The 143,392-nt window shown below is 37.9% G+C and overlaps 10 protein-coding genes and 2 long non-coding RNA genes across 19 annotated transcripts in view; 5 read left to right on the forward strand and 7 right to left on the reverse strand.

The window, feature by feature from the left end:
* The window catches only part of LOC131969998 (NACHT, LRR and PYD domains-containing protein 12-like), an 18,462-nt gene extending 16,892 nt beyond the window's left edge, over window positions 1-1,570 (reverse strand). The window contains exon 1 of the mRNA XM_059331245.1: window positions 1,373-1,570. The gene's annotated coding sequence lies outside the window, so the exon portion shown is untranslated. The remainder of the gene's footprint in view (window positions 1-1,372) is intronic.
* A 3,240-nt stretch (window positions 1,571-4,810) lies between these two features.
* kif16ba (kinesin family member 16Ba) lies at window positions 4,811-37,572 on the reverse strand. 5 transcript variants are annotated; one of them, XM_059331195.1, is made up of 28 exons: window positions 37,024-37,565; window positions 34,436-34,505; window positions 34,235-34,348; window positions 32,558-32,674; window positions 30,948-31,045; window positions 29,739-29,848; window positions 29,472-29,614; window positions 28,601-28,769; window positions 27,111-27,242; window positions 26,846-27,021; window positions 25,919-25,984; window positions 25,743-25,802; window positions 24,749-24,868; window positions 24,308-24,359; window positions 23,361-23,498; window positions 23,197-23,279; window positions 22,221-22,309; window positions 21,250-21,282; window positions 20,880-20,933; window positions 19,214-20,548; window positions 18,037-18,186; window positions 17,012-17,120; window positions 15,627-15,674; window positions 15,261-15,308; window positions 10,284-10,406; window positions 8,658-8,747; window positions 8,086-8,169; window positions 4,811-7,998 (listed from the first exon to the last, which is right to left on the reverse strand). In XM_059331195.1, exons 1-28 carry the CDS (start codon window positions 37,068-37,070, stop codon window positions 7,840-7,842), a joined length of 4,017 nt encoding a protein of 1,338 aa, XP_059187178.1. In that variant the 5' UTR covers window positions 37,071-37,565; the 3' UTR covers window positions 4,811-7,839. The 5 variants fall into 5 exon arrangements, with proteins under 5 accessions (XP_059187178.1, XP_059187186.1, XP_059187156.1 ...); XM_059331203.1 differs by lacking the exons at window positions 15,627-15,674; window positions 21,250-21,282 and having other exon boundaries at window positions 37,024-37,564; XM_059331173.1 differs by lacking the exons at window positions 4,811-7,998; window positions 8,086-8,169; window positions 8,658-8,747; window positions 10,284-10,406 and adding an exon at window positions 10,435-14,427 and having other exon boundaries at window positions 37,024-37,572.
* Window positions 4,811-56,195, reverse strand: LOC131970006 (uncharacterized). Its single transcript, XR_009394152.1, has 2 exons — window positions 56,041-56,195; window positions 4,811-6,740 (listed from the first exon to the last, which is right to left on the reverse strand). It is a non-coding gene; the product is annotated as an uncharacterized LOC131970006 (long non-coding RNA).
* On the forward strand, window positions 38,723-47,014 carry snrpb2 (small nuclear ribonucleoprotein polypeptide B2). Of its 2 annotated transcripts, none has more exons than XM_059331224.1 (7): window positions 38,723-38,766; window positions 40,462-40,533; window positions 41,803-41,975; window positions 43,579-43,713; window positions 45,073-45,108; window positions 46,466-46,554; window positions 46,629-47,014. In XM_059331224.1, exons 2-7 carry the CDS (start codon window positions 40,470-40,472, stop codon window positions 46,786-46,788), a joined length of 657 nt encoding a protein of 218 aa, XP_059187207.1. In that variant the 5' UTR covers window positions 38,723-38,766; window positions 40,462-40,469; the 3' UTR covers window positions 46,789-47,014. The 2 variants fall into 2 exon arrangements, with proteins under 2 accessions (XP_059187207.1, XP_059187216.1); XM_059331233.1 differs by lacking the exon at window positions 38,723-38,766 and adding an exon at window positions 38,789-38,839.
* Window positions 49,866-68,154, forward strand: prokr1a (prokineticin receptor 1a). The gene is made up of 3 exons (XM_059331213.1): window positions 49,866-49,893; window positions 56,750-57,210; window positions 66,816-68,154. The coding sequence occupies exons 2-3, from the start codon at window positions 56,783-56,785 to the stop codon at window positions 67,519-67,521; spliced, it is 1,134 nt and encodes a 377-aa protein (XP_059187196.1). The 5' UTR covers window positions 49,866-49,893; window positions 56,750-56,782; the 3' UTR covers window positions 67,522-68,154.
* Window positions 68,155-71,655: 3,501 nt separating this feature from the next.
* On the reverse strand, window positions 71,656-93,332 carry aplf (aprataxin and PNKP like factor). The gene is made up of 11 exons (XM_059331263.1): window positions 93,129-93,332; window positions 92,820-92,955; window positions 89,405-89,476; window positions 86,941-87,104; window positions 85,456-85,558; window positions 84,238-84,403; window positions 82,800-82,990; window positions 81,719-81,993; window positions 79,694-79,807; window positions 76,969-77,015; window positions 71,656-72,816 (listed from the first exon to the last, which is right to left on the reverse strand). The coding sequence occupies exons 2-11, from the start codon at window positions 92,910-92,912 to the stop codon at window positions 72,611-72,613; spliced, it is 1,431 nt and encodes a 476-aa protein (XP_059187246.1). The 5' UTR covers window positions 92,913-92,955; window positions 93,129-93,332; the 3' UTR covers window positions 71,656-72,610.
* LOC131970027 (F-box only protein 48) lies at window positions 92,982-98,785 on the forward strand. Of its 3 annotated transcripts, none has more exons than XM_059331298.1 (3): window positions 92,982-93,139; window positions 96,134-96,467; window positions 98,392-98,785. In XM_059331298.1, the coding sequence occupies exons 2-3, from the start codon at window positions 96,162-96,164 to the stop codon at window positions 98,551-98,553; spliced, it is 468 nt and encodes a 155-aa protein (XP_059187281.1). In that variant the 5' UTR covers window positions 92,982-93,139; window positions 96,134-96,161; the 3' UTR covers window positions 98,554-98,785. The 3 variants fall into 3 exon arrangements, with proteins under 3 accessions (XP_059187281.1, XP_059187274.1, XP_059187266.1); XM_059331291.1 differs by lacking the exon at window positions 92,982-93,139 and adding an exon at window positions 93,751-93,841; XM_059331283.1 differs by lacking the exon at window positions 92,982-93,139 and adding an exon at window positions 94,623-94,703.
* Window positions 98,786-98,793: 8 nt separating this feature from the next.
* On the reverse strand, window positions 98,794-106,360 carry LOC131970048 (uncharacterized). The gene is made up of 2 exons (XR_009394157.1): window positions 104,969-106,360; window positions 98,794-100,243 (listed from the first exon to the last, which is right to left on the reverse strand). It is a non-coding gene; the product is annotated as an uncharacterized LOC131970048 (long non-coding RNA).
* Window positions 100,050-103,972, forward strand: cnrip1a (cannabinoid receptor interacting protein 1a). Its single transcript, XM_059331270.1, has 3 exons — window positions 100,050-100,262; window positions 102,631-102,775; window positions 103,703-103,972. Exons 1-3 carry the CDS (start codon window positions 100,084-100,086, stop codon window positions 103,865-103,867), a joined length of 489 nt encoding a protein of 162 aa, XP_059187253.1. The 5' UTR covers window positions 100,050-100,083; the 3' UTR covers window positions 103,868-103,972.
* A 3,291-nt stretch (window positions 106,361-109,651) lies between the features above and the next one.
* Window positions 109,652-143,392, forward strand: part of ppp3r1b (protein phosphatase 3 (formerly 2B), regulatory s1ubunit B, alpha isoform, b) — a 40,498-nt gene continuing 6,757 nt past the window's right edge. Inside the window, exons 1-4 of the mRNA XM_059331340.1 lie at window positions 109,652-109,817; window positions 117,507-117,546; window positions 141,481-141,657; window positions 142,385-142,444. Of these exons, the coding sequence (XP_059187323.1) occupies window positions 109,815-109,817; window positions 117,507-117,546; window positions 141,481-141,657; window positions 142,385-142,444 (280 nt within the window). The 5' untranslated portion in view covers window positions 109,652-109,814. The remainder of the gene's footprint in view (window positions 109,818-117,506; window positions 117,547-141,480; window positions 141,658-142,384; window positions 142,445-143,392) is intronic.
* On the reverse strand, window positions 121,393-124,443 carry LOC131970054 (E3 ubiquitin-protein ligase TRIM21-like). Its single transcript, XM_059331317.1, has 2 exons — window positions 124,307-124,443; window positions 121,393-123,396 (listed from the first exon to the last, which is right to left on the reverse strand). The coding sequence occupies exon 2, from the start codon at window positions 123,392-123,394 to the stop codon at window positions 121,754-121,756; it is 1,641 nt and encodes a 546-aa protein (XP_059187300.1). The 5' UTR covers window positions 123,395-123,396; window positions 124,307-124,443; the 3' UTR covers window positions 121,393-121,753.
* LOC131970063 (nuclear factor 7, brain-like) lies at window positions 130,802-132,357 on the reverse strand. Its single transcript, XM_059331329.1, has 2 exons — window positions 131,852-132,357; window positions 130,802-131,782 (listed from the first exon to the last, which is right to left on the reverse strand). Exons 1-2 carry the CDS (start codon window positions 132,355-132,357, stop codon window positions 131,062-131,064), a joined length of 1,227 nt encoding a protein of 408 aa, XP_059187312.1. The 3' UTR covers window positions 130,802-131,061.

Genomic DNA, 143,392 nt, shown 5'->3' on the forward strand with positions numbered 1-143,392 from the left:
TGCTGACGTAGTAGACTGGACGCTAAGGGGTTAACATCCCCTCCAGCTCTGTGACTGCAGCTGGGAGAGACTGCTGCAGGAGGAAAGTGAAACTTCGACTTGTTCTTACTCTTAAGGAGCCGCAGGGCCGGCGGCTCCTTAAGAGTAAGAAAGAGTCTCCAAAAGTCTCCAATAATGCCAGAAAATGTCGCTAGATTTGTTGGTAGTCGCTTTTTTGAAAAATAGTAGCTAGGGGGCTCTGAAAAGTCACTAAATATAGCGACAACACTGTTTTGCCGGCTTTTACAAATGGCGTGTGTTGTTGTGGCGTCGAGTACTACGTCACATCCTGCTTAGCGTTCTATCCAATCAGCAACCAGGCTTTTTTCAGGGGAGAAAAACGGCCCTGCTCTTCGACAGGGACAAAAAAAGTCCAGACAAAAGACCACTCAGGACGGCTCATATTCAAATTAGAGGCGTTTCAGCGAGTGAGACCTGCCTCATTCTGGGTATTGGACTGTAATGAAAACACCCCTAATGACAGATGAAAATTAAGAATCAAAAAACAATCACAGCGTTTGCTCAAAAAACAAGCAATGTCAGTCGGCTATCCACGCCTGTTGCCTGTTGACTTTACCAGATGTGGCAGATAATCGTTTTGTAATGTTGAGTAGTCGCTTCTGACAACAATAAACAACATTTACTCTTACCTGAAGTAGGCTAAATGTAAAATAAAGCCTATTTAGGCTGTAGGTGAATAGTTTCTTTGTTGTTTTTTATTTTTATGTTTAATGTTATTTTAATTTTAACAAACTTCTTTTTTTATCTAAATATGTTGTTGTTTACACTACAGTTCATATAAAAATGTTTGAAAAAAACATTTTGATTAAGGCATGTAGTGGAAAAATAAATCATTGAGTTGAAATCATTTGCTGGCAGCTTGGTCCCCCCAGTACAAAAATCTCATCTGCGCCCCTGTTCATAGTGAGTACTTGAAATTTGCCGCCATGCTACACCCACATACTTTTATAACAAATTAAACTGTAAATAACTTTTAAACTCAAAAGTCTTAAGATGGTACTGACCAAGGTTGAAGTGGAAATGGCCCCAAACGCCCTAACATTGCTCATTCAGTTTGAGATGGCTGACTTCCTGTTTGTTTTAGGACATGGCTCCGAGGCTTTGGGTGCGTCTCTGCGTGTTAACCATTATCCATTCCCAAGACCCCTAACCTAAATCTCTACATTTTCAACAGACCTGACGCGTGTGCAAAGTGTCACAACTTTTAAGGTATGATAAAGTTTCCAAAGAGCCAATTCATTTGGTGCTAAATAATAATAATTCCTGCAGCTCTTTAGGGTCTGGGACACCTCAGTCGCTGCTCTCATCTTACCTCTCTTTGATGCTGTTTCCCGGTTAAATCCGACTAAAAACTGACTTGAGAGAGAAGAACAAGGCACCTGCTTCAGACCATCGTTAGTCCCGTTATAGGCTCATCTGAGGCTGTTTCCTGCTCTTTGTCTCGAAGAGTGCAATGAGGAAGTGAAAGTATTGCAACACTTCACATCCTGTAATCAGTCAGCATTCATTTGGTTTTAAACCTGAAAGCATTTCTCTCTAGTCTCTCTCTATTTCTCTCTATTTGTGGTTCTTGATACAAATTGTGAATACTGTAAAAATGAAGATGAAACAACTAAGACACACTAGACACACAAAGAACTGAGGACTATTTGTCTCACAAACCAATCATTCAGGCAAACTGTGAGCTGAGGATGTAATATTATAGTATGAAAACAAAAAACAGAAAACTCAACAGAGTTCTCAAAATCTCTCCCATCGTTTAAACCAGGGGGAGGCAACCTGCAGCTCTGGAGCCACATGTGGCTCTTCAGGCAGTCTGCAGTGGCTCCCTGTGGTTGCGGCCAAAAATAAAAAAATAAAAACTGTATATGGATATATGTATATATATATATATATATATATATATATATGTATATATATATATTTATTTATACTATTCTCTTTACATTTTAATTGTCATTGATTGTTGGTGTAGGCCCAAAGCAATTTGTATTCCTAAATTATAAAAATGTGTTGCTTATATACGGCATTACATTTGATGTTATTTTTCATTTTAGTCAACTAAAATGTGCACCATAGATTAATAAAGTCTACGGCTCAGCATCTTAACCTCTGAATTTTGCCCACATCAAGTCTAGTTTTGAGTTTTTCCTTCAATTCCAAATCTCTATATATCTATATTTTTGGTGTCCAGCCTCTCATTTGTATTTGGGTCCTGGCTGCATTCTGACAAAATCATACTAATAAATGCTCATTGTTGTTCATTTTTAATTGTTCAAAGGATCCGCATTAGCTGTCACCAAATTGGGACGAGCTAGTCTTCCTGGGGTCCAAAAAAAAAATCACTTAATGATAATGTAAAAACAATGAAACATTGTAGACATCATTAAAAATCATCAGAAATTATTCAAATAAGTTATTAAATTCATAAGCATTACATTAATACATTCATACAGCCCATTCCCTACTCTCAAACTTAAATAGTGCATTCTCAAATGGTACTTGAAAGATATTTTGCTATTCAGCTTACGTATGTTCAGTACATTATGACCTGTTAGTATTATGGGTAGGTTCATTTAGACTTAGTAGGCTGTTTCATCTTCATAGTAAGCCTCAAAATAAGGTATGCGGCTCCATTATGATATTTTTCTCTTTTTTTGGCCAACAATGGCTCTTTGGCTAGTAAAGGTTGCCGACCCCTGGTTTAAACTAACTGTGATTGAAATTAGAAAGTATTTCATGCTGATATGGTTAATGCGCTACATTTTCCAAATATATTTTATTTGAGTGCCTGTCTACATGCGTGAAGCTACTGTATAAGAATGCCATTTTCCTTTTATTTCCTATATATTCTTTAAAATATTATTTATGGTGCTCGCCTAAATACAAGTCCTGCCTGTATCGTCATCTTTACACATGTATGATGTCTTAAAGTCTTATATTTGTGTTCTTCTCTCTAATGTCTACATAGTAATGATGATTGTTTCAGCCCAGGGAAAATGATCTGAGAGCAAGCCAACCAATTTGGAAATGAACCGTACCTGTTACACATATAATCTCCAGAAACAAAAAAAAAGTTTGGACAACGGAGGAAAAGGGAACAACACAGTGAAAATATAGGAGAACTACATTTCCCATCTCTAAACAACTGAGGAGACACGACTAACGGTGGTTTAGAACTCTTCTTCTTGGATTTAAACTCACCTCAGTATCTCCAGTGTACACTGGGGTTTCTTCAGCCAATCAGAAAGCAGCTCCGTCCCTGGTTCTTTTTTATGGAAGTGTAGATAAAACATTTAAAAAACACCTTTAGTTGCTCTTTATTGACTTTTTGTGTCTCTTTTATTACTTATTTTGGTCATTTTGAGTCTTTTCATCACGTTTTGTCTATTTTTGTTCATTTTATGTCTTTATTTGCTCTTTTATGACTTTTGTGTGTTTTGTGTCTTTCCTTTGCTTTTTTATGACTTTTTGGTCATTTTTTTATTTCTTGTCTTCTTTGTCTTTTTGCCTTTTTTGTCACTGTCTTTTTTCTAGTATTTTTTTGGTAATTTACGGCCTTTTTTCTCTTTTATTACTTTTTTGGTCATTTTGTGTCTTTAGTTGCACTTTTATGACTTTTTGTGTCTTTTATGTCTTTTTTTGCTTTTTTATGACTCTTTGGTCATTTTGTATCTTTTTTTGGTCATATTGTTTTTTGGTTATTTTGTGTCTATTTGTTACTTTTTGTCTTTTTTGTAGTTTTGTGTCTTTTTGGTTATTTTGTGTCTATTTGTTACTTTTTGTCTTTTTTGTAGTTTTGTGTCTTTTTTCTTCTTCTATGACTTTTTCTTTTAGTGAAGTTGTGTCTTTGTCTTTATTCTAGTATGTTTTGTGGTAATCTACGGTCTTTTTTTGCTTTTTTATTACTTTTTTGTAATTTTGTGTCTTTCTTTAAGGTTTTTATTTTTTTGGTAATTTTTTGTCCGAGAGAAAGTGAGCAGCGACTCCTTGGAGTTTTTCAGTCTGACTGAACGCTGAACAACATTTTTAAATGAACCAAATATTGAAATAAACTATGATGAAGTGAAAACACGGTGAAAGGCTCAAAGTTGTGTTTAGATGTCCATGTTGCCGTGGATACGCATTGTTCTGCTTCTATCCTGATGACAGCCACCTGTCAATCAAATCACACCATGCTTCATCATCTGTTTCCTTCTGAATGGGACCATTATTTACACAGTCATTTCAGATTGTCTTGAAGAAGACTTGAAACTAGAGATTGAGACCAGAATGTTGCCCCCAGAAGTTTTTCTGAACTAATAAATGAGGTGAGAAGTCGTCTCAGTTTGTGCTGAGATAGATAGGACCGGACGATGGCGCCCCCTGCTGGAGGTTTGACAGACTGCAGGCTGAAGACACTTCCTGTCTCACTGCTGCCTGCTTTAGGCGTTTTAAAAAGCACTCTGCCTGACAGAGGTTGCTGATCGGAGAGAAAATGGAGAAAAGACAGCAGCAGTATTCATGTTTCCATCATTCACTTCTCGGCACATTTTGAAGATTCTCATGAGAAAAGCTTGATGGGAACACCATAGTTAATGCTCTAAACAGGAGATGGAAACTTTTAGTGAATAAGTTCTGAACATTTAATCACGATTGATCAGCTGTTTAAGCTTGTCTTCTTCTGTTAACTGATGAATTAGCCTTCAGTGACGAATCACACTGCCACAGAGCAGTTCACCTGGAAAAAAAAAGCACAGTCGACACAGCGTGAGTGTTTGTGGTACATTCCCTTTACTGACATTCAATGTCAATAGTTTACATTGCATACAAGTAAATCATATAGAAAAACTATGAACATCAACATTTACACTCTATGTACATACAGTATGGCTTATGAAAGAAGCGGTCAGCTGATCATGTTCGCACACAGCGGAAGACTTCAGGATCCAGTCGCTCAATGGAAAACGGAAATAAAAAATCAGCTCGGAAATAATTATCGTTGAGGACAAAATATTCCCTCTGAAATTGTTACTTTTCTCTGCGTACTTGAGGAAAACGTGCTAGACTCTGATCGTTCACAGAGGTTTTTGAATTTTGTGAGAATACAGAAAAAGCAAACGACACTCTTCTCCTCCTAAAAAATGTAAACAAACTTCCACAGAATTTAATTTGAATTCTGATGCAGTTGTTTAAAAAGCAACAATCCCTGCAATAAATTAATAAAATGAAACATTGAAGCACAGAAGAGCCTGAAAACTCCTTCCAAACTTTGCGGATGAAGCCTCCAAAATCCCCCAAAATGCTCTCAGGTCAAAATGTGGCGAGAAAAAACTAAATTAGAAGAAATAAGACAAATTTGGGAATTTGTTGGCACGGTAACAATCTTTGGGATTATTCCATGAACGCTGCGTCCACTCCTGCTTTCATCTGATATAATGTGTTCAGATTTCTATTCTCAACATACTTAAGACAATGCCTCATTTGAATATTGAAATAGATTTTTTTTTGGAGCTGAAGCAACTTATAATACAAAAGAGAATTGTCTTAATCAAAGTGGGGAAGTTTCATGTTTTCACCTGTAGTGTGTATTTAACCCTCCAACTTTTCCACTGAACCACATTCAGAAGTTCTTAGCGGTCGATAAGATCAGGACGAATAATAACAATGTTCACATGTGCACCTGCCTCTAAAAACAGCATCATGCGGCCGGTTTCAGCAGTTTTAGTGTCTGTTTCTACAAACAACAACAGTCTGACAACAAGACTATATTTGGACTCTAGCTTTAGAAAGTTCGTCACTCGCAAGAGTTTAACATGATTCAAACTGTTAATGCCTCGAACAGATCCATGTCCATGTAATTAAACAGCAATTAATGATTACTACCATTATTGTTTCCTTGTTTCTGTCTCTATAAAATGGATTGTTTAGTCTATAAAATGTTAGCAATGAGTGAAAAAATGCCCGACATCATTTCCCAGAGGTAATGTCTTCACATGTTTTATCTAACAGTCTGAAGGTTTTCTGTTCATGATGAAAAACGGCACATTTACAAAGCAGAAACTGATGAATGTGCATTTATCTTGCCCTGTTTCATTAAAGAGGACCTGTTGTGCTTTTTATCAGGTTCATACTCTCCACTAAACTTTATTTGAAACTTTTTGCCACCTTTAATTTGAAAATCCGACATTGTAACGATATATTTATGAAAGAAAAGAAGAACAGATCCCCTTTAATCAGCTAAATGTTTCAGCAGTGGATGAAACCTGCAGAATAAACTGAACTCAAGTTGTGGCTGGATCACACGACACGACTTCAGCTCTCGCTTTCTCCTCGCTGAAGGTTTTTGGAGCTCGGCAACAAGAGTCACGGCTCAAATCTGCTGTTGGCTCGGAGGGAGAGCACCGTGTGTGAGCCGTTCAAAGACGCCACCTGCTGATGCATCGCCGACATGTTACAGACAGCCAGTATGCTGAAATATCTGGAGCTGCAGCATGGAGACACAGTGCGGGGTATTTTAACTGAATTACACGTAGACATTTATCAATACGTCTTTTCTAAACTTTCTGCTCCACAACAACATACAGCGTTTAAACTGTATGTTGTTGTGTGTACGGCTAATAGCCCCGCTACTGTAACGCCGGTGATCTCGCTACGAGCCGGGGGACAGCAGAGCCGCCGAGAGACCTTTTGCCTTTCAACTTTCGCTCTAAACTATTTAAAACACCATCTACAGCTAAAGAGAGTTTCGCGTCTGCTGCAGCCATGTTGGATCCGAGAGAAAACTACAAGCTTCCGTCTGCCGGGTAGTACGCGTAATCGTCTCTCCGTCCCTCCCCGCTCTGTGATTGGATCCCTAAAACAGGGCTAAGAAAGCTCTCTGGTTTCCAGACCCTTTCGCAGTTCGAAATGAAATCAAGCACGCAAGGCAGTCTGGGTACACCCAGGCTAGCTGTTTTAGAATCCGAATCGGAAATACTTTTTTGAGTGAAATTCTGTTTTGTTCCAGTTCCTCCAACCAAGAATAGAAAGAAATACGCCATGGAAAAAATTATTAGACCACCCTTGTTTTGTTCATTTTCTTGTTCATTTTAATGCCTGGTACAACTAAAGGTACATTTGTTTTGACAAATATAATGATAAACTCTTATCAGCTATTTTTGTTGTTAATTTTAGAGCTGATATCTAGACATTTTGCATGGGTTTCTTGATAATGATTTTGGTTATTATCAAGAAAACCATTAAAAATGTGGGCGGTCTAATAATTTTTTCCATGACCATATTTTCTTTGTGGTAAGCTCGAGCCGTCCCTGTGGTCGACCCGCTCCTCATCACAAACACTCATGTTGCAGCGTGTGAACAGTGGCGAGCTTTACAGTCAGGTAGTGTGAACTCAGCATTACTCAGGTTCGTTTAGTTCAGCCGCAGAGCTTCACGGGGAATCGAACCCCCGACCCCGGCAGCGTTAATGTTTTGTTCTACTTTTAGAGTTGCACAGCACATGTCACATGATGGGGTTATATTAATAAATATCCTGTAAATATACTTAATATCGCTGTTTATTGCTGTAACGTAGAAACTCTTTAAAACAGAGCGCTGAATTTTTCCTACGTTACCAGAAAGTTTCCACGTGGCCTCGGAGCTGATCGTGGCCTGGCGGGTTTCAGACCTTCAGGAGGCTGGAGAGGAAAAACTGACCTTCTTCTCTGACCTCCTGCAGCCGAGCAGAGGGCCCCGGGAGCAAAGGCACCAAGCAGTTTTTTTTATTTTCCCTTTTGGTTTGGGGAGTTTGCAGCGCGGTCAGCCGGTGCCGTGGCTGCTGTACTCGAAGATGCCCTTCTTGAAGAACGGGGAGAACTCACAGATGGCGTGTTTGGTGAGGTGGAAGGCGTCTGCGTCGGCTCGCAGAGGAGAGCCCGAGGACGACAGCATCACCCGGAACAAGTTCCTCAGGTAACGCTGCAGAGAAACAGCCGCAGAGTCACCTCACACGCCCACAACTCATTTATCTTTCTCAGAGCACACGGTGAGTAAAACATGTCTGACCTCCAAGTGATTCCGGCGCTCGGCGACCATCCGCTCATCGCGGTTTCCAAACAGTTTCTTGGGAGGAAACTCGAGAGCCGCCAGCTGGAACAGACACACAAACTTCAGCGACACGGGCAACAAAAAAAGCATAATTTCTGAAGAAAAGTAAATAATAATAATTTAGAAAATAGGACTAAGAGAGGCTGTTTACACAGAGCAGGGAGGAGAGGCCGAAAACATGACAATACTTCAATATGTACGATATGTGGAAAAAACTTTTAGAATATATAAAAAAAAAAGAAAAAATATTAGTTACTTTAATAATTTTTTTACAAAAATGAATGCGCCAAAGAAATTCAAATTGCATTTGTATTCTTTTTTTTAATGATTAATGGTATTATATTGATGTTATACTGTGCAAAATATTTGAGTTCTCCCTAATTTAATAAACTTTTCATTGCATTATATAAAATATAATGAAAAATGGGGACACAGTGAGTAAATTGAAGCAGAAAACGTCCTGAAAGGGCTCGTTGGGGTTCAAAGGGTTAAAGTTTAAACAGTAGTCAGAGAGGATGAACCCGTCTCACCTCCGGATACTTTAATTTGAGGCTCTTGTGCATTTCCCGGAAGCGACTGTAACGTCTGAACACGGTCCATGTCTCTTCCATCACAGTGATCTGATCAGAGACAGAAACATGTTGGAGGTCAGAACACTCAACCTGCAACGACTCCTGAAGCGTTCACACTGAAAGCAACTGAAGCGACACGATCACATGACCTCAGAATATATGTCAGCCCAGATGTGCATCACTCACTTTTATTTAATAATCCCAGTTATGTTTCCTTTGTACAGTGGTATTAAACATAACATTATGATGTGTTAAAGTGTGGTTTACTGATGTTCTAATGTGATTTAAAGTTCTTTATTGATTTCTCTGTTTAAGTTATAATTAATTAAATTAGTTTGGATACTATTTCAGTTGTAGAAATGAAACCACTTTATAGAGAAAAAGATAATAAATTATTTCTAAAGGAACCTGTTGACTGCTTCACCTAAAAATACAAAAGAAAATGTAATGTAAAATGTAAAAGTGTACCTAATAAAATGGCCACTCAGCAGTGGTGGAAAGTTACTAAGTACATTTACTCAAATAAAGTACTTCAATATATTTTTTTGTACTTTTCTTTCTTTATTTCTACCCCACTCCATCCCAGAGGGATTTATATATATATATATATATATATATATATATATATATATATATATACACTTTTAAAAAACTCCTGAAGACCCAGCTCTTCAGAGAGCATCTTCTCTCCTAGACCACATGATAAGTCTACTCCTCAAAGAATTGTCACTAGCACTAATAGCTCTTATTGCACTATACCTTGATTGTTTGCTTTTTACTCTTCCTGTAAGTCGCTTTGGATAAAAGCGTCTGCTAAATGACTAAATGTATATATATATATATATATATATTCATTTTTTATTTCTTTTTTTAATAGACTTTTTACTGTTTTGTTTGTTGATACTGATTTTTGAAGAAAAAAAATTCCGGATTTTCTTTAAGCTGTTTTTTTTCTTTTTTAATCTTTGTTTTTGTTGTTGTTTTTTTAAAACATTCTTTTTAGACTTTACTGTTTGTTTTTTCACATTTCTGATTTTTTTCCTTCTATTTTTTTATTGTTTTATAATTATTTTTTCTTTTCCTTTTTCTTTTCCTAAAGTATTTTTTTTAAATTACTGTTTATCAATTCTTTTTTCTTTTTAATTTTTTTTTAATCATGTTTTAAAATTTCTTTTTTTCTTTACAGATATTGACTGTATACTATCTGTACTTTTAAAGAAATTATCTGTAAAACTAATTATGGTTGGTTACTGCTCTGTTTTTTTATACAGGTATTTACAGTACTTTGGTGCAAATACTTTTGTACTTTTACTCTAGAAAGACTTTGAATGTAGTACTTTTACTTCACAGCATGACTTTTAAATAATAAGCGGCACTTATAAGTTCAGTTTATCAACGGTCTCTGTGAATTTGCAGGCGGAAGAGAAAACGAACAGAAGACGAGTCTGAATAGAATGACAGCTGATGATGTTTAACATATTCTATAGCCCAAAAATGGCCTTAAAAAATAGGAGATAAGAAAAAAAACACAGCATGTTTGGACGGAAAGAAAAAGACTGACGATGATGATGATGATGAACTCACCTTCACCTCGAACTCAAAGTGCTCGTCCTTCCCCTGCCCGCGGAGAACGTAACGAGGAATGCTAATTTTAACGGGATCCTGAAGGCCGTCGGAGCTCGAACCGAGAGGACGAGAGACCAGGTGCTGCAGAGGAAGTCACCAGGAGACAGGAAACAGAGGAGGAGGAGAAGAAGAAAGGAGGTGGAGAGTAAAGGGTCGACTCAGGAAAAATTACAGTACTTGTCCTGAAACAATTTCATGAACTTGATTTGAGAATAATTTAGTGTGATGGACAAATATAATCAGACAAAAACAATCATAGAATCTTTATTACAGTTCTCACAAAATTAACATGTTCTCATTGTACATTTTTTAAAGGCACATATTACACTAATCTTATTTAATCTGAAATCACTTCACGTCATAATAAATCCTCATATTTTCAATCATTTTTTTCTTAAAGTGCAGCTGCAAAATTTTGTGTGACATTAACATTTTCCCTTTGAACCAAGATTTTTAAAAAATCAAACAAGAATCATAAAGAGCCATCAACATGACTAAACAAAGCCAAAACAAATGTAACTCTCTCTTCTTTCCTTCATTGTGACAACATATAAACTACAGAAATGACAGTTAACACACATCAACAGTGCTTTCTCATTTCAGTGGACAATCTTTGGGATTTTGTGGCAAAGTGGCCAAATCACACAATTTACATGTGAACAGACTGAGAAGTTCATAAAATGTTTTTAAAAATATTCTAAAAGTACCTTTAGATGTGTCTGATTTTCAACTTTTTTCAAATCACTGAATTATTTTATTGTCTCGATAAATGTTCCTGAATGAAGGTGACCAATAATGTATTTATGTTTTAATTCTCTCTTTATTTTGGACTCAGGGGTTGGGCCGATGACTGAGCACAACGTTGTCATTTTTTAAATCCTCACCCCTCATCAACACCAGCAGCAGGTTCAGTGGAGGACTCTGGTTGTCTGAGGGGTGAATAAAAATAAAAAGGGCGGCACCGGCTTGCAGAAAGCTTTTCAGCATGTGGGGCAACCTAGAGTACTATCATGTTTTTCAGTTTTAAGGCCACCCCAGAGAATACTTCTTCTTGTTTCCTGGGAGGGCACTGCATCCCATTTTATCCACCAAAGGAGCATCTAACAGGGTTGGGTTGGACAATAATATTGTCATCCAAACTGATCAAATCGTCCGGGCACAAACCCCACTACAGGGGCTTTAATATCCACCATTGAAACTCATCAACATCAATCATATTAATTATTTCACCAGAAAGTAGTTCACTGGTAGATAGATTGTAAAAATAAGTGCGTTCTTTAACATTTTAATTAACTATCTTCTACTTTAGATCCGTTGATGTGACAACAGAGTGTGCACCTTCAGCTGCACTTATGAAATCAGTCTGTGCACCATTAAATTAATCAGAATTGTTACTTTTTAAGCACTTAATAAATGCCAACACAGACACACGCTCAGGTGTAGGTGTAGATGCAGGACTTTTTAAACACAAAGCTGGTCGGCGATGGATGATGGCATTGTCCATCAGCCCAACCCGAGCATCTATGGGCACTTAAGCCCTTTACATACTCTACAAGAACAGAGAAATTTGATTTTGTTCTCAAGGTGGCAAGAACAAGAACAGAGTTATTTCTGGCCAGGACATTTCATACTTCACAAGAAACTCCACTGCAGAACTCCTCATAGGGCCCTCCCACTGCAGCACACATCGAATTCAAATCCTCTGTTCTTGCAGAGTATGTATTAGCCTTTACGCAGGTTTGTGGCTGCATCATGGCATGCTAAAAAAGAACCAATTCTGATTAATTAATTGGTTTTGCAAGTGCAACTGAAGGTGCACACTTGGGCTGTTCAAGTTCGAACAAATCCAAAGACAATTCCTTCAAAATAATTTTAACTTTACGATCTCTCTTTTTTTTTTTTTTTTTTTTTAACAGTTCATGGAACAAACTACTTTCTGGAAACAAGAAGGTCACAATTAATAAGATGATAGAGTCTCGTATTCGTCCTGGTGGACATAGGTACCTCCTGCTGTTGGCTTTATGATCAGATGTGCAGTTGTGGATGACGATTGTACAGACGATATCATCGGCATCATGATATGCCAACCCTAAAGTATGTTGCATTGCTAAATGACTCCAGGTGAAACTGCCTTTAGCTGTGGAACTCAGATACACAAATGATTAATCACGATTACTGCTTCTGAGGTGCAACCAAAAGACAACTTCCAGGAATCGCACTGATTTCTGGAACCAGAGATGGACGCCACATCAGCCGAGCCTCGCCTACACTCCACCCTCTTCTCTCGAGTTTGTGATTTGTGAGTTGTAAATGTGATATCGACCACCAGGCAGTTGTCGTTCTGCTTCACAAGTAGGCATCTGATGTCTGAACGCTTGCGGAGTTCAAGTCCCTGAAACTGGGGTTTGGCAGGGACCAGGCTGGAACCCCGCGGTGCCGGGTGAAAGACGCCGTCCTCCCGGAGAAGAGCCACATGAGTGTCTGTTAGGAGGAACTGACAAATGCCATTCTGGTGATTGCGGGTAGAGTTCTTGACCTCAACGCTGGTGTAGAGCAGAGAACAAATGTGTGCCAGAGAAGGTTTGCCAGGACCATCCATGTTGCCATGGATGACGTAGAGCAAGTCTGCCAGGACCCGCTTGAACCTGGAGGTGACGTGAAGGCCGTTGTCCAGCATGATATCAGGAACTCTGGACGTCCAATCCAGAGACAGGGCCATGAGGTCATCGGAGAGTAAGGGGTGATCTTCAGCCCCTTTAGAGAACTTTTCAGAAGAAAGGACCTTCAGTAAGGCCTTGCAGAACTCCTGAGTGAGCTCTTTGCTGTGGGTAAAGACTACCAAGAGGGTGTCTTCGGTGCAGCCGATTAGGCGAACGTGTTGCCCTGCCAAGCTAACCTGGATCTCCTTGATTTCCATGAGCTTAAAGTGGTGACAAACAGCTAAGGTGCCATCTGACTTTGCTTCACTTGACAGCACCGTAATGTCCTTCCCTGACAAAAGCAAGCACCCAGGCTTTGGTATCGGCTGCTTCCTGTTGGCAGTTTTGAGCCAGAAGACACTCAAAGGCTTGTTGACTTTCACTCGAGGAGACAGAGATTCCAACGTGTCTTGCATCTCCTGAGAAGAAAGTGATTGTAACTGAGACAAAGCTGGTGGCAGCTGGACCAGATTCTGATAAAACACTTCAGGACATGTGTTTTTGAGAGACGACACGGAGCCTTCGGGCCATCCCGAGACGCCTGGGATTGTAGAGATGCCACAACTCTGAGGAAGACTTGGGGTGCAATCTCTCGACAGATCAACCACGCGGACTTTGTTTTCCGTAGGGTTGCAAGGTTGTGGCTCTGGTTTAGGCTGCATTTGATTGATCAGTGGCAGCTCTTTGGACACCATGGTCACATACTGAGTGAGCACATCCTTCATTTCACCCATTCCTACATTTTGAATGATGTCCCGTGTGCCTTGTAGCCTTCTACCGGCGTCTTTGTACGCTTCGGAGAGCTTTCCAGTAAAATACCCAAAAAACTTGCTCCTGTTGGTCCACGTTTTCTCAGTTTCTGTGTTTGTCTCTTGTTTTATTTGAGCATGAACTGATTCCTTTGCCCCTTGCTTGCAATTAATGCCGCCATTGACAGAGTTCTGCAACTTTGACAACTGATCATTGGAAAGTTCTTCACATTGTACCTTCCTAGGGTCACACTTTTCAACATCTTTATCCTCATCAGGAACATAACCGGGGAAATCTTTTCTTTTTTTATAAGTGATATTCTCATTTTCATCAAATCTGTTTGTCCCAGAGGCCACACAGACCTTGTGTTGTCCAATATCTCCATGATCAAGTTCACAAACAGTTCGGCCCACTCCTCTGAGAGGGATATTCACTGCTCCCTGCCACCATTTGTTTTTGTCACAATCTTCACAAGTTTTTGACACTTGCTCTTTGTCAATGAATACTTCAGCTGAGGATTCTAGTTTTTCTTCTCTGTGAGGCTTTGAGAGGTCTTTCTCTGGTTCCCCCGACTTGTTTTCCTGGATGTGAGGAGGGGAGTTAGCCTCGAGCTTCAGGGCAGGTAGGAAGCTAGACCACAACCCGCTGTCTCTCTGTGTGCACAAGGGGGGAGTCCATGACTACATCGCCAAGAAGGACGTGAAGGCTCTTTGAATTAAGCTGAAGTCCATAATTCACCCCCAATGAGAATTACAGTTCCTCCATCACCAGGTGCACAGGTGAGTCGTAAGTGATTCAAATTGGTGGAAAAGAAGTTTGGCATGCAAATTAGGATGACAAGTGTACAAAAAAAATGCTCAGCTTCTTTATTGTTTAATTCAAACACAGGTAAAGCAGCATTTGCAAATAGTTCTTATGAGTGTAACCTTTGAAATTTTAATGTTTTTGAAGTTTGTAGTTTATACTATTTGACTGAAAAGGACATCTGCAAATACTGTTTTACCGATGTTTGATTCCAGGTTGTTTGAAAAGTTTGACTGTCAGCTGAAAATTGGCATTTTTTTGTTGTATGTTAGTCTAATGTCCATGCATCAGTTTGTTACCATAAAAAAAGGAGAATGGGCTTCCTTTTCTTGGTTCCTCAGAACCCAAGTGAAACATTCAGAGTTGAACATTTTTCAGGATTGACATGAGCCACAAAATGTGCCTTTTCAAAGTGGTTTTGTTTTCTTTAATTCCAATCACTTGCATTCCTGTTTGACAACCCTGTATATTTAAATGGAAACCCATTCAAAACTCCCTTTAAAATGTTTAATTTAATTTTTAAAATTATATGAGGAATCATGTTTAGATTTTACCATGCATAACAGTAAAAACACATTTATTAAAATGAAAAAAATGAGAGCCTCACCACTTTAAAAATGTATAGCTGGATGTAATTGTTGATTATAAAATTGCTGAAAACAAAATAACATCCTGGTCTTACCTCATATTTAAGCCTCCTTGGATTAATGTTTTGCAGCTTTTCATCATCCTGAAAAGAATGAAACTATACATCAACTCTTCAGTATTATTAAATATTGAATATACACAGAATGCTTTAATTTGCAAAATAACAAGCAGGATGTTTTTATTATTAACCCAATACTGTAGATGATGAAAGGAGAAAGGGAATAATTAAACAAAACCAGAATAAATTAAAAACCAGGTGGGAAGGAAACCAATTAAAAGAGCAGCTAGCCAAACTGATTGATAGATCTGTGACTTAGTCAATCCATAACCGTTTTTGGGGAATCATGCAGATTAGAGAGCAGGGAAGGTCTCACACAGAGCAGGTGGATCCTGGTCTTACCTCATCTGTTAATCTAACAGAGCTACAGTCACTAGCTTCCTCCTCCTCCTGCAGGGTTAAAGAGCTAAATATCAGTTCTACACACAGAAAGACGCTTCGACTCACTGAACTACTGGATTTCTCTGTTCACTCTTGAGTTTAAGAGCAAAACATGAACATTCAGAGTGGAAATAAAGCCACAGATAAGACATATAAAGACTGGAGGCAACAGTGAGCACTGAGCAAAGAGAAATCAGCTGCTCTAAAAATTTCCAATAGCAGCAGATCCTTTATTTACCTCACCTGGTGAGAGGACCAGCCATTTACCACACTTCTATAAGAGAATTTTATGTTTTTAACAGGATCTGGTTTGTGCAAACACACATTTTTGGACACGTTTTAAATTACACATGTAGAATAAAGTGACTCTGAGAGAAATACCAACATTTTAAGCTTCCTTTTGGACACTTTTTATAATGGAAACTTTCATCACCAATGATCCGTTCAAGACCGTCGAAAAGTTGTCACGAGTCGTGTTTCCATCAACAAATTTCTATTGTGCATTTTGAAAATTCTCATGAAAAAAAACTTGTTGGAAACATCAAAATATGACAAAACCTTTTGAAAATGCTCATAAAAGTTTATACTCTCTCGAGGTGTTTTTGTCTTTTTCTAATAACGGTTAATGCTCTAAACAGGAGATGGAGACTTTTTGTGAATAAGTTCTTAACATTTAATCACATGACTGATCAGCTGGCATCCTCTGGCATGAAAGAACAATGAGCAGTTGAATCTAATTCCTGAAGACTTCTCTCCATTTTCTCTCTTTTTGTTGTTGTTTTCTGTTCTTTTCCTCCTGTTTACTGACAGATTAGCCTACAGCCACACATCACACTGCCACCTGCTGGTTAAAGTTTGTCACTGCAGGTTTGTTTTTTGATGGCAATTCACATTTTCTTTAATTAATCATTTCAAAATGTCGCTTCAAAATTCAATTTGACTTTAATGAAAACACGGCTACTGATTATGTGTGGAATAATGAATGTTTTCCATCCAACATTTGGTGTCTTGTGTTGTTTCTAATGTTGCTTTTTCCTCATTAAAGGTCTGGATGTACTTAAAGTGTGAACCTCTGTGTCAGAATCAATTTTTTTTTGCCTCGTCCTTATAATTAAACTAATAGCTAAAAACAACAAAGATTGAAGATTAGACAGGACTTCTATTTACAGCATGTGGAAAACAGGCGTTTATATAAAAATAAGCATATATTAAATGCACCAATGACCAACAACATAAATAAAATGTCTTTAGAAGGGTTTCTGTAAGTTGTGAACAATAGAAACAAAGAAATAAACACTGAGTGGTTTTGGTTGGTTTTTAAAGCCTGAACTAAATAAAGTTCTTACCCTGAGAGATTCACAGGACAGAGACAGATCCATGTTGCTGCTGCTGCCGTTGAGAAGATTCATCTTCCGTAACCGTCGCTGGACTTCCTCTTCAATGTACGCGTTTATTCTGGTGATGAAGAATCAACGTTAGAAACAGTGTAAGCACATGAAAGTAAAATAGTATAAAAAGTTAACCCTCTGAACCTTCCGAACCCTCCTGTGGGATTGAAACGTAGGTTTTCTTTAAAAGAATGCCAAAAATTCAGCGTTTATCATAAAAAGACACTAAAAAACTAGAATTTTCCAATTGTCCTTGAACAGATCACCAGTTATGAGTGCTTACGTTATAAAAATTGCCCAAAACTTGTGTTATAATGTTGATATTTCTGTCAGAATCTCGTTGTTATTTTTCTATGTGTCATTTAAAATAAAGCCACTAACCAGATCCTGTTAAAAACATTAAATTCTAAACAGAGCAGAGAGGAGAGGACAGGAGAGGCTGTTTACACAGAGCAGAGAGGAGAGGACAGGAGAGGCTGTTTACACAGAGCAGAGAGGAGAGGACTGGAGAGGCTGGGAACATGACAATACTTCAATATGTACAATATGTGGAGAAAACTGGTTTTTGGTTTTTATACCTTTTAAAAATATATATTTTTATATATATATTTGGTTATTTTTCAGACTTTTTGGTAATGTTGTCCTTTTTTTTTACAACATTTGTGACACTTGGAAAAGTGTTTTTATATAAATTTGATTTTATATTAAAAAAAAAATCTGATAAATTCAACTTTTTTCTGATTTCTGTCATCCTGTGTTATTCTGCATAAAGATATGTTTGAGTTCTTCCCACTTCTAGCCATGATTGTGCTGATTAGAGCTGCAGGACTTATACATTTAGAGATATTCTATTTATTGCAGTGAAACACAAGGACACAGAGAGGAAAATGTAAAAAGAGCAAAAAACACCCTGAAACAGCTCGTTGGGGTTCAGAGGGTTAAATATTTGTGGGATAAAAACAGTAAAGTGAGTGTCGTGGTACCGGTCATCGGACAGCGGCAGCAGCGTGTTCAGACTCTGGATGTGGCTGACCGGAGAGCTCGTCTTGTCGTCGTTACTGATGGAGTGAGTCCTGTTGCTGTCTTCTCCTTCACTGATCCGCTGCCTCAACTTCTGGATCTCTCGCTCCACTCTGCAGAGAAACAACAACACTGTGAGCTCTGTTTCCATCTACAGTCTCTTTTTCGTTACTAACGCAATGTTGAAAAAATGAATTAAGTTGACTGTTGGTCTCAGTTACTCATTTGATTAACCCTCCTGTTATGTTGTGGGTCAAATTGACCCATTTCAAAGTTTAAAAATCTAAAAAAAATATATAGTTAAAGGTGTTTTTTTCGGGGTGAAACTTCTTCTGCTTGGTTTTATTAGTGTAATCAACATATAAAATTAATATTGTTCATATAATATATTTGCATGTTTATATTACATAGATACTGAGGTGATTCATGTTAATTTACCAACATCACTCCATAAAAGAAAAAAATTAAAAAAGCAAAATAAATGTTTAAAAAATTCAGTGTCATGCAAAACCATTGTATTTTATATGTACGTCTTTCCAATGTACATAAAAAAGTTTTAACATGCATTTTTTATGAAAAACTAGTGAATTATCCTCATTAAACCATTATCTGTGAGGGGGAAAGAACACCATCGCACTAAATATCGATTGACATGGTTAGTAATGGAGTTATTAATGAAATATAAACAATGTTTATTGAGATTTTTTGGTTTCTGACACCTTGATAATTAAACATTATGTTGTTCTTGAGAAACGAACATAACAGGAGGGTTAAGTAGAAATACATAAAAGGTGAGAATTTAAACTTGTTCCTGAGATCAATTTTAATTTAAGTTTGTATTTCAATATTTAATAATTTCATCATTTTGAGGATTCTTGTTTTTTTTGTGTTATATTTATTTTATTAAAAAAAAAAAAAATTTAACTTAATAAAACAAATGTTATTTAAAATTTTATTTCTATCAAATACATTAAAATGGCAAAAAAGTATTGAAAATGCACTACAAAAAAAATAAATAATAATAATAATAATTTGCAGAGTTTATTATGGCCTCTAATAGCTTGTCAAGATCTGTTAATACATGGATATCAATCATGCAGATTCATTAAATTATCCTGAATGATGTGTGCAGGCTCTGACCTCTGCTGGTCCAGGTCCACCCCGCTCCTCGGGTTCCTCAGCATCGAGCTCTTGTGTCTCTGCTCGTCGGCGTCGGGCTCCAGGGAGACGCTGCGCCTCAGGGCTGAGTGCCTCCTCTCCAGCCGGGCCACCGCCTGCTCCATGGCCTCCCTCTGCTGCTTCTCCTTCGACTCCAGGATCTCTTTCTCCTTCCTCCTCACCTTCTCCTCCTGCCGCGCCACGTTGGCCGTGAACTCGTAGGTCTCCTGGAGCTGCTGCAGCTGCTGGGCGCTGTGCCAGTGCAGGTTCAGCTTCTCCTCCTTGTCCTCCAGCTCCTTCTCCACCTGGAACAGCGTGTTGTCGAGGCCTGGCGGGCTGTCGCAGTTCCCGTTGCTGCCTCCTCCGCTGCGCTCCAGCAGCTCCGCGGCCCGCTGCTTCTCTTCGGCCAGCGCGGGGAGGAGGCCGTCGGCCACGCTCGCCAGCTGACGCTCCTTGAACTGCAGCCTCTGCTCCGCCTGTCTGACCAGCTGCTCCTCCTGGCAGACGGCCGTGGCGTCCTGCGCCCCCTTCTCCTGCGTCTCCTTCAGCTGCTGGTGTCGTTCTTTGAGGCCGTGTGCGAGGTGCAGCAGCGTGCTGCGCTCGGCGGCGACCTCCTTCTCCAGGCGCTCCCGCTGCTGTCGGAGCTCCTCCTCCAGCTGGCCCAGCTCCTTCACCTGCGCCTCCTTGAAGGCCGTGTACCGCGCCTGGGCGGATCTCGCCTCCTCGCTGGCGTCCTCCACATCTGGCCGCTCTGCAGTCTCTTTGGCACGGAGGAGCGCCTCTCTGATCTCTGCCAGGCCTCTGCGCTCCTCCTCCAGGCGCCGGGTGTCCTCGCGGGTCAGCAGGGCGGCCGCCGCCTCGTGCTTCTCCCTCAGCTGCTCCTCCAGCCTCCCCACCAGGCTCAGCTGCTCCCGCTCCTGCTCCTCCAGCCGCCGCCGCTCGGTCTCCAGGCGGACCTTCTGCTCCTCGCGCTCCCTCTTCAGCCTCTCCAGCTCACGGTAGATCTCAGTCTGCTCTGCGGCCTCCTGCTGCCGCTGCTGCTCCTCGTCCTGCTCCTCCTCGCCCTCCCGCTGCTCTTTCTGATCCTCCTCATGGATCTCGGAGCGTCTCTCCTTCTCAAAGCGCTCCTTCTCGGCCAGGAAGTCTCGCAGGCGGCTCTCGATGTCCTGGCTGCGGCGGCGCAGGTTCTCCTCCTGGTGGAGGATCCGCTGCTGCACCTCCTCAGACTCCTTACGCTGACTCTCCACCTCCTGCTGCAGGCGCTCCAGCTCTGCCTTCTCACTCTGGTGCTTTGCCTCCATCTCCTTGATCAGCCTCCTACAGCAGCAAGAAAACATAAATAGGGGCCAATTTTTACAGAGAAATTAATGCTTCTTTTACCTTTCGCAACCTCAACGTCTGTCAGCCATTATTGATAATAAAATGCAGTTTAAGGCAAAAACCACACAGTTTTTCTCATGCATTATTTTGTACTGGGGTCCCCAGTCTGTGAGCTGCATAAATCGGGTTTGACTGGAAAGCTGAGACTCTTGTGGATTCAATGAGCCCAGTGTTTTTCATGTGTGATGATGTTAGTCCCCAAAGGGGTCCCTTGAGCTCAAGATATCTGAAAGAAAATGGGTTCTAGTCCGATCTCTCTCTCTTTTACCTTTTCAGCTCCAGTTTCTCCAGCTCCTCTCGCTGCTGTCTCTCAAACTCCAGCCTGTAAACACAAAAACTTCCCTCAGCTCTCTATGGCTTCATCCAAAAAACACATGTAAACACTCAACACAACAACAACAACTACTAAAAGTGCAATAAGTGGACACACACGATGACTGAAAATAAAATGCCAGGCGATGTGAGAAAAGCAACGACACATTCTCTAGACAGAAGCAGCAAGGTGGAGTGCAAAACAATAATAATGATAATAAAACAACAAGAGACAATGAGGGTTCAGGTTGAGAGACTGGACGAGTCAGCACGTCTATGTGCCACAAAACGGGACAGTTAGACAGGAAGTGGGCGGCTGAGTCTACCTGAGGAAGACGGGGCCCTTCTCAGTGAAGAGACTGTCAACAGGACACGGTTCATACAGTTAATTCACCGACACACAGAGAGTGTGTTCACATGACAGGAAACGGCTTATACAAAGCGGACAACCAACCAAAGTGAAAAACTTCAAGAAACATTTCATCAAATGAGAGGAAACATTTTGGGCTGAAGGGGGCAGCAAAGATCAGAGGAGACCTTCAATATTTACAAGAAATTTCACAACAGTTTCTTTTTACATTCTAACTCTCTGTGTCCTTGTGTTTCACTGCAAACTAAAAAGAATCTCTATAAATCTACAAGTCCTGCAGCTCTGTGGAATCAGCACAATCAGAAACACTCAAACATGTCTTTGTGCAGAATAACACAGCTAGATTGACATAAATCAGAAAAAAAAATTGAATTTCTCAGATAAACTATTTTTGAAAAGTTGTAATAAATAGAATTTATATATTAACACTTCTCCAAGTGCCCACAAGTGTCCTGAATGATGTAAAACCACTTTTCTTCACAAAATTACCAAAAAGTCACAAAATTACCCCAAAAATTATGTGAAAATATAAAAATAACCCACAAAATAAAAAATTCTGCACAAAGACATGTTTGAGTTGTTCTGATTGTGCTGATTCCACAGAGCTGCAGGACTTATAGATGTATAGAGATTTTATATGTTGCTGTGAAACAAGGACACAGAGAGATTTAAAAGGACAAAAAGTCAAACTATATTTTATAAGAACTCATTCTTTTTAAAAGAAACTAAAAGTGGGACATGTTTGTAATTCTAATTCTAAATCTTAGCTAAAGTACTGAGTCTTTAGTCAGTGCTGTATGAATGCAGATTAAGTGGACCAGAGCTCTGACAGTAGAGGATCTGAGGGTTTGGATGCAGAGGGGAGATGTGCTGCAGGATCTGAGCCGATAGTCACATGCAGCTGACGGTTGTGTGTTAAACACTCACCCGGGGTTGTAGAGCATCACGGTGGACAGGTTTTCACAGGACTTGGACAGATCCGTCATGGAGAGGCTGAACGTAGAGAGCAGGCCACTCTGGGGGGGGAAAGGTCAAAGGTCAGAGGGTTGACACATCACAGTCTCAGGGGCCGGCAGCACAAAGCACCCTAAAGCCAGGAACGCACCGGCCCGACTGTCAGGCGCCGGGGACAGTCGGACGACATCGGGTACGCGTCTGTTTGGTGTGATCATCTGCGTCTTATTTTAACATTTTGTTAATTTAAAAACGTCTTGTTTAGCGTTCGGTCGGACTAAAATACTCCAAGGAGTCGCTGCTCACTTTCTACGCTAAAAGACAAAGAAATACTGGAAAACTGACACAAATAGACACAAAATTACCAAAAAAAGTAATATAAGAGCAAAGAAGACTGTAAATTACAAAAAAGATGACAAAAAGTCATAAAAGAGCAACTAAAGACACAAAATTACAAAAAATACTACAAAAAAGACACAAAATTTAAAAAAAGACACAAATTGACCAAAAAAGTAATAAGAGCAAAAAAGACTGTAAATTACAAAAAAAAGACAAAGTGACAAAAAGTAATAAAAGGGCAACTAAAGACACAAAATTACAAAAAAATACTACAAAAAAGACACAAAATTTAAAAAAAAGACACAAAATGACCAAAAAATCATAAAAGAGCAACAAAAGACAAAAATGACAAAGTAACGTACGTTTAGTCTCAGCGTTATGTTTAGACACACCTGTCCTCGCTGCTCCACAGTCCAGATATGCTCTCTGCTGGTTTCAACTAACAAAGATGCGTCAAACGTCCACAAACTAACAGGAGACGTCACCGCGACTACGTCCATTATTCATATACCGTCTAAAGGAGAAACTCATATTTAACTAGAAACTGAAGAATCTTTGTGCAGCCAGCCTCTGACGCTCTAAAAGACCCCGTTAGACGAAGAAGTCTCACCTTCCGTTTCTCCCTCAGCTTGGCCGCCTCCTTCGGGTGGTTGAAGCGAAACATGTTGGTCCTGCCGAGCAGAATCACAGCACCTGATGAAACAAAGAGCAGAGAGTGAAACCCCGTACAGAGCAGAGTCTTGTTTCACCTGGAGGATCCGGGAGGATTCTCACCTTGGTTGAGCTGCGACGGCTCCACCACCTGGACTCCGTTGACGGAGCACTGAGCTCGGTTGAGCGGCACCAGAGTCACTTTCCCGTTCTGGTTCTCGAACATGCAGTGTTCACTCTCCAGGTCCAGACCGTGCAGGACTGCAGGAGCAAGAAACACACAGCAGAGACAGCTCATTAAATAATCAGCTACAGAGCTGCAGAGTTAAGGAAGTTCAGAAGTTTGTTTTATAACACGAGTTTCTCCGTCAGAGATCAAACATCTTTTGGGGAAAGGAAAAGGATCTTTTTAATGTATATGTTGACTACTGATACACAAGTATTATATATATACAGTGTTTAACAAAGTTATTAGACTGGTAGTTTGCGCCACAGCTGTCCTAAATTAACAGCATTAGTAATTACCAAAATCATGTTTTATGTTTCTGTCATGGTTATGTAGAAGCTCTTTAACCCAAATGATATTTTTAATGTGTGATGCATATCCAGAAAAAAATGTATTATGATAAAAGCTTAAAATTAAAATTAAATTAAATCTTAAAATTAAATCAAAATAACATCTTAAAATTTAATTTAAGGCTTAAATTTGGATTATAATAAAAGCTTAAAATTAAATTAAGACAAAAGTTTAAAATTAAATTAAAGTAGAAGCTTAAAATTTAATTTAAATAAAAGCTTAAAACTGAATTAAAATAAAAGCTTAAAGTTAAATAAAAATAAAAGCTTAAAGTTAAATTAAAATAAAAGTTGAAAATTAAAATAAAACAAGTACTTAAAATTAAATAAAAATAAAAGCTTAAAATTAAATAAAAATAAAAGCTTAAAATAAAATTAAAACAAAAGTTTGAAATAAAATTTAATTACAATAAAGCTTTCCCTTGCTGTGATCTGTGTCTCTTCTCCTGTAGCTTGTTAAAATTAATTAATACAGGCTCAAAAGACAAACTCACTGATGTCCTGCTCTGTGGACGCGTCCTCTCTGCCCACGTACGTCCGTCCCTCCTGCAGGGAAGAAAAAAATAAATAATAATAATAAGTCACACACAAACAGAAAGTCACTCCTCTCTACAGGACGCTTAACTTCAGAGATTATTTCTGATGTGAAATTTATGATTACGAGACATTTCCAGCTTTCAATCTTTATCTCCGCTCCACATTAAATGGAAATATTTCCTTTCAATTGCTTTTAAAATGTCCTGATGAAGGCTGAAAACTTTAAACATTTTCCATCCTGATATAAGCGGAGATAGAATTCAGCAGGCGAACAGCACTTAAAGTCAAACATTGTGTGTGTGTGTGTGTGTGTGTGTATATATATATATATATATATATATATATATATATATATATATAAAGATGATTGAGGCTCAGTGTTTGAGATGACCTCTGACCTTTAAGTGGTACAGGATGATGCCGGTGCTGAGCAGGTCGTCGTCGATGCCGATGAGGTGCGGCAGCTCCGAGTCCAGCACCACGCCGATCCCCTCCTTCCTCAGAGCCAGAGTCTCCTCCTGCACAAACAAGCAGCTCCTCACAATAAACACCAGGAATAAACAAACACGTCGGCAAAAGTCAACAGTCAGAAAAATGTAAAATATGGGTTATAGATGAAAAGAGCTTCTGTATTTAAAACAGCGGATGGAAAAAAAAGACGTAAAATAACCAAAAAAAGATATAAAAGTATCAAAAAAGACACAGAAAGACGGGGAAACAAAGACGTAAAACTATCAGAGAGGCATAAAATTACCTCATTAAAAGATGTAAAATGACCAAAAAGGAACTTTGTTTTGAGACTTTGTGGACGCAAATACGACCACATTTACAGTTACCAAAAAAAAATCAAACTTGTACACCAAGAAGAAAACACTTTTTAAAGTGACAAATAAAAAACACAATTAAAAAGCCAAATGGAGCAACTAACACAGGTTGTCGGGAACTCTGATGGAGCTGCTTCTGTTTTGCTTTTAAATCAGAAAATTTTCCGAGCAAGCGAAAGTTTTGGATTTGCACACAAAAAATAATTCTTAAATCACATCTTTATTTTTACTTCCAAACGTTTTTTTTTAAATTATTATTCAAGTGTTTTGTTTCCAAATCTATTTTTGGTAAATGTTGCCATCAACATAACTAGAAACTTTCTTAGAATAATTAATGACCAAATATCTCAAAATAATGAGAACATTTTACTAAAATAATGTTTCATGAACATGTGGCGAGTTTACTTTTATGGACTTGTGGAGCGTTGATGATTGTAAAACTTCAGACAGAGATAATAATGAGAAACCTATTGTTTGAGCATAATAAAGACATAAAAGTAAGCTATATAAATTCAGGCAGTCCACACAGTGAGAATAAAAAACATGGATGATGAAAAAAAGCTCTGACCTTAAGGATGTTCTGCGTCTCGTTCCATTTGTTGGTCCACTCTTTAGTCAGCTCCAGAACCTGCAAACACAAAGAATCCAGTTAAACTGCATATTTCCAGTTCACAGACAGAGTAACAGCTGTTTAGTTGGTGCAGCAGTCAGAAGGTTGAAACCAAGTTAAGAAGTAAGACTCACTCTGGCTTCATTCTGGTGCAGTTTCTCCTCCATACTGAGAGCAGTGGGCGAGTCCAGGAGAGCGATCTGACACAAGGACACAAAACAACACAGTTATACTGGCAGAAATCATAAGGAAAGAAAAAACAAACAAAAAAACTTGAATTCCTCTGATAAATTACTTTTTAAAAATGGGAGTAAAATGGAATTTATCTATTAACACTTTTCCAAGTGCCCACAAGTGTCACGAAATAAATAAATAAAAGACAAAATGACCAAAAAAAAGTCTCAAAATGATCAAAAAAAATAGATGTAAAAATATGTTTTAAAGACACAAAATATATTTTTTTAAAAAGATGTTAAAATATCAAGACACAAAATTACCCCCCAAAAAAGATGTATAATGAACAAAAAAAGTTCTCAAAATATCCAAACAGACACAAAAGGACCAAAAAAACACAAAAAAATATATATATATAAAAAAAGATGTAAAAATATAAACTACAACACAAAATTACCAAAAAGTCACAAAAAAAACAAACAAAAAGATGTAAAAATATCCAAAAGGACACAAAATTACCCCATAAGACATAAAATGACCAAAAATAACAAACAAAATTCTAAAAATATTTTTTTTAAAAACAAAGAGACACAAAATGAAAGGGAAAAATGTAATATGACCAAGAACAGTTTTCTCCACATATTGTACATATTGAAGTATTGTCATGTTTCCAGCCTCTCCTGTCCTCTCCTCTCTGCTCTGTGTAAACAGCCTCCCCTGTCCTGTCCTCTCCTCTCTGCTCTGTGTAAACAGCCTCCCCTGTCCTGTCCTCTCCTCTCTGCTCTGTGTAAACAGCCTCAGGATCTCGTTAGTGCAAACGCATTATTTTAAATGACATGTTTCTTTGACAGCAGCAGAGTGAGACCTCCTGTGGTGTTTGTTTTTACCTGGTTGCCCTGAACCAGCAGAGCTTTGAGTCGGGCGATCTCGGCCCTCAGTTCTCTGATCAGCCGGACGTTGCAGTCCTCGTTGATGGTGGGTTTGTTGATGATGTTCTTGGCTCTGTTGGCGTATCGCAGCGTGCTGAGCGTCTCTCCGTAGTTCACATCAGCCGGAGAAACGGCTGTGAGGAGAAACGAGTGCATCAAATACTCCTGTTCTGTGGAATAAAATGTACAAAAGTCTGAATATAACTTAATTTTTGCGTCTCACTGGCGATCATGATGGTCTTGGAGTTTCCGCCCAGACTGTCCTTCAGCAGCCACGTCAGCACCGAGTCTCTGTAGGGGACAAACACCGACTTCTTCTTCAGGTTGGTGTTCACACCGTCCTGCGTCATGTCGGCTGCAACAGCAACAGGAAACACGCTTCAGTCAGCAGCAGAGATTCAAATATAAAAACTTAAAGGGATGGTTTTGGATTTTGGACATCGAGTTTTCTGAAATACTTGTCAGGAGTGTCATGGATTTCGCAATCCCGTAGTTTTTCGCGGGACCATGAACACACTGCGGAAATGTAACCCTATAAAGCCTGAACCATGACATATGTTTTTTGAATCTGCTGACAAAAAAGCAGTATAAAAAAAGTATACTTTTTTCTTATGATGTTGACTTTTTTTCTGGTAATTTTGTACCCTGGCTAACGGCAGACTAATCACAAATGATGATAGTCTGGACACCAGCAATTAATTTTTCCGTAGAGGAGGCGTGGTTTACGATCCTTCAGAGCCGTTTATTGGGCGCTAAGAATGTCTATCAAAAGCGTCTGTACTTAGCTCTTAGCTAATCGTATCAGTTATACCAGATGACGTATGTAGAGCGACAGAAATTGATGTTTACATAGCCAGACTAGCCCATCTCTACTTTGAGACTAAAATGCTCAATTCCTTTTTTTCTGGTAATTCTGACTTATTTCTGTTAATTCTACTTTTTTTCTGAAGGCAGATTTACTGTTTTTCTTACAGTAAAACTTTGATGTAATGTAAAAAATACTTTAAAATTCTTTAGCCTAACTTTGCAGCGAAATTTCGACAACTTCTCGACATAAAATCCTGCCTATAGATTCCTTAAATATTCTAGTTTCATATGATACCGGTATCTCCAGTATATTCCTAAGATCGGTACTCACCAGCCATGAATCGATATAATATTGCCACGCAAAATCACAATAATGCTGTATCGATTTTTTCCCCCACCTCTACAAACTACAAGGTTTTACTCCACAAAACTCTTTGTTCACTAAAAGGTCAAACATTTATCCAAGAAACCAACTTCACTGCTGTTACTGCACTAAATGCTGAAAAAATAAACACCTGAAACACTTGAAATGTATAACGGACCTCTGTGAAATACACTGGTTGACTGTGCAACATTTATTTATTTTTTATAACTTTTATAGCTCTTTACTTGGTTTGTTTCATGCATAAATTGCATTGAATGTGAGAGTTTTAATCCCAATTATCTTTGCACTTGCAGTGATATTTTGCAAAGAGATTCTGATTGGCACTATTTTGTTTCTTAAAAAAGCCAGAAAATACAATGACAATATAGTACTAGATTAATATTACTAATATTGTATTTATCGGGTAGTCTTGTGGAGTCAAACCTTGCAGGACCTTTCTGTTCTACGATCTGTATCAAGTGTTTCATACAACTTATCGTCCAACATCCAGAACTATCCCATTAACATCTTGTGTTTCTGACCCAGAGCAGAGATGACGTTTCCGAGGGTGACCAGCGACTTGTTGATGTTTCCTCCTTCCTTCAGCCGGACGCCGGTCGCCCCCGTGGCATCGGCTCGCTCGCTGCCAGCCAAATCCACTAGGTGGATCTTACTGACTGTCTCACTGGGCATCTCTGCGTCGAACTTCGCCTGACGGAGACAGAGTGCGAGTGTTAAAGGTGTGGAGCAATTAAATAATATTGATTATTAGCTTCAGTCAAAAAAATCCAGCAAATTCATGATTTATGCTCATTTCTTAAGATAAAATTTGTTTAAATAAAGTATCAGGTAGATTTTTTTTTAAAAAGATGTTAAAAAATAAAGACACAAAATGACCAAAAAAAGTCACAAAATAACCAAAAACAAAAATGTAAAAACATCAAAAAGACACAAAATTACCCCCAAAAAGACATAAACTAACAAAAAAAGATCAAGAAAAAACAAAAAAAGACACAAAATGACCAGAAAAGAAAGTAAAATGACCAAAAACAGTTTTCTCCACATATTGTACATATTGAAGTATTGTCATGTTTCCAGGCTCTCCTGTCCTCTCCTCTCTGCTCTGTGTAAAAAGCCTCTCCTGTCCTCTCCTCTCTGCTCTGTGTAAAAAGCCTCTCCTGTCCTCTCCTCTCTGCTCTGTGTAAATAGCCTCTCCTGTCCTCTCCTCTCTGCTCTGTGTAAACAGCCTCTCCTGTCCTCTCCTCTCTGCTTTGTGTAAACAGCCTCTCCTGTCCTCTCCTCTCTGCTCTGTGTAAACAGCCTTTCATGTCCTGTCCTCTCCTCTCTGCTCTGTGTAAACCGATTCTCTATGGAGACATTGTTTCCTTCGTGAGTCAGTGAAAGGTTTCTGACCTGCGTGAAGTTGATGGTAAAGATGGCGTGCGAGCGGCTGCTGACGTCGTTCATGCCAGTGCTGGCGGTGGTGCGGTTGATGTTTCCCGCCTCCATCAGCTCCTCCACGTCGCTGTAGTTCTGCACCAGGTGTTTGGACAGATCTGAGACCGGGAGGGAGGGACAGGGTGGGGTTAGAGAACATGTTTATGAGCCTAATACTGGTCTACAGTTAGAGTTAGTGATCTAAAACCAGCCAAGAGAAAGTTCTGGACTCTGCAGCGTCACCTTCCACGTACGGCCCGTCCTTCGGGTGCTCCCTGACTCGCAGGTTGTAGGTCTGAGTGGATTTCCTCCTCAGCAGGTCTCTCACTCTCTCATTGTAGATCTCCAGGTAGCTGAAGGAGGAATAAACCAGTAGAGGTGCGAATCAGCAGATACTATATGCTGTGATTTAACTGTTAAACTGCATTTTGTGTCCACAAAATTAAATTCATCAAGAATTGTTTTGTCCAATAAGAGAAAATTCTCAGTGTATTCATCTCACTTCAGTCTTTTTATTTCTCCACAATGAGAGTCAAACCCACAGACTGACCAACAAAGTATTCAGTCAAACTGAACTGAACTGATATCAAACATGCATGGACGACAACAATTGCAGCATTTTATCAAACTTTCCCAAACAACAAGCTTCCCTGCAACTTCCCCATGTGATAACCTGACACACAATTTATACTTTTTTTTTTTTGGTAATTTCCACTTCTTTTCTGGTAATTTATCCTATTTTCTTGTGATATTTACTTTTTTTCTGGTAGTTTAGACTTTTTTTGTAAATTCTATATTTCTGAAGGCAGATAAACTGTTTTCCTTCCAGTACAACTTAACATTTAATGTAAAAATGTAAAAATAAATAAATAAATAAAACTTTATCTAACTTTGCAGCGTTATTTCAACAACTTCTCCACTTGATATCCTGACGCAATTTTTCGTCTTTTTTTGGTAATTTTTCGTAATTTTTTGTTCTTTTGTGTATTTCTTGGTAATTTTTTGTCATTTAAGTATTTAAGTATTTTTTTTTTCTTTTTTAGTAATTTATGGTCATTTTGTGTATTTTTTTTAATTTTGTGTCTATTTTTGGTATTTTTGTCATTTTGTGTATTTTTTGGTAATCAACTGTTTTGAATGCATTAAAAAACTTATTTTACTCAGATTTTATGCATATGGTTGTGTGTTCTTTATACTGACAGCTTTGCTAAAAGTATAATAAATAAAAAATCAAAACATATTCCTTTGCTTACTTACCACAAAATATTGAATCATAAGCGCTGTATTCTGATACAAATTTAACTTCCATATACTACAACACCTGTCTTCAATTCCACACGAACTGGTCTTGGGTGGCCTTTTATAGCAGAGAGGCTCGTGGACTTTATAGACCTTTTTTTAAAACCAGCAGGACTCTCGGGAGAGAGCACAGCTTTGAATCTGAAGTCTCACCTGACTTCTGTACGAAATGAAGCTTCGTCCCATCGAGTCGCATCGGAGATCCGACTGAACAAACCTTCACAGAACCTCGGGATCAGACCAGCGTCGCCCTGAAACAACAACACACAAAATCAGTCAGACTTCAGTGAGATCTCGCTATTTTTAAACATCAGCCAAGTTAACTGTGACATCTCTAAAATCTTTTAAGCCATGTTTTTCACAAAAGCTTCAGCTCGGTTTGTTTCCATAATAACTTTAGACGTAACGATGATGTTTTTTTTAATTTAAAGCTGAATATAGAAAGTTTCTTTAGTCTTAAACGTACAAAGCCTACCTTCATTTATATTGAATTAAATTAAATTCCTCCCGTTTATTGAGCTCATGGTAATAAGAAAAAGCTGCATAAATCAACCTTGAAAACGTTTAAATAGAATTTTTATGTTTTTGGAAGTTATGTTTTTTCTGTACTTCTGTGCCTTTTTTAAAAAATGTTGTTTTTTCATCTTTTTGTCATTTTGCATATTTTTTGGTAATGTTGTGTCATTTAAGTCATTTTTCTCTTTATTTGGAATTTTTTTGTCTTTTGTCATTTTTCATCTTTTTGTACTTTTGTGTAATTTCTCATATTTTTTTGTGTTTTTGGTGATGTTAGGTCTTTTCATTCGTGACATTCGTGACACTTGGAAAAGGTGTTTCCAATTCCATTTTATTACAATTTAAAAAATATATATTTATCAGAGAAATTCAAGTTGTTGTTTTCTTAATGATTTGTCACAATAACTATTTTTAACTTCATAAAATATACTTTATCCCCATATATAAGATAAGTAGATCCTTTTATTAAACCTTTACAGTAAATATAATATATATTAATTATATTTGTGAGGACTTGGAAAATGTTGTATACATACAGTAGATTCAATTTTTTTTCACAGTCAACTTTATGTCATTAGAACTGTCTTATAATTCTCTGTGTTCTCCTGATTTCCAGCCATGAATTTGCTGTTTACATAGAGGTGCATGTTTTATATACAGTCATGGAAAAAATAATTAGAACATGGTTTTCTTCAATTTCTTGTCCTTTTAATGCCTGGTACAACTAAATGTAATTTTTTTTTGGACAAATAAAATAAAAACAACAAAAACAGCTGATATGAGTTTAATTTAAGAGCTGATATTTAGCCATTTTTCAAGGTTCTCTTGATAATAACAAAATCATTATCAAGAAAACCATGGAAAATGTCTAGATATCAGCTCGAAAATTAGACTCTCATCAGCTATTTTTGTTGTTTTAATTTTATTCCTCCAAACAAATGTACTTTTAATTTCATTAAAATGAACAAGAAAAAAAGGATGGCCTGAAAAATGTTTCCATGACTGTATATTACAAAATAAAACTTAAGACACAATCTGCTTCCACCTCATCAAATGTGATGATTTGCTGCTTTTCTTAAGTATAATGTCTTAATATCTTTTGGACCTGAGACTTGAAGCTGGATGGATTAATCAGTGAGGTCAGTGTAAGTCAGTTGGTGATGAGCAGACAGATCTACAGACTCTTCTCACTGGTAAACGTGTGTCTGGATAAGAGACTCTGGATGTGAATGTTAAATGTGTCTCACTGGATTTCCCATCATGGTGTAGGACTTCCCGGAGCCGGTCTGCCCGTAGGCAAACACGCAGGCGTTGTAGCCCTCAAACGCCGCCTTCAGCACGTCCAAGCCCAGATCTTTAAAAACCTGCAAATAAAACAAGCAAAAAATATAGTTTTTATTTCTGCTCAGAGCTCTTTAAGACCTGCGTCGACGTGTCGGCTGGTGCAACACTTTTTTTTTTTTTTTTTTTTTTTTTTTTTAAAGATTATTTTTTTGGCATTTTACTGCTTTATTAGAAAGTGACAGATAGAAAGGGGGAGACAGAGGGGAAGACATGCAGCAAAGGGACCTCAGGCCGGACTCGAACCCGGGTCCACCGCAGCAAGCACACGGCCTTCATGGTAAGCGCTCTACCAGTGTGAGCCACCTTATTGCCCCTGATTGCAACAAATTTTAACACTCACATGACTCAGTATCGATGTTGCAGAGCTGTAACGTGATACATCAAGACAAGCTCGAGCCATTAGAGTCATTGGAGTAAACACACACAGTCTGTCAGCTACTCCAGAACAGGAGTGTGATAAATCCTTCACCCTCTGACCTCACAGACAAACCTTTGTTTCTCATAATCATCCAATAACAACAAGAGGAGATTGGAATAGACTGGAAATTTCGTCAGATTATTCTTCAGAAACTCTTTTTACTTTCAGCTTTATTACAGTAATTACATGTTTTTATCTAGTAACAAGATTTGTTATTAGTTATCAATAATAGCAGACTGTCAGTTTTTCAGGAATATAATTTATAAAGATCATGTTTCAGTGTGACGAAATGTAAAGTCACCATGCTGTTTTAGTTTTTAAATGTTTTTTTCATTTTTGAGTGGCAGATACTATATATATATATATATATATATATATGCTCATATATGCTCATTCCACAGAAGCTCGATCCTTAGAAGTTGTACCTCGTTGTAAAGGAGACTAATCAGGCTATCCAACTTTAAAGAATACAACACCAATTAGTATTATTAAAGGGGAGAAATAATTGACCGAAATTAAAAAAAAATTGAGGAGTTTATATATATTGTAGTGCCAACATCAGAATCAGGTGACTGGATCATCGTGGCTAAAACCTTATCTACTCTCTCAACCTGCTGAAAAAATGAATCAATATTCACTGAAAATCTGTTTACACAGATCAGAGAGGAGAGGACAGGAGAGGAGAGGAGAGGAGAGGAGAGGAGAGGCTGTTTACACAGAGCAGAGAGGAGAGGACAGGAGAGGCTGTTACTGAGAATATGTTCAACTGTTTTTGGTCATTATGTCTTTTTTTGGTAATTTTATGTTTTCTTTGCTACTTTTTTTGTCATTTTAGTAATTTCTCGTGTTTCTTTTGGGAAATTTTGTGGGGTTTTTTGTTGATTTTAATGAGCACAAACAAGAGAATACCATAATCCTTCCACAGCACCATTCTCCATGTTTCAGATTTATCAAAATGTAAGTATTATCAGATGAAATTGGAACGGCACTCGCAGACCTCCACCAAGACCATGATGTGTTCACATGCAATATCTCAGGTTTGAAAGTCAAACTTGTCTTTGAGTCGTTTCAGAATCAGGTGAGATTCAAGTCTGGATCTTTGTGGTTGAAACCTCGACTCTCTCAACCTGCCGAGGAAACTACCAGCTGTCCAGCGGCTCACCTTCTCCTGGGAGACGAAGGCGGAGCTCTTACAGTCCGCCGAGTCGTACGAGAAGTCGTAGGTGAAAGTTTTGGTTCGATCCCTCGTCGATTCACCTGCGATGCCATCAGGGATCTTTTGAGAAGACAAGATATAAAGACATGTCATGTTTTTGTATCAGATTCAGCCTGGATGTTTGCTTCTTCTGGGAAATAAAAGTACCCTCAGGTTGGTGATGGAGGTTTTGGTTCCTTCCATCTTGATGATGCATTTTGCAGACAAATCCTTCTCCCTGTAAAACATCAATAATATATTTAGTCGTCTTTGGCAATTTTGTGTCATGTTAATCATTTTTCTTCTTTTTTTGTGGGTAATTTTGTGTCTTTTTTTGGTTATTTTGTGTATAACGGTGTTATAATTCTCTGTGTTCTCCCTATTCCCAGCCATGAATCTGCTGTTTACATAGAGGTGCATGATTTATATATAATGCAAAATAAAACTTAATCAATTAGAATTCAGTTCAGTGTTTTGGTCCGGTCCTCTCCCACCTTCACAGTGTCTCCCTGCTCTATATTATATATATTGTTTCATAAAGAGTTAATACTTGTTTATATTTCTTGTTTTAACTGTAAATACCTTTATATGTATTTTTATTAATGCTTGCTTCTATTTATTATCTTATTGATGCTTCTTTCTATGTTTTGCTGCTGTAACAATGGAAATTTACCCGTTTTTGGACTGATAAAGAAATATCTTTTCTTATCCAGACTATGATGTCTGTCGCTGTATCTCCAAACTACACCTTCAGATATTCTCCTCACAGTCTGTTTGATTTTGATTGTCTTTATGTTTCCAGACAAACATCAATAAAACCCACATGACAGAACAGGAGTTCAGTGTCAGCAGGGCGACATGTTTGCTCTCCGTCTCCGCCCCGCTCTGCTCCTTTATGTTTCAGTCAAAGCAGAAACAGGAGCTCTCGGTTTCTCTGCTTTCAGTTTAAAAGTCTTTGAGCTTAAGTCTAAAGGTGTCTGTTATCTCAGCCAGTAACTGAACAACACGTTATGTAACACTGTGCGCTCATTATGAGTCCGTCATATAAAGGAGGTTAACTATGACACACCAGTGAGTTAGAAGGTCACTGGAGCTTAGTTCAAAAATGATTTACAAATATCAGTTAACAGTCGGAATATTTTATAATTAACTAATGGTGTTGTTCCTTAAAATCTCTTTTTTTTGTAATTGTTCGTGTCTTTTTCGTAATTTTGGGGGGTCATTTTGTGTTTTCTTTGGTAATTTTGTGTCATTTTAGTCTTTGTTTTGGTAATTTTGTGTCTTTTTTTGGTAATTTTAGGTCTTTTTATTTTGTGTGTGTAGGGGGATTTACATTACTTAAAAAACTTACACTTAAAAAAAGTGTTTATAAATAAATTCCATTATATTCCTATTTTAAAAAATATATATTTATCAGAGAAATTCAACTTGAGTTTTCTCTATTTTCATGATTTGTCAGAAGAACTGTTTTTAACTTTATAAATTATACTTTCCCCCCCTATATTAGAAAGATAGATCCTTTATTAAACCTTTACAGGAAATATAATATATAAATTATATTTGTGAGCACTTGAAAAATGTTGTATACTTACAGTAGAAAATTGCTTAGATAAATGCATCAATAATAATATGAATCCAATAATATATTTACAATAAATAAAATAATGTGAGTGGGTCCATTCTGCATAACGAGTACTTTTACTTTTGATACTTTAAGTACATTTTGATCTTGATACTTTTGTACTTTTACTTCAGTAAGTTTTGATTGCAGGACTTTTACTTTTGGTGGAGTAATTTCACAGTGTTGTATTAGTACTTTTACTGAAGTAGAGTAACCCTTCTCCTCTCAGGGACAAACAGGTGCTTAGATGCCATCAGCTTCTGTTTAAATCATCTCTTTTTTATCATTTTGTGTATTTTTGCTAATGATACATTGTTTTTGTCATTTTACATCTTTTGAGGATCATTTTGTGTCTTTTTGGGGTCAGTTTACATATATTTTTTGGTGATTTTTAGTTATTGTAAAAATGTTTTTGTCATTTCAGCGGGTTTTTTTTTGGTATTTTTCACATAATTTTTTGTCTTTGTTTTGGTCATTTTTTGTCATTCTTTTGGTCATTTCACTTCTTTGTATTATTTATTTAATTTTTTGGTCATTTTGTTCTCAATCATTGCACTCTGTTTTTATTTACACTTAACAGCGTGATAACATAGCGGGTTGGTCCATTCTGTATGTCCAGTACTTTTACTTTGGATACTTTATTTAATATGATGCTGATCATTTTGTACTTTTACTTCAGCAAGTTTTGAATGCAGGACCATTACTTGTATTGGAGTAATTTCACGGTGACGTTGTATTAGTACTTTTACTGCAGTAGAGTATCTGGATAAACAGGAGACTAGATGCTGTCAGCTTCAGTTTAAATCACTGAATAAAAACACCTGCTGTTACTGCAGATAAATAAATAAATAAATATATAACCACCTTTCACTCACAGCTGACTGAACTGACACTCACTAACACCCACTTTACATAACATAATTTCATTATGATAATAACCATATTTCACTATGATAATAACCATATTTCACTATTATAATAAACTTAAAAACGTTGTGAAAGATGAGTCCATTCATGGTGTTAAAACATCAGACAACCTGCGGCTTCATCTGTGTTAGCTCAGTTAGCATCACTAAACAACGACACTGTACTATAAAAAAGACATTTAACAGCCGTGCTATTGTCTTTAACTCACCGCCTGTTCATGGGTCGGACCCGGACAGCCACCCGAACCGACGCCATAGCACATATCGGTCCGGTCCGGTTAGTTAGTCAAGTTGGTTAGTTAGCCTCGATCCGCTCGCCGCTTTATAACGAGCTAATTAGCCAACAGGCTAACCAGCTAGCAGGAGCCACGGCGGGATAAAGAGGGCAAAAGTCGCGGAGATAACCGACCGACCGAGCACGGGATGTAGCAGCGGGACAGACAGAGAGGCGGACAGGGGGGTCGCCACCGTGGACTGGGGTTATCGGGCTCTGGTGACACTGCGGCGCCGTCCCGGTGTGAACCGGCTCACAGCCATGGTGGTCAGGGAGCCTGTTAGCCTGTTAGCTTTCATATGACAAAAAGCAACGAAGCATCAGCTGATGAAAACATTACAGCCGTACGGAAGGCAGGAGAGGACAAAAAGTACGCTGCCGATCACATGTCTTTACTTTTTCTGTCCCTACTTTATTAATATTTATTTTTATTATTCAGATGCTTTACTTAAGTAAAATTACTAACACCACAAACAAAATTACCTAAAAAAAGACAAAGAATTATGTGAAAAATACAACAAAGAAAGTGAAATAACCAAAAAAAAAGACAAAATTACTCAAAAATATGTAAACTGACCAAAAAAAGACACAGAATGACTAACACCACACACAAAATGACCAAAACAAAGACAAAAAATATGTGAAAAATACAACAACAAAAAGTGAAATGACCAAAAAAAGTTTTGGTTTTTTTTATTACTAAAATACAAAAAGGGAAATGCCCAAAAAATGTACAATGACTAAAAAGACAAAAATACCCAAACAATATGTAAACTGACCAAAATAGACTTAAAATCAGCAAAACAAAAGAAGAGGTGATTGGTCCCTGAGAGGAGCAGGGTTAAAATAAATATTTAGACTTTACTTCAGTAAAAGTACTAATACAACACTGTGAAATGACTCCACTAGCAGTAAAGTCCTGCATTCAAAACTTACTGAAGTAAAAGTACAAAAGCATCAAAATGTACTGAAAGTATCAAAAGTAAAAGTACTGGTTATGCAAAATGGACCCACTCAGATTGTTTTATATATTCTACATATATTATTCGATTATTTGTATTGATGCACAATTTTAATATTGTAAAGACAGGGCTCATTTTAACTACTTAATATACTGTTATGAGGTTTAATTAAAAATGTCTAATCACTTTGAATTTATTGTTTGTATGTTAAATCTCACACTGTAAAGTAACTAAAGCTAAATGTATTGGAGGAAAAAGTACAATATTCACCTCAAAATGTAGTGGAGTAGAAGTAGAAAGTTACATAAATGGAAATACTCAAGTAAAGTACAAGTACCACAAAATTGTACTTTAGATAGACAGACAGTCAGACAGACAGACAGACAGACAGACAGACAAATAGATAGATAGATAGATAGATAGATAGATAGATAGATAGATAGATAGATAGATAGATAGATAGATAGATAGATAGATAGATAGATAGATAGATAGATAGATAGATAGATGGATAGGTAGATTATTTTCATTCAATTATTTCACACTGATTAATGACAAAAGCTTGCTGCCCCCTTGTCTACTTAAACACGAGTTGCAGTTCTCCTCCTGGCCTGCAGCGGCGCTACAGGCAGACGCTGGTTAAGGCGGCAGCCGGTTGACGGCGGCAGCAGTCGGCGTTTCCTGTTAAAGTGAGCGGTGTGGACTCTGGAGAGGAGGTGAGTTTATCACCTCTAAACACCTTTATCTTTACCTTTACCTGTCTGTAGTGGTGGCGGATCGCTGTCACAGGTGATACACAACTATGGATTGTTTTGATATCAAAGGCCGCTGAGTAAAAGCACCTGAAAACACAAAGAGCTGTTAGCCAGTTAGCTAACGAGCTAGTTATGAATGGATGTAGCCGACGTTGAGCTAACGTATGCTAAGGTTGTTCTGTAGATAACAAATGATTACTTTTACCAGCTGCGACATTAAAGTGATGAAAACATTAGTATTTATGATATAATCTGTTATTCTGAAATAGAAAATCATGCAAAATAAGTTTTACTTTTGGTACTTTAACCCTCCTGTTATGTTGCGGGTCAAATTGACCCATTTCAAAGTTGAAAAACCTAAAAAATAATAGTTAAAAGTATTTTCTCATTTAAAGAAAAAAATTTAAATGTAAAATAGATTTTTTTTAAATCAATATAATGTAAACCCATTTCTATTTTATATGTAGGTATTTCCAATGTACATTAAAAAAAAGTTTTACCATGCATTTTTTTGTGAAAAACGAGTGAATTATCCTCTTTGAACCTGATCTGTGAGCGGTAAAGAACATCATCGCACTAAATATTGATTGAGATGGTTAGTAATGGAGTTATTAATGAAATATAAACAATGTTTATTTAGATTATTTATTTTCTGACCCTTTTGGATAATTAAACATTATGCTGTTCCTGAGAAACGAACATAACAGGAGGGGTAAAGTACGTTGTTTATGCAAAAATCTTTGTACTTTACCTCAAAAAAGGATTAAATGTAGGACTTTTACTTGTAACAGTCCATTTGAACACAGTGGTATTGCTACTTTCACTCACTTCAAGGACATTAATGGCTAGGTATCAGCTCTTAAATTAAACTCTTATCAGCTATTTTTGTTGTTATGGTTATATTTGTCCAAACAAATGTACCTTCAGTTGTATCAGGCATTAGAATGAACAAGAAATTGAAGAAAACAATGGTGGTCTAATAATTTTAACTTATTAACTGTATGTGCGATAAAATTGTACATTGGTTTTTTTTTTTTAACAATCTTTATTCAAGCTTGACATTAACTTGATATTACGTTGTCAGAAAATACACAATAAATCAAATTTCAGCAAACAAACAAACTGTAGATTATAGTAACACACAGAAGGGGAAAAATATGTGAAATGATTTATAATTTACCCAACAAGACACCTTATTGCTCTTTTAATTTAAAATACATGAAAATCGGACCCATAAATTCAAGAATGTATGTAACTTCCGATGGAGCTTTGCAGTTATTTTTTCCATCATGCACACCTCTGTTAACATCTCTTGCCATTGGGACAGTGTGGGAGGCAAGATTGAGCAATAATTTTTGGCCACCAATAATAAAATATGTAACAATTTAATTTCTTGAAACTTTTATCTGTCGCCCCATCTGGGACGGCTCCTAAAATAAAATCCAGTGGGTCTTGTGGTAAGCTGATGGTTAAAATGGCCAGAATCTCCGTATGGATCTCCTTCCACTACCATTTTAGTTTTAGACAGTCCCAATAAATGTCTGTGGTCTCCAATTTGTTGATAAAATTGGGCTTAGTGAGATCTTCTGGACATTTATTTCGTATCTCTTTAGTGTTTATGTTGAAGATGCTAACATGCTCTCTGTGTTTGCTCAGGCACAACCATGGATATCCGACCAAATCACACCATTTATATCAACAATGTAAACGACAAAGTCAAAAAAGAAGGTAAGTGTGCAGTTATTCACTGTCTACGACCATTTGAACCTGTAACAACACCTTTTCAGTACTTTATAATGGTCGGTACCCTAAAAAAGTACAGAGTTCGTAGCCTGACTACGAGGACAGAAAGCACACTGCCGATCGTCTCACTTTTTTGTTCCTCCTTTATCACAGCGGGGAAATTTCCAGAATAACAGCAGCAAAGTGGATAGCACAATAACAATAAATATTAAACAATCAGTATAAACTATATATATATATATATATGAACAAATAAACAAGTAAGGAATAAATAACAAAAGTATAGACAATTTACAATTCAAACAAGTAGAAATATAAAAAGTATTATTTTAAACAAAAGCAAGATAAAATGTAGGTACATTATATACAATGTAGACAGAGTTATCAGTTGAAGATGGACCATTTCATGGAGAGAATATTGCACATTAAAAATTAATTTGAAAAAAGTAACCTGACTGTGCACAGGTGTATCTCCATACATTAGAATATGATGGAAAAGTCAATTTCCAGTGGTTCAAGTCAAATAGCCAACCAAGTATTGTGAGCATATTGATGGACATACTTTTCAGAGAACAACATTTACATATTAAACATACTTTTTAAAAATGGTCTTTTGTGATATTCAGATTTTTTTGAGACACTGAATTTCAGGTCTTCATTAAATGTAAGCCATAATCATTACAATTAGAACAACTTAAATAAATTATAAAATGAAATGTTTCTTTCTATGTGTAATGGATCTATATAATGTGTTATTTCCACTTTTTGAATTTAATTACTGACATAAATAAACTTTTCTATGATATTCTAATTTATTAAGATGCACCTGTATCAGTGCAATGATTGTCAATGTTTGGTTTTGAAGGAATAAATAGGCTAAATAAAACAACAGATCTGTTAAATGTTGATGTAGTGCCATTATTATACTTAATGTTAACGTTAATGTTAATATGGCACACTGAGTAATGAGAAAAGTTTGCTGCCCCCTGGTCTACATAAACATGACCTGGCTTGAAGTCTTAATTTAGACTCAAAACCAGGTTTGCTTCCAAGAAAATTTTCCACATACAAGGAATTTTCTTTGGAGTTTTTGGTGCAAAACAAAGTATCGCAAAAGTCAAGAAACATTAAATGGAAGAGAAACATTTACATATGTAAATAAGGTACGAGAGCCTTACTGCCTGTCTAAAAGTCTACTTGTGTGTTTATCAGCGTTGTGTTGAACTCTGTCTGCTTCTCGTCTGTTTCCTGCAGAGTTGAAGCGCTCCCTCTACGCGCTCTTCTCTCAGTTCGGTCAGGTCATCGAAATCGTGGCCATGAAGACCATGAAGATGAGGGGACAGGCCTTCGTCGTCTTCAAGGAGCTCGCCGCCGCCACCAACGCTCTGAGGCAACTTCAGGGCTTCCCCTTCTACAACAAGCCCATGGTAGGAGCTCTGTCCTCGCCCTCTTCTTTTACATGCACACTCTTTGGATGCACATTTTCTAATTTTACACCACAGCTCTGTTGTTGCATGTTGCTTCTTGCAGCTGCAGAAAATGTACAACCCCAATAATTAAAAAGTTGGCAACACGCTGTGTTAGATGTAAATAAAAACAGATTACAATGATTTGCAAATCTCATAAATCCGTCAACGAAGGTGCAGGACGGTTGAGCAGCTAGAATCCTGCATCAGACATAGTTCAGTAAAAATGTGATGCAGGAAGTTAAGTTATGTTTGAATCATGTAGTTTTTTGTTTTCACATTGGACGCCAACGCCATTATCTCTTCCCCTTTTTTTGGTCAATATGTGTCTTTTTTTATTTATTTATTTTTTGGTCATTTCACTTTTTTTTGTTATTTTCACATAATTATTTGTATTCTTTTTTTTAGTAATTTCACTTCTTATTCAGGTAATTTCACATACATTTTTGGTAATTTCTACATAATTTTTTATTTTTTTGTAATTTTACTTTTTTGGTAATTTCACCTTTTACTGATTTTATTTCATTTTGTGTCATTTTCTAGCCTGGGTATACCCAGACTGCCTTGCGCGCTCAAATTTCATTTCGAACCTCCAGGCAGTCTGGAAACCAGGGAGCTTTCTTAGCCCTGTTTTAGGGATCCAATCACAGAACGGGGAGGGGGCAAGACGACTCGGCAGACGGAAGCTTGTAGTTTTCTTACGGATCCAACATGGCTGCAGCAGACGCGAAACTCTCTTTAGCTGTAGATGGTGTTTTAAATAGTTTAGAGCGAAAGTTGAAAGGCGAAAGGTCTCTTGGTGGCTCCGCTGTCCCCCGGTTTGTAGCGAGATCACCGGCATTACGGTAGTGGGGCTAATAGCCCCGCTACCATAACACCGGTGATCTCGCTACAAGCCAGGGGACAGCGGAACCGCAGAGAGACCCACAGCAGCTTGTTTATTGCCCATAAAATCAGTGGATGTGTGTGGCTGAATGACATGAGGGGGAATAAAGCGTGAAAATAAATAATCTTGCAGAAAGCGAGAACTGGAGAAGTAAAGCAGCAAGCAACACTCTCTCAGACACACACACAACAAACATCCATTTCTGTTGCTCTACTACGTCATCTGGTATAACTGATACGATTGGCTAAGAGCTACCTACAGACGCTTTTGATAGACATTCTTAGCGCCCAATAAACGGCTCCGGAGGATCGTAAACCACACCTCCTCTACGGAGAAATGAACGGCTGGTTTCCAGACTAATCTCATTTGAGATTAGTCAGGTGTTAGCCAGGCTAGTCATTTTCATAATTTTAGTCATTTTACGTCTTTTTTTTTGTAATTTTGTCTTAGTAATTTTACCTTTTTTTGGTCATTTCACTTTTTTGTATTTTTTTGGGACTTTTCACTTTTGTATTTTATTTTCTTGGGTCATTTTGTGTCTCAATCATTGCACTCTGTTTTTATTTACACTTAACGTAGTGTGCCAACTTTTTTTAAGTTGGTCTTCAGATGTCAGTGGGTGTTTCTCCTCTGTGTGTGCGGCCGGCTTCAGCTGACCCGTGTTTCGTTGTTTTCCAGAGGATACAGTACGCAAAGACCGATTCGGAGGTCATTGCCAAGGTGAAAGGCACGTATGGCGACAAGGAGAAGAAGAAGGACAAGAAGAAGAAAGCTCAGGAGCCGGCCACCAGCCTCATAAAGAAACCAGCAGCGGTGAGTTTCAGTCAGTCATCTAATTCTGTCTCTTTGTGGTTTTATGTTTAAAATACAAGAGCACATATTTTACATGATCACAACAGTAGTTTTGTGCGTCTTAATTCATTAGTAAAGTTCTCGGATCAATACTGTGGATAATTTTTCAAAGTAAAATCCATTTCCGTCCCCTTCAGGCAGACATCAGTTTCTCTTCCTGTCAGTTCTTAATTAAACTTTCACAGTTTCATTACAGCGAAACAGATGAAAAAAAGCTGATTTCTGTCAGTTTTAACATATAATCTAAAAAGTAGACTTTGATGTATTACCAGGGTGACCACACGTCCTGGAAAGCAGTTGACCAATTTTCCAGTCGTTAAAAACCCATATAGTCCTAATGTCCTTTAGCTGAATGAACTGTGTGGTTATTTACTGTATCAGAGCTCCCAAAATGCACTGAAATGGCTCAGAAATGTTCATTTTAATGTTCAAATGGCATCATATGATATGACATTGCAACTTTAATGACTGAGACTCTGAAAAACACTGAAAGGTTACATTCTCTTTTTTAATGTTAGTATAAGTCACTGCTGACTGTAAACTTTTTCTACATTAAAGCATCTACCAGAAGTATACAAAGTGTTTAAGATGAGCTCCATCTTTACCAGCTGCAGCTTTAAAGTGATGAATGCATTAATAATGATACTACAATATTATAATGTTATTCTTAATATGAGTTGTACTTCTGGTACTTTATGTACATTTTCTATGTTTTACTTTAACTCTAAAAAAATAAGTAAATGCAGGACTTTGACTAGTAACAAAGTATTTGTACACCGTGGTATTTCTGCTTTTAGTCAAGTAAAAAAAAAATGTAAATACTTTTCTCTTGTCTGAAAGTATGAAATTAGATACGTCTCAAAATGATAAATACAAGTTTAGGACAAATAAAACGTTATTTATGATGTGAAATCATACTCGGATCAGTTTCAGAGGCACGTTGTACATTCCCATGCAGTAAAAACCTTTTAAAATTATGAATAAATGTGTTTTTTGCAGCGGAACAATTACAAAATGTAAAACAAGTTGTTTCTTCTGCTGGGATCACAATAATTTGATACTGAAGTAGCCAAATCAAAATTTTTAAACAACACATGCTGAAGGTTTGATCCAGATCCCAACCAAAAACTGGTTTATCTTATCTAATCTGATTTCAGAATCCTTTTTTTTTTTCTTCAAACAACCTGTTTTTGTTAAGATTTGATCCAATCTAGTATGAAAGCACCCAGTGCACACATGCTGTAACATTCAGTGTGTTTTTTCGGTCACATTTATGTTGTACTGTAAAAACGTTTGAACTGTTGTTGTTTGTGTTTGCAGGGATCAGCAGCACCGGTTCACTCGGCTGCAGTACAGGTAAATATCAGCTCGTTTCTGTTTGTGGAATACATCTGGCTCATGTGGAGCTTTTTTTGAGTTGATATAAAAGCAGCAAATGTAAAGCAGCTTTTTGCAACATTAATTCTTCTCCTATCACATAATCTTGACATCAAAGCAAATGCCATTTTTTATATAGGGAAGACATCCAGAGGCTTTATCTATCCTAGCGTTGTTATGCATTGACATTTGACATTGACTTGGCGTGCACAGAGAGCGATCTGCTGCATGGGAAGATTCAAACAAACACAGCAGGTGGTCTCTCTCTATTCAGCAGCAGAGAAGAACACACAAGTGATTGGCATCAATCAGCAACTCTTGTGTGTGGATGTATATGTTGGACTGATCGTCATTTTTGTTCATTGTTATATTTCATGTTTACTATAATTGACTCTCTGCAAAGCCAGTTTACTCCACAAGGACATAAAAGCTTTACTGTGAACCTACAGAGTCTGACAAACCACACGGAAAGACTGTTTCCACCAACTGGCTCTGATTTGTTTTTTAGTCTATTAGCTTTGTTTTCCTTTAGTTCAGTTTCTAAGACACGACAACAGTTATTTTTGCCTTTTGCTTTGCTAAAGTTGTGGATGGTGCCAATAGAACCACTCAAATACATAAAAAAAGTTCCTTACAGCTCAGAGTAACCTCATGATACAATACTTTTGGACATTTCTTTAAGACGACGTTTGTTTCCAGGGACATCGCAAAGTTTCCTTTAGGCGATGTGGTGTGGATTACTTTATGCGACGTGGCAAAGTTTCCTTTAGGCGATGTGGTAAGTTTCTATAGGTGACATGGTAAGTTTCCTTAGGCGACGTGGTAAGTTTCGATAGGTGACGTGGTAAGTTTCCTTAGGCGACGTGGTAAGTTTCCTTAGGCGACGTGGTAAGTTTCCTTAGGCGACGTGGTAAGTTTCCTTATGCGACGTGTTAAGTTTCCTTAGGCGACGTGGTAAGTTTCCTTAGGCGACGTGGTAAGTTTCCTTAGGCGACGTGGTAAGTTTCCTTAGGCGACGTGGTAAGTTTCCTTATGCGACGTGTTAAGTTTCCTTAGGCGACGTGGTAAGTTTCCTTAGGCGACGTGGTAAGTTTCCTTAGGCGACGTGGTAAGTTTCCTTAGGCGACGTGGTAAGTTTCCTTAGGTGACGTGGCGTGGATTACTTTTGGTGGTGCCTAGGAAGTTTTCTTTCTTTTTTTTACAAATATGCTCCCCTTGGGCCTTGGTCAGAAATATCAAACATAAATCTGCAGACATCAGCTGATCCAGACTGACACAGACCAGGCTGAACTTGCCTTCAACTGATTATTGATCAGGGTCTGTTCTGTGTCCTCAGGTGCCGGACAACCCGCCAAACTACATCCTGTTCCTTAACAACCTCCCTGAAGAGACCAACGAGATGATGCTCTCCATGTTGTTCAACCAGTGAGTTCACCACCAGCACTGTTTTATTTCTCTACAGAAAGTGTGTGTTGACAGGGTTCTTGTGTCCTGTGCAGGTTTCCTGGTTTCAAAGAGGTGCGGCTCGTCCCGGGGAAACACGACATCTCCTTCGTGGAGTTTGAAAGCGACACACAGGCGGGCGTGGCCAAAGACGCCCTGCAGGGCTTCAGAATCACGGCGACCTGCGCCATGAAGATCACGTACGCCAAGAAGTAGACGGCAGGTCTGACAGCCTGACACAAAGAGACTCTGAGGCGGAGCAGAGGGGAAACATCCCTGGATTTCCGTTGATCCTTTTGATTTGTGTAAATCCTACAGAGCGTTTTTTGTTTTTTGTTTTTTTAACTTCTTGTTTGGTAAATTCTGTGTCGTCGTTTTGTGGTCAAGCAAATGATCTCTGGCCAATGTCTTATTTTGTAAAATAAAAAGGATTTTAGATAAATTGTTGCTGTCAGTGTGAGTTTTTCTCCTGGATCTTCAGGAACAAACACTGGGAACATGTGCCGCTTCTCTTTAATTTAAGTCAGTGCTATAGGGCTCAATACTGAAAATACAGGTGCATCTTAAGATAGATAAGTTTATTTATGTCAGTAATTCAATTCAAAAATTGGAAATAACACATTATATAGATCCATTACACACAGAATGAAACATTTCATGATTTATTTAATTTCTTCTAATTATAATGATTATGGCTTACATTTAATGAAGACCTAAAATAAAATGTAATATTACAAAAGACCAATTTTAAAAAGTATGTTTAATCTGGAAGTGTTGGCCTCTGAAAAGTATGTCCATCTATATGACTCAATACTTTGTTGGGTCTGTTTGACTTGAACTGCTGGAAATAGACTTTTCATCATATTCTAATGTATTTAGATGCACCTGTACTGAAATTGTTCCAAATGTCTTCCTTGAAACATTTTTCATAACTGTTGTTTTTTGTTGGTTTCATGTAAAGAACATTGAGTCGCCCTGTGTATGAAATCAATCAAAGTTGCCTTGCCTAGCTTCCTTTTATATAACTTACTTTTTTATATATATAACTATTTTTTACGTAACTTACGTTTTTTCACCCAGACACAGTCAGTGGTTAGATATAGTACAGGAATAATTTATAATGGAAAAAATGAACTATTCTCTAAGATTGAAGGAAGATGAGTTTAACAGAAAATGGGAACAATGGATTAGGTTTCAGCATGAAGACATCAGTGATGTATAATGTAGAATTAAATTGAAGTGTTAAGTAAACAGTGCAATAAAATGTATTGCTGGGTGTAAACTGTAAATACTCCGGAGTTCTAATTAGTAGTTTTATTATGTGTTTCATTTATATATGCAAAAATCAATAAAAAGCAAAGTGGGGAAAAAACATATATATTATTTTTAAATATAACTTACGTTCATTAATATACATTATAATTTAATACTTACGTTTTATATTACATAATTTTACATTTAGCAATATGGTGTCCATTTTTTGTATTGTTACATAAAATTCACTGTAATTCAACACTGAAGACCATTAAGCAACTGAATAATACTGTAAAAAACATTTACAGATTTCATCTTCCATTTTATGGTTAAAATTTGTAATAAAAGTATTTTACTTTTTTATGGCAATTGCCCAAAAAACAAGACAACCCTGTTAATAATACAGGACATTTATATAAACCAACTTTTTACAGTGTAGAAAATAGTTCCCTAATAAAACTGCCCACAACAAGGTGTGGGGATTGTTTTGGGTCACCGGGTCGTGATTTCAAACAAACAAACTTGCTTTGTATTTTTCTGCTCATGAAAATAAACATGTGTCCGTCACGCTGACATTTGTTTTGAGATTCTGACCTTGTCTTGTTTCCACTCCTTTGTACACATTTCCCTTCAGAATGACTTTCCTCTGTTACTGCAGCGGTCACCCAGAGAGGAAGCAGAGTCCCCACAGACACTGAATCCTCTTCCTCCTCCTTTCTACTGGATCTGCAGCAGAGAAACCACTCAGAATCCAGCCCAAAGACTCTCTGTAGGTTTTCCTTTAATAGTCGCCAAAAAATGCACCGTTTATCTTAGAAAGAAACTGTAAAACAGGCATTATCGTCAGAGTTTGAACTTTCCGCGATGCTTGAATGGATTATATGTTTTTGGAAGTTTTTGTTATATAAGCAACCAAATCGAAGCTTAAAATGTTGATATTTGCGTCAGAATCTCTTTATTCTCCATGTGTCATTTAAAATAAAGCGTTTGCACTAACCAGATCCTGTAAAAAACATTAAATTCTGCTCCTCAGAGACACTGTGAAGACATGATTGATTCTGCTGAGACCAACGGTTATGTGGCAAATATTCACTGAAAATCTGTTTACACAGAGCAGAGAGGAGAGGACAGGAGAGGCTGCAAATGTGACAATACTTCAATATGTACAGTGTGAGGAGAAAACAGGGTTTTTTTTACATTTATGACAATTTTGTAGGTCTTAATTATATAATACATTAAAATGGATAATGAATATTCCTTTGAATATTCCAAAAATATGAAAAAATAAACACAGGCACTAATTTATAAATAACTTGTGGCATAAACTGATATTTTGGTTTGGATTTGCTACTTTATTTATTTTCCTTTGTATCAACTCCTCTGCTTACTTAAATACTTTCCTATTTTCCTCATTTATTTTTTTTTTTTTACAAATTTACAGTATTATTTTAGAGGCTTTTTCTTGATTTTTTCATCATAAAATTAATTATACAGATATATAAATAATATATATATATATATATATATATATATATATATATATATATATATATATATATATATATATATATATATTATAATAATTAAATAAAACCTAAAATTGTATGTAAAAAAAAAATGGTAAAAAGTTGCCAAACACACTGTTATATTAAAGTTTAAAAAATCTGTTATCTACAGATATATATATTTTTAGATACAGATATTTACTGTATATTAGCCATATTTTTTTAAAGACATTGTAGAATCACTTACAGTTGCCTACTGTTATTTTTTAATGTATTTAAATGGTTGTTTTCAGTTACTTTTGAGTATTTTAGTTTAAATATTAAACATTATTTGTTGTTATATATGAGATCAAATAATATTATAATTACATATATTATTTATATTATATATACTATATATTATATATTACAACCATTAATTGATTCAGACCAAGGGACATTTCCCTCACTCGTGTCAGTCAGCTGTCATCTGTGTGCGCGAGCACGTGTTGGGACATCGTGAACGCGCCTCGCGGTCTCTCGGTCATTCAGTGGATCAGCGCGCGTGGAGAAGCAGCTTCAGGTCTGTGTTATTAAACATTATTATTATTAAATTATAATTGTTATCTGCTTTACTCAGATTTATCCTCCGTGTCTCTGATGTTTGGACAGTTTGATCACGTGATTTAATAAAATGATTAATAAATCGTGTTTTTAACGTTAGCGGGAGAATCTTTAGTGTCGGATTTTAAACATTAAATATAGTTTTTGTTTCTCCTGAAAACTTTCTGCTTATTTTAAATGCCATTTGTTGTTTGCAAACACAGAACTGTTCGTGAAATATCCGTCATGCTTCAACACGTGCCTCCTGCAGAAGTATTTGGTCTTTATATGTAATATTTTTATTTTGTTAGTTTTTCGGTTTGCTGCAGATATCATCATTGCTCTCATGTGTTTCTTATCTTATCTTTTTTTAAATATATATTTTATTGTTATCATCAAAATAGTACCTCTGATGTAGCCCATAATAATAATAATAATAATACTAATAATACAATTTAAAATAAAACGGGTCCAAGAGCGAATTCAGGGGGACCGAAATCTAGAAGAATCATTCAGATTTTATTATTATTATTATTATTATAAGGGGGTCTTTATTGTTATAACATTATTATTAATATTATTAATTTTAATAATAATAATACTACTACTACTACTAATAATAATATTCTGATGTCTAGATTAGACAGAAATAATTCCAATTCTGATCAAAATTTAAATAAAATGTTTATTTATCACTTATATTTATATTTAAACATGACATAAACTGGATTTCGTACCATCATGACTCACTTATGGATAAATGACTAAACTGTCCTTCCTTAAAATATAAATATGACCCCATGTGTCGTTTGCAGCTTTTTATGACGCTTTTATATTCATGTTTGTAGTTGGTGGCGCCCTCTAGTGGCCGTAGTAATTATGATGATTCATGAGTATAAAGAAGACAAAGTCCCCGTAAGGGGGACTTTTTTTATTATTGTAACTTTAATTTATAACAAATGTTTTTTTAGTATTATTAGAAAATGAAAAAAAAAAATTTTAATTCTAAGATTTTATAGCACTATGATTATTTTTTTCCACTTAATGACCCTAAGATCACACAAAACAACACATTTCATATCAGTTTTGCATCAAATTGTTTTTTGATTGTCTGCATAGTGAAACACTTTTAAGGTAAGCATTTATTTTACTTTATTAGCCATCTTTTGTAACGCCTAACCATGTAGTTTTACATGGAAAATAGTCATGGAAAAATGCCTTTAGATAAATTAAATATTTTATAATATAATATGTTGATTATTTTTCTGTGGTTTAATTAGTCAACTAATTGTTGCAGCTCTAATGTAAAGGGCAAGAAAATACATGATTTTACATCATTAATAAATGTATGATGTTTCAAAAGTCTCAATATTGACTAAAATAACTAGGATTTTTGCCATAATTAATAGATTACTATTAGCCTACTATTATCTACTTAATGTTGAAGTCTGGTTGAGTGGCATTAAAATAAACTGCTGTGCATCATTTAAAAATAAAGAAAAAACATTGGAAAGACGGTGGAAACATCTTTGAAAACAACATTTTTAAATTCAGATTCTGCATGTTTGCATGGACGTCACTGCAGGCCAACAAAATAAATAAATATGCACAAAAAGTTAAGCTAGATAAATGCTCAAAAAGGCAGTTTATCTTAATGGAATCATTAAAATGTATCTGCAAAAAAAACACTTCTGTATGTAACTATTTTTTTCCCCAAGAAATGCGACTGCATTAAATAAATAAATAAATCCCCGGTAAATGCACTAGTACAAAATGACCCAAAAATATGTAAAATCACCAGAAAGACACAAAATGACCCAAAAAAGGACAAAATTCCCAAAAAGACAAAAAAGTCATAAAATGACCAAAAACAGACACAAAGTTACCCCAAAAAGACACAAAATGACCCCAAAAAAAGACAAAATTCCCCAAAAAGTCATAACATGGCCTAAAACAGACACAAAATTACCAAAAAAAGACCTGAAATGTCCAAAAAAAGACCCAAAAAGACCCAATTACCTAAAAAGACAAAAAAAGGTCATAAAATGACCAAAAATAGACACAAAATGACCCCAAAAAGACAAAATTCCAAAAAAAGACAAAAAAGTCATAAAATGACTACAAACACACACAAAATGATCCCAAAAAAGACAAAATTAAAAAAAAAGACAAAAAGTCAAAAAGTGACCGAAAACAGACACAAAAAACCCCAAAAAGACCTGAAATGTCCACAAAAAAGACACAAAATGACAAGGACGTGTTATTACGAAAAAAGACACAAACTTTTTTTTAAAAAGAAGAAAAAAAAGAACAGCATTGGTGTTAACAAAATTTCATCTTTTGAGATGGAACACTTGTGTACGTAACTACTGGACGCTGTCATGCAGATGAGCTGACGGTTATTTATAAATGACTTAAAAATACAAGCTGACTCTTCAAACAGGACACAAAGATCGTCCTGCGGATTTATTGGTATTAAGATATTATCTTGAGTAACCGGGTTGTGATTTCTGGAAAGAGATATTGCTGTTGATGAGCATATTTTGTTATTGTTATTTGAGAGAAGTCAGACTGATAAATAGAGCTACAGAAAAGAGAAAAAATGTATTTTTGTCCAAATGTCTCAGTGAAATGTGACGTCACTGCGATCTGTTTGTCTGAACAGTTCTGAAATTAAACCTGGATTTAAGTTAATTTATATTAGAATTAAACCAAAATCTTTTTTTTATTCTTCTTCTCTAAATCTCCAGCTTTTTTCAAACCAAGAACAATAATTATGAACTCATTATATAATGGACAGATGCATTAAAAAAAGATGTAAAAAAAGACCAAAAAACTACATAAAATGACCAAAAACAGACAAAACAAACTACAAAAAGACACAAAATGACCAAAAAGTTTTTAAGGATTTAAGTTAATTTATATTAAAATTAAATCAAAATCCTTTTATATTCTTCAGCTCTAGATCTCCAAACTTTCTTCAACCCAAGAACATTAATTATAAACTCATTATGTAATGAACAGATGCATTTGAGCTGCAAATAACAATAAGTTATATAATTGATTATTGATTGATTATTGTCAATTATTTCCTTAACCTATTGATTCAAGGTTTAGTCGTTAACTTGTGTAAAAAAAAAAAAAATGGGAAAAAAAGGGCATTTCCGATCTCTCAGAGCCCAGAGTGACGTCTCCAGTCTGCTTTATTTAATTTAGCTTAAAATGTTTTGAATTTTCGGTCGTATGTGACAAAGAGCAACAAACCTGCCATGTGAGCAGCCCAAAGCAGAGCAAAACATACAATATCTATATATGTATATGTATACATGTATGAATATATGTATCTGTATATGTATATATACGGGTCACATGAGAGCAGATTGAGGTGAAAGCGGAAACTAGCTGCAATAAATATTCAGTCAGTATGAAGTCAAACAGGTGGAACTCCTCATATACCGTCTATGGAAGTCCAGTCATGCAGAGGAAATAAATGCATGAAACACTGAAGATAAAACAAGAAAACAGAACGAATAAAAATAAAGCAGCAAAGTATGAGTTTGTAAAGTCACAATAATGAGATATTTCTCTGTAAACAATTAATGTCAGACGTCAAAATGAAAGTTTAGGGATTTATTTTTTATTGTTTATGGTTCCTAATGCATATTAATTGATTTTTATGACAGGGTTAGATTATATATATATTAGTATTATGTGTGTGTGTATATATATATATATATATATATATATATATATATATATATACACACACTCCATTCAGTTTTGATTGTTTTTTTTCATGAAAAACAAGATAAATAACATTATTTACACAAATTATTTTATATGTTTTAAATTATTTTTTTATGTTATTTTTTGTGTGTGTAAAAGCTTCAATACAATAAATGTTATATATATATATATATATATATATATATATACACACACAATAAATGTATATTATTTTTAAATATAATCTATTCAAATATATATATACAATACATTAGATATAATTATACAATTTATTTTATTTATTTTTTTTACAAAAGGTTTGTTTGTTTTTATGTTGAATTGTATTTAAAGTGCAACTAATGACTATTTAGTCGACTAATATTTCAGAATATTGTTGGTTCCAAGTATATAGATTATATATTGATTAATATATTGAATTTTTTTCTCTTGTAAAAGGATTTGTTTTTTGTTTTGTTTTTTCATTAATATTTCCCCCCGTTAGATTGTTTTTTGTTTGTGGAAAATCAGACAAAAAAACCCCATAAAATCAGATTTCTTTGTTGGTTCCATATCTAACACCTAGAGGTAAAATGCGGAGAACATCTCATTCTATATTTTACACTAAATATATTTGAGTGGTTTACTCGGCCTATAGCATCAGTTTGAACTTTAGAGGGAAGCTGGTGGCAGGAAACGCTGCGTGACCTCCAGGTAGAAGATGAAACTGTTCTGAAGTCAGCTGACATGTCACAGTTCTGGGTCAGAGCAGTAAAAAGAGTTTTTCAGACGTCAGAGCGAACACGCAACATTCCTCAGCCTGCAGACGAATCTGACATGTCGGCTTCACAAACACTGTCGCCGAGCAACGGCAGCAGCAAAACCCTGAAAATGATGCATGAAAACAATCCGATCCAACGTTAGTGAGGTGACAAGGAGCGGCCAAACGGCTGCCTGTGTGCTCAACACTAAATCTGCTGCCGGGCTGTGTTTGTGCGAGAGGCCCGAGATATACTGCTGACCTCTCACTCCCAGTGCATGCTGGGAGATCCTCCACCGCCCTGCCACCTTCTGCAAACGTTAAAGCGCCAGAGATATCTATGTAACTACTTACTATTAACTGTAAACACCACAAACAAACTGATTAACGTGTCTTCTGTGAAGTAGAGCTCCACTGTCACTAACACACACACACACACACACACACACTCACTTAATTAATCCACTGTTGAAAATAGTCCCCAAGAAATGCTCTATGTACTACTACACAATGACCCAAAAATATGTAAAATTACAAATACAGACACAAAATTACACAAAAAGACATGAAATTACCAAATAAAGACACAAAAAGACCAAAAAGTACGGTGGCCCTGAAGTGCAAATCACAACGACAAATCAGAAAACACAACAACAAATCAAAAAACACAACGACAAATCAAAAAACACAACGACAAGTCAGAAAACACAACGACAAATCAAAAATCACAACGACAAATCAGAAAACACAACGACAAATCAAAAAACACAACAACAAATCAAAAAACACAACGACAAATCAAAAAACACAACGACAAGTCAGAAAACACAACGACAAATCAAAAAACACAACGACAAATCAGAAACGACAACGACATTAACCAAACCGCAAAAGGTAGGTACCCTCGGACGACATGAGTCGTCACTGATTGGACTGGTGACTACGGACCACCAGTCCAATCAGTGACGATGATTTGTTGTTGTGTTTTTTGATTTGTCGTTTTGTTTTCTAATTTGCCGTTGTGTTTTCTGATTTGCTGTTGTGTTTTCTGATTTGCCATTGTGATTTGCACTTCAGGGCCACCATAGTCAAGTCATAAAATGACCAAATAAAGACACAAAATTACTAAAAAAGACTAGCCTGGCTAACACCAGACTATTCTCAAATGAGGGCTAGTCTGGCAACGAGCAATGTATTTCTCCGTAGAGGAGGTGTGGTTTACGATCCTCCAGAGCCGTTTATTGGACGCTTAGAATGTCTATCAAAAGCGTCTGTAGGTAGCTCTTAGCCAATCAGATCAGTTATACCAGATGACGTAGTAGAGCAACAGAAATGGATGTTTGTTGTGTGTGTGTCTGTGAGAGTGTTGTTTGCTGCTTTGCTCCTCCAGTTCTCGCTTTCTGCAAGATTATTTATTTTCACGCTTTATTCCCCCTCATGTCATTCAGCCACACACATCCACTGATTTTATGGGCAATAAACAAGCTGCTGCGGGCCTCTCGGCGGCTCCGATGTCCGCGGCAGCGGGGTTATTAGCCGCTAGTGGCTATTAGCTATTAGCCGCTAGCGGCGCTAATAGCCGCTAGCGACGCTAATAGCCCCGCTACCATAACGCCGGTGATCTCAGCGGAGCCACCGAGAGACCTTTCGCCTTTCAACTTTCGCTCTAAACTATTTAAAACACCATCTACAGCTAAAGAGAGTTTCGCGTCTGCAGCAGCCATGTTGGATCCGGAAAACTACAAGCTTCCAAGTGCCGAGTAGTACGCGTCATCGTCTTGCCGTCCCTCCCCGCTCTGTGATTGGATCCCTGGTTTCCAGACTCCGCCGCAGTTCGAAATTAAATTTGAGCGCGCAAGGCAGTCTGGGTATACCCAGGCTAAAAAAAGACATGAAATTGCTAAACAAAAAAAGAGATACAGACACAAAATGACCAAAAAAAAGAACAACAAAAGTAAACCATGTTATTCAAACATCTCTTAACTTCCTGCATCACAATTTTACTGAACTATGTCACTTCCAGTAGTCACGTCCTAACCTTAGAGAAGAGCTGATGGAGCACAAACTCAACCAAACCAAAGCTTTTAATTTTAAGTTTCCGTTATAAAGACTAACCAAAACGAAGCTTAAAATAGTGATAATTTTGTCAGAATCACTTTGTTCTATATGTGTCATTTAAAACGTGTCCAAAGATAATAAAGTTTTGCAAAGAAACATTTTGCAATGATACAATTTTTTCTCTAAATGTATTTGCAGTGTGGAAAGTTTTCCTGTTTGACTCTATAGTAAAGACAGAAAAAGAGATAATAAAAGGACGCTGTGGTCAGACTGTAACTGGTTTGGCTCCTTGCAGACTTCCTCCCTGAGCATGTGGACCTGATCCAGGATGGACGACCCGACCAACAGCAGCTCCCCTCTGACGGACTACTTCCTGGCCGGGGACAGTCTGGACTACGATGTTCCTCCGGACGAGGTCCCGGACACCACGCAGGGCCGGGCGTTCTTCGTGGCCACCATCGTCATCGCCGTGGTCCTGGTGGTCATCATGCTGGTGTGCGGCGTGGGGAACTGCTTGTTCATCGCCAGCCTCGCACGCTACAAGCAGCTCCGCAACCTGACCAACCTGCTGATTGCCAACCTGGCCGTGTCCGACGTGCTGGTGGCGGCCGTGTGCTGCCCTTTCCTCTTGGACTACTACGTGGTGAAGCAGCTGTCATGGGACCACGGCCTGCTGCTCTGCGCCTCCACCAACTACCTGCGCACCGTCTCGCTCTACGTGTCCACCAACGCTCTGCTCGCCATCGCCGTGGACAGGTGAGTCCACCCACACCTTCAGACACAGCCCGAGATTAATGTTCAGGGGTTTAATACTTCCATCAGGGTAACTTTGCGGGAATTTTAACATTTTTGGCTTGCAGCCGGAGGTCAGCCCTACACATGGGTCTGTATGTCCCTGCTGAGTGATCGACATGCTGTTCCCGGGAGGTGTGAATCCCCAGAGGCCCCACGATACAATTTTATCCCGATACAATTTTATACCGATACTTGAGTCACGATGCGATTTTATCCCGATACTCGAATTTTGTAATATGATGAGTATTGAGATACAATACATTTGGATTTAACTGTTGAACTGCATTTTGTGTCCACAAACTTAAATACAATCAAGAATTGTTTTGTCCAATAAGAGAAAATTCTCCACAATGAGAGTCAAACCCACAGACTGACCAACAAAGTATTCAGTCAAACTGAACTGAACTGATATCAAACATGTATGGACAACGACAACTGCAGCATTTTATCAAACTTTCACAAACAACAAGCTTCACTGCTCTCAAGGTTTCTGAATTAAACAATAAAAAAGGCTGATTTTGCAGCTTTATTTCAACAACTTGTCGACACGATATCCTGACACACATAGGCATGCCTATAGGTTCCTTAGATCTTCTAGTTTCATATGATACCAGTATATTCCTAAAAGTAAGCCTGCTATTGCCTCCGGTGAAAATACCGCCAGCCGTCGGAACGTTAAATATCGATACTTGGCGACCATGAATCAATACAATATTGCCACGCAAAATAGCTCAAAACTATGCTGAATCGATTTTTTCCAACCACCTCTACTGTTCCCCAAAGTCAAGTATGCGTCCTTGATAGGACAAGTCTTTGTGAGTCAGGTCCTACAGAGACAGAAGACTCCTTCTACTCAAAAGTCATGTTTCCATTAACGAATGTCTCTGCGCATTTTAAAGATTCTCATGAGAAAAGCTTGATGGAAACACCAAAATTCTATAAAACTTTTGAAAATGCACATTAAAGTTTTTACACTCCCTTGAGATGGTTAAAGCTCTAAACAGGAGATGGAAACTTTTTTCTGACATAGTGAGCATTTAATAACATGACTGATCAGCTGTTTCCTCTGACATGAAATAACAATCAGAAGTTGAATCTAATTCATGAAGACTTCTCTCCATTTTCTCTCTTTTTGTTGTTTTCTCTCTTCTTCTCCTGTTTACTACCACATTAACCTACAGCAACACACCACACTGCCATCTGCTGGTTAAAGTACGTTACTGCAGCTTTGTTATTCGCTCTGAACCAGCTGATGGAAAATATTTTTTGTAAATTTAACTAGAAAACGAAAATCAAATAATTTTTGAAATATAGTCTCCCCCCCTCTGACCCTGATGAAGAAAAAACGCCTTGTATTTCAATTTGAATGTTTGTATTTTAAAACAGAAATCAAATAACCACTCGTTATTTTGTTTTTTAATATCCATTTGTAAACAGAAAATCCAATGACTATAAGAACGTCCCCGACAACCACTGTAGTCTCATTTAGCTACTTTTTAAGGACACATAAAAACTTCAAAACTCACCAGTGGCAGCATCTACTAATTATCTCGTACAACTGAACTCGAACATCTCTTCAGCTTGTGTTTACCACAGACCTTCTTTCAGCTTCTACCCACCAACACATTCAGATAGTTGTTCCTATGGTGCCCTATTGTGCACAAAGGCTAATCTACCGATCCACACTCCAGTCCAGTAGGACCGCCAAAAAAAAAAAAAAGAATACAGACGATTGTGCATTATGGGTGCAAAATAGGTGAAATAGAAAATTTGGTAATGCTTTAATCAATTATTTAACAAGTAATAAGGCCCTTGTAAGTCCTTACAAGATGCTTATTAACATTATTGTGTGTTTATAAGCTTATATAAGTGTTAATAATTGCATTATAATACAGCTAATAGCAGGCTATAAGAGATTTATAAGCACTAATAAGAAACTTGTTAACAGTTTGCAAATGCTTTACATTAATAAAAGCCTCATGAGTGTCTTATAATTGTTCATAATAGCATTACAAACACCCATGACCCACCCATTATGTCTTTGCCATGCCTTTATTAATCTTATATTGTTTGCTTATTGATATTAAAATATACTTTATTGCTCATCTATTATAAGTTGACTATAAGTTAACTATGCTTTTTGCAACTACCGGATCTAAAGCGAGAACAATGCCTTATTACTTGTTAATTAATGGTTATTAAGGACCTTATTATAAAGCGTTACCGAAAATTCTATGTTCAAATATACATTCTGAGTTCTGAATTTAAAGTTTTTATCTATGTTTTAGACAGGAGGGAACAGGTGGGAATATAGACAAAGCAGGCAAAGCTGCTAAAAATTTACAGAGTCACAGGTTCTGCAGGTGATGGTGACTTTAAAGCTCTGAGCCAGTTAAAAGTAATGAGCGGCCGATGAGCGGGAGGGTCAGGTTACTGCAGGGCTGACGGCCGGAGTGGGAACAGGTGTGTAGACGGACTGGAATTCACAACTTTAAACTCATGTTTTAAAGCTGCAATCTAACACCTTTTTACCACCAAAGAAGGGTCCACTTGTTACCTTTTTATTTATTGGTGTTAACTTTGTCTCACAGATGTTATTCTGGATATTCTGTTATCCGTTTAATCTGATGAATGAGAAATTCTGTTTACAGCCTGGGAATTACATAAAGTCATCTTCTGTCTCTGAAATGTTGCTGGTCACTATAACGTCTTTGTGCACCTATAAAGGGATTTATATTAGGCCTGGGCCGATAATCAATAAATCAATTTATCGCACGATAAATTAAATGAACTCAATAATTTTGCCGGCCTCGATATATCGCCATGCGCATGCGTGTTTGTTTTCCTCGTCTGCTGCCTCCGAGCAGGCTGGATGACAAGAGGGTTCACTCTGTGCTCGATCTCAGCACTTGGGCGATTTTGTTCCATAGCAGAATGAGCGGAGTGAACCCTCCTGTCAGTCATCCAGTCTCTTTGTCTCTGTGGGGAAGGCTGGGCCGCTAGCATTGGCTACACACAGAGTGCAGCAGGTGAGCCTCGTGCGGAGCAACGCGAGGAAAAAAGATGATTGCAAAGCCAAATGCCACAGCCCCGGTGTGGGAATATGTCGGTTTCAAACCGAATGAAAAAGGTGAGCCCATCAACACACGGACGAGCCTGTATGCCGAATTTGTTCAAAAGTGGTGGCAACAAAAAAAGCCACCACAACAAACTTGCATGCCCATCTAAAGCAGAACCACCCGACCCAGTTTTCCCAGCTGGGGAAAAAAACTGCACCTGGAGATGCAGAGCCTTCGTCCCGACAGTCAACACTGGTCGACAAAGTAAATATAAACGGTGTGCGCTCACAGAAAGTGGAGTTTGCTACATCGCAAAATAAATGCTGCCCTTTTAAAAAAAAAAAAAATGTTTGTTTTATTTATTTAGGATATTTAAACGTTCTTAAAATTACAATTACAATGGTAAAAAACACTGAGAAATAAAAGTGTATTGTATTTGGAAGGGTGTGCATTATTATGATATATTATCATGTTGACAATAATATCGTTTATCGGCAATAATTTGTGGGACAATATATCGTCCAGCAAGATTTTATTTTTTTATTTATCTTATTTTAACTTTCATGAATTTTAGTTTTAGTTTCAAGTTGTGGAAGAAGAAGTTTATTAAAAGCTCATGCTTACACCATGCATGTAAAGAGTTATAATAAAACAGTTCAAAATGCATGTGCAACTCGGTTAAATAAAAGTCTGTTGATCCAGTCATATATTTTGTCATTGTAGTTTTCTTAAAATCTCGTCTCGTTCTCGTGATAATATCCAATATCGTGTCTCGTCTCTTCTCGTGTGCTGAGAGTATCGTCACACCCCTAATTAATCGGTATAAAGACAAAATAAAGTGATTTAATGTGAAAAACGGATCTAAAGGACACTGAAATAACTCCAACATGATGCTTATGTGGAAAAATTCTGAATTTATGCTTTGCCGGTCTGTCTGCAAGAACACAAGAACACTGCTGTTAAAATGATGGTTTTCTGAATGGAGTTTGGTTCATCTGAGTTATAAATCAAGGGGTGTCATTTATTAGGGAGGTTTTTATGGATTGTTGATCAGTTTAAGACATTTTTAAATGGTTGAAGCACAAACAAATACAGCTAACAGAAAATGTAGTAAATTTAATGTTTAAATTAAGGGATGCTTCAAGTTATTTGGCCAATTTTATTGGTTTTACACATTAACCAGTATGAACCAGAAATTAAGTGATTCAGCTGTGATTTAATGTCAATAAACGGATTAAAAGTGTAAAATGTCCAGTCTGTCTGCAGGATTCTCTTCTGCTGCAGATCTGCACTCCACTTGACTTTTTTAGATCCTTCATCTCTTTCTCCACTTTCCTTTCATCTTCTTTCATGATGCAGATTAATGGCCCTCCTCCATTATTATTATTATTTAATGTAAAAAGTAATTGCAAAAACAGTAAAACATCTGACATTTATTATCACATTAAAGTCAAATAACCGTATATTACGTAGATATTTACAGTACATTATCTTTATTTTTAAAGAAATTATCTGTTAAATTATTTTTTTTTACAGTGTAGAGCAGCAGACTGTACACCAAGTACAATGACAATAATCAGCTTCATTAGCTGAGCTGATGTGCCACTCAGCTGCGGATAAAGGAGCTAATGAAGGTGATTCATGGGGCGTCAGTAACAGAAAATGAACCTGCTGAACTCATAAATCACAACAATGACTCTTGTTCTTCCTGTTGTGCGTGCAGCACAAACATTCCTGCTCTTTTTACATTCTCCTCTCTGTCTCCTCGTATTTCACTGCAATATATAAAATCTCTACAAATCTATAAGTCCTGCTGCTCTGTGGAATCAGCACAATCAGAACAACTCAAACATGTCTTTGTGCACAATAACACAGTTAGAATGACAGAAATCAGAAAAAAGAAAATTGAAGTGGAGAAAAAAAATGGAATTCGTATGTAAACACTTTTCCAAGTGCCAACAAGTGTCACAAATGGTATTTTAAAAAAAGGCAAAGTGACCAAATAAGACACTAAATAACTAAAAAGTCACAAAAATACAAAAAAATGTGAAATATAAAAAATTACACAAAATTACAAAAAGTACATAAAATGACGGGAAAAGACTCTCTGCTCTGTGTAAACAGCCTCTCCTGTCCTCTCCTCTCTGCTCTGTGTAAACAGCCTCTCCTGTCCTCTCCTCTCTGCTCTGTGTAAACAGATTTTCAGTGAATATTTGTCACGTGACCGTTGGTCTCAGCAGAATCAATGATGTCTTCACAGTGTCTCTGAAGAGCAGAATTTAATGTTTTTAACAGGATCTGGGGCTTCATGTATCAACGCTGCGTACGCACAAAAACATTGCATACGCTTTTTTTCGCACATATGCCCCATGTATGAAAAGTAAACTTACCGCAAACTTTTGTTTGGCAGTAACTACTGTCTTTTATGTTCTATTTGAAAGGTGTTTCATGTCTAAACTCAAACTACACCAACTGGCTTTGTGTTTACAGTTTATTGCTCTCTGACAATGGAGGAAAATGTTGTTTTCTACCCTCAATAACCTGTTCTAAATATGATAAAAAATCATCTATTATTATATTTTATATTTCACCTGCGTACTGCTGCTTACTTGTGCAATGATAGTATGTTAACGATGTTTTAAGATTGTGTAGTTCTAGTCTAAGTCTATATTGCAATTTACACTATTTTTATATACCGAATTTCCATTTACCGGGATCAATAAAGTATTTCTGATTCTGATTATGGAGCGCACAAGTTTTTCACAGATAACCTGCCTTAATCACTGTGTCAAAGTCCCGATCACCGACTGTTTTCCCTTTGGTTTAACATGTTAACGCTGCAGGTGCACAGCGATCCATGACCACAGATCCCTCTCCCCTGGAGAAAAAAACGTGTGTGGGAAATCTATTCAGAATAAGTCAGGTGTATATTTTGATCCCACATGTGATGTTTACAGTTTTTCTCCGTCACTTTGGTGCATTTCTCACATCGCTCTTTACATTTTCACAACAGTTAATGCATTTCTCAAAACAATTAGTACAAACTGCAAAACCTAGTTGATAACCTGCAAAAGCGTGTCACTTGCTCAAAATGGACAGTTCATTCCTCAAAAGCAAGAATTCATGTCAATGAAAGTGTCAGTGACATCAAGATGAAAAGTCCTGACACCATGTTTATGAACGAGATAGTCAAATGGCTCTGTCATGTTTTCATTATGACACTTTACTCTGTAGATGTTTTCAATGCTAAAAAGTCAGATCTTGGTGACGCTACCTGAAAATGCTCCAGACAGCACTATATACTATTTACACAGCCATTTGAAAACTTCAATAGAGTTACACATTACTGTATTTATAGAGGTAACTGAGTACAACACACTGAATATGTATGTTTCATATATTTACTGCATATGCTCCTTGCATTTCTAATTTGTTTACAGCATTGTGCAAAAGAAAACAACACCCTTATTTACAACAAACATAAACTTGCTTTGGGTAGAGCTGTGCACAACTGTAAACAATATTACAGCACATAACAGAACTGAACATACAACATACATAGTACTGTAAATCATTGATACATCCAGTTTCCTCTCTGTCTGGCCACATAGTTTCATCTACATCTCAGCCAATATCATCTCTTGCAATGCAGCGAGGAAAGTATCTCCCCGAGTGGCGAATCCACCCTCTGCAGGACTCTGCTGTGATGTCATCACATGTCACCCCCTGACTCCCCCTGCACCCTCACCCCTCTCCCACGAGGCTGACCTTCCATTTCTGTGTCACAGTATTATAGAAATGGTCCACACTTTGTCCTGCTTGGTTCATAGATGTTGTTCAGTGTTCATGGTTTTATGGATTCAGCTCTGAGTGATTGTAGAGAAGTGGCTTATCATTGGTTCAACTAATGCTTCACACAGCCTTCTCATCAGTGAAAGCTGAGGTTCACCTGAGAGAAATTGTTCAATTTAGGAGACATTTTCAGGAGAAAAAAAAAGATTTAAAAAAATATATAAAATTTGCTTGACAGATTTTGACAACTAGTTCAGCATTTTTGTATGTAATGACTCAAGCAATGAAATGAGGACTATTAGTTTTATATGGAATGACTATTCAACATTAACAACGTATAGTTAATTTTGACTGACATGACATCAGCAAATTATAATGTTATTAAACAGCAGAGAGTTGTATGAAAGCACTTGATGACTGTCCAAAAGCATTTGCAATTTGTTGGAAGGAATGACAAACTGCTACTATGATGAGCACACATGACTAAATGTTGTGGAGGCTGAACTAACTGTTGTGCAAATGTAAAGATCGATGTGAGAAATGCACCAAAGCGATTGAGAAAAACTGTAATCCGGACAACAAGTTAAGGGTGACCGATAAACTGATGCATAAAAATGATTTTGGCAGCATTACGCACAGGCTGAGTTTAGACGGAGCGTGTCTTGAGGGACACTTCTACCATGATGCGGGTTTCTGATCCGGCTCATTAATAGCCATGTTACTAATCCCAGAGCTTAGGCACTGAAAAGCTATTTTTCCTGCCTCCACCCCGGAGATCACCACGTCCACCTCGCGCGCAGTGGCAGTAAGTTGATTTGCCATTGTTTTGTCAATAATCAGCGGGCATGCCGGCGATTTATATTAATTTGCATGTCATCTGCGTATTCATTTTCGGGAGGAGCCGGGGCGTGGCTGGTGGCTTGTGCATGTGCACTCAGTTCCAGCTGGTTGGGATGAATCAAGGAAAGGTGCTGAACCTGGCGTAGGAACAGTTTGATACATGTGGAGGTGAGTTTGCGTACGTACTTTTCTAGTTTTGGGAGTACGTCATCTTTCGGTATGAAAGCTAAGCACTCTTTGATACATGAGGCCCCTGGTTAGTGCAAACGCTTTATTTAAAATGACACATGTAGAATAAAGACATTCTGGCACAAATATCAACATTTTAAGCTTCGTTTGGTCACTTTTTATAACGGACGTTTCATAACAGATGATCAGTTCAAAGACCGTCAGAATGTTCAAATTCCAACGATAATGCCTATTTTCACAGTTTCTTTCAAAGAATTTGATTTTTGGCGATCTTTTAAACCAAACCGGCAGATTGGTTCAGAGGTTCAGATGATATAAAATAGAAAAAAACAGGAAACGTTTCGTTGCAAATCTAAACTAGCATGTTAACTTACTAACTACAAAGACATATATCTATAACTAGAGGAACAGGGATGTATGATCAGATCTCAGGACTCTCAGGATTCTCAGGACGCTCTGACCAGAGATGATTAATGGTCTGCTCCATTAAAAGCTGCTCCTGGGCTTCCCTCTCAGCTTCTGAACCAGATCCATCACCAGCGGCGCCACATGTTCCATTAATCACGGCTGACATGGTGTATAAATAGCATCTGCATGCAGGAGAGATGAATCGTCTCTGTAAATCTGCAGCTCCTCTGTAAGTGTTCACAGACACCTGGCAGCGTGTCTGAGTGAGTGCGTCCCTCTCAGCTTCTCTGCTTCAATTAAAACACAAACGAGGCTCATTACAGGCTCTGGCTGTTTGCAGCCACTTCTGATCTGGATTATTATGCTTCATCTTAAAGTTACTACTACTTGCAACTGTACAATACACACCACAACTCTTTTACCTGCTCATTATTGTCTAATATCACTGTCAGACGATACTCGCATTACATTCTGTCAGCAGTGTATTTTTCTCTCCTTATATTTCACTGCAAAATATAATATATATATATAATCTATTAGAATGACAGAAATCAGAAAAAACAAGTTGAATTCCTCTGATAATTAAATTTTTGTAATAAATAGAATTTATGTACAAACACTTTTCCAAGTGCCCACAAGTGTCACGAATGTTGTAAAAAAAGAAAAGACAAAATTACCAAAAAGTCACAAAATAACCCCAAAAAGATGTAAAATATCAACAAAATTACCAAAAAAGATGTAATATCACCACATATTGTACATATTATAGTCATGTTTGCAGCCTCTCCTGTCCTCTCCTCTCTGCTCTGTGTAAACAGCCTCTCCTGTCCTCTCCTCTCTGCTTGGTGTAAACAGATTCTCAGTGAATATTTGTCACGTGACCGCTGGTCTTTCCTAACTGATGATCTGTTCATGGACCGTCGGAAAGTTCAAGTTAGGACAATAGTGCCTGTTTTTACAGTTTCTTTCTACGGTATACAGTGTTTCTGTGGCGATTTGCTTCATCAATTTTTTATTTTTTTTAAACTTTTCTATGAATGTACTAACTTGTCCACCTTGGCCAAAGATTAAAAAAGCTTAAAAAAAACTTTTGTGAAATTACGTCGTTTTCATTCAGGTTTGTTTATTGGAAAAACTGTATCAAAACAGGTGGAATGGAAACACAACTAAAGTTGAACGTACCTGAAAGTTGAAACCCAACTTTTGTTCTTTACAAACATCTGGTTTAGCTCTTCCAGGTGTTTGATGAAACACATGATCTCACTCTGCCCTCTGCAGGTACATGGCCATCCTCCACCCTCTGAAGCCTCGTATGAAGCACCAGACAGCGTACTGCGTCATCCTGACCGTTTGGATCATCCCCGTCTTCATCTCCATCCCGTCTGCCTACATGGCCTCTGAGACCACGTACCCACATGTGGAGGGCCGCACCCAGAAGACCTTCTGCGCTCAGATCTGGCCCGTGGACCAGCAGGTTTACTACCGCTCCTACTTCCTCCTCATCTTCGCTCTGGAATTCATGGGCCCGGTGATCGTCATGGCCGTCTGCTACATCCAGATCTCCAGGGAGCTGTGGTTCAAAGACGTCCCGGGCTTCCAGACGGAGCAGATCCGGAAGAGGCTCCAGAGGCGCCGCAGGACGGTGGTGGTGCTGATCCTGGTTCTGGCCGCCTACGTCCTGTGCTGGGCGCCGTACTACGGCTTCGCCCTGCTGCGGGACTTCTACCCCACCCTCATCTCCAGGGACAGGAACTCCCTGGTGGTCTTCTACATTATCGAGTGCATCGCCATGAGCAACGGGGTCATCAACACCCTCTGCTTCATGAGCGTCCGGAACAACACCAAGCGGCTGAAGAAGGCGGGAAAGTTTCCGCTGAGGCTGGTGACGTTTGTGGCTGCCAAGTCGATGGACGAAGGCGAGGCACGGACGTCCTCCCTCCGAGTGACGGAGGACGCCGACGGAGCTCGGCTGAAGCAGTTCTGAGAATTCAAACAGCTCGTCAGAACCAGAACAAGAACCAGAACCAGATCAGAGAGCCCAAGATGGGACTTTTAAACCCGTATCACTCCACCAGAGATGGTAGCACTTCCTGTTTCTGAACAGCTGGATGCATTTTGTGGAGATTCTGGATATAAATGTTGGGTTTGCAGACTGTAAACACCTGTGTGATCATGACAGCACCTGGATGAATCAACCCGCTACTGGACAACAGGTAAAACAAACAAAACAACCCGCTCTCACCAATCTGCGTACAAATAACTTGTACAATGCAATCCAAAATCCAGTTCTGCTGCATATGATATGGCTGCAGGAGTTCTCTAAGGTCAGGGCCAAACAGTTCCTGGTTAGGCTAGTTAGAAGGACGACGTGACTACTGGAAGTAAATGTAGACATTTTTACATCTATTTTGGTCACTTTGTGTCTTTTTTTTGTCATTTTATGTATTTTTTGGTCATTTTATGTCTTTTGTTGTCATTTTATGTATTTTCTTTTGGTCATTTTACATCTAAGTAAAGTATCTAAGTATTTTTTTGTCCCCTTTTTTAGTCATTGTACATCTTTTTAGGGTCATTTTATGTCTTTTGGGGTCATTTTATGTATTTTTTTGGTTAACGTCTTTTTAATGTATTTTTTGTCCCTTTTTTGGTCATTTTACATCTATTTTGAGTAATTTCACATCTTTTTGGGGTCTTTTTTTGTCATTTCATGTAATATTTGGTCATTTTACACCTTTTTTGTCATTTTATGTATTTTTTTGTCATTTTGCGTCTTTTTTATGTATTTTGTGCCCTTTTTTTGGTAATTTCACATCTATTTGGGGCCATTTTGTGTCTTTTTTTGGTCATTTTACATTTTTTACGTCTTTTTTACATTAAAAAAATCCTGGTTTGTTTGACCCGTCCACCTCCCCTCTCTCCCACCTACTGACACTTTGTACCACCTCGCCATCATTCACAATAACTATGGCCGCTAGAGGGCGCCACTAAGTCCACACAGAGACATGGGGAAGGATTAGAGTATCATATGCACGCAGAACTCGACTTTGGGCGTATGCATTGCACACAATTTGAGGGAAAAACGTCAAGTTATTTGTGCGCAGATTGGTGAGATGGGCTGCAAAACTGACACCTGAGGTTGCTTGCACAATCAGATTATTATTGAACACATTTCTGGTCAGGGGCAACCTCTAGTGGCCGTAATAATTATAACCATAACAAACGAGGCTTTGTTTAAGGAGTGACAAAGTCTGTTTTTTGCACCATGCTGTAAACGGTTTTATTTCTGCTGTGAAGTTGGACATTTGAACATCGAGGTGTCTGAGGATTGACTTTTTTTGGAGCCAGTATCAAGTGGCCAGTCGAGGAACTGCAGTTTTTGGCATAATTTTCAGCCCTGGAAGTTACAAACAAAAAGCCTTTGTGCTTGTGTGGTTTGGAGGACTTGTTGAAGGATTTGTTGGTTTTGGTTCGGTGTCACATTTTAGGGGATAAAAGAACAGCTGCTGCTTCATGGATGTGCCACAGAAGCTGGAATATAAATCAGAGGATGTGGTGATTAATAAACACATTCTCAGCCAATCACATGACCAGCTGAGCCAATCACAGGGAAGCTTCAGGACACAGACTCGGTAGCTGTGTCCCAATGTCAAGGAAGGATCCTCAAACGGCTGAATTGAGGGATACTACTTCATCGACATTCGTCGAAGGACTGTCCCAGTGTTCAGGATCCTCCAGAGGACAGAGTCCTTCTTTTGCCCAAATTCCAAGGATGCATGTGTGTATCCTCCGTGTGCCCCGTGTACCCATAAAGCCTTTCACACACCGGCCTACCGGGAGATTTAAAAATGCCGAGCAATGAAACAGCAACTCTGGCAGCGCAATATGAATTTAAATATATATATATATATAAGTATTTTCAGTTTACACTGAATATTTGTTATCACATAACTTACAAAACTTGTGTTCAAAGTCAAGTAAACCATATCAATAAATAAATGCAAGAATATTTAGCTAAAAGATAATAAATATCATCATGATACATTGCCCGTTAAGTTAATTGATGCCAAATGTATTAATTGTTAATTTATATGCATCAGATGATGTACTATGTGCAAAGTTAATACGTAGCTATGCCATTCAGAAGGTTATACATTTGTTTATTGTGTTTACAGGGACCAACAGTCCGCTATTATCGGTTATTGTTATTTGTAAAGATCTGTTATTGTGCTGTACTGTAAAATAGTAAATAAAAAATCACAGAACACATTTCCATGGTGAATTATGCGCCGCTGCTTTTATGAAACTAAGTAGCGGCCATATTCAGCCAGGATCAATGAAATATTCAGGTTTAATCCACTTTGTGGCTTTTACTTGCTAAACCATGGAGATTCAACCTGAAAGCATCTTCTTCCATTTCCACAAATATGTGTCAGAGTGCAGAGTGCTGATGCCAAAGCCACATCCATGTCGTGAACTGATTTTGAAATTGCGGCGCTGAATTTAAGCAGGACGTCCAATTACACAAAGACGCACATCTGCACACTCTGAAGGCTGCTCCATTTGTGCGTTATTACAGTGACAGGAAGGATTCTGACTTGTCTCTGGAGGACCCGACTGTGAAGGAAGGAGCCTACCAAGGAAGGATTACAGCCAATAAAAGAAGAAACACTTTCTTCAGGAAATCACATTGGGGGTTTTTTCCATTTTGTTGCAGCCGGAAAAAGATGTTAATTTGTATAATGATGATGAATACCTAATAAAAACATTTGGATTAAGTAATTTACACAATTATATGATTGTATTAATGCAACAACTCTACTGTGTCTCATGTCATGAATTGTGCCATTTTTCTATCTGTTTTTAAAGGCTACATCAGCTTCTCCTGCTGTACATATCTTATTTTGTAATCCTTGATTTGATTAGAACGAGACATGCCGTTCAGAACAAAGGCTGAAGATAAAGATCTGTGCACACACAAACACCATATGTTTACACAGACCTGTAAGCAGACAGCTGTCTGAGAGGGAAAATTAGATTTTTCTAACCCTGTTTTTGTGACTAATAGGGAAAACTTTTTTTTTTTTTTAAATGGTCCAGTATTGAGACTGTACTGTATAACTTTTTTCTCAAAATTTGTGATTTCTTTCGCACAAATTTACAAGAAAAATGCTACAAATTTTCAGAAAAAGGAAAGTTACAAATTTAGGAGAAAAAAAAACTAATTTATGGGGAAAAAAATCTAGAAAAAGTTCACATTTACAAGCACAAAAACTCGCAAATTTACGAGAAAAAGTTACAAATTTCTAACTTTTTTCTCAAAGTTCAGATTTCTTTTTCTCTTTAATTTGTAACTTTTTCGTAAATTTGTGAATTTTTGTTCTTGTAAATTCGTAGATTTGATGAGATCGATACATTTGAGGTCATTAGGGGAAAAACTTATGCAAAATGTAATTAAACAGTTGATCAATTAATTGATCAAATGTTAAATCTTTGTGTTTTTCTTCTAAAATACTAAGAAAAGTGCTCAGAGTTTGGTGTGCAGCTGGTTCAACGTTTGATGAGTGAAATCAGAAACAGAAGACTTTGTTTCCATCAGATGTATTTAAACAACATAAGAAAAAAAACAGTCAAACAAATAAAGAGCAACAGTTATTATCAGATACCTAAAGTGAGCAAATTTACAGGACAGACACTAATATCTGCAGCTCTGAGTGCTCTCCTGCCGCAGGAACATTTCCTTCAGTTTTGTGTGTGAAGCTGCTGGAGTCGTGCTTTTCATAAAGAAAAACATATTTTCTCCAATCAGCCGGAATTACTGCTCGTCACTGTTGTTTGAGATTTCCATGGCGACGCCTGCAGAAACAACATGCACGCACGCACGCACATGCACTGTCACACACACACACACACACACACACACACACACACACACACACACACACACTTCACGTGATGTCAGTAAACAGATGAGATCCCACATCGCTGCTGGGACGGTCAGGGCTCAGGTCAGTGTGTGTGTGTGTGTGTGTGTGTGTGTGTGTGTTTATGAGTGTGTGCGTGGAGTGTGTGTGAAAGAGAGAGATTGAGCGTGTGTGTGTGTGTGTGTGTGTGTGTGTGGGCGGGGGGGGGTACCAGTGGTGGAAGAAGTATTCAGATTACTTTACTGCAGTAAAAGTACTAATACCACACTGTGAAATTACTCCACTACAGGAAAAGTCCTGCATAAAAAACTTACTATCATTTGTCATTTCTCCCTCACTAAAAAAAAATCAAGAAAAAGCACACAATCTTACAAATTTACGGAAAAAAGTTACAAATTTATAATTTGCTTTCTTGTAAATATGAGATTTTTTTCTCGTAAATTTATAACTTTTTAAAAAATTTGTAAACTTTTTTTCTCGTAGACTTTTTCTCGATAAATTTGAGGTCATAATGTGGGGAGAAACTTATGCAAAATGTAATTCAACAGCTGATAAATTGAAACATAAATGTGAAATCTTTCCTTTTCTTCTAAAAATACTAAGAAAAGTGCTCAGAGTTTGGTGTGCAGCTGGTTCAACGTTTGATGAGTGAAATCAGAAACAGAAGACTTTGTTCCCATCAGATGTATTTAAACAACGTAAGAAAAAAAACAGTCAAACAAATAAAGAGCAAAAGTTATTATCAGAGACCTAAAGTGAGCAAATTTACAGGAACTGAGCCTCACTTTGCTTATTTGAAGAGATCTTCTTAATTGTATGATTCATGTGCCTGTTTGGGGATTTGGTTTTAAATGTAGTTTTGTTTTATGGAAGTAAACATGACTTACTGTCAGCTCAGATCACACGATGTCCAAGCTGATTCATATGGATTCTTAGTAAGCTGTGAGCAGAGAATTAAAGCAGTTGAAATTTGAGGTTTTGAGGAAGAAATATTGACTTCACTGACAGTTTCCTGTGCTCAGTTTAGAGCCGTGAAGACGCTTCACTGCAGCCCTGGAACACTGAACATCCTGAGTGTGTTTTGCTGCTGCAGCTGATTGAAGCTTGTTAATCTGCTGCGTCTGAAACAAACAGCAGCACAGAGAATCGTCTCTACTTCCTCCTCCTCATGAAGGCCTTGGCTTCCCTCTGCAGCCCGGACACGTCCTCCTTCCCGCTGTCGTCTGAGGCGGGCGGGGTGTAGTCCGAGTCATCGCCCGCGTCCTCGCTGTCGTCGTTAATGAAGCTGTCCTCGTCCCCGGAGTCCTCGTCCTCGCCGTCATCGTCGGTCTTTTTGGGGACGGTGCGTGTGGAGCGAGCTGTAAAAGCATTGACAGCACGTTAATAATCCAGAGTGAGTCACAGACGGACGAGATGAACCTCATAAGCCAGGAGGAAGAGTTATACAGTCATGGAAACAATTATTAGACCACCCTTTCTTGTTCATTTTAATGCCTGGTACAACTAAAGGTACATTTGTTTTGCCAGATTCTCTGGAATCAGTCGGACTTACAGATTTGGCTCAGCGCGCCTCAATGTGACAGCAACTCCAACCAACTGTTCCATAGAGTCTAATGTTAACTGAGACCAGAAATTTCTATAAGAACCAGAAAAAGCCAGTTTTCTAATCTACGATGTAGCTCACATTTTTTTAACTAGACATGAAACTTATATCCACACATTCAGGAGATCCTTATCTTTCTGGTGGGCATATTTTGTTATTAGGAGTCATGTTTTTTTAGTAAAAAAAAAAAAAAAAGGAGTTTTAGAGGTGCGCTGCAGTCGTCAACATTTTTCCAAATTTAAGAGAAAAAAAAAGTTTTTAAAAAAGTAAACATTTTTTACGAATACAAACTTTTTTCCTGTAAATTTGAACCTTTTATAATGATTTTGGTTATTATCAAGAAAATCATGGAAAATGTCTAGATATCAGCACTTAAATTAAACTCTTATCAGCTATTTTTGTTGTTATCATTATATTTGTCCAAACTAATGTACCTTTAGTTGTACCAGGCATTAAAATGAACAAGAAATTGAAGAAAAAGGGTGGTTAATATTTTTTTTCCATGACTGTAGAAAAACTGGCACATGTATCCAAGGATTGTTTGTCTTTATGTGTATAGTTGCAGATTTCAACCTGGCGGCAGGTTTGAAAAGAAAGTTTTCTTTAAAAAGGAAATTGCCAAAAACACACAATTTATCTTAGAAAGAAAGTGTAAAAACTGTCAGTCTGAACTTTCCGACGGTCCTTGAATGAATCATTGGTTACTAAAGTTTTCGTTAAGAAAAAGTGACCAAAATGAAACAAAATTACTTGAATGGAAACTCGTTTTTATGCTTGGCAAAGGTGAAAAAGTTGGTATATCCATAAAAAGAAAGGCCTATTAAAAAAAGACATATTTGGCAAAACCTATAACTTTCTGAGGCTCCTTGAACGGATCATCATTCACAAAGCATTCCATTATTAAAAGTGACCAAATCTTTAAAATAAAGCGTTTACTAACTAGATCCTGTTAAAAACATTAGATTCTGCTCCTCAGAGACACTGTGAAGACATGATTGATTCTGCTGAGACCAACGGTCACGTGACAAATATTCATTCTGAAAATCTGTTTACACAGAGCAGAGAGGAGAGGACAGGAGAGGCTGGAAACATGACAATACTGTACAATATGTACAAAAATGTATGAAAACTAGTTTTTGGTCATATTACATATATTTCTGGTCATTTTGTGTCTTTTAAAAAATATTTTTAGTCATTTTTATATATATATTTTTTACAACATTCAGGACACTTGTGGGCACTTGAAAAATTGTTAATATATAAATTGTTGATAGAGAATCGAAATTCTCTTATTTTCTGATTTATGTCATTCTAACTGTGTTATTCTGCACTAAGACATGTTTCAGTTTCAGTTCTGATTGTGCTGATTCCATAGAGCTGCAGGACTTATAGATTTATAGAGATTTTATATGTTGCAGTGAAATAAGAGCAAAAAATGCCCTGAAACCGCTCGTTGGGGTTCAAAGGGTTAAAATATTCTATTTGTTAAATTTAAGAGTGAAAGAGATTTGTGTTCTCTGACTGCTTTCTAGATTTTAATTTTAAAAAATCACTTTTAAAACCAGATAATAATAATAATAATAATAATAATAATAATAATTAACAAACACTGATGGAATAACGGCTTTATACTGTAATATGGTTTGGTATTTCTATAATTTTCGCTCCTCTAAGGGTTAAAAGGAAAGCTGCTTTCAGAGGCGGCAGAGTGGAAGAAATGAACCGTCTGTCCTCTGACTGTCAGTGAAACACGTCACGGCGTCTTAAATCAGCCAGCCGTGAACGAAGTGCCGGAGCTAAATGTCAACCGACAGATCAAAATGTAAATGATGAGGAAGGAAACACATTTCTAATCATAGTGAAGAGGTTTGTGATTAAACAGAGGAGGGCCGAGGGTCAGAGGTCATTCTCACTCTGATGTCCTGAAGGGCAGAGACCACATCAGACCACCTGCTAACTACAGAATCAATAAGACCCCAGAGGTTTATAGATCCTGTGTGTGTGTGTGTGTGTGTGTGTGTGTGTGTGTGTGTGTGTGTGTGTGTGTGATGCTTCCACAGAAGAAAAATTACAATTAAATTACAATAGAACATTCATGCCTCAGACCTCCAGCTGCTGAAAGATACATGTTTGAACATTAAAAATCATTTTTACAGCTGATGTCACGTTTTTTACAGTATTATTCACTTACCGTCATATTAAAGTAAAAGAAAACCCCAAAACTTTAGTTATTCTACAGAAATAAATATTCTTAAATACATATTATTAACTGTTTATTATCCGTATTGTTAAAGAAACTATATGTAAATTAACTTACAGTTGCTTATTGTTATTTGACCGCAACTTTTGCTGCCAGACTTTTTATTTTAAAAAATGTTACAATTTTTTAAATTACAAATATTAAGCATAAAAGTAAAAGTTTATATCTGTAAATTAATGTAGTGGGATATTATAGATTTTTTACAGTAGTATTTAAAACTGATTGGTCTTGAATGTAAAATTACAGTGAATTCTATGTACAAAAAATACTCATCCTTCTGGATGTAAAATAAAGGAAACTCTGTTTTCTGACAATAAAAAACAATTCAAAATATATATGTATATTTAAATAGATATACATTGTATACTATCTGTACTTTTAAAGAAATTATCTGTAGAATAACTTACAGCTGTAAATTGTTATTTGACATAACTTTTGCTGCCAGACCTTATCATTTGTTAGCTTTTTTTTTTACAATTATTTTTGTATAATCGACAGTTGCTTATTGTTATTTGACCGCAACTTTTGCTGCCAGACTTTTTATTTTAAAAAATGTTACAATTTTTTAAATTACAAATATTAAGCATAAAAGTAAAAGTTTATATCTGTAAATTAATGTAGTGGGATATTATAGATTTTTTACAGTAGTATTTAAAACTGATTGGTCTTGAATGTAAAATTACAGTGAATTCTATGTACAAAAAATACTCATCCTTCTGGATGTAAAATAAAGGAAACTCTGTTTTCTGACAATAAAAAACAATTCAAAATATATATGTATATTTAAATAGATATACATTGTATACTATCTGTACTTTTAAAGAAATTATCTGTAGAATAACTTACAGCTGTAAATTGTTATTTGACATAACTTTTGCTGCCAGACCTTATCATTTGTTAGCTTTTTTTTTTACAATTATTTTTGTCTCAAATATTTGATTAAGTCTTTCATTCATCAAGCAATTATTTTATTTTTTTTACAATTATTTTTTTACAAGTATTGCTAAAATATTAACCATAAAATTAAAAGTTTAAATCTGTTAATTAATATAATGGGATATTATAGATTTTTTAAATTTTATGTAAAAAATAATGTAAAAACCCTAAAGTCTGACAAACCGTAATATTAAAGTAAAAAACACTTTTATTTTACACACACACTATTTTATTCTACACACACACACACACACACACACACACACATATATTTGTATATATGTTTATATATATGTTTTATCTTTTTAAATACATATATTAATGGTTTATTATCTGTATTTTTAAGTTGTTTACCGTTATTGGACAGTAGTGTCTGTAAAACTTTTTACCATTTTTTTACCTTTTTTTTTTTTTTACAATGAATTTAAAGTTTTCAGGCTTTTACATTGCAGCCTGGCTTCATTTATTAGAATAACCGCAAATGTTAAAAGAATTACCAGCCTCGAATTGAATCCTGAAAATTTTAAAAGGCTTTATTAAATGTGTATATTAAACCAGAGTTAATGACTTTTTCCTGCATGTTAAAGAAACTGACATCAAGATACATATCTGATATTAAAATGTTTTGTATTTGTTGAGAGCAGAGACATTTCTTTGATTATTAACTGCTGATAATGTTTACTGAACTAAATGAAGAAGGGAACATGGTACCTGGCCTCTTGGTGTGTCTGAACTCTTTCCTGTGAAGTGGATTCTTCCTGTCAGGGAACAAAGAGTCAAAGTCAGAGACAAGGTTGTTGTTTCCAGTCATAAATCAGATTAATAAATCAGATTAATGTGACTTTCAGGTGACACACGTTAGACTGAAGGATGCAGTTTTTATTTTTAATATAAAAGACAACCAGAAGGGAACAAGAGACTGAATCCAATAAAAAGTGCATTTTAGCAAAAATTATTTCTGTCAAAATAGATTGTAAAAGAGAGAAAAGAAAAGAGAGAAAGATGTTTTTGGGGGGCATTTAAAGGCCGACAGCAGAGAGAGAGATAGAAAATAAAAGTCTTCATAACAATCTGAACTCCAATGAGCCGTTTCCTGCAGCTCTATGGAATCAGCAAAATCATGGCTAGAAGTGGGAACAACTCAAACTAATTTTGTGCAGAATAACACAGTTAGAATGACAGAAATCAGAAAAAAAGAAGTGGAATTTTTCTGATATATATTTTTTTAAATTGTAATGAAATTAAATTTATACAGTAGTGTTCAATATAATAGCAGTCCAATGTGACTAACCAGATTATTCCAGGTTTTTAGTATATTTTTTATTGCTACATGGCAAACAAGGTACCAGTAGGTGCAGTAGATCCTCAGAAAACCAACAAGACCCAGCATTCGTGATATGCAGCTCTTAAGGCTGTGCAATTGGGCAATTAGTTGAAAGGGGTGTGTTCAAAAAAATAGCAGTGTCTGCCGTTGACTTTACAGACTCAAAACTATTTTGTACAAACTTTTTTGTTTCTAGGATTTAGCAATCCTGTGAATCACTAAACTAATATTTAGTTGTATGACCACAGTTTTTTATAACTGCTTCACATCTGTGTGGCATGGAGTCAACCAACTTGTGGCACCTTTCAGCCGTTATTCCACTCCAAGATTCTCTAACAACATTCCACAATTCATTTATATTTCTTTGTTTTGCTTCAGAAACAGGTGTTTGCTTAAGATCCATTCCATAACATCAATGTTGTTGGTTTGGAACCAAGATTTTGCTGGTTTACTAGTGTGTTTGGGGTCATTGTCTTGTTGAAACACCCATTTCAAGGGCATGTCCTCTTCAGCATAAGGCAACATGACCTCTTCAAGTATTCTGACATATGCAAACTGATCCATGATCCCTGGGGTATGTGATAAATAGGCCCAACACCATAGTAGGAGAAACATGCCCATATCATGATGCTTCACTGTCTTCACTGTGTACTGAGGCTTGAATTCAGAGCTTGGGGCTCGTCTCACAAACTGTCTGCGGCCCTTGGACCCAAAAAGAACAATTTTACTCTCATCAGTCCACAAAATGTTCCTCCATTTCTCTTTAGGCCAGTTGATGTGTTCTTTGGCAGATTGTAATCTCTTCTGCACATGCCTTTTTTTTAACAGAGGGACTTTGCGGGGGATTCTTGTAAATAGATTAGCTTCACACAGACGTCTTCTAACTGTCACAGCACTTCCAGGTAACTCCAGACTGTCTTTGATCATCCTGGAGCTGATCATTGGCTGAGCCTTTGCCATTCTGATTATTCTTCCATCCATTTTGATGGTTGTCTTCCGTTTTCTGCCACATGTCTCTGGTTTTGCCCTCCATTTTAAAGCATTGGAGATCATTTTAGATGAACAGCCTATAATTGTTTGCACCTCTTTATAAGTTTTCCCCTCTGCAATCAACTTTTTAATCAAAGTACGCTGTTCTTCTGAACTATGTCTTGAACGACGCATTTTCCTCAGGCTTTTAAAGAGAAATGCATGTTCAACAAGTGCTGGCTTCATCCTTAAATAGAGGCCACCTGTTTTTTCACAAAATTGATGACCTCACCGATTGAATGCCACACTGCTATTTTTTTGAACACCCCCCTTTCAACTAATTGCCCAATTGCACATCCTTAAGAGCGTGCATATCACGAATGCTGGGTCTTGTTGTTTTTCTGAGAATCTACTGCACCTACTGGTATCTTTTTTTGCCATGTAGCAATAAAAAATATACTAAAAACCTGGATTAAGCTGGTTAGTCACATTCGACTGCTATTATATTGAACACTACTGTACATAAACACTTTTCCAAGTGTCCTGAATGTTGAAAAAACAGTTTTTTTCCCCACATATTGTTCATATTCTCAGTCTTGTCATGTTTCAAGCCTCTCCTGTCCTCTCCTCTCAGTTCTGTGTAAACAGATTTTCAGTGAATATTTGTCACGTGACTGTTGGTCTCAGCAGAATCAATCATGTCTTTACAGTGTCTCTGAGGAGCAGAATTTAATGTTTTTAACAGGATCTGGTTAGTGCAAACACTATTTCAAATGACACATGGAGAATAAAGAGATTCTGACACAAATATCAACATTTTAACACAAGTTTTGGTCACTTTTTATAATGGTAACATTAGCAACTGATGATCTGTTCAAGGACGGTCGGCAAGTTTTAACTCTGACGGTTTGCGGTTCAGAGGTTTAATCTGCAACTAAATGCACATAAAGAGACGATGCATGTGCCAGTTTTCTACAGTGTTTCCTCTTTTGTCTGTTTTTTTAAGAAAGCATACTATTAGAACCTGGGCTTGTTGGCAGGATTCAGAACAAAGCTCAGAAAACAAGGAGCATCTTGTAGCTTCATGTCATTAACAGAGAAGCTTTCCCATCATGCCTTTCATCTGCGGCTGTGGTGTCTGACCTGTAGCAGTCCGTGCCGTAGGGACACTCGGGTCGCTCCTCCTCCTCCTCTTCCTCCTCCTCGTAGTCGGTGTCTCCGGGGTGACTGCACTCCTGGAAGTGTGCCGGGTTTTTCCTTCAGAGACAAACAAACAGGGAGCTGATGAGACTCACACAGAACATCTCATCATTACAGTTTGTTTGTTCTGGAACATTTATACTGAAGTCAAAAGTTTCAACAACAGCACAGCAACACTTTCTGTGAGGAACACAAAGCTGCTGAAGGCATTTCAACATGGTGCATGCTGGGTAATCCTGCTGGCGGGATTGCAGTAAAAGTATACAATTATTCTCATCTTCAGGCAGTAAAAGTATGCAAGTATTCTCAGCTTCATGTAGTAAAAAGTATGTGCAGACTAAAAGTAAAGGTCGGATATTGTGACTTTGTGATCATTGTTTCCTAATGTTTCTCCAGTTTCTCAATTTGTATTTTATCTATCAGGCTAGTTTATAATTAATGCACCAAACAGCAGCTTCTTGGAGTCCCTGGGTGGTGTCCTGGAAGGGGTACCGCCTGGAGACTCTATAGTTCTTCTGGGAGACTTCAATGCTCACGTGGGTAACAATGATGGTACCTGGAGGGGGGTGATTGGGAGGAACGGCCTGCCCAAGTGGTGTTTTGTTATTGGACTTCTGTGCTAGTCACGGTTTGTCCATAACAAACACCATGTTCGAACATAGAGTTGTACCTGGTACCAGAGCACTCTCGGCCAAAGATCGATGATCGATTTTATTATCGCATCATCAGATCTGCGGCCGCATGTTCTGGACACTCGGGTGAAGAGAGGAGCAGAGCTGTCAACTGATCACCACCTGGTGGTGAGTTTGATCAGGTGGCGGGGGAGGCTGCTGGAGAGACCTGGAAAACCCAAACGTATAGTGAGGGTGAACTGGGAACGTCTAGCGGAGGCCCCTGTCTGCGGGATCTTTAACTCACACCTCCGGAAGAATTTCTCCAGCATCCCGAGTGAGGTTGGGGACATGGAGTCCGAATGGGCCATGTTCAAAGCTTCAATTGTTGACGCGGCTGGTAGGAGCTGTGGCCTGAAGGCCGTCGGTGCTTGTCGTGGCGGCAACCCAAGAACACGCTGGTGGACACCAGCGGTGAGGGAGGCCGTCAAGCTGAAGAAGGAGGCCTTTCGGTCTTGGCTGGCTGGGGGGTCTCCGGAAGCAGCGGGGAGGTACCATTTGGCCAGAAGGGCTGCAGCTGCGGCTGTTGCTGAAGCAAAAATTCGGGTATGGGAGGAACTCGGGGAGGCCATGGAGGAGGACTTTTGGTCGGCCTCAAAGAGGTTCTGGAAAACCGTCAGGCGACTCAGGAAGGATGTCGTCAGACGGTGGAAAGAGCACTTTGAGGAACTCCTTAATCCAGCCAACACGTCCTCTATGGAAGAGGCAGAGTCTGAAGACTCGGGGGAAGACTCATCAGTATCCCTGGCAGAGGTCGCCGAGGTAGTCAAAAAGCGGCAAGGCGCCAGGGTTGGATGAGAAGTTCCCTTATTTATGAAAAACACAAGGAGGTATAATCTGGACTAGAGAGGTATATTTAAGTATACTTAAACCCTGAATATAGTCTGGGGAGGGGGTGTATTTCAGAAAAAAAGTTGTTTTGTAGTTTGGCTGACTCGACACTTTAAGCTGAAGCTGGGTTCAGTAACTAACCTTGTTTCAGGTCAAAATCACTATAAATGAGTTTTTTACTGCTAATTTTCTGAGCACAGAGATGATTCTCTGATTCTCCGCCAGTCACAGTTTCTAGTCTTTGAAGTCATCTTTTATCTCAAACTTAAGAAGTAATATCTGCTGAGAGCAGAGAGACATGAGGCGGCCGCTCTGAGAAGCTTCTCGACTCGTTTCATGTTTATCAGCTCGAGTGCTCTTCAGCCGGTCTGTTGGGAAATGGAGCCACATCAAAGAGAAAAGCCTCTGCGGCAGGACTTTCTCTTCTTTTATGCTCCGTTTGTGTTTGTGCTCAGGCGAGCATTACCTGTAGCAGTCCTTCCCGTACGGACATGTCGCTCTGACTCGGTGTTTGGATGCCGAGCCGCTCACAGACTCAGATGCTTTAGTCTGCTGCTGTCCGTTATTCTGCTTCTGGTCCTCGTTTGGAGTTTTTATGACTCTGTTTGTCTGTGTCGTGGCGTTTAAGTCAGCAGTGGACGTCTCTCCTCCTCGCCACTCCTCGTCTACCTCCAGGCTGTCCGACTCGTCACTCACCTCAGAGCGCTTAGAAGCAGCCTGCAGCAGAGCTGAGGGAACATCCTGACAAACAGGCAGATAAAAGAAGATTTAATAGTCTGTAGAGATGCCATAAAGACATTCAGAGACTTGTTAAAAATGCAGTCATATAACAGTCCTACAAACACTGACAGGAGGCCTTTTTATAAATCATATAACATTTAATATCCACGTAGTAAAAGGTAAAAGTACAGAGGTTTTCCAGGCTTGGTGCAGTAAAAAGTAAATACATATTCTCAGCTTCCTGCAGTTAAAGTATGCAAGTATTCTCAGCTTTATGCAGTAAAAGTAAGCAAGTATTCTCAGCTTCATGTAGTAAAAAGTATGCAAGTATTCTCAGTTTAGTGCAGTAAAAGTATACAAGTATTCTCAGCTTCATGCAGTAAAAGCATGCAAGTATTCTCAGCTTCATGCAGTAAAAGTATGCAAGTATTCTCAGCTTCGTGCACTAAAAGTATGCAAGTATTCTCAGCTTCGTGCAGTAAAAGTATGCAAGTATTCTCATTTTAGTGCAGTAAAAGTATGCAAGAATTCTCAGCTTCATGCACTAAAAGTATGCAAGAATTCTCAGCTGCATGCACTAAAAGTATGCAAGAATTATCAGCTTCATGGAGTAAAGGTATGCAAGTATTCTCAGCTTCATGCAATAAAAGTATGCAAGTATTCTCAGGTAAGTGCAGTGAAAGTAAGCAAGTATTCTCAGTTTAGTGCAGCGAAAGTATGCAAGTATCCTCAGCTTCATGCACTAAAAGTATGCAAGTATTCTCAACTTCATATACAAAGTAGAGTAGTTGGGGAAAAAACAGTAAAAACAAAGCTGCTAACTCAACTGTTTTAGACTGAGCTGCTTCTTCTTCTTCTTCTTCTTGTTCACTCATCTTCTTCCTCCTCTTCTTCGGCCTCTCCTCCTCACTTAGCTTTGCCTTCTCAGGTGTGGAGGTGTTGGTGGGCGTGGCCTGTTTGGCTGCCGCTCCCTTCCTGCTGGTTGAAGCTCCATTATTTCTCTTCACAGCTGCTTTAACTGAAACATAAACAAATGTCAGACGATTCTACGGCAACTTGATACCAAAAACTGGAATATTTCATCATTAAAAATCTGTTAAATATTGAAAAGTATTCTCAGCTTCATGCAGTGAAAGTATCAGCACTGATCGTACAGAAGTGTTATTATCAAACAGCTCTTGAGAAAAGTACTTGATTACTTTTCACTGGATGTTTATTTAAGTGAAGTCAGACTGGTGATGTGACGGAAAGCAGATGGACTCTGAACATGTTTTTTTCTGTTCAGATATTCTCTTTTAGGAAACTGGAACCTTTCCATCTGCCCACTCTGCCAGTTAAACTCAGAGAGCGGAGACGTCCGTTCTCCTTCAGAGTAAATATTATCAAAGATCATCCTGACGTACGGAGAAAACAACGCGTTGATACTTCTACTGATTAACCCTCTGAACCCCAACGAGCAGGTTCAAGGAGTTTTCTGCACTTTCTACATTTTCCTCTCTGTGTCCTTGTATTTCACTGCAACATATAAAATCTCTATACATCTATCAGTCCCGCAGCTCTATGGAATCTGCACAATCATGGCTAGAAGTTGGAACAACTCAAACATGTCTTTGTGCAGAATAACACAGTTAGAATGACTTTCTCTGATAAATTATTATTTTTTTAAATTGGAATAAAATTAAATTTATATATAAACACATTTCCAAGAGCCCACAAGTGTCCTGAATGTTGTAACTAAAAACATAAAATTACCAAAACAATTACAAAATTTACAAAAAAGTCACAAAGTAACCACAAAAATGATGTAAAAATATCAAAAAAGACAAAAAAAATTGTTCAATGACCAAAAACAATATGTAATATGACCAAAAAATAATACTGTCATGTTTCCAGCCTCTCCTGTCCTCTCCTCTCTGCTCTGTGTAAACAGCCTCTCCTGTCCTCTCTCTCTCAGATTTTCAGTGAATATTTGTCACGTGACCGTTGGTCTCAGCAGAATCAATCATCTCTTCACAGTGTCTCTGAGGAGCTGAATTTAATGTTTTTAACAGGATCTGGTTCGTGCAAACGCTTTATTTTAATGACACATGTAGAAAAAATGAGATTCTGACACAAATATCAACAAGTTTTGGTCACTTTTTATAACGGAAACTTTCGTAACTGATGACCCATGCAAGGACCGAAGTTTTAACAGAATTAATAAAATTCAGAAAGAGTGTGTATATTTACAAAGTTTCAAGTGCGGACAGAAACATGGTCCGGTACCTTTGGGGCCAGCGGCGGAGGAGGAGGAGGGACTTTGTGCAGCTGCAGCTGTCATCATCCACGCAGGTAAAACTCTTTTCTTGGCCGAAGGCGGGGTGACGTCTCTGCGGGCGTCCTGCTCCTCCTTTTCTTCTTCTTCTTCTTCTTCTGGTTGTGTTGAGTCTCCCTAAAAGGAGACAGAAAACTCTTCTCAGCAGTGTGCAAGTATGCTCAGCTTAGTGCAGTAAAAGTATGCAAGTATTCTCAGCTTCATGCAGTAAAAGTATGCAAGTATTCTCAGCTTCATGCAGTAAAAGTATGCAAGTATTCTCAGCCTAATGCTGTAAAAGTATGCAAGTATTCTCTGCTGTGTGCATTAAAAGTATGCCAATATTCTCAGCTTCATGCAGTAAAAGTATGCAAGTATTCTCAGCTTCATGCAGTAAAAGTATGCAAGTATTCTCAGTTTCATGCAGTAAAAGTATGCAAGTATTCTCAACTTCATGCAGTAAAAGTATGCAAGTATTCTCAGCTTCATGCAGTAAAAGTATGCAAGTATTCTCAGCTTCATGCAGTAAAAGTATGCAAGTATTCTCAGCTTCATGCAGTAAAAGTATGCAAGTATTCTCAGTTTCATGCAGTAAAAGTATGCAAGTATTTTCAGCTTCATGCAGTAAAAGTATGCAAGTATTTTCAGCTTCATGCAGTAAAGGTATGCAAGTATTTTCAGCTTCATGCAGTAAAAGTATGCAAGTATTCTCAGCTTTGTGCAGTAAACAAAATTACCAAAGAAAGATGTAAAATGACCAAAAAAGGATGTTAAATGTCAAGAGAAAACACAAAATTACCGCTATTTAAACAGTAAAACTTTAAATTATATAATTTTATGTCTTTTTGTGTTTATTAATGGGGGTTTTTTTGTCATTTGTATGTTTGTAAGTCTTTTTTTTGTAATTTTGTCTATTTTTGGTCATTTTAAATCCTTTTTTAGTAATGTGTCTTTTTTTTAAATTGTGTGTCTTTTTAAAATATTGTACTTTTTTTCGGCTTTTGGTCATTTCACTTCCTTTTTTTGTCATTTGTGTTGTTTTTGTAACATTTGTGACACTTGTTGGTGTGTTTATATATAAATTCTGTTATATTCCAAGCTGAGATGTATTTGGATCATCTCATGGTTTATGGTTTAACTTCAGCTCCAGAACAAGAGATGGAAACGATTTTTCAGATTTTATAACAAACCTTTTGTAACCTGGAGTCCTCTGCCTCCTGCTGGCTGTAGGGTTTCTCTTCCGGCTCTGCAGAAACATTAAGCTCTTCTTCTTCTTCAAACATCTGACTGTTTCTGCAGAAACATTAATGCGCGTCAATGCTGAAAACTTGAAGCTGAAGTCTTCTTATACCTAAATCTCCTGGGCAGCAAACAGAGAGCTTCTGGGAGAAAAATAATTATGAAAATGCTGCTGTGATTCTAGCATGAATTTAACATGATGCTTCAGCCGGTTTAATATCTTCTCAAGTGTCCTCTTCCTTCTGTTTGATGTGAACTTCAAACACAGAGCCAGAGGCAACACAATGGCCCCGCTGCTGACTCACAGGGAAGATCAGACGTCTGATGTCGGCTTTTAATTGAGTCAACAGATAACACTTAACCATAGCAGCCTGCTCTGCACAGATTAAAGACACAAAATTACAGCTATTAAAACAGTAAACTTTACATTAAACAGTAACTTTAAATTTCATGTGAAAGACCGTTAAAAAAAAAAAAAAGGTCTGACAACAAAAGTTTCCAAACAATTATCGTCATATTAAAGTAAAAAAAATGTTAGTTATTCTAAAGATATACTGTGTATGTATATATATATATATATATATAAATATACAGAAATAAATAAATAAAGATATTAACTGCATATTATCTGTATTTTTAAAGAAATTATCTGTCCAATAACTTAGTAAAAAGTCAGTCAGCAAAAGTTGCAAAACATTAATCGTCAAATAACAAATAACTGTTATTTTTCTTAATTTATATATTTTATTCAGAGAATTTAACGTCTGCAACATTATTACTTCATTATCTGAACATTTTCTAAAATTTGTCCTGCAAGATAAACATCTTTTAACATAAATACAAAACTATATGTTTTATGCGTTTGAGTCTCATATTTATTTACTTGCTTCTTCTTCTTCTTGACTTCAGAACTCGAACCACAAATACAAACAGAGAAATTTAAAATGGGAAAGACGGCGAATCAGTTGAGAGACATTTGGATCATCTCATGATTTATAACTTCAGCTCTCTGAACAATATGTGGAGAAAACAGAATTTGGTAATTTTTCATCTTTTTTTTGTAATTTTGTGTCTTTTTTCAAATTTTGTGTCTTTTTGTGTTTATTAATGAACTTTTTTAGTCATTTTATGTCTTCTATTTAGACATCTTGTATGTTTTTTGGTCAGTTCACGTCCTTTTTTTGGTCATTTTTCATCTTTTTTTGCCATTTTTTGTCTATTTTTTTTAGTAATTTTGTGTCTTTGTTGGTCATTTAAAATTATTTTTTTGTAATTTTGTGTCTTTTTTTTTTAAGTGTCTTTTTGTAGTTATATATGTACTTTTTTGGTCATTTTTACGTCGTATTTTTAGACTCTGATCAAGCGTGCAGAGCTTCTTCTCTTCTCTCAGCGGTGAATAAGAGTGAACAAGTAGAGAAGAGCTTTTGTTTCTGTACCTGGGCGTGCGCTCCTCTCCGCCCACGGCCTCCACCCTGAACACGAAGGTCCCCGGCAGCAGAGAGAACAGGTCTCCGTCCTGCAGAGGGAACCAGGCGTCTCTCTGCAGCGGGCGAGGCTCGGCGGTCAGAGACGACTGGACGAAGCATGGGTTCAGGTGGGTCTGCAGATCACAACGACAACAGGATGAACCGAGAAACTCCAGAATAATATTAATATACAAACCTAGCATAATCCCTGTGCTGTACACCATCCAAACGTTTGTTTTCTTTAGAAAAAAATCACTAAAAATCCACCGTTTGTGGTAGAAAGAAACTGGAAAAAACAGACGTTATCGTCAGAGTTTGAACGGATCATCAGTTCTGAACGTTTCATTCATAAAAAGTGACCAAAACTTGTTAAAATGTTGATATTTGTGTCAGAATCTCTTATTTCTCCATGTGTCATTAAAATAAAGAGTTTGCACTAACCAGATCCTGTTAAAAACATTAAATTCTGCTCCTCAGAGACACTGTGAAGACATGATTGATTCTGCTGAGACAAACGGTCACGTGACAAATATTCACTGAAAATCTGTTTACACAGAGCAGAGAGGAGAGGACAGGAGAGGCTGTTTACACAGAGCAGAGAGGAGAGGACAGGAGAGGCTGTTTACACAGAGCAGAGAGGAGAGGACAGGAGAGGCTGTTTACACAGAGCAGAGAGGAGAGGACAGAAGAGGCTGTTTACACAGAGCAGAGAGGAGAGAACAGGAGAGGCTGGAAACATGACAATACTGCTTTTTGGTAATTAACTTTTTTGGGGATATTTTGTGTGTTTTTTTATGTCTTTTCTATAGTTTGTCTGTTTTTGGTCTTTTATTGTATATTTCGGGTAGTTTTGTGTCTTTTTTGATATTTTTACATCTTTTTTTGGTCATTTTGTGACTTTTTGGTAATATTGTGTCCTTTTTTGGTAATTTTATCTTCTTTTTTTTTACAACATTTGTGACACTTTACAGTGTGCAGCGATCATCAGCTGACTGACTCGGCTGAGAAGAAAAGAGATCAAAAGGCCACATCATCGATAGGATCGATTCCTCCTCACAGTTAAAAAATGTTTGCAGATTTGTGGCTGTGAAGCGTTAATTATTGTTCTTGGAGGCGAGCTGAAGCATTAACGAGTCGATGAAACTGACGACAGACAGATGACTTGCAAAAAGGGATACAGATCAGAGTATTGACTGTGTTTGTTGGGAGGAGTGATCGCAGAGCTTTCAGCAGTTAATCACACACATACACACACACACACACACACACACTTTTATTCTCTGGGGAAATAAACGTGTGACCTTGTTTTGTAACTACACTGAAAAAAAAAATCCATCAATTTACTGTAAAATTACAGGGTTTATCTTGATTGAACAAAAAAATCAATATATATCAATATCAATATATAATAAAAAATATTATTTTACAGTATTATTTAATTGCTTAATGGTCTTGAATGTTAACTTACTGTGAATTCTATAAATAATACACATCATATTGATAAATGAAAGATTATTTTTATTGTAAAACTTTAAATTTAATGTAAAACTAAATGCCGAATTCTTACCGTCATATAAAAGTTAAAAAAAAAAAAAAAATGTATCTACAGATAAATATTTTCTTTTTATTTTTTACAATTGTTTTTACATATATTATATACTTACTAAATACTTTTTTGCTGTTATTTGGTGGTAAGTGTTTGGGATTTTTTTTTAAATAATTATAATTTATTATACCAGTAATATATTTTTTTATTTTTTTAAACTGTAATTTTACACTTTTTGTTGTTTTTATTTTTATTTTTTATTTTAACAGATATTTACTGTTTATTATCTGTCTTTTTAAAATAAATTATCAGTTATTATTGTTATTTGATGGTTTGTGTTTGGGGACAGAGTTGAGACTTTTTACTGTTTTTTGTTGTTGTTTGTTTTTGTTTGTCTTTGATTATTTTTTGTACAGATTCTAACTCTATATTATTTGTATTTCTAATGCATTAATCTGTTTACTGTTATTTAATGGTAAATGTTTGGGAACTTCTTGGCAACTTGGCAAACTCCTTACTGTTTTTTTAAATTATTATCATTTACATTATTTTTTACTAAAGAATTTCCCATGACTGTTTAGAAAAATGTCATGACTTTTTACAATTCTTTTTACAAATTTTACAATTGTTTTACATGACTTTTTACAAAAAAATGTACAACTTTTTTGTGGATAGGAACTAAACACTCAAAGTAGAGATCAGATAAAATTTTCTGTCCTTTGAGCTTGATCTTATATATTCTCTTAAAAGAAACAACAACGGTTTCTTACACCAGCACATCTCTCACAACTTGTGATGTTGAGCTTCGGCTGATGGTCGGACATGGAAAATCATTTTAAAAAACCTTCAGAAAGACTTTTGATGATCATTCAGGGTGAGAGGACGCACCGGTTTGAGACGCAGCTGTCCGTTCAGGTTCTCCAGCAGCCCGTGATGCCTGGACACTCTCTTATCACTGATCTGAGACGGCAGGAGGACAAACACATGTTTAGAGGCTAAAAAACAGATAAATACAGATCAGTTTCTGCACAACTACAAGACAGATTCACACACTTTCATACAGAATAATCTTCTTTCTCTGCGCCATGAAAACACTAAACTGCAATAAGCTTTGAGCGACTCGTCACCTGCAATAACTGTGTAATAACGTGCAGCAGCTACATTCATTCTGTGCAAATAATAACAATTATTCCAGGGCAATAATCACATCTCATATAGTTAAAGATCCTATTCTGGTGATAAATTACGCTGTATTTCACTTTCTTTTCCACCCATTTTTGCTAAAACAATAAAGGTTTTATGTTTTATTCTAATTTATATTGTAGAAAAGAATTTCCCAGACTTCTGCTCCTCTGCTACCATCAGAACAATCATCCAGCTCGTCCCATCACATAATTAAGCATCTAAAAACCTGGATGACTCTTTTTTGGGGGATATTTTTGCTCCTCAGAGGATAAATCCTAATAATTTTGGTGAGAAATGAAGATGTAACACACACAAGCTGCTTTTTACACACCAGAGTTTATACAAAAACCTACAAATGTTCAAACTTTAGCTGTAAATGGCAGATTTGTATCCCTAATTCTGTATTTTAAATCAGATTTTCTTGCCATTTTTGATATCCACAATAATATTTTAAAACACTCCCTGCATGTGGCACCGGCTTAAGTAAAACCAGGCTAATGTAGAAAGAAAAGCATCTGTCAGAGAAACACACATGCATGTTATGGGTGTCACAGCGCCCTCTGGTGGTTCAGTGGAGGAACTGCAGCTCTGTGGAAACACAACAGCCGGGCTTTGTCTTTAAAGCACATTTATCAGTTTGTCTGTAAAGCACATAGTGAAAATAATATCAAAAATATTGCAATAACTTAACATATTCAAAATCTAATTCAGATTTATTCAAACCCCTTATTAATATAAATGTCATAATTTCTGGGCAATGTGAATGAATGGGACATCGCTGCTGCAGTTAAAGAAAAATATTTTTTATTTATTTGTTAGACCAATTCTTGGTCTTTGCATTTGCTGAAATATTCACAGAAACAGTTAAATATATTGGGTAACAGGATCTCACTATGTTTAGGTTTAGAGCTGCAAAACATTAAAAAAAAAAAAAAACTGCTGGCAAACTCCTTACTGTTTTTGTACATTTTGTTATTTTTACATAGGCTGGCTAACGCCAGACTATATCACAAATGATGATAGTCTGGACACCAGCAATTCATTTTTCCGTAGAGGAGGTGTGGTTAACGATCCTCCAGAGCCGTTTATTGGGCTCTACGAATGTCTATCGTATCAGTTATACCAGATGACGTATGTAGAGCGACAGAAATTGATGTTTACATAGCCAGTCTAGCCCATCTCTACTTTGAGACTAAAATGCTCAATTCTGCTTCTGCAACATTTTTCTGCAGCATGTTCTAACTCTAACTAACGCTGCTCACAGTCTACCGGCAGTGTGTGTGTGTGTGTGTGTGTGTGTGTGTGTGTGTGTATGTGTGTGTGTCTGTGAGAGAGTGTTGCTTGCTGCTTTGCTTCTCCAGTTCTCGGTTCCTGCAAGATTCTTTATTTTAACGCCTTTTTCCCCCTCATGTCATTCAGCCACACACATCCACTGATTTTATGGGCACTAGACGAGCTGCTGCGGGTCTCTGGGCGGCTCCGCTGTCCCCCGGCTCGTATCGAGATCACCGGCGTTAAAGTAGTGAGTGGTAGCGGGGCTAGTTGGTAGATTAGGCTTTTGCCAAATCCTGTCGGAAGCAAGGCAAAAACATCCTTTTTCGTGGTGAAACAGGAGTGTAAAGTCAAACGTTGTTCTTCTTTTAAAATAAACTTTGGTTCTAAACTATCTAGAACACTGTCTACAGAGAGATCCAAAGAGAGCTTCACGTCTGCTGCAGCCATGTTGGATCCGTAAGAAAACTACAAAACTAAAAGCTTCCGTCTGCCGAGTAGTACGCGTCATCGTCTTGCCGTCCCTCCCCGTTCTGTGATTGGATCCCTACAACAGGGCTAAGAAACGGCCACAGATACCAGACTGCCTGCAAGTTCGAAATGAAATCGAGCGTGCAAGGCAGTATGGGTATACCCAGGCTAATTTTTACAGGTAGTTTGTGTATACTAGACTTTTTACTGTTTTTTTAATGCATATGTCCAGTGTTTTTTTTATTCATTTTATTTTTTTAATTCAACTTTTTTTTCCTACCATTACAACATATTTATATGTATTAATATATATTATTGGTGCATTTATGTCAGCAGCATTTTAATTAATTAAAGATAAATAGTTTTATTTAATGGTAAATGTTTGGGAACTTCTGCTGGCAAACTCCTTACTGTTTTGTTTTATCTTTAATTTACATGACTTTTTACGCAAAAAATGTCATTGTTTTTGTACTTTTTTTTATTTTTACAGATAGTTTGTGTATACTAGACTTTTTACTGTTTATTTTACAATGCATATGTCCATGACGAAGGCATTGATGCTATGGACCGGCCCGCCCGTTCCCCAGACCTGAATCCAATTGAGCACATCTGGGACATCATGTCTCGCTCCATCCACCAACGCCACGTTGCACCACAGACTGTCCAGGAGTTGGCGGATGCTTTAGTCCAGGTTTGGGAGGAGATCCCTCAGGAGACCATCCACCACCTCATCAGGAGCAGCCCAGGCGTTGTAGGGAGGTCATACAGGCACGTGGAGGCCACACACACTACTGAGCCTCATTTTGACTTGTTTTAAGGACATTACATCAAGTTGGATCAGCCTGTAGTGTTTTTCCACTTTAATTTTGAGTGTGACTCCAAATCCAGACCTCCATGGGTTATTAAATTTGATTTCCATTGATAATTTTTGTGTGATTTTGTTGTCAGCACATTCAGTTATGTGAAGAACAAAGTATTTAATGAGAATATTTTATCCATTCAGATCTAGGATGTGTTATTTTTAGTGTTCCCTTTATTTTTTTTAGCAATATATATATATATATATATATATATATATATATATATATATATATATATATATATATATATATATATATATATATATATATATATATAAATTGGTGCATTTATGCCAGCAGCATTTTAATTCATCTATAGAAAAAATATATACAAAAATGTAACGTCTTGGAATAGAAGCATAAAGTTACATAAAATAGGAATAAAGTAACTCACTATTATACTTATAAGTCCAGCACTTGAGTTAATGCACTTCCACCACAGAGATGTTTATTCATGTGTAATTTTTTAAGAGTAATTCTAGTAAAACTAGATAAAGAGGATCAGGAGGACTCACTCCCAGGACGGGTCCCCGGCCCAGCACCGTCTCCCCGGGCGGCAGGTGGACCGGATCCCCGCCGTCCACCCGGACCAGGTCGAAGCCGGACATGAGTTCAGCGGGCGGGACTGAAAGGCAACTTCACCCCGGAGCACTACAGGCAGAAAATACAACAAAACAAGCCAAAACCATTCATTACAAGTGGTTCCCGAAGCTCCAGAGTCCTTAAAAACAGAATTAAGTCAGAATTCAACGAGCTTCTCAAACTGTTTTACTCCTTCTAAGCACCAACGAGCCATGCAGCAATACACCTTTACTTCTACCTACCTGATGTGAAGGTAAACTTGATTTAAAAAATGTTTCTTTCAGGATTAAAAACAACCTGAAAGCGTGTCAGCGACAGGATTCAAAACTTCCTGGATGCAGCGGAGCCTGCGCAGTAGACGTCTGGCGCAGCTTTAGGAGCGTCTTGAAGATTCTTTTGGTTCACCAAATTCTGTCGGGATTTTTTACAGTTTTAAATGTTCTTGTTTTGGGGCAATTATTTCCAAATTATAGAAGGAATCACAAGGTGGTTTTTGAATAAGTATGCATTTGTTTTTAATACGGCATACATTCTCCATATTTTAGTTTTTTTTTTTAAATACTTTTTGGCTTGGTTTAGCAAACTAACCTCCCTCTGTGCATTGTTTATGACCCATGGCCGTGTGTTGCTGCCTTACAGTTCTGGTCACACATTCACCAAATTCCATCGGGAATTATACAAATATAACAAGTTCTTCTTTTTAGGGAATTATTTCACATTATAGAATGAGTCACAGGGCGATTTTTTGAATAAGTAGACATTTGTTTTTAAACGGCATACATTTGCCATACTTTAGTAATAAAAACATTAACTTTTTGGCTTCGTTTAGCCAACTAACCTCCCTCAGCGCATTGTTTATGATGGGTGAGATTTCTGGTCACTCACACATTTACCAAATTCGATTGGGAATTTTCCCAATTTATTATCAAGATGGAATTCTGAGAATGTGTGACCAGTAAGTTGTTTATTTAATCAATTAAGCTCACGCAATGTATTTTGCATGCATGCTGCATGCCGAATTACAGAATAACCTCTATTTATCCATAAATCATCTTAATTGTAGAAACAAATTATTCTCAGACAAACAAGATTGCTTGAAATCGCAAAATATCAGGATTAATTCGGCGAATGTAGCTATATTACATTTATGCTGCATGCCGAATTAAATAATGATCTCTGCTTATGCACAAACCGTCTTAATATGTATTCTATAAACATAAATAATTCGCAGACAAACAAGAATGATTTACATGGAATAATATCACGATTGAATTGGACGAATGTGTGAAAAATAAATTGTAAATGTCATCAATTAAAGTCATGCAATGTTTATTACATTTATGATGCATGTGAATTGAAGAATAGTCTCCACTTGTGCATAAATCGTCTTAATATGTATTCTATAAACATAAATTGTTTGCAGAAAAACAAGAACATTTTGAAATTGTAAAATATCAGGATGGAATTCGCGAATGTGTGACCAATAAATTGTAAATTTGATCAGTCAAAGTCGCGTAATGTATTTATGCTACATGCCGGATTAAAGAATGATCTCCACTTATGCATAAACCGTGGTAATATGTATTCTATAAACATAAATAATCGCAGACAAACAAGAACATCTTTAATTGTGAAATATCTGGGTGTAATTCGGCAAATGTGGGGCCAGGCACAGGGCGTGTGACGCTTTTTGCGCATGCGCCCTTTATTAAAAACACAGTGACGTATGTGTGTGTGTGTGTGTGTGTGTGTGTGTAAACAGCCGTTGAGACATTTAAACCTTCAGCTGTCAGAGAGACACGGAGCCACCAACACCGGTAAGAAACGCCTGTTTTAACAGAATATTACCGTCTTGTGGCTAAAACATGCAGACAGACATTACGTCTCAGAGTGATTTTGTAGAATAACAAAGTATTTGGCTTGAAAGCAGCGACGGGCCGGAGGGCTTTGGGCCGCTGTTAGCTCGCTGAGCTAGCAGCTGTTAGCCGGGGCGGAGGGCAGACTCGTGCCACGTGACATGCTGCTGCAGAAAAACATGGTTTACTCACAATAAAATTCACAATTTAATGCGCAAAATAAAGCTTTGGTTCATCCACAAACCTAACACGGCAACAAATTAGGATAATTTAAACCGACTGCTGTCATGTTGTGTTTTAAATTGGTCTGAAAATGGATGAAATCTCAGTTGTGACATACAAACAAAACAAATTAGGCATATTAATAGTTTAATTTCGTATATATTTCGTCGCACAATGTAAATTACATTTATGATGCATGCGAATTGAAGAATAATCTCCACTTATGCATAAATCGTCTTAATATGTATTATATTCTATAAAGCTAAATTATTTGCAGAAAAACAAGAACATTTTAAAATTGTAAAATGTCAGGATAGAATTCAGCGAATGTGACGTCCAAAACAATGTAGGCATCGTAAAAATAGTTTCATTTCGTACTAGGTATCTTCAAATATCAATACATAATGCAGATATATAAACACACACACACACACACACAAACATTTTTCACATTTTACAAACGGTAAACAAAAGAACAAGTAATAAACAAAAAACATATATTAATAATAAACAATGTAAAACAATTGTAAAAATGTAAATTATATAATATGTAGAATATGTGGAGCAAACTTTTTTTCAATTTTCGTGACACTTGTGGGCACTTGGAAAGTGTTGACTATATAAATCCATTTTATTCCAATTAGAAAAAATATTAGAGAAAGAAAGATTTCTGTATTATTCTGTACAAAGACTTGTTTGAGCTATTCCCACTTCTAGTCATGTTTGTGCTGATTCCAGGTAGACAGGAGATGGGTACAATGGTAAACAAACAAAAACAAAGACAAGTTCTACCTTTTTTTATTGTATCTTATACCCTACACATTTTATAGCACATGATGCATTATTCATATCTGAAATCACCATTATAGTTTACTACAAAAAAATTAAAAAAATAATAGTAAAAACACAAGCTTGGCTGCTCAACAAAACAAACAATTTTTTAAAAATCCCTTTTTCTTTCAGGTGATATTGAGCACCTGAAATGTGAATCAAATGTTTTTGATACAAAAATAAGCAAAGCAGAGTAAACAGAAGAAGTCAAAATAAAATAAATATTGGCACATATGGTAAGCTAAAAGCACAATAAAAATGTGGAGAAAAGTAGAAATATTTAAAAGAAAATAATAAGAGCTCCATGTATCAAGCATCATCTCTGACTGTGTTCCCAGGCTGTCTCTCACTGTCGGACCCTGAGTTATGATGCAGCATGACCTCAGCAGGACGTCGCCTGTGTCTCTCATCTCTAAACAACGTCCCTCTCCGGTGTCCCCCCACGATGCCCCCGACCCTCACAACTTTGCGGAGACTCTGCCAACGGAGATGAGTGTGAGGATTTTCGGCGAGCTAGACGCGGAGAGTCTGTGCAGCGCGGCACAGACCTGCAAGCTGTGGCACCACATCATCGAGGGCAGCGACCAGGTGTGGAGGAGGCAGTGTCTGCTGGTCCGGGCCGTCTGCCAGAGGGAGGTGGACACAGACCGGAGACATGGTCTGTCCTGGAAGGTGGGTCCACTTCAGTCTAACAAACTGCTTCTGCAGCACCAGATAAACATTAGCGCTCTAAAGTGTGTGTTGTTTTCCATGAAAACAAACTGTTTGATTCATGAAATGAGTTACAGAATGAATCAAAAATATAGTACAAGACATTGACAATGGTAGCAAAAATAACCTTAACCTACAAATCTCCAACTTTACCTCCAGATACTCAACTAGTATGAGGAAGGATCATTTTATTATTACTTCTCAAATCAGCACAAAACTTTTATTTTCATGTAGCTCAAATTAATCTTCAGAGGGGTGTACCATCGATGAGAATTAAGGAAAAGCCTGGCTTATTATGAAGTCTCACTAATTTAAGTGAGAGATGCTAAGTGATAAGTGAAGTTATTAGTGAAGTCACTTGTGTGACTCGCCGCTCAGTAACCATGGTAACTGCTCCGGGGCAGGCTAACTGTCGAGCTAACCTTAGCTGTGTGTCAAATAATTCCCGACGGGCGGAAACAAAATCCCAAAAAGTCAGTGTGTCACGTTTCTGTTTGCGCCTGCGTCACTTTTGTCATGTTCGTGCGGAAACTTTAGACTTAGTTTTTTTATGTTACAGTCTGGTTTAGACCTTTTTCTTCACAATGTGATGAGGCATGAATTTACACACCTATTTTAGTCAAGCTGTTGTTTAATTCATGCAACTTTTGTTTTGGAGTGAACCCTTTTTAGTAGTCCTTTATTCAAGCATTTTGTTCTAGCTGTTAAGACAAAAAGACACATTAAATGCAGTCTAAACTAGGACCTTCTGCTGTGGTAAAATGTATACTGACATCATTCTCTAGTTTCTTTATCTCCAATTTGATTTATTACATTTTTAGCTTTTTGTCATCAAATAGAGTTTTTGGTTTTCAGTTCCCATAAGCATATGACGCTTCCAGATCGAGCTGACATCCTGTAAAAGAAAACATGTCAAAAAGTAGACTTAGCTGATTATGTATTTGCCAATTATTATTTAATTTCTCAGTTTCATCATTGCTTGCTGCTGTAGTTGTTCCAGCTGTGTCCTGCAGCAAGGTGCATGGTTATACACAATCTGAAGAATGAAGATACAGCCCAAACATTATTACGTTTTTACTGTCCAAGTCCTTTTTTAGCTGTTCAGATTCCTACTGTTTAGATGTAACAGAATAATTAATATAGGACAGGGTTACTTTGCCCAGATAGGCTAATTTACAGTAAAGTCATTTTAGATGGAGTTCTCCCAACTTAGCCTACACCTAATTGTGAACATACAGCTGTTATTATCCAGCCTACTGATAATATAACCACTCTTATTGTATCTAGTGATCTAATTGTTAATTTATTAACAACTACAAAAAACACAATAAGTAAGCTTGAATTACTCGTGCATTTTATCAGTCTGCAGTGTTTCACCATGCCATCTCCCTGGCTCTGTTAATGGCAGTAGTATTGTCTGTTATTGTGACCGTCACTTTATATTCTTCATACTGCTCCAACAGCATTGTTTGCTTGGCCGCCGAGGAAAAATCATCGCCGTTTTTCACCTCTTTTTGTGACCGTCACTTATTATTATATTCTTCATAAAGCTCCTTCAGCGCTGCTTTTCACCACTTTTTGCGACATATTATTGGCTACTGCCGGTTGTTCCAAGACCAATTGATACAGGCTGCTTATATTCTCCGCACTCGTGCACAATGCCTGCTTGTATAGCCTGGGTTGAGTTAGCATTGACTAGACATGCTGAGCTGCGTCAGTGGAACGGCTTTAGCCTGAAGTGAAAGTTGGTGTTCATTCTAACCAGGCTTTTTCAATGAAGCCGCAGTTTGTTTAGCCACGTTGATAGAACACCCCCTGAAGAACAAGTTAATGCCACGTTGTTGTTGTGAGTTGATGTAATATAAAGATATTGATCCTGTTGCAGGTGACTCTGGTGAAGAACTACCCTCGCAGCTGTGTGAAGAGCGCCTGGCTCAGCGGGAGCTTCAGCCATGTTCGCTCTGCGGCGGAGCTGATCGGACGCATCATGACTCCACTGGACGCCGAGACGTGGGGAGAGATCCTGCAGGCCGAACTCGACAGATGAGCCACGGCTTCTTATTCACAGCACCTCGGCACCTCATTTAATACTTTAATATATATTTTATACTTTTGTGTTTTGTGCGAACAAACAATTGTACATAATCTTTCTTTTTTTTGTAATTTTTTAAAGAAAAAACAGGATCATGGAGGAATGCAAAATGAAAGTATTTGTTACATTTAAGCTGTTTTTATTGCTTCGATGTAAAAAACAAATAAAGACTGAGTAATAAATCACATCATCGTGAACCGTGTGACGCAGTTTTTATTGTCAGACAGACTCAAGTGTAACAATAAGAAGATATCTGAAGAGTATTTTTTAATTCACCTGTCTGAGTTTCACTGAAACTGTAACAAACTGACAGAATGCAGGAAATGTTTGTTTGTGTTTGTGTCTTGTTTCAGTTGTTAAATCTCTAAAAAAAAAAAAAAAAAACAACATTAATTGTGGAACAGAGAGAAGTCAGCAGGAAGATGCACAAGTAGAAGAAAAGTCAAGTTTAATAATAGTAACTTATCACAATTACATTTTTCAGTATTTGGGATTAACATCAAACTAAAGGGAATAGATGATTTTGCCATATTTATTATGGTTTAAAAATAACATCTTGGTATTAAAACAACAAACAATAAATGTGAAGTTAATTTATTGATGGTTTGGTCAAGGAAACATCAGAAATGGTGAAATTAATAAAAACATTCCAATTTTAACCAGTCAAAGATACAATAATATTGAATTTACTATAATAAAAGACAAAAAGGCATAAAATATATCTTAATACATAAATTGACTAATAACTGCAGCTCCATAATGGACCTGGAATGATTTTAAGCAAAAATATCAAACTATTTTTCCAGCTACTCAAATATTATTTTTTGATGCTTTTCTTTGTCATAAACATTGAATAAAAAATACTTTTTGTTTGACAAAAGAAGTACTTTCAAATTAGATTTGGGCAAAGTAAAATTGCTTGTTCTTTCCCCTCAAAGAAACAAAATAATGGATTTTTTTTCTTCTTTTTTCAAAAGTATACATCAAATATCAAATAAACAATGTAAAACAATTGTAAAAATGTAAATGATTCAATAAGTAGAATATGTAGAGCAAACTGTTTTTTCCAATATTTGTGACATTTGGAAAAGTTTTCATATACAATTCAATTTTATTACAATTTAAGAACAAACATGTATTTAAATTATTTTTTTAAATTTATCATTTTTTAATTAAATTAATTTTATTGGAATTCTCATATATATTTTTGGTTGCTTTTCTTTGTCATACAATAGAATGCATATTTTTTTACTATTTGATTTAGAAAATAATCAGTTTGAAATAGGATTTGGGCAAAATAAAATTGCTTCTTTTTTCCCCTACAAGAATTCAAATAATGGAGAAAAGACTGGGTGAGTTTCATGACTTCGGCCTGACGCTTTTATTTTGAAAGCCGTGGGCGGAAGCCCAGGTCCCTCCTCAGCATCCCCGCATCATCCTCCTCGTCTTCTCACAGCAGAGGGACCGAGCTCTGACACCGGAACGATGGACGACGTCCCCCCGATCATCAACATCTCCATCTCGCTGCGGATCCAGCCCAACGAGGGGCCCGTCTTCTTCAAGGTGGACGGGACCCGGTTCGGCCAGAACCGGACCATCAAGCTGCTCACGGGCTCCAAGTACAAGATCGAGGTGGTGCTGAAGCCTGGGAACGTCGAGGCCATGTAAGAAGAATTATTTTTTACCATGTTGAGGGTCAGATAGTTTCGTTCATCTGCACACAGAGCATGCATATTTTTATTTAAATTTAAAATGCTCATAATGATAGATAAATAAATATTAAATAAAACAGTCTGGGCTCCGTGGCCTCCCTCCTGCAGGCCTGCAGCAGCAGCATCCGGTGTCCGCCTGAATAAATCATCAGTAGATCATGTGTGATGGTGTCGGTGCTGCTGCTGCTGGATCAGATGCAGAGAGAGCTAGAGGAGCAGGGCGGATCCGATCAGCTGCTCACAGCACACCAAGGTGAGACAAGTACAGCTGCAAAGATGCACTGTAAAAAAATCGCCAAAAAAATTGAAAAGGTCTGTACGGAAGAGGATTGGGGCCAGGTAGGTGAAAACAAATAATGAGAGGACGATGTTTTTTTCATTGTGCAATTCGAGAAAAAAAGTCGAAATGACGAGAATAAAGTAAGCGTTCTGTGTTTGGTAAAGTTGGAAAGATATTCACAGATTTGTGTCAATGAGTCATAGACTGCAAGCTACAACCTGATGTTCATCATGTCATAAATGAGCAATCACCACCATATTTAAGGTGTAGGAGAACTAAAATCCACCTATACATAAATTAGATATGATTGGTTGTTGGCCACCACAACTTGTTTTGGGAAAAATCCGTTTTTATGTGATTTATGTGAATTTTTTAGACATATATTATATTATATTATATTATATTATATTATATTATATTATATTATATATGTATTTTCTCAACATTATATTTCAACTTTATTCTTAACTTAATGATTTTTTCCCCCATTTTACCTGGCCCTCATCCTTGTCCGTAGGTCTGGCAGCAAACACTAACCATTAAATAACAGTAAAACCAACAAAACAAAACATTGGTTATTAAACACAGAATTTATTTGAAATACGAATGATAGACTTTTACTGTTAAAAGAAATGTTAAATATGTTAAATTTATTGACAAAACTGAACAGTATTGTGTTGTTAATTTATAAGAATACAGTAATTTACTGCAGATGTATTTCTAGTAAAATACTGTGTTTCTAAAATGCAGTTAAACAATGTAAATTATACTTGTTTTTTAAATGTATATTTTAATAATATTTTAATATGATGATAAGTGTTTGGCAATTTTTTCTTTTTACAGTTTGTTTTACTACAAAAAACTCCTTAATTTTACATTCAGCAATATGTGTAATAATATAAAGTATTTTTTTTATTTTACAGATACAGGTATTTACTGCATGTTATGCATATTTTTAAAGAAATTATCTGTAAAATAACTTTTTTACCATTTTACATTTTACCATTGTGTTTTACTGTTACAATTATTTCACAGACATTTACTGTATTATTTATATTAAGTGCAAATGCCATTAAAAAAATCTCAGTTTTCAAGTTCTCTGAAGCTGACCCAACAACACAGTGTATAAATGCATAATCCCTGTTTTTTGCCTTTTGAGGTTAATTTCAGTCACACAGATATTATGATGAATTATAGATGATTGTCTTGCAAACCAAAGAATCACTGTATCATGATTGTATCATGAGCAATTTATCATATTTATACCCTGTATATACATTTACACCGTGTCCTTTCCTGTCATATCTGTGTTTTGACAAATCTGACAAATAGTCAGACCTATAATATTCTCAGCTTCATGCACTAAAAGTATGCAAGGATTCTCAGCTTCATGCAGTAGAAGTATGCATGTATTCTCACCTTCATGTAAAAAAATATGCAAGTATTCTCAGCATTGTGCAGTAAAAGTATGTAAGTATTCTCAGCTTAGTGCAGTAAAAGTATGCAAGTATTCTCAGCTTACTGCAGTAGAAGTATGCAAGTGTTCTCAGCTTCATGCAGTAAAAGTATGCAAGTATTCTCAGCTTAGTGCAGTAGAGGTATGCAAGTATTGTCAGCTTCATGCAGTAAAAGTATGCAAGTATTCTCAGCTTAGTGCAGTAAAAGTATGCAAGTATTCTCAGTTTAGTGCAGTAGAAGTATGCAAGTGTTCTCAGCTTCATGCAGTAAAAGTATGCAAGTATTCTCAGCTTCATGCAGTAAAAGTATGCAAGTATTCTCAGCTTAGTGCAGTAAAAGTATGCAATATTCTCAGCTTAGTGCAGTAAAAGTATGCAAGTATTCTGAGTTTAGTGCAGTAAAAGTACGCAAGTATTCTCAGCTCCATGTAGTAAAAGAATGCAAGTATACTCTGCTTTGTGAAGTAAAATTATGCAAGTATTCTCAGCATTGTGCAGTAAAAGTATGCAAGTATTCTCAGCTTAGTGCAGTAAAAGGTGCGCAAGTATTCTCAACTTCATGTCTCGCTAATCTTCCTCACAGCAACATGAACATTGGAGGCATCGTCTTCCCTCTGGAGCAGCAGTCCCGGGACGAGGAGTCGGTGGTGTATCACGCCCAGTACGACACTGAGGGCGTCCCCCACACCAAGAGCGGAGACAGACAGCCCGTCCAAGTCAGCATGGAGGTGAGACACAAGTCCCTGTGACTGTTTATCAGCCATCAGATGGACGAGAGAAGATCAGAAATCTTTTTTTTATCCACCAAATTAAAGAAAAGATTTCTGCTGTGTACTGTGAAAGAAAAAGTTGATTTCCTGATTAATTAATGGTATTATTTCACAGAGTTTTAACATTAACCATAAAATAAAAATTGAAACCTGTAAATTAATATAATCGAACAATATAGATTTTTTTTTTTTTTTACAGTATTATTCAATTACTTAATGGTCTTGACTGTTCACTTGCAGTGAATTTGATGTAAAATAAAATACTCATCATATTGCTGAATTTGAAATTTAGGAAAGTTTCTGTTTTCTTCCAGTAAAACTTTAAATTTAATGTAAAAAATGTAAAAAATCTGTCTGCAAAAGTTGCCATAAACTAAACCATTACCGTCATATTAAATAAAAATAAGAAGTTATAATGATATATATATATATACATATATATACTTACAACAGTTATTTGACAATAACTGTTGTATTGTCATTGTATTGTATTTGACAATAACTGTTGTGGCAACTTTTGCTGCCAGACTTTTTAACCATTTTTTTAAAAATGTTTGTGTAAAAAACCTTTACATAAACCTTTATAAAAACTTTTATGTAATATTTACAGTTTCTTTCCATATTTTAGAAACACAGTGTATTACTAGAAATACATTTGCAGTAATTTATTATTTACAACACAATTATTTTCACGGTTTTGTCAGTAAATGACTATTTACAGCACACTGTAAAACCTTTCAGTGTAAATTTACAGTAAATTCTCAAATAATTGTTTATGTGTAATATAACTTAGTTTTTTACTGTTATTTGATTATTGAGTGTTTGCTGCTTCTTTTTTATGATTGTCTTTGACTTTGTAATGACAAAATGTCCTGTACTGTCCAGTTTAACAAAGCAGGGACGTTCGAGACGGTCTGGCAGGCCAAATACTACAACTACTACAAGAGGGAGCACTGCCAGTTCGGCAACAAGTTCAGCAGCATCGACTACGAATGCAAACCCAACGAGACCCGGACCCTCATGTGGATCAACAAGGAGGCGTTCAACTGAGTCGGCTCGTCCCTGCGAGCGTCCACACAACCAACACAGAGCAGAGGACGTCAGCGTCAGCGGGACTTTACCTTCCAACATCAGCATCACAGTAACAGGACAGCTGTGTCTTTAGAGGCCAGGGGCGGGAGAGAACACAGCTATCTGCTCTGCTGGTCTTTAAAGAGGGTTTTATTGTTTTAAAGCTACGCTCTGCAGCCACGCTTCTTGGCAAAGAGACAAAGAGACTCAAAACGGCTACAAAGAGACACAAAACGACTACAAATTGATGTAAAATGACTACAAAGAGACGGAAACAACTATGAAAAGAGCAAAACAATCACAAAGTGAAATTAAAACACAAAACTACTTCAAAGAGACACAAAATTACTATTATCAGACACAAAACCACTACAAATTTATGTAAAATGACTACAAAGACATACAAAACTACTCGGCTCAAAACGGCTTCAAAGAGACACAAAACGGCTTCAAAGAGACACAAAACTACCACAAATTGATGTAAAATGTCTACAAAGAGACAGAAACAACTACTCAAAGAGCAAAACAATCACAAAGTGAAATTCAAACACAAAGTGACTACTAACAGACCCAAAACAACTACAAAGAGACTCAAAAACAGCCACAAAGAGACTCAAAAACAGCCACAAAGAGACATAAAACAACTACAATAAGACGCAAAACGACTACTAAGAGACTCAAAATGGCTACAAAGACACACCAAATGACTACAAACGGATGCAAAATAACCACAAAGTGAAATTCAAACACAAAATGACAACAAAAAATATAACTGTACACAGTGAGCTCATGATTTGCCAACACGACTGGTTTTATATGAAAGGTAACTGAAGGGAAAGGTTTCCTCTGAGGGAGTGCTGCTGTGTCTGGACTTTAAGTTTCAGTCTTTCAGTGATCAAACATCTCAGTTTCAGTCAGATTTTATGTAAAGTTGCAGAGTGAAGCTTTAAAGCAGGTCTGGTTAAAGGAACAATGGGACATTTTGTGAAAGACCTTTGTTCGCCCGCTTTTTTTTAGATTTAGATTAAATTCTTCTCTGTGTTTCCAGAACAGAGATTTATCCAGGTGTGTTAAACTAACCTGTAGCCAGGGGAAATTATCTTCAGATTAACCTCCATTCCTCTCTACAGAACGACTGTCTCCATCATAACGTCTGCCTCCTGTCGCTGCTAGAATTTGTTTGGAAACAGCTGCAAAGAGACACAAAGAGACTTACAATGAGTATGAAACAACCACAGAGGGAAACACAAACACAAAATAACTAGAAAGATAAATAAAATGACCACAAAGAGACACAAAACAACTACAAAGAGACACAATATGACTACAGAGATTCAAAATGACGATTAAGAGACACAACACAGCTACAAAGAGCTACAAAAATGACTACAAGGAGACAAAATGACTGCAAAGAGACACAAAACAATTACAGAGATGCAAAACGACTACAAGGACATGCGTAATGACTATAAAGAGACACAAAACAACTACAAATACACACAATTACTACAAAGAGACATAAAATGACTACAATAAGATGGAAAACGACTACAAAGAGACACAAAGTGGCTACAAAAAGACGGAAAACAACGACAAAGACACAATTAAACAATTACAAATAGTACAAAGAGACAAAACAACTACAAAGAGACAAAACAACTACAAAGAGACACAAAACCACAAAGAGACAAAACGACTACAAGAGACACAAAATGACTACAAAGTGGCTAGAAAGACACACAAAACAACTACAAAGAGATGCAAAACGACTATAAACAGACACTAAATGGCTAGAAAGGGAAAAAATGACCACAAAGATACACAAAACAACTACAAAGAAAAACACAAAACGACTAGAAACAGACACAATAAGACTTCAAAGAGATACAAAATGGCTACAAGGGACCCAAAACGACTATGGGAACAGACAAAATGTCACAGAATTATCACAAAAACTCTAAATAACTATATCTCTGTGTGTATTGGTCATGTGTAGTGTAGTTTGTTCAGTCACCTCTTCCTGCACATGTTCAGTAAACGTGATGCAGCCTGCAGAGGCTAGCAGTTTCCCTCCGCTTCCAGTCTTTGTGCTAAGTTAGCCTAAACACCAACGTGTCTCTGTACTAACTGGATGCACAGAAAACATTGACATCTAATCTTCTCATCTCACTCTGGAGAAGGGAATAAACATTCTCCACAAAATGTTCCAAACTGTTCCTTTAGCAAGGAGTAAAGAGAAGCCTTTAACATGTGAGTAACACCCTTGATAGGAGTTGTGAGGGAATGAGCGCACCAGCTGCTGCAGCACGCTGAAGACCAGGAGGGAAGACATCTGTGGAAGGAGTATTTTATCATATTTATTAATATTAATGGTGTGGATGTGTCTGTGAGAGAGAGGAGCTGATGTGTGAGAGCGTGTGCATCTCTGTGATAGTTTTGACCTTATTTATGTGTTATGTATCGTGTTATTTATTGGAAGAATCCACCCAAAACACTGTTTCAACAAACAGGTGGCAGGAAAGTGACTTCTTCATGAAAATAATGTAATGATTTCATCATGTTTGGATATTTCCTGCAGCAGATAATGTGAATTTCATGGCAGAAACAATTAAAATGATGCAAAACTAACAATGGAACGACCTGGTTCTGGTGTAAATCTGCCAAAATAAAAGTCTTTTTGGATCTTTTTGAAGTTTTATTAAAAAAGTAAATTTTTGCAGGAGTGAACCTAACACAGACAATCTAACAATGTGAGCAGATAACGGTGGATTTTATTTTTCTTTAAAGGAGCTGGTCTAAATTTCAACAAATCTCATGAAAAGACTCGATGTGTAAACGCTTTCTGGGTTCCTGTTTGTGGCTCTCTGCTCCTATTGGTTCCTTCTGTAGACGTCAATCTATAAAAACTCAAGTATAAAGTTAGGTCTCATGAATCTGCCTACAAATAACAAGACTTTACACTTTCAAATGACCTGCAATTGATGCAAAACAACTACAAAGAAACTCAAAATAGCTACAAAGAGACACAAAACTACTACAATAAGGTGCAAAATGAATACTAACAGACACAAAACTACTACAAAGAGACTCCAAACAACTCCAAACAAACTTAAAATTACTACAAACATATTTCAACTTTATTCTCATTTCAACTTTTTTTTTTTCAACATTTCAATTTTTTTTTTTTACATATTTCGACTTTTTCTCAACATTTCAACTTTTTTTCTCATTTTGACATTTCAATTTCTTTTTAAAACATATTTCAACTTTGTTCTCGTCATTACGACTTTTTTTCTGGTTATTTTGACATTTCAAATTTTTCTCAACACTTCTAATTTTTTTAGACTTTTCAACTTTTTTCTCAAACTGCATTATGAAAAAAAAAATCCTCTCTTTATTTTTTCTCCAACCTGGCCCCGATCCTCTTCAGTAAAAAGTTGACTTTGTTCTCAACATTTTGTATTTCAGCTTTATTCTCGTTATTTCAACTTTTTTCCTAATCATTTCAACTTTATTCTTGACATTTCTACTTTTTTCTCAACATCGTATTTTAACTTTATTCTTGTTATTCCGACTTTATTCTCGTCATTTTGACTTTATTATTTTTCCTGCTTTTGTAGGAGAAATTCAACCAAACTGCAGCTTTTATTTTTACAACAGTGAACCTAACAATGTCCTGCAGCCATATCATATGCAGCAAAACTGATTTTTGGCGTCTGCGTTGCACGTAATTTGAGTGTGAAGTTGCATTATTTGTACGCAGATTGGTGAGAGGAAATAGTGCATTTGTGGGGGACTATTTTCAGCAGCGAATTAATCCACATTTGGAGCTGGAGTGAGTGTTTGTGGCAGCAGGATTGTGTGTGTGATAAATCTAATAAATCTAAAAAATAAACCACAGTTTGGGTCTTTTCATGGGTTTTATTGACAAGAAGAAAAGTATCAGCAGACTTGGGGACTGGTTCTTCTGTCTGTCAGTTCGAGACACAGTGCTTCACTTTGTGCCGCTGCAGCTCCTTTTATTTCTGTTTACTCCTGATGTGCATTGCTGGATTACTTTTGCCAAATATGATCTGTTTGTTTGTTTATTTGTTTGTTTTTTGTTAAGATATCTCAGTGCATAAACCTTGCTGTTTTGTTATGTGATGAAGTAAGGAGTATAAAGTGTCTTTGTGAATAAAACTATACTGAACCAACATTATTGTAGAACTGTTGCAGTTATTTTAAACTTTAAAACGTTACTGTAGTGGTGGAGGGGGCACTATTGTTATTATTCCATTCCAAAAAAATTGGGACGTTGTAAAAAATAATACAAACAGAAGGCAATTATCTGCAAAATCTTCATTCATACATTACAAAGTATCAGATGCTCAAACTGGGAAATGTATTCTGTATTTGATGCATTTTGTTTTCTAATATTTGTCAATAAATAAGATTAGAACCATAAAACAGAAGTAAAAGCAGCAGTAATGGACGGTTTAATGTTTATAAAGTGATGCTAATGGAGGAAATAGTGTCAACACTATTAGTCCTCCATTTGTTTCCAGTAACTGACTGACATTTAACTCCCTGAACCCCAACGAGCAGTTTCAGGGCATTTTTTGCTCTTTTTTACATTTTATTAAAATGTGGACAACTTTAATACATCAAAAAGTTGACTTTATTCTTGATTCTCAACATTTCCAGTTTATTCTTGTTATTTCAACTTTATTCTCGAAATTTCGTCTTTGTTCTCGAAATGTCCACCCTTTTCTCATCATTTAGACTTTTTTCTCGTTATTTCAGCTTTTTCTCGAAATGCATAATAAACAAAAAAATATCCTCCTCTTATAAATTGTTTCTCCTACCTGGCCCCAAATCCTCTTCCGTAAAAAGTTTACTTTATTCTTGACATTTCAATTCTTCAATTCTCTTTCTGTTGTTGTCATTTTGCCTGTAGGGCTACACGGTGGTGTAGTGGTTAGCACTCTCGCCTCACAGCTAGAGGCTAGAGCTCCAGTCCCCCGCGACCCGAATGCGGATAAGCGGTTAATGGTAATGAATGAATTTTGCCTGTATTTTTTTTCTTTTTTTCCCCCTCAAGATTGCATTTCAACTTTATTCTTGTTATTTTGACTTTGTTCTTGTCATTTCGACTATTTCCTCAATAGTTGGACTTTTTTTCTCGACATCGTATTTCAACTTTATACTCGAAATTTCAACTTTATTCTGGACATTTCTACTTTATTCTCGACATTTCGACTTTATTCTTGTAAATTCAACATTATTGTTGTCTTTCGACTTTTTTCTGGAACTCCATAATGAACAAAAAAAGTCCTCATGTTTTTTTCTCCTCCCTGGCGCTAATCCTCTTCAGTATCAGATGTTTATTATTATTATTATTATTATTATTATAATGAACCGAAGTGATTCCTCCTCTCAATAGACGAGCTTCGGTTTGCACCTTCCACTCCTCCTCCCCCCTCTCTCTCCCTCTTTCTCTCCCTCTCCACTCCCCCCTCTCTTTTCCTCTCTCTCTCTCTCCCTCTCTGACTCTCTCTCTCTCTCTCTCTCCCTCTCTGACTCTCTCTCTCCCTCTCTGACTCTCTCTCTCTCTCTCTCCCTCTCTGGCTCTCTCTCTCTCCCTCTCTGACTCTCTCTCTCTCTCTCTCCCTCTCTGACTCTCTCTCTCTCTCTCTCTCCCTCTCTGACTCTCTCTCTCTCTCTCTCTCCCTCTCTGCGGCTCTCTCTGCTGGCGCTGCAGTGAATCTCTCCCCCGCTGCTGTCAGAGACCGTAGAGTCAGGCAGCCGGTGGTCGGTCGGTCGGTATCTCGCCGTTAAAAGTCACAAACCTCGCTGAAAACGTCGTCTGTCTCTGCCCGCGTCGAGTCGTTACCGGAGCTCCAAACCGCCCTCCAAGCAGCCTCAGACCCCCTCCTGCGGCAAGATGGTAAGAAGAATCCGTGCTTCATTTCTAAATGTATAATGTCATTTTATAAAGACAGCTTCTCCTCCTTCGACTGCACTGTTAGCTTCAGAGCTAGCATCCCAGGCTAACCTAGCTACCGTTAGCACAGAGCTACCGTTAAAAAAACCCAGCGTAACGTTTTTTTTCTTTTTTGTGACAGTGTTGTTTGATTGTGGCGTTATCTGTGCTTATTGTAACTGAGACATTGTCCACGTTTAGAGTAGCGTCGATGTGTGGCTCGGTGTGATACGGTCACAGGGCTAGTTAGCTGCTGAGGAAATACTGAATTACTGGTACGGTTTAGCTAGCAGGCTAGCTAGCTAGCTAGCTGGAGGTGCGTCAAGTGCGCAACACAGTAAGGACGGAAGTGTCGTAGCATCAAAAATTAAACCAAAATAAAAGCTTCAAAGAGCAAAGACACTAACCCTCTAAACCCCAATAAGCAGTTTCAGGAAGTTTTATTTTGCTATTTTTCCGCTCTGTGTCCTTGTAGTTCACTGCAATATATAAAATCTATATAAATCTATAACTCCTGCAATTCTATGGAATCAGCACCATCCTGGCTAGAAGTGGGAACAACTCGCACATGTCTTTATGCAGAATAACATATTAAGAATGACAGAAATCAGAAAAAAATAAATGCAAGTTGAATTTATCTCATCAGTGTATATATTTTGATTGGAATACATTGGAATTTATATATGATATGAATATTGGGAGAAAAATTTGGACGCCACATATTCTATGTAGTATTGTCATGTTTCCAGCCTATCCTGTCCTCTCTGGTCTGTATAAACAGCCGCTCCTTTCCTCTCCCCTCTGCTCTGTGTAAACAGCCTCTCCTGTCCTCTCCTCTCTGGTCTGTGTAAACATCCGCTCCTCTCCTCTCTGTTCTGTGTAAACAGCCTCTCCTGTCCTCTCCCCTCTGCTCCATGTAAACATCCCTCCTGTCCTCTCCTCTCTGCTCTGTGTAAACAGCTTCTCCTGTCCTCTCCTCTCTGCTCTGTGTAAACAGCCTCTCCTGTCCTCTCCTCTCTGCTCTGTGTAAACAGCCTCTCCTGTCCTCTCCTCTCTGCTCTGTGTAAACAGATTTTCATTGAATATTTGTAACGTGACCGTTGGTCTCAGCAGAATCAATCATGTCTTCACAGTGTCTCTGGGGAGCAGAATTTAAAAAAGAATTTTAAAAAATTGTTTTATAAAGTACTAGGTAGCTTGTGAATTATCCTGGTGGATATTTTTTTCAAGTTGTTTATCCCTATCAATAAATAAATGATGATGCATCATCAAAGTAATATAATATGAGTTTATTCATTCAACTGGGATTCTTTTGGCTGATATTGCATTTACGGGATGATTTACTGTGTTGGAGGGAATGGTCTTTTTTGCATTATTCTAATTTTCATTGAAAGATGCATTCAAATATGGTGTGATGATTTGCAAAGATCTGTAGCAAACAAGGTGTTTTTTTCTTAAGTCGGTGTAAGATGTGTATGCTGGGACATCTCTGCAAAGACATAACTGTTGATTGTCTTACTAGTTGTGCAACATATAGGCGACAGCTACATTGTGTTTGCCAGTTTTCACCTGCAGTTTACTGTTTTATTTTGAAAATCATGACAGGAAGTGTTGTCTTATGTGAGAAATGGAGGATTCATCAGTACGCCAAAGCTCCATCAGATGACCCTGCTGGTGTTGAAATCATATAAAATCAAATATTTATCTTGAATTTTCATGACATAGCTGTTTGACATTCAGATCATCTTCTTGTTTGCAGCTGTTGTGAAGTAATGTTAGTTGGATGTTTGGTCTGAAAATACAAGGATCAATAGCTGACAATTATCATTAGGCGAATAAGAACCAAAATTAACCAAAACCCAGTTTAACCACCGAGAAAAAACAGAAAAATGCCCCCTGAGCTCTGAACAAAATGGTAAAAAAGAAAAAGAAAAGGAGCACCCTTTTATGCAAAATTGCAATAGTGTAATTGTTATTTTTTTTGCAACGTAGTTTAAGCTGGAGTTGCAAATGGTCGGCAGATTTTTCACAAGAAATGTAAATCATTTCAATAGAAAAATTGTACCTTTTTATTAGTGAACTTAACCAAAGAAAAAGCATATACAAAAACAGTAGCCTACCAAGGGTCTGTTTCATATGTTATATTTGTTTATTATTTTGGTTATTTTCAGTTTGATTTGGTTCCATAAAGCAAATTCAATTGACTGAAACTCAACAGTAATGGTGTTTATTTAGCTATTTATTTTATTCCTATTTATTCTTTATTTTCTCAATTATCATTTATAGAATTGGCTGACAATGTAATGCAATGTTTGTATAATGTTTAATAATGTTAAATATTTTAATTAAGTTTTATGTTTGAGAGATTACCTCACTTGGTACATTTGCAGAGTGGTGAAAAACATAAAAATGGTCAATTTTCTTACCAGCTCAAAAAAATTACTATATCAGCTGCCATGTAGGTTATTGGTGAATTTTCCCTTCTAAAATTAGTATCAGCATCGGTCTTAAATATAATATATTTACAGAAAATTAAAGCATATTGTCTTTTTACAGTTCATGGTAAAGTATCAGCAACAGCCTCTTTGGAATCTGTCTTATACAGCATGTGCAAATATCCCCTATATTTCCATTTAATTTCCTTTATTTCCCGTTAATTTCCATGGAAGGTTTCCACTCTATAGCTCACCTTTCTTAACCTCAAATAATAAAAACAGTATAGCCCAGAATCAGACAGAAAATGTTTGGAAAGGCAAAGAGAAAATGATGAGATGCAACATCCCTCGTCTGGGTTTGGGCTGGAGACATTAATGTTTATGTGGCATTCATCTTAGTGACAGTTTTAAGGTTTAAATGCTGTAGAGTTTAAATCAGGCCATGTGCATGGAGAAATGGGGCTGCTTCCATTTCTTCCTAACCCTTTGTTAAGTATCCTATTATGAAAGGATTATCATCAAGTTCAATTTACAGATGATAAAATAATGATGATCAATAAATAAAAGCAGAGAACTAAAGAAGGCGAGATGCCCGAGTAGTGAAGGTTTCCTTGTTCTGTGGAGGCAGGTAACAGTTATTATTATAAGTGCAACACACACTGGTTACATCATACACAGAGACAGAGTAGTCGAGGTACAGTAGCTGGGATGTGCCAATGCAGGTAGCAAATGTGATCTGATTTAGGAGATTTGTTGTGCGTGAACGCTGGGACACAAACCAGAGTTATACGTTGGAACACTCATATGCCACCAGTGAGTGTTTCTCTTTTGAGTTCAAACCTTAATGTGAGTTAAAAATGGATTGATGAAGCTGAGAGTGTGTGGACAGTGATTACCCTAGTTCTGCCACGAGTAAGAATACGCCCACCAGATGAGCCAGCTGAATTTGAAAACACATCTTTCTCCCTCAGCTCTGGCCCTCTGTGAAACACCAAACCGCTGTTTTTCACACTCACAAACTGGACATTTTAGAACAAACACGATTTTGATTTCATTTTATTATACTCTTTTTGTCCAGGATCCATATCTACTAAATAGTAATACTGAATTCTTGGGAGTATAAATTAATATTTTTCGGGACATTTTCCCATTTTGTCCCGGGAGCAGAAACACAGTATCCCGGGAATCACAGCAAATTGACTTGTTTTTAAGGTATAACTTCAACTGCAGTTGAAACACATTTGTAATTTTTTAAGCAACAAGGAGAAATATGCATACCTACATATTCCCAACATGACCCCTTTTCATGTATTATTTAATACTAACAAAGTCAAATATGACATGTTACAAGTAGTTTTATTGAAACCGTTTATTTAAGTGAACATAAAAACTGTATAACAGGAGTACCTTTTTTTGTAAGTCAAAATAAATGTATTTATATGAGAAAAGAATAATGCACATTACAAAAGAACTAAATATGACAAACCCTAGTAAAGGCAGCGTTTATAGATAAAGAAACAAAAAAAATTGAACTATGTCGATATATGTGATATGGTCTAATTCCATATTCCAAAATATTATTCCAAAATATATAAATATATTTTTTTATATCAATATATGCTCAGCCCTAACATATCGTTTACTTTTGTTTTCATACGGGACACAAACACAGTTCTCCTGGGTTTGATTGACCCATCCACCACAACTCCTATCCTCCCTATGTGCAACTTTTGTGCTTAATATATTCTGCCTCCGCATCATTCATAATTACTACAGCTGTAGTGTAAACGTTGGCACCGATTGCCACATCATATGCACACACATTTGGATTTTGGCGTATGCATTGGACTTAATTTGAAAGTGTAACGTGTTATTTGTGCATAAATTGGTGAGATTGGGCTGCCTTTAACTGACGCCTCAGCATTTAATGGGAATTACTGTTCACCTGGTCAACACATACTATTGTGGAGCTAAGATGAAGTCATTATTTTCAGATATCTCTAAATGACAACAGTTTAGATGTTTGCCTAGCTGAGATTAACCAGACTGTCTGTTCCACTAATGAACACATATTGGCTGTATTCAACCGAAAAGTGTTGAAACATATGAAACAGGAAGGAAGAACAGATTTGACTATTTATTTGGTGTTTTAGTGTGGAATGGATGATGATCTTTGTGAAAATGTCTTACAATACTGTGGATGCCACATCATTCTGAAGCCACATTACACTGTCCAGCAGGATGCTGTGTGTTGTGTATTTTGTCATCTTTCCACAAGGGATAAAAACAAAAACTCAACTATGTGCATTTCTGTGTAGTTAATATGACAATTGATGTGGAGGTTTTTGTCCTGATCAGAACTGGTGGTCAGCAGTTTGAGGTTCTTGCAGCGTCAGCAGATTTACCGCCATGCACGCTGGGAAGTAATGTCACTCAGATTTATGTCAGAGATTTAAGTAATGCGGCAGACTAACTGAGGCCCACCGTTCCTAAATATACAAGAACATGTTGGTGAAATTCATGAATTATTGCTGGAGTGATTTGACCTGATTAGCTTCTCTGCTTGTCTGTTAGCATGTGAAGAGCATCATGCTTTAACACTTCTGAACCCCAAGAAGTTTCAGGAAATGTTTTGCTCCTGTCACATTACTCACTCCTGCGCCGTGTTTCACTGCAATATATAAAATCTATATAAATCTACATATAAAGTCCTGCACCTCTATGGAATGAGCACAATCATGGCTAGAAGAGTGGGACCAACTCAAACCTGTCTTTGTGCAGAAAACCTATTTTGTTTTAAATGCAATAAAATTAAATGTAAAGATACATCACTTTTCCAAGTACTAATGTTGGGGGGAAAAAAGTTAGGTCTCCACATGCTACACATATTGAACTATACAAACTTTACTTGTAACCTCTCCTGTGCTCTGCTTTGTGTTTAGTGCAAACACTTATTTTTTGGCCATTTTTTAAATAAGACATGTATAATCAAGTGATTTAGAAGAAATGTCACTATTTAAAGCTTTTTTTGGTTGCTTTTCCCATGAAACTCATGTTTCCAACTCCTGAAACACTAATTAACTCACCTTGTCTGGATGAAATAAGCCGGTGAAAACTGTAGTGTCATATGACTGTACAAAATGGCAACATATAAAAGCTGATTGATGCAGATGTGTTGTATAAAGAAGCACCGTGAATCATATTTTTGTTGTGTGGAGACACAATTTTTTACCCCCAATATTTGTGACACTTGGAAAAGTGTGGTGTATATATAAATTTAATTTTATTACAGTTTAAAAAAAAAAAAGATTTATCAGAGAAATTAAACTTTTTTCTGATTTCTGCCATTATAACTGTGTTATTCTGCACAAAGATGTGTTTGAGCTGTTCCCACTTCTAGCCATGATTGTACTGATTGCATAGAGCTGCAGGACTTATGTGTATTCTATATATTGCAAAAAAACAAAAAACGGCTTGTTTGGGTTCAGAGGGTTAATGCATGAACAGAATCAGCCTAAATCTGAATGTCTAACTGGAAGTCACCAGTATGGGATATAAAAGAAACACCATGTAGTTTACTCGGCCCATGTGACGCCAGCGATCAGAGCCAAGTGTGTGTGCCGTTCGGTGTTGGACAACGAGCTGGAACAGACCTCTGCATGTGGATTTTATTGAGAAGGGAGGAGGAATGTTTGATTGGCTGGCACAGCAATCAGAGGAACCAAATCAGCTCTTCAGTCGCCCTCTTATCAACCTCAGAAACAGAATGATTCCATCCGGAGCGATCCTGGTTGAGGAAAACAAAATTACCTTTTTGGAACGATTATGTGTTTTGCTGTCATTTTTACGGGAAACAACGAGTGTTTAGGATCCAGACCACACAATGCCTCTCGTTTTATTCGGTTACACAGCTGAAATTATGAATATTAATTTTTCTATCCCCCAAAAATAACATGCAACTCTAAATTTGTGGCTTTTCCTTATCTTATGTGACTTTTAACTTGTCTTCTCTCTATTATATATTTAGACTAAAAACAAACATTGTAAAAAAGTGTCTCTTTGCGCTCTTGTTAGTTGTGAAGGCATTTCTCACTATTTTTACAAGCCAAACAATCAAATAATCCATTAGTGCACAAAATACTGAGCAGATTAATACATCATGAAAATGATCTTTAGTGAGAAGTTAAAAACGAGCTCCACCTCAACCAACTGCAACAGTTAAGTCCTGCTTTTACATAAATGCATGAGTAATAATTCGATTACATCATATATAATGGAATAACATTCATAAGGAACATTTCTGTACTCTTAATGTAGAAAATTGTGTAGTAAAAACATCTTCAATGCAGGGGTTTTACAGATTTTCTTTACAGTGTGGTGTTAGCATTTGTACTGTAGTAAAGTACAGTTAGAAGTACTAAATACTTCCTCTATCACTAGTTTCCCTTAACTTAAGTTTTTTGTGACAATTATTGATCAATATCAATCTCTCCTTCTGCATGAAAAAAACTCTCGTACAAACCTGTATGAATTACAGCAGCTCATCAAAGATAAAAGAAAACGTAAAATCACATTTTACAACACAGAAACAAGCCAGCTAATCACAGTAGAAATCCTGCCGAAACATCTGGAGAAGACAGAAACTGTCACTGTATTAAAATAAAGTTTTTGACAGAGTCGGAAAGTGAGCTTTGGACATCTTAAATCTCAGCCCAGTGTTCCTGAAGTCAGCAGTGTTAAACAGCAACCTTGTCAAAGCCCACAGATGAGATTGTGGTTATAATGTGCTGTAAAGCAGAATAAACCTCCCATATGACCTGTTAATGTGATTTAGAGTTAATGTGGCTCTCGTTACTAGCTGAGGAGGAAAGCTGCAGCCTGATTCAAGTCCTCGAGAGATGAGACGAGGCAAATCAAGGCGGCACGTTGGCCTAGTTTTCTGAGTCCAGATCATTCTGTCGCTCATGCATAATGAAGAACACCAACAATTAGCCAAGAACAGGACGCAGAATTGTTCAATTAATCATGCTTATACATTTGAGTTGACTTTGTCGAATATATGTAGACACAATATTTCTTCCAGTCCTGCTCTGTTCCCTTGTATGTAAAACATTTCCCCCCTTTTGGTTTAAGTGATGAAGATTTAGAGATTTGGTTTAAATCTGATGCCTTTGTGTGGAAAGTCTTTGTTTCATTGTCAATCTTGTCTCTTTTTCAGGGAAATGAAGCCAGTTATGCCCTGGACATGTGCTCACACTGTAAGTATCAATTCATGTCACTTCACCACATGGCATTAGATGAAACGTCTGTTTTATATTCCTTGTGTGCTTAGACAAAAAAAATGAGTATCTGTGTTATCTATATTTATTCTGAACATGAAACGACTGGTGATGATATGAAAGAAATCTTTAGAAATTCAGGGTCAGGATTAGGTTTTGAATAAACCACTTTGCAGGCAAACACTTTTCTTACTAGTAGCATTTGCTGAGCTACACTGAAGTTTGTGTTCTTATAGTGGGAAACAAAATTACTTTTGGGCATGCAGGAACACAGCTAATTATTCCAATCAAAGTTTGTAAAACGCAAAATTTACTTTGGGTACTTTGTCAATACATACATTACTCAGTTACAGTACTAGATTTATACTTTATTAAATACTTTAAGTATAAACACATTTTTAAAAAAACATATTTATTCATGGAACAGAATAAGCACAACCATGACTGACATCAAGTGCTTCAGTGTTTAAACAACTGTTCAGAACATTTATATACAGTATAGATTTAACAAGATTAGGGTTAACTCTGGTGTGTCTGATGAAAAGAAAAAAAACGTTAACCTGATTATCCAGAGGTGGGACCAAGCCACAAGTAAGTCACTCAAGTCAACAATTCAAGACAGGTGAGTCCTGAGTTAATCCCTTCCTAAACTTTTAGTTTCGAGCTTTAAACAACTTATAATGCACTCTTCACAAATTGTAATGCCATTTTAACATCAGAGTAATGTATTAAATGTACAACTATTAATGCTTTTCAAATATGCATATATTGGTTAAACAAATGCGACTAACTTAAACATAAAAAAATGCAGTGCTGACATTGCCCTCTCGTAGCAAATGGCATGGTTTGGGGGAAGCTCAGACAAAAAGGCCCAGGTCCAAAAGAAGTCATGACTCAATGGTGTTCAAGTCGAGTAACAAGTCATGTGCCTCTGGTATTATCTGCCAATTCTTGCAGTGCAGCAAGGTTTTCAAACTTGTTGCCTGAGCCACAATATAAACAGAAAAGATTTGATACCCCACACTACTGCTGAGTTATCATCTGGGGAAAAGTTTGGTCATGGTCACATGGAGTTTGGAGTTTGATCGAGGCCGGTGATGGATGTGAATGTCACCACATGCTGCACCTTCGTCTGCAGGCCTCAATCCCAGACTCCCAACACTCTGAGGCTAAAAATGCCTCATCGCTCTGTAAAGGTCAGTGTCAGGGCTGTTGGGAAAACCTTGTTTATTTTTAGTTACGGCAATATTCCAGTTTTAATTAGTTGGTGGCTTTGGCTCTGACCCACCAATTCCAGAGGGGAGAGCTTGTGTCTTAATTAGAGAATAATTACTGTAATGTCTGAACCTACTTTTTGAGGAGCACCCCCATCAGAAAGATGAACATACATCAACAGTTACTGGTATTAGATATGTTTGCTGAGTGGATGGGAGGTTGAGGGGGCTTGAGTCCTAACGAGGTGTTAAGAAAGTTGTCAAAGACTGGGGGGGGAGAGACTCTGGTTAGATTCATGACCTGTGCACCGTCTCTGCCCTCCAAACTCAGAAACCTGCCTCTCATGTAGCCTGTGATTTGAACCTTGTGGCCTGGAAAGTTGATACCAAATCCTTTGTTTCTAGTATAGCTCAGACCCTGTTGTGTGACCAAGACAATGGTTCACACTTCCTGCTGTGAACTTTGACGTCTTTTTCTTGAAGTCACACTGGAAGTTCTCGGGTATCTCCTCTCTCACCAAACCAAAACCAGAGTTATTTGGAGAGATGTGTAGATTGGCGGGCTGAAATGACGAGACGTGAGTGGCAGGGTTTGGTCTGGCTGACGGCATGTATTTCCCCAGTCAACTGACAGACTAGGCCCGCTCAGGGATATTTATGGGGGTTCCCGATGCTGCCACGCCTAGACTCCTCACCCTTCTTTTCTTTCAGGACCAGCAGTGCAGCTGCTTCCCCTGTTTCCCTGTCAGAGTGGCTGTACTGGAGTTACACCATCACAGAAGAACCACTTATACACATTTAAAGTTTCCCCGTGCAGTTTTTGCCCAGTAGAAGCACTACGGAGACATGTCTTTGCCCTCATTTTAGTTTTGTAAGTACAGTTGCAAGATGTGGGCAACAAAGAGAGTGAAGAAAATACTGCAAGCCAGTAAAGAATGATGCAGACAATGGACAATTTAAATAGTTAAAAACTCAGCTTTGCAACTGTTTTTTGTGGAAATTAATTGTACATATTTGCTGCAGCTCTAGAAAACACAATGTTTTTATTTTGTTTCCAAGAAAACTCCACAGGGCAGCTTTAATGTTTCTGACACAATCCTGTCCAGACCTGCTTTTAAGAACGAGTATGTCAGGGATACTTCTGAATCAAGTCCCCAAATATCCACCACACATGTTTGTGTCAAATTTGTTTCCTTTAAGGCAGCTGAAAACAATCTGCTGATGTTCACTGAATGTATGAGCAAAGACTCTTTTCTCTTCTCTGCTCTGCTATTTCTATGCTCCTGGTCTATTTTTGCTGCAGCTGCTCTTCTGTTGTAGTTCTGACTAAGCAGTCACTCAACGAGTGTTTGCCGTTGTGTTAAACCACACTTTCTGTTTCCACGAGTAACCAGAGGTGGTGCCAGATCGACCACTGAAATCTTAAAGATTACAACATTTAAGGTCTTGTGCTCAACAACTACAGCTACATCTCAAAAAATTAGAATATCATGAAAAAGTTCATTTTTTGTCAATTATTTCAGAAAGTGAAACTTATTGATTATATAGATTCATTAAAAATTGTAAAACACTTTAAAAAGTGCCGGTCAGAGCTGCTCTGATTTTATTTTTTTAATAAAAGCCTCCTTCAAATAATAGCCTGCCCCTATTATTAGCCGGGTCCCAAACTGATTTTTTATTAATAGAAGCCCCGGCTACTATTTGAGGAAATACGGTATTCTATCTTGTCAGTTCCTTCATAGTTACTTTGGTGAATGTTATTTGTTTTGTGAACACTGGTAAGATGGGTTATCTGTAAATATGCAATTTTTGAATAAAAACTGTAAAATAAACTACAGGTACATCTCAAAAAATTAGAATATTGTAAAAAAGTTCAATATTTTTTGTCAATTATTTCAGAAAGTGTAACTCATACATTATATAGATTCATTACACAGAGTGAAATATTTCAAACCTGTTTTTCTTGTAATTTTGATGATTCTGGCTTAGAGATACTGAAAACCCAAAACTCAGTGTCTCAGAAAATTTGAATATTGTAAAAGAGTTCAATATTGGAGTCCACAGTTAGTGGTGATTAGTGGGGGCCATGTCCTCTGCTGGTGTTGGCTGCGTTGACTGTGGACCATCTACCAGGACATTTTAGAGCACTTCATGCTTCCACAAGCTCTTTGGAGATGCTGATTTTATTTTCTGAAAGGACTTGATACCAGCCCACACTGGCGTAGGTGCCAAAAGCCGGTTTAGTGACCATGGTGTTACTGGGCTTGACTGGCAAACCTACTCGGCTAACCTGAACCCCATACAGAACCTATGGGCTGTTGTCAAGAGGACACAAGACACAGAACCTGAAAGCTGCTATAAAAGCAATATTAATGCAGTAATTCATGCAAAAGGAGGCCAACCAAGAATTTAGTTTATAGAAATGACTTTCTGAAATAATTGACAAACAATATTGAACTTTTTCACAATATTCTAATTTTTTTGAGATGTACCTGTAGTTTATTTTACAGTTTTTATTCAAATATTGCATATTTACAGATAACCCATCTTACCAGTGTTCACAAAACAAATAACATTCACCAAAGTAACTATGAAGGAACTGACAAGATAGAATACTCTGTTATCTATTTTATGTAAACTGTGTATATTAACTTTATATCCAGTGTAACAGTGAGCATACTATTAATCTTAAATGAAGCTTTGTGAAACAATGACATTTTCAGCCTCGTGTTTTCTGTGGCTGCTCATCAAACTGAAACATAAAAAAAGATATTTTGCAGCATTTCATTGCTAATTTACTCAAACTGCAGCTTGACATTGTTGATTTGGAGATTTTAGAAATCGTTATTTCTTCAGGAAGTAAAAAAAAAAGTCTGGGTTTAACAGACATTTATATAGACGGTATTAACATTAGATATGTAAAATTGTTCCACTAATTAGAAATAAATCAGTACATGTAAGAAGAGAAGTGCTTATTTTACTCCAACAGGAGAAATGATCAGAGGTGCAGAGTTTTTACCACCATCATTACCCCAGGGACTGAAGTGTGGGAAGAGTTTCTCAGTGAAGGAGCAGCCAGTAAAGGAGTAGATAAGAGCTGCAGCATCTACATCATAAAAGGAGACCAGACCCTCCTCATAATCTACAAACACCCCCACCTTCTGAGGAGGAGACTTCAGAGAGAGACTGACTCCAGGGTTAGGAAGAGCTTTGTACTCTTTTCCATTTCTCAACCCTATAGTCCAGTAACCATTTGGAGGGCTCACATCGATATTCCCCTTTCTGTCGATCGACTCTCTGGCCACTCCAAAGTCCCAGTTAGTCTTTCCTTTAACTTGAACTTCGTAGTAAAATCTGCCTGAAGAAAAACCTGGTATTCCTAAAACACGGAGTCTGAACGAAAATCTCTCTTGGTTGTTTGGTAGTTTCTTCTTCAAATCACCATGACTCACTTGTTTCCCATCATCAGACAGGATGATGTAGGGATGTGCTGTATCAGGATCAAGAGTCACATCCACTGCATACTGCTGGACCCTCTTCAGCTCAAACTCGGGGAGCAGCTTCTTCATCTCTTCTCTGAGTTTCTCCTCAAGCTGAGCCACAGCTCTCACCACAGTCCCCTCATATGATGATGGACAGACACTGACCTCTGTCCAGTCCTTGGTGGGTGTTGGGTGGTGGATGTTTAGGGACTGGACACTCTGGAGGAGATAGAGGTGGTCTTCAGAGCGTGGGAGCTGCTCCACCGCAGTACTTTTCTTCTTCAGCTCAGAAATTTCCTGTTCCAGCTCTTTGATGAAGCCTTCAGCCTGGTTTTCAGTTGTTTCCTGCTTCTCTTTAATTGCTTGGATGAGATTGGCTTGGCCTCTCTCAACAGCCTCCTTCAGAGCAGTGAAGACCTGAACTCCTTCTGATATCTCTCTGTCTGCATCTTTCTCACTGAGGTCGACTGAATGTTTTATCTCCTGAATCTTCAGTTGTCTCTTCTGGATCATCTGCTGAATTTCACTCTCTAGCTCAACCTTCTTTTCTTCATATCCTTCTTTCAGAGGAACAACATCATGCATCTTGTGGTCTAAAACAGTGCAGAGCATGCAGACACACGTCTGGTCGGTCTTACAGAACAGCTCCAGAGGTTTATCGTGCTTCGTACACATCCTGCCTTCCAGGTTCTCCACAGCGTCGATCAGCTGATGTCTTTTCAGACGTGAAGCTGTCAGATGAGGCTCCAGGTGAGTCTCACAGTAGGAGACCAGACACACCAGGCAGGACTTCAGGGCCTTCAGTTTGGTTCCAGTGCAGACGTCACAGGGAACTTCTCCTGGTTCAGACACTTGTTGCTCTGATCTGCTGCTGGCGGCTTTCTGCTGAGCTGACTGTCTGAACTGAACAACCATCTCAGAGAACAAAGTGTTGATCCTCAGCTGTGGTCTTGTGGTAAAAGTCTCTTTACAAATGGGACACAGGTAATGGTCATTATTATTCCAGTGTGTGTTGATGCAGGTTTTGCAGAAGTTGTGTCCACATGATGTGGTGACAGGATCAGTGAACACATCCAGACAGATGGAGCACAGAAACTGATCTTCAGATGGCAGATAGTTTGCAGCAGCCATGTCTACACAGTGTGGAAAAAAGAAACATTTTCATTAAAAATCCAGATTTAGTTATCTCTTTTAAAAGAAGCATTTTTATTTGTATGCCATTTATCAACCGTGAGCAAACAACCATTTAAATTGTTCTGACGAGCTCAAGCTGAAGCTCCCCAGGTAAAACAGCAAATGTGTCCAGATCCTGTTGTGTAAAGTAATTTTTTATCAAAGAATAGCACTGCTAACACAACTCTGATCACTTGATAGTAAAGACACTGCATTTCCTGCAGCTGCTTCATGTGAAAAGCCTCCTCTAGCGAGAAGCTTTTATTGTGAAACAGGCAGAGGAAGTAGAGGAAACATGACGCAGGAAGTGATCAGTAACCAGTAATAATGACAGAAAAGTAAAAGTGGCAGTGAACTCTGAACACAGACTTGGTTACAAGTTACTGAAGTCCTGAGGAGGTCAGGCCTGTAACTGGCAATCTGGCCATGCTTTTGCTACAATCGGCATGACTAGCTTGTCATAGTGATGATGCTAATTGATATCTGCTTATTATATGACCAACACATTGCAATTCATCTAGCTGCTTCACATTAAAAGCATCCCATTGAATTGTTGGCAGAAAACTTTTATTGGGACACAGCCAGAGGAAGTAGAGGAAGCAGTATGCAAGAAGTGATCAGTAACTAGTAAAACCAGAACCAGAAAAAGTCGGTGTGACAGTGAACTCTGGACAGAACGGACACAGAGAGACTGTTGAAAGCTGTTAAAGTGGGCTGCTGTACAGTGGACCTGTGGACAAACAGCCACAGTTATATTGTAACAACTGAACAACTATAATGTGAAAAGAGAGGAACTTCCTGCCTGAGTGGAGCTGAAGTTTCGTATTAATCCTGGTTGTTGAAAGTGTAAATATGATCAGCTGTACTCACCAGTGTTTGGCAGAGACTCTGCTGTGTTGTTGACAAAGACCTGATGAAGTCAGTTTGAACTATCTTTCAGAGAGAAACAGAGATTTGTCTAGACTGCAGTGAGGCTGACACTTTGACAGACTTCACTTTCATTTCTAGAGTGTGACGCTGCAGCTCTCCTCTTTCCACTGTTGCTCCTCCTCTTACTCCTCTCCACTCTGCTGTTTGGTTTCCTCCCTCTGATTTAAACGCCTATTGTGAAATAAAGTACTCTGTTGAGCGTAAGGAGGTGCTAAACCTAACAGGTGGGAGGAGGAAAGTGTTGGACAGAAAGGTGTGTTGATATCTTAAGAAAAGAGATTTGTCAAGGTTATTGGACCCAATGAGATATATGAAAACATTCCTGCTATTGTTGTCCATCATTAATGATTATCCTCTATGTGTGTGTGGTGTGAGCGCTCGTTCACTCTCGTAACCAGGAGTGTTTGGTCTTCGACATGGCAGCAGTGCAGTAACTTTGAGCTCATCATTCCTTTGTGTTGTGGTCCATCTAGTGGTCGTTCTGTGTGATAACCAGTTAGTGATCAACATAGAGGATGTTGTTGCTGCTGCAGTGAGGCAGGGAGTCATGTAGAAGTGTTCAGAGATGAGGACGACTGTCAGGTCCCAAGAGAAGTTCAGAATTTATAGCAATAACCTGCACTAAACAGTTCATGTTGGGGGACTTTTCTAGTGAGATTATACAACACTAGCTGTTTATTTTAAAATATGGCTTGAAGAAAATACAGTCAACTTTGAACTTAGAAAACTAAAGTTATTGTAATTGCCTACATGAATAAACTGTTTCAAACTTGACATGAAGATATGAAAATGAATGAAATGAAAAATGCAGTGATACTTATCATTTTTATTCTTTGTTTAAACACCACTTTAACTGTTGTTTTAGGATTACAATTGTACATTTTTCTCCATGCAGATATTGTTGAGTGCATGTAATCCAGTGTAATTCTATTTCATTAACATCAGCCTCACTGTTTACTGTTCACTCTCCTACAACTGAACTGAATTCAGTCATTGAGAGTTGAAACAAACATTTCCTCCTGCCACTGCTTTATATTAGCTCATTCCAGCTGAGGAAGCAAAGAGGGCTTTTATTGTGAAGGATCCACAGGAAACACAGTTTGTATCACTAAATACAACTTATGTGTTAACCAGAAGTGTTTAGTGCTCAAGTCACTGCTTACTCAGGTCGTGTGATCAACAAAAAATTTATTTCAGTTTTCATTTAAACATCACATATTTACAGATTTTTGACTCCCAACCATCTTACCAGTATTCACAAAACAAATAAAAGTTACCATTAATTAACCAAATCACTTTTCAGACAAGAAAGAAAATGATATTAGCTATAAGTCAACTGTTTATATTAACTTTATGTTTATAATAATAGTGACACATACTGTATGCTGTAGATGCTATAAATCTTACATTAAGCTTTATTAGACAAGTTTTTCAGCAACATGTCTTCTGTGGCTGCTTATCAAATTGAAACATTTAAAAAAGAAAAGATAAGAGTTTATTTGCTATTTTACTCAAACTTCAGCTTGACATATATGGTCTCTTTAGAAACAATGTTCTTCCAGAAGCAGAAATAAATGTCTGTGTGTTTAACAGAGGTTTAAATGGATATTCTCGTGTGTGTGTGTGTGTGTGTGTGTGTGTGTGTGTGTGTGTGTGTGTGTGTGTGTGTGTGTGTGTGTGTGTGTGTGTGTGTGTGTGTGTGTGTGTGTGTGTGTGTGTGTGTGTGTGTGTGTGTGTGTGTGTGTGTGTGTGTGTGTGTGTGTGTGTGTGTGTGTGTGTGTGTGTGTGTGTGTGTGTGTGTGTGTGTGTGTGTGTGTGTGTGTGTGTGTGTGTGTGTGTGTGTGTGTGTGTGTGTGTGTGTGTGTGTGATATACATGAAAGCAGATCAGTGATTAGTTTACTCCAACAGCAGAGATGATCAGAGGTGCAGCTTCATTATTATGAGGACTGAAGAATGGGAAGAGTTTCCCAGTGAAGGAGCAGCCAGCAAAGGAGTAGAGTAGAGCTGCAGCATCTACGTCATAGAAGGAGATCAGACCCTCTTCATAATCCACAAACACCCCCACCTTCTGAGGAGGAGACTTCAGAGAGAGACTAACTCCAGGGTTAGGAAGAGCTATGTACTCTTTTCCATTTCTAAGGCCCATTGTCCAATAACCATCCTCAGGACTCAGTTCAATTCTCCCCTTCCTGTTGATCGACTCTCTGGCTACTCCAAAGTCCCAGTTAGTCTTTCCTTTAACTTGAACTTCGTAGTAAAATCTGCCTGAAGAGAATCCTGGTATTCCTAAAACACGGAGTTTGAGAGCAAATCTCTCTTGGTTGTTTGGTAGTTTCTTCTTCACCTTACCATGACTCACTTGTTTGCCATCACCAGACAGGGTGAGAGCAGGATGTGCTGTATCAGGATCAAGAGTCACATCCACTGCAAACTGCTGGACTCTCTTCAGCTCAAACTCTGGGAGCAGCTTCTTCATCTCTTCACTGAGTTTCTCCTCCAGTTCAGCCACAGCTCTCACCACAGTCCCCTCATATGATGATGGACAGACGCTGACCTCTGTCCAGTCCTTGGTGGGTGTTGGGTGATGGATGTTTAGGGACTGGACACTCTGGAGAAAATGGAGGTGGTCTTCAGAGCGTGAGAGCTGCTCCACCGCACTACTTCTCTTCTTCAGCTCAGAGATTTCCTGTTCCAGCTCTTTGATGAAGTCTTCAGCCTGTTTCTGTGTTGTTCTCTGCTTCTCTTCTATAGTTTTGATGAGCTCATTCAGGCCTCTCAACAGCCTCCTTCAGAGCAGTGAAGACCTGAACTCCTTCTGATATCTCTCTGTCTGCATCTTTCTGACTGAGGTCAAGTGAGTGTTTTATCTCCTGAATCTTCAGCCGTCTCTTCTGGATCATCTGCTGAATTTCGGTCTCCAGCCTGACCTTTTTCTGTTGCTCTGAGCTACTACTGCTGGCTTCCTGCAGAGCTGACTGTCTGAATCGACCAACCATCTCAGAGAACAACGTGTTGACCCTTAAATCAGGTCTTTTGGTAAAAGTCTCATTACACAAAGGGCACATGAACCTGTGATTCACATTCCAGTGTTCAGTGATGCAGGTTTTGCAGAAGTTGTGTCCACACGGTGTGCTGACAGGATCAGTGAACACATCCAGACAGATGGAGCACAGAAACTGGTCTTCAGACAGCAGACAGCTGACCGTAGCCATATCTATAAACTGAGAACAAAAGACCTTCCAATTACTGCATGTCTATCAACTGAGTCACAACCACACTGATAACAATTTCATGCGCGAAGTGGTGAAGCTTTGGAAGTATCTTCGTGCAAATTAGCTTAATGCCCTAACTGAACAGAGCTGACCAGAAAAACTCAGTGTTTTCAGTGTATCAGGTTTTTTTTGGTACTGACTGACACCATTGGTACTGTTAACTCGATGAGTTCAGAATAAAAACTTGAAATTATGAATGCTTCTGTTGAATGCAGTAAAGGGACAAAAGTCTGAAATCACTGATGCATAACCACTGCTAAGGACAAAAACCTGTTACTTCACTGTTTGTAGTTTATGAGCAGAACTGGCTCTCAGGCCGCCATTTCCTGGCAAACTGGTTCTCACATCTCAAGTGCTGCCAAAGAAAAGGCTGCACCCAGAAGCCTGAAGTTTAGTTTTCACACTGGAAAAGGTGCCTAAAATGTCCAATATATTCAAAAACATCTTTATCCTTTGACAGATTTATTCTTTTCATGAATGTAAAAATATGATGAATAGCTGCAACAACACTGCTGATTATATTCGTTACACAAAAGGAGAATTCACGTTTCAGTTCGATTCTGAAACTCAGTAAACATGATCAGCTGTACTCACCAGTGTTTGACGGAGACTCTGCTGTGTTGTTGAGAATCACCTGATGGAGTCAGTTTAACGTTGCTTCTGAGAATTACAGATTCCCCTCGACTGTCTAAATCTGCTGTGACACAAAAGTGTCATTTCAGGAATATAATGTTGAAGCTCTTGTTTTTCCCGTCTCGCTCCGCCTCTTACTGCAGCTCTCTTAGGTTTTTTTACTTCCTCATGGTTAGAAATGAATTTTGTGGTAAACAAGATTTTTTTTCTGGCATAGAATGGGATTAAGGTGGAACTGTATCTAACTAATTTGAGATAACTTTTTAGAGGGAAGCACTGACAGCCAAAACAGCTTCTTGGACAGTTGTTAAAACATTGAGTTGTATCATTGTTTGGTTAACCCCCCTGGGTTTTTTATTTGTCATTCCATTTTTTTTCTTTCTGAGGCTATGGCCGGCTCAATTTTAAGGCCATAGAAATAATACTGATCCTAGAAGATATGAGGAATTCATTGATTGCAACAGACCTGATTATATCTTGTTCAGAAGGGGATAAAATAACTTACCAAAGTTCAGCTATTTTAGCGTGAACAAAGTGGCCCTCTGACCTCAAGATGTCTTCATGAAAATTGGTTCTATGTGTACCCACGAGTCTCCTCTTTACATGCATGCCCGATGTATGCTGATAACATGGAGTTTGCGGCAAAAATATGGTTTTAGTTCTTCTAATATATTATTTGTACTTGAAAATTTGTGCATCCTGGGGTCCCTAAACAGTCTGTGAGCTGCATAAGTCGGGTCTGACTGGAAAGCTGAGGCTCTTGTGGATTCAATGAGCCAAATGTTCTTAATGTGTGATGATGTTAGTCAGTGAAACTTGAGCTCAGTGTATAAAATGAGCTGCTGTGACCTCTAGGATCATCACAGCCTCATGAGACTTTACAACCAACAAACTAGAGACCTAGAGCATTCAGAGGATGGATGGCTGACACACTAGATTCACATTAAGGGTTTTTTTCAGCTGGCAACTCAACACAAATGCTGCCATACAATCGCATAGCATACACAAACCTACTAAATATCAAAAGTTTCTAAAATCACAGCATGGATGTTTCTCTGCTGTTCTAAAGGTCTTGGTATCATTATGAAGGATTCATAACTGAGGATGGAAAGGCATTTCAGTTAGCCATGCAGCAATGTTAATATAAGTCATTTTTATTAGAGATTTATGGCTTTACCAACTTGACACACAGTGCTCTGCTGCATCTCAAGCTAATCTTCAGGTTCACCTCTCAGATGATGCACACCACTTCTATGTGACATCCACTGTTGACCTGCTGTCTCCCCCTAAACATCAACTGCCCACAACCCCCAATTCTCTATAGAAGTGAGGCAGAGTCGGAGGCCAACTCGTTAAGAAGAGTCTCCGTTAGCTACAGTTAACTCTTAGCCATGCCAGTTAATTCACTATCACAATGTTTATGATCAGCGGAGATGCTGTGCATAATTAGCCATGCTGGTTTCAGCTGCTGACGTTGTGCACAGTTAGGGACAGCGAAAACCATATGTCACCTCCGGAGTCTCATAAATCCCTCTGGGGGCTAACTTGTCCCGCCGTTGAAAACACCCTCTCCTCTGTTTGTTTCTTCTTCTACAGCTTGGCATCTAGCCCGCCACACTGTGTATCATCAAATGCTACGCTGCCCCTGTGCAGAAGGCACCAGTAATACAAACATTTTTTTCCAGATATGATAAACTATTCGATTTTTTTATGATTTAATGACTATTCGAATATTCGAAAATCATTGCCTACCCCTAGTTCCAAACTTGTATAAATAACCTGCACTAATCAGTTGTTGTTGGAAGACTTTTCCAAAGAGAGTATACAACACCAGTTGTTTGTTTTGATATATGGCTTAAAGAATATGGTCAACTTCGAGCATAGAAAACTAAAGTAACTGTAGTTACCTACATGAAGAAACAGTGTATAAAAGTTGACATGAAAATATGAAAAATGGAGTGATTTTTTTTTATTCCTCGTTTAAGCACGACTTTTGCTCTTGTTTTAGGATTAAAAGTACAATTGTCTCCATGCAGATATAATGTATTAATATTAGCTTCACTGTTTACCTATTCACTCTCCTACAGCTGAACTGAATTCAGTCACTGTGTGGAAACATATTTCATCCTGCCACTGCTTCACATTAAAAGTGTCCAACTGAGGAAGCACAGAGGGGACTTTTATTGTGAAGCAGCAATAGGAAACACAATGTTTTTATCACTAAATACAACTTATGTGTTAGCCAGACTTTTCTGTTAGGTGTTTAGTGCTCAAGTCACTGCTTACTCAGGTATTGTGATCAACAAGGAGTTTATTTCAGTTGTCATTTAAACATCACATATTTACAGATTTATTTGACTCGTCACCCATCTTACCAGTATTCATAAAACAAATAACAGTGACCAAAGTGACCATTTATTAACCAAATCACTTTTCAGACAAAAATAAAATAGTCATGAACTTTATGTCCATAAATGATACATACCATATTCTATATTATTTCTCTAAAAAAAAAGTTGATATTTTGCAGTATTCTTTCGTAATTGACTCAGACTTCAGCTTGACATATGTGGTCTCTTGATGAATAGTGATTTCTTCAAGCGAAAATAAATGTCAGAGTTCAACAGTGGGTGTTCAAATTAACATGTTGACTGTGAAATGGAATGCAAATAATAAAAAACAAGTGTAAATCAATTACCACAGTACACACTGTACAAATTTATATGTAAACCACATGGTATTTGTTTCCCTGAATAGAAATAAATCAATACATGAAATAAGATAAGTGATTAGTTTACTCCAACAGGAGAAATGATCAGAGGTGCAGAGTTTTTACCACCTTCATTATTATGAGGACTGAAGAATGGGAAGAGTTTCCCAGTGAAGGAGCAGCCAGTAAAGGAGTAGATAAGAGCTGCAGCATCTACGTCATAGAAGGAGATCAGACCCTCCTCATAATCCACAAACATCCCCACCTTCTGAGGAGGAGACTTCAGAGAGAGACTAACTCCAGGGTTTGCAAGAGCTTTGTACTCTTTCCTATTTCTCAGGCCCATAGTCCAGAAACCATTCTCAGGGCTCAGTTCAATTTTCCCTTTCCTATTGATCGACTCTCTGGCTACTCCAAAGTCCCAGTCAGTCTTTCTGTTAACTTGAACTTCGTAGTAAAATCTGCCTGAAGAGAAACCTGGTATTCCTAAAACACGGAGTAGGAACTCAAATCTCTCTTGGTTGTTTGGCAGATTCTTCTTCACCTTACCATGACTCACTTGTTTGCCATCACCAGACAGGGTGAGAGCAGGATGTGCTGTATCAGGATCAAGAGTCACATCCACTGCAAACTGCTGGACTCTCTTCAGCTCAAAATCAGGGAGCAGTTTCTTCATGTCTCTGAGTGTCTCCTCCAGCTGAGCCACAGCTCTCACCACAGTCCCCTCATATGATGGACGGATGCTGACCTCTGTCCAGTCCTTGGTGGGTGTTGGGTGGTGGGTGTTTCGAGACTGGACACTCGGAGGTGGAACAGCTCTCACGTTCTGAAGACCACCTCCATCTTCTGCAGTGCTTCTCTTCTTCAGCTCAGAGATTTCCTGATCCAGCTCTTTGATGAAGCCTTCGGCCTGTTTTTCAGTTCTTTTCTGCTTTTCTTTGATCATTTCAATGAGATTGGCTTGGCCTCTCTCAACAGACTCCTTCAGAGCAGTGAAGACCTGAACTCCTTCTGATATCTGATGTCTGATCTCCTGAATCTTCAGCCGTCTCTTCTGGATCATCTGCTGAATTTCGGTCTCCAGCCTGACCTTTTTCTGTTGCTCTGAGCTACTACTGCTGGCTTCCTGCAGAGCTGACTGTCTGAATCGACCAACCATCTCAGAGAACAACGTGTTGACCCTTAAATCAGGTCTTTTGGTAAAAGTCTCATTACACAAAGGGCACATGAACCTGTGATTCACATTCCAGTGTTCAGTGATGCAGTTTTTGCAGAAGTTGTGTCCACACGGTGTGCTGACGGGATCAGTGAACACATCCAGACAGATGGAGCACAGAAACTGATCTTCAGACAGCAGACAGCTGACCGTAGCCATATCTATAAACTGAGAACAAAAGACCTTCCAATTACTGTATGTCTATCAACTGAGTCACAACCACACTGATAACAATTGAATGCACAAAGTGGTGAAGCTTTGGAAGTATCTTCGTGCAAATTAGCTTAATGCCCTAACTGAACAGAGCTGACCAGAAAAACTCAGTGTTTTCATCTGAGTGTATCAGTACATTTTTGGTCCCGACTCTCCCTTCTGGTACTGTTAACTCGAGGAGCTCAGAATGTAAACTTGAAAGTATGAATGTTTCTGTTGAACGCTGTAAAAGGACAAAATTCTGAAATCACTATTGATGCATAACCATCACTAAGGACAAAAACATGTTGCATCACTGTTTGTAGTTTATGAGCAGAACTGGCTCTCAGGCCGCCATTTCCTGGCAAACTGGTTCTCACATCTCAAGTGCTGCCCAAGAAAAGGCTGCACCCAGAAGCCTGAAGTTTAGTTTCCACACTGGAAAAAGTGTTTAAAATGTCCAATATATTCAAATCTTCTATTTACTGTCTTCTACTATCCTTTGACAAATTTATTCTTTTCATAAATGGAAAAATATGATAAATAGCTCCAACAACACTACAGATTGTATTTTTGTTACACAAAAGGAGAATTCACGTTTCAGTTAAATTTTGAACCTCAGTAAACATGATCAGCTGTACTCACCAGTGTTTGGCAGAGACTCTGGTTTGTTGTTTAGAAACACCTGATGGAGTCAGTTTAACGTTGCTTCTGAGGGCTACAAGTTTATCTCAACTGTCTAAATCTGCTGTGACACTAACAAAAGTTTCATTTGAGGAACATAATGTTGAAGCTCTTGTTTTTCCAGTTTTGCTCCGCCTCTTACTGCAGCTCTGTTGACTTGTTAGAAGTAATTATGATAAACAAGAGGTATTTCTGGTTTGGCATGAGGTTAAGGTGGAACTGTATCTAACTAGAGGGAAGCACTGACAGCCCCAACAGCTTCTTAGACAATTGTTAAAATGTCATCGAGGTGTATTGTTTGGTTAACCCCCTTGGGGATTTTTTTTTTTTTTTTAATTTTTTTTTCTTTTCTGAGGCTATGGCCGGCTCATAGAATTGATACTGATATTACTAGAAGATATGAGGAATCCATTCATGGCAACAGACCTGATGATATCTTGCTAGGAAGGGGGTAAAATAACATGCCAAGTTCAGCTATTTTAGCAAGAATAAAGCAGCCCGCTGACCTCAAGATATCTTCATGAAAATGGGTTCCACGTGTACCCACGAGTCTCCTCTTAACATGCATACCCGATTTATGCTGATAACATGCAGTTTGAGGACAAAAACTCACAGATCTTCTTAAGTATTGAATATTTGTGCATCCTGGGGTCCTAAATGGGTCATAAATTTGGCATGACTGGAAAGCTGAGACTCTTGTGGATTCAGTGAGCCAAAATGGTAATTTTCAAAGGGGTCCCTTGACTTTTGACCTTTAGATATCTAAATGAAAATGGGTTTCAATGGGTACCCAGGAGTGTCTTCTTTACAGACATGCCCATTTTTATGCTGATCTCATGCATATAAATGTGCTTCTTTCACCTGTTCTAAAAATGGTGCATGTGAATATTTGTGCATCCTGGAGTCCCTAAACAGTCTGTGAGCTGCATAAATTGGGTCTGTCTGGAACGCTTACTGGGGATTTCCACCGGCCGCAGAACGCCTCTGCCGCGGTTTTGCTCCGTCCTCTGCCTGGCATCAATTCCCACCGGGCACGTAATGGCAGCGTAGCGAGCCAGCCATATACAGTATACGACAACGTACGGGAGACTGCAAGATCCCGTGATAAACTGTGTATATAAAGTAAATAACAACAACAAACAGCTTACTTTGCTTCTCCGACGTGGAAGATCTGTTGATCTGACCTTATAGAAAGAATGTGTTATGTCATAAATGACTGTATGCTGTTCCACTTCAACAATCAGTCTCTCGTCGTCCATGTAGCCGACCCTCTGAGACCCTTTGATTGATTGATTGCTGATCTGGTGCCCCGGTCAAGACGTTATGTTGATGTGAAGTAGTTTTAGGCTGCATGAACTGCGTATTGTGTTTTATTTTAAAAGGGGGCGGAAGTGTATTGCGTTGATTCTGTGTTGGATTTCCTGTCTGGTGCAATCTGCTCTGTTGAGCTTGACGCGGTTTAGCAACAGCTCGCAGTAAAAATAGAAGTGCTTCGGATTGATAGCGCTGCGGAGCGAAGAACCTTTCAGTAAGCCATAACAGCAATTTTTACTATGGTAATTTTAATTAGAGATTAATGGCTCGAACAACTTGACACAGCACTCAGCAGCATCTTAAGTTAATGTTCAGGTTCACCTCTCAGATGATGCACACTGCTTCTATGTGACATCCACTCTTGACCTGCTGTCTCCCCCTAAACATCAACTGCCCACAACCCTCCAATTCTCTATAGATTGTCCTGAACCAGAGATCGTCACGTCACGTCACGTCCGCCGGTCGCCATCGAGCCACGGCTACCGGCAAACATTTTGACAGCGTGGGAAAAATCCCCTAAAACAACGCTTTTAACCACATTTTAACTACTTGCCGATGATTTTATTTGCCCTGTGCACCGGATCCTGCTATCCCTGAGAGGTGATGACCGTGCATCAAAGGTTTTTAAACATCGGACCTGTGGATTTTAAGCACACTGAACGGCGGCCTGGAGGAAACCATACCACTGGTAGAGAAACCACATAACTACAGTCCCTCCAGTGCCTGGCCTGGCTTTAATGTTTTAACGTTTTAAATGCAAAGATCGTTTTAACATTTGATTTTGATGTTTTAACGTTTTACTGCAGGGATCGTTTTAACATTTGTTTTTAATGTTTTAACGTTTTATTGCATGATTCGTTATAGCATTTTATTCTGATGTTTTAAACGCTTCTGTGCAAAGATCGTTTTAACATTTAACTCGGACTGAAAAGGATTTTAATCAGCAGTTCCACAAACAACTACAGAGGAAGAGAGAAGTCAGAAAACAATGGAAACTATGGCTCTACTCACTTCCTCATCAAGCTGTGTCAGCTGCGCCCTCCTGGCGGATAAAGTCGCTGAGCTGGAAAGAAGAATCTCCACACTATATAAGATCCAGGAAGCTGAAAAGCTAATGGATACCATCATCTTCGGTCCAGCACAGTCCAGCACAACCTGCACCAAGGCTCCCGATACCTCTGCTTCTTCACCCCCTGCTGTAGGAGTCGAGGAGACCAGAGCCGGAGCTTCCACCCCTCCGGAGCCTGTCACCGCTCAGTGTCCAACCGCCGCTCCGGTCACCGTCCCCGATGTCTCCTGGAACCAGCTCGGGGCTAGACCAAGACATGCAGCCCTGGCCAGCTCCACTCCATCCCATCAGGAGCGCTGGTCTATGGTCAGTGCTCGCAGCAAAAGAGGGAGACGCTCCTCAAATGCGCCTCCTCACCACACCATCCAGCTGCAGAACAGATTCAACATTCTGGACCTGCATGACTTTCCTCTTTTGGCTCATCCTACATCCAGTGACCCCTGCAGTCCCCCGCTGGCGCAGAACCCTCCATCGGTCACTCCTCGCCCCAGGTTTCGCCGCTCCATACCGCAGTTTACACCTGCGCCGCAGCGAGATCCTGCTCCTCACTCTGTCCGCACACCTTCATCCACTCCTCCACCACAGTTGAAGTCTCCCTCACCAACCATGCTCATCATTGGAGACTCGATTGTGAGAAATGTGGGAAATAAATCTACAAAGACATTTTGCTTCCCCGGTGCTAAGGTGGCAGACATCCAGGAAAAGTCTGCTAGCATCCTGGACACACACACACACGCCCAGGATGTTGTCGTGCACGTTGGCTGTAACGACATTCCCGAGCAGTCCTCCGAACTGCTCAAACGGGATTTTAATAAACTTCTTGACTCCCTCGAGGCCCACGGCAAGCGAGTTTTTATCAGCGGACCCATACCTCCTCACAACCGAGGTGTCGCTCGTTTTAGCCGCACACTGAGCCTCCACACCTGGCTGCAGTCAACATGTGCAGCCCGCAACGTAGCTTTTATTGACAATTTTAATCTCTTCTGGAAACGCCCATCTCTTTACCGGCATGATGGTATCCATCCAAACGGCCGAGGTTCACGGACTCTCACTGACAATATCTTTTACTCCGTTTGGACCTCTCCCTCGCACTGACTATCATCACCAAATCATCCGCACCTGGTCAGCGCAGGTCACCACAGGCAAGCCTCCCCCTCCCCCTCCCCAACCTCCCAACACGGGGGAGCTAGCCCATACAGAGCTGGCTCCCCCGTGTGGCGAGGCGGGCTTACTACTACTCTGCCCAAACTCCCTGTTATTTCTCCCCTACCCATTCCAGTCAGGATAACAAACAGGCGCTCAGGCCCTCTCAATAAGACTCTGAGCAACTTGACCTGCCTCCTGCAGGTCCCCATCACCACACCTTATGAGCGCACATTTGGCACGAACATTAATCTGGCCGTGCTGAATGTGCGCTCTCTCTCCAATAAAACCTACATCATAAATGACTTAATTACAGATCATAACCTGGACATTTTTCTTCTGACAGAGACATGGCTTGGCACCGATGCACCAGCTGTTCTCACTGAGGCCTGCCCACCTAATTTTAATTTTTTATTCTCCACAAGGGGGGTTAGGAGGGGAGGCGGTACTGCGTCACTTTTAAAGGAAACGCTGAACTCAAAAGAGGTTTCTTTTAACAGTTACACATCATTTGAATACCACGCCTTTGTTTTTAGCAGCCCTCCGATTATCTGCATCACAGTTTACAGACCACCCCAATATTCTTCGTCTTTTATCAGTGAATTTTCTGAATTTTTATCAATCATCCACTCCACCTACAACAGGGTTTTAATAGCTGGTGATTTTAATCTACATGTTGACAACATCTCGGACACAATGTCCAGAGAATTTTTAAACCTTTTAAACTGCCTCGATTTTAAACAGCATGTCGCACAGCCAACTCACAACAGGGGACACACCCTGGACCTGGTCATAACCTACGGCCTGTCCGCTGGTGTGTCCTCTGTTGTGGACCTGGCTGTGTCTGACCACTACTGTGTGTATTTTAACATCGCCAGTTTTAACCCTCAGGAGGCCCCGGTGAGAACAGTGAGGAAACGCTACCTGACTTCTGAAGTGGCTGCAAATTTTATCGAGATTTTACAGAGCACCCCTGCTGAGGTTTTACCTGCACCCTGTGATTTTATTGTTGACAATTTTAATTCCAAATTAAAATCAACACTGGACTTAGTGGCTCCACTTTTAACTAAAACTGTAAGAACAAAACCTGTACCACCCTGGAGAACCGCTAACGTCAAAAAACTAAAAAGAAACTGCAGGAGTGCGGAGAGAAGGTGGAGAAAAACTAAATTAACAGTCCATCATGAAATACTACGTGAACAACTCAAAACCTACAATAACGCAGTCAAACAAGCAAGAATTTCCCATTTCTCGAAACTCATCACAGACAATAAAAACAACCCCAGGTTTCTTTTCTCCACCTTCGATCTTTTAACCAACACTAGTTTTAATAAAGCTCACATGACACCATCAGAGGCCCTCTGCGAGGACTTTGCAGACCACTTCAGAAGTAAGATCGATGGTATCAGATCCAGTCTTTTATCCCAGAATGTAACTTTTTACACACCTGAACCATCGCTCCTATCTGAGGAAACACTGGAGAGTTTTGCCCTGGTTGATGCAAGGACACTTGGTCGAGTTTTCTCCCAAGTAAACCCAACAACCTGCCTTTTAGATCCTATTCCCACATCGCTCTTAAAATCATTTTATGCTTTCTTTGAGGAACAGATTTTAAATGTTGTGAATTGCTCTCTTCAGGCGGGTGTCTTCCCCACTGCCTACAAAACGGCAGTGGTGAAGCCCCTTCTGAAGAAGAGTAATTTAGACCCCAACATTTTAAATAACTACCGGCCTGTATCCAACTTACCATTTTTAAGTAAAATTTTAGAAAAACTGGTTTTTAACCAGTTAAATTATTTTTTAAATAGAAACAACATTTTAGAGAAATATCAATCTGGTTTTAGAATGAACCACAGTACCGAGACAGCTCTTTTAAAGATTTTAAATGACTTCAGGTGTTATTTAGATTCACAGAAATTAACAGTCTTGGTTCTACTGGATCTCAGCGCCGCCTTTGATACAGTAGACCATCACATTTTATTAAACAGACTCCGAACCCTGGTCGGCCTCTCTGGTACTGTTTTTAACTGGTTCAGTTCTTATCTCTCAGATCGAAGTTTCTTTGTAAGTATGGATACATGCTCCTCCAGAACACATGAAATCAAGTGTGGGGTTCCCCAAGGGTCAATTTTAGGTCCAATTCTTTTTAATCTGTATATGCTTCCCCTTGGGGACGTCATCAGGAGACACGGCATCAGCTTCCACAGCTATGCTGATGACACACAACTGTACATCGCCGTGTCTCCTGATGACACTGAGCCAATTGATTCCCTTTTAAACTGTATTTTAGATATCAAGTCATGGATGGCAGTGAACTTCCTACAGCTCAACCAGGACAAAACAGAGGTTTTAGTCATCGGTCCTGAAGGCAAGAGAGAGAAACTTTTACCAAAACTACAAGATTTTAAAACCTCACAATGTGTAAAGAACCTGGGCGTCATTTTTGACTCTGAGCTAAGTTTTATTCCTCATATTAAAAATACAACAAAGATAGGTTTTTACCATCTTAAGAACATAGCCAGAGTCCGCCCGTTTCTCTCCCAGGCCAACACGGAGGTGCTGATGCATGCTTTTATCTCTTGTCGTTTAGACTATTGTAATGCCCTGCTCTCTGGTCTTCCCAAAAACAGCATCCACAACCTACAATTATTACAAAACTCAGCCGCACGCGTGCTGACGAGGACCAGAGGGCGGAAGCACATTACACCGGTTTTAAAATCACTGCATTGGCTCCCCGTGTGTTTCAGGATTGATTTTAAGGTTCTTTTACTAGTTTTTAAATGTCTTAACGGTCTTGGGCCATCTTATCTATCTGATATGCTTTTATCATATCAACCCTCGCGGGTCCTGAGGTCCTCTGGCACCGGCCTTTTAATCATTCCAAGAGTTAAAACTAAAACCTACGGGGAGGCTGCATTCAGCCATTATGGCCCGCGCCTATGGAACAGCCTGCCAGAGGACATCAGGACCGCAGAGACTGTTGATGTTTTTAAAAGGAGGCTCAAGACCCACCTGTTTGGTCTAGCTTTTAACTGATTATTTTACTATTTATTTATTTATTTATTTATTCCCGTTGTATTTTAGTTTTTATCTTTTATTTTCTATCCTGTTGTCTTTTAGTCTTCTAGTTTTTACCCTATCCTGTTGTCTTTTAGTCTTTTAGTCTTTTAGTTTTTATCTTGTCTTTTAGTCTTTTAGTTTTTATCCTGTCCTGTTGTCTTTTAGTCTTTTAGTTTTTATCCTGTCCTGTTGTTTTTTTTAGTCTTTTAGTTTTTATCTTGTCTTGTTGTCTTTTAGTCTTTTAGTTTTTATCCTGTCCTGTTGTCTTTTAGTCTTTTAGTTTAATTCCTGTTGTCTTTTAGTCTTTTAGTTTTTATCCTGTTGTCTTTTAATCTTTTAGTTTTTATTCTGTCCTGTTGTCTTTTAGTCTTTTAGTCTTTTAGTTTTTAGCTCCAGTGTTTCCTCATGGGGGCCTCCTCACTGGGGGGTGTGTTGGGTCTGCCCATGGGGATGTGGTCTTGGGGACTCCCGGGGCCCGGGGGGCTGGGCGGCTCTGCACCATGTGTGGAGTCCGCCTCGGTCTCCCCGGGTCCTGGTGGTCTCTGTGATGGCGTCCTCTATGGCTGTGGGCTCTGCCACCTCTCAGTGTGGATGCTCCCACAGGTTGCTTTTTCCTCATCTGGATCCTCGGTGCCTTGCCATGTCTCTACACTGTCAATCAATATGTGCTGTGTGTGAGTCTGAGTGTGTTTGTGTGCGTGCATGACTAAATGCGAGTGTGCATGTTTGTGTGTGTATACTTACAGATGTGTATGTGGGGGAGGGAGGGGTGGGTTTTGTCATTTTTATTGTTTGTTTTTTCTTATTTTTTGTAAAGCACTTTGTGTTGCATTTTTATGTATGAAAAGCGCTATATAAATAAAGTTTGATTTGATTTGATTTGAGAAGTGGGGCAGATCACAAAGGGGTTAACAGTACATTGTTGTTCCTTTGCGTTGTGGTCCATCTAGTGGTCATACTGTGTCATACCACCAATTATTGATCAACATGGAGGCCTGTTGTTGCTGCTGCAGTGCAGCTGGGAGTCATGTAGAAGCGTTCAGACATAAAGACGGCTGACAGGTCTCAAGAGATGTTCAGAATTTATATTAATACCCTGAACTAATTATTTGTTAGATAGTTCTTTCAGAGAGACTTACACAACACTATTTGTCAGCATTGCAAGGAGAAGCACTGCAGAAAACGGTAGATGAAAACAGGAAAAATGCTGTTTTTTCATCATTGTTTCAACATGTCTTTATACTGTCTGTGTTGGTGAGATTATTTTCTCATTATGAAGTCTTTGCCATGTATCGAATGGATTTCGTCATTTATTTATTTTAAGATGGCTTATAGCAATGAGTCTCTTTATTGTCAAACTTCAGATTTTATATTATTTTAAAGGACATTATCTCCATGAACCACCAGGTAACCAACACAATACGGCCCCCACCTCTATGGTTATCAGCAGAGTGATTAGTGTTGAAAGAGGTGTCACATGATCTGGCTTAGAGCGCGGCACCAGGTGGTCCGTGAGCACAAGGTTCAACCTAAACTGGTGCAGTGAGAGACCAGTGGCCTCTGAACAGCTATGGCCGGTCGGAACAAGAAGCCAGGTGAGTTTGGTGGTGCTGTACGGGAGAACGGTTTTCACAGGTGACACAGGGAGATTAGATCCAGGTGGACTACGGGTGTTTTAACTGCTATGTGTCGAGGTGTCATCCAAACAATGGACGTCCAAATAATCTTCTCCTGTTGTGCAGAAACTTTGTCCTTTTGTTTCAGCTGCTGTAATAAAAGTCTCTCTCTCTCTCTCTCTCTCTCTCTGTGTTTCATTTCAGTTGATGCTGATGAGATTAAGAGGCTAGGAAAGAGATTTAAGAAACTCGACCTAGATAACTCCGGATCTCTGAGTGTTGAGGAGTTTATGTCCTTACCGGAGCTCCAGCAGAATCCCCTCGTGCAGCGAGTCATCGACATATTCGACACAGACGGAAATGGAGAGGTCGACTTTAAAGGTAAATAAATGATGAAACGTGTAGTGTCCTGCCTCACTGTGAACCTTTTCTCCCTCTGGAAGTGTTTTACTACAGACATCAGTTCTAAGAATCACCTGCTGCTGATATAAGTTAGTCTGCTGCCAGTGGTGGAATGTAACTAAGTACAGTTACTCAAGTACTGTACTTATGTACAATTTTTAGGAGTATTTCTGTTTTATGTAACTTTATTCTTCTACTCCACTACATTTTAGTGATAAATATTGTACTTTTTATTCCAACTTATTTAGCTGCCAGCTTTAGTTACTTTTCAAGCCAAGATTTAACATAAAAACATGATCAATGTAAAGACATTTTACTTTTAAAAAAACAAACAAGAAAAGCTTAAATATAATAAAACAAATAAAGTGACTTTAACAAAGTTATCAGAAATCAGAAAGATCGTTGTTGTCATTCTACTCAAGTACAATAAAATTGTGTATGGCTACATTTAGTAAAAAAAACCCATATATAAACACATAATCACAATGTATCAATATATAGTAAATATATGACAGGAAAAGGCAAACAACAGTAATAGCAGCTCAAAATATGAGATTCTAGTTATGTACATACATCTGCAGGTTATTCAAATGGTGACCCAAAAAACATCATGTGCAAAAGAGATCAGTGCTTCAAAATTTCATTTAATGCATGGAATACAGTCAAATGAGTAATTATGACTGATAATGATTCTTTCCTTCTGCAGAGTTCATCGAAGGAGTCTCTCAGTTCAGCGTCAAAGGTGACAAGGAACAGAAGTTACGCTGTAAGTGTTCAACATATTTCTGTTTCCTGCTCATCTGGTTTATCATTATTACAGTTATACACGCTACCTATGGAAAATGTGTAATTTTCTGTTACAAAAAAGGTCACAAAGAATATTTGATGGGTGATGCTATCAGGTTGTAGAAAGTCTTCTTTAAAAACAGATGTTTTTATGAAAGGTTTGTTTTGTACTGAAAAAAATGCTGTAAAATAGTTCAACCAGGCCGACAGAGAGACAGTTTAGTAAGTTAAATAAGAACAGAAGACATCAGCATTCATTGGTTAAAGAAACTTTACTCCGGATCAAGATGTGTGCAATCTGGGACAAACAGACAGCGTATCAGCGTTTCTCTAAACCTCACTTTAAAAAAAAAAGTTAGTCGACTGGTTTCATTTAGGTGTGAACATTTCAACATAAAGATTGGAGATGAAAAGCCAGTAGTGTAGTGGATGCAAAGCTCAAGCTTCTGCTTCATGTCCTGTAACTGGGTCCGATTACGTTCACAGTGAATGAAAGCGATCTAGGGATGGTCTCGAAATAGACAGTGACCCTCACAGGAGGTCTGGGACCGAACCAGAGTACGACTGGAGTGTTCACAAGAGACCAAACAAACCGGAAGAGATGTTTTACCAGCAGAGTTCAGCTGAAACAGACTCAACTTTGGGTTGTGAAGGTGCCCCAAGACTAGAAAAGCACTGTACAAGTAGGGCTAGGTGATATGGCCCTAAAAGAATATCACAATATTTCAGGGTATTTTTGACGAGATGACAAAATACTGACAAATGTATAGAAAATGTGATTTATTTAAAATGATTTTTGAGTCGGTATCAATGAAAATAAACCATAAATCTAAATTGTAAAGTGCAAATATCAACAGCTGCCAAATACAAAAGATGTACTCTTGACTCTTCAGTGCAAAGTGGAAGAATTGGAAAATAATAAAAAAGT

This window comes from Centropristis striata, chromosome 1 (genome assembly GCF_030273125.1).
Source record: "Centropristis striata isolate RG_2023a ecotype Rhode Island chromosome 1, C.striata_1.0, whole genome shotgun sequence".
NCBI lineage: Eukaryota > Metazoa > Chordata > Actinopteri > Perciformes > Serranidae > Centropristis > Centropristis striata.

Coding starts and splice junctions, on each gene's coding strand:
- kif16ba (XM_059331173.1), bottom strand. CDS start 37,070: ATGGCGTCGGTTCGGGTGGCTGTCCGGGTCCGACCCATGAACAGGCG. Junction 32,675..34,234: donor CCTTCGTCTCCCAGGAGAAG/GTGAGCCGCTGG, acceptor TTTTATTTGCAG/GTTTTTAAAGATCTGGGCTT. Junction 31,046..32,557: donor ACACCATGATGGGAAATCCA/GTGAGACACATT, acceptor TTGTTGTTTCAG/GGCGACGCTGGTCTGATCCC.
- snrpb2 (XM_059331224.1), top strand. CDS start 40,470: ATGGATATCCGACCAAATCACACCATTTATATCAACAATGTAAACGAC. Junction 43,714..45,072: donor TCATAAAGAAACCAGCAGCG/GTGAGTTTCAGT, acceptor TTGTGTTTGCAG/GGATCAGCAGCACCGGTTCA. Junction 46,555..46,628: donor CTCTCCATGTTGTTCAACCA/GTGAGTTCACCA, acceptor TGTCCTGTGCAG/GTTTCCTGGTTTCAAAGAGG.
- prokr1a (XM_059331213.1), top strand. CDS start 56,783: ATGGACGACCCGACCAACAGCAGCTCCCCTCTGACGGACTACTTCCTG. Junction 57,211..66,815: donor CTCGCCATCGCCGTGGACAG/GTGAGTCCACCC, acceptor TGCCCTCTGCAG/GTACATGGCCATCCTCCACC.
- aplf (XM_059331263.1), bottom strand. CDS start 92,912: ATGTCCGGCTTCGACCTGGTCCGGGTGGACGGCGGGGATCCGGTCCAC. Junction 89,477..92,819: donor GCCGGGGACCCGTCCTGGGA/GTGAGTCCTCCT, acceptor CTGCCGTCTCAG/ATCAGTGATAAGAGAGTGTC. Junction 72,817..76,968: donor CAGACACACCAAGAGGCCAG/GTACCATGTTCC, acceptor ATGCTTTTACAG/CTCGCTCCACACGCACCGTC.
- LOC131970027 (XM_059331298.1), top strand. CDS start 96,162: ATGATGCAGCATGACCTCAGCAGGACGTCGCCTGTGTCTCTCATCTCT. Junction 96,468..98,391: donor GACATGGTCTGTCCTGGAAG/GTGGGTCCACTT, acceptor ATCCTGTTGCAG/GTGACTCTGGTGAAGAACTA.
- cnrip1a (XM_059331270.1), top strand. CDS start 100,084: ATGGACGACGTCCCCCCGATCATCAACATCTCCATCTCGCTGCGGATC. Junction 100,263..102,630: donor CCTGGGAACGTCGAGGCCAT/GTAAGAAGAATT, acceptor TCTTCCTCACAG/CAACATGAACATTGGAGGCA. Junction 102,776..103,702: donor CCGTCCAAGTCAGCATGGAG/GTGAGACACAAG, acceptor TGTACTGTCCAG/TTTAACAAAGCAGGGACGTT.
- LOC131970054 (XM_059331317.1), bottom strand. CDS start 123,394: ATGGCTGCTGCAAACTATCTGCCATCTGAAGATCAGTTTCTGTGCTCC.
- LOC131970063 (XM_059331329.1), bottom strand. CDS start 132,357: ATGGCTACGGTCAGCTGTCTGCTGTCTGAAGATCAGTTTCTGTGCTCC. Junction 131,783..131,851: donor CTGGATCAGGAAATCTCTGA/GCTGAAGAAGAG, acceptor TCCACCTCCGAG/TGTCCAGTCTCGAAACACCC.